We start from the raw sequence: 141,866 nt of genomic DNA, 5'->3' as shown, positions 1-141,866 counted from the left end.
TTTTTTTTTTCCGTGTGTGTGTGTGTGTGTGGATTGTTGCCAAATAGAAATATCAAGAAAAGGTGAAGATTTCCGCCAAGCTCTGGCTGAGGACTCCTCAGGGTGCTGACATCCAAGCAGGCATTGTCGTTCTCTCCACCAGTTGGCAGGAAGTCAAAGCTTTGTGGGGTACAGATTGAGCCCCAGGCAGGAGAAGTAAAGATGCACACCCAGAGAAGACTGCAGTGTTGCAGCCACACAAAAACAAGGACAACGTGCATAGAAAGCACAGAGGCAGACAGCCTGAGAAGCAGGCAGCCAGACACAAAACAAATTCAGTCTTTGCTCATCTGACAATGATTTTGCCACTGCTGGGAGAGGACTAGCTTTGCTTCAGGACAGTTTGACATCTTTCAAAGGCTTCTGCTTTTCCTCCTTAAAGGGAAGCCTGGAGGAGCTCTATCCAAAAATACCCATTTCCACCGATGGCACTGACTCTCCGCCAAAGGTCTTGTGAAGAACTCGGTTGGGGAGGGTGGGAGTCCAAAGCACAGAGCACATCAACTTCAGCCTGAGAAACAGTTGAGAAAGGGGAGAGAATGGAGTTTCTTTTCTTCCCAGAATAGTTCTCTCATTTCTGCCAACACTTCAAGATAAAATGAGGTTTAACAAAAGTAGAAGGGTTTCCATAAGTAGCTTCAAAGAGATGAGCTACTCAGAGGTTCAGGCAGACTAGGGAAACTCCACTCCCTGCCAGACAAAAAGTACTTCAAGCATGGGGGTCTGGATGGGCACTGAAAGTTTGCAGAGTGCTTTGGAGTATTTCAATTTCATAAGCACACCTTCTGTTTCAGATAGTATAGAACTTACGCTTCACAGTTTGCTCCCTGTTTCTCCACCTCATCTGTCTCCATTACTCAATTGTTCCAAGTAAAACTCAAAAGGATTTGCTCTGCAAAATGAAGAATTGGTTTGCAAGATCCCAGAAGAGAAGAAATGTGCACTGATAGCATTTTTTAAATGGTATTATCATTCTACTTTAACAAAGTTTAAGGCAATTAACTCCCTAAGAACCTCAGGTGGCTGATTTCCTGATTACTCAGCCAGAGGGAATGTCATCACAACTGCAGCAATTAATTAATTAACTCACGCCAATTGATTGGAAGAGTCACTCCATTATAAAGCCCTTGCTTCAGTCTCTTGTCATTTTTCTGACACTGCTGGGAGTTTTTTCTAAGGATTTCCTGAGGTTTTTTTCAGCCTAAAGGCAGACTTCTTTTAACACTCACAGCCAAAGCAATACATCAATTTTTGCCTTGGACTACAGTGAAAAATACCTGGGCGCTCATATCTAGTGAGCACCAGCTATGTTCAGATAACGTAGCTACATACTTTGGAAACAGTCAACTACAGGGCTACGTGCCCCACCAGGATTGATTGTGCTGGTCTTGTGATTGCTACCCATTGGATAGCAGCTCGGGGAGTGAAGAAATAGCATAGCTGTCAGACTCGGTTCTGCTCCCAGAGGCACTGCTTCTTGCAGCAACTGGTTTCATCTGAGGTAGCAGGGTGGAAAGATAAAGCTCTTTCCATGCACTGTTGGTGATGTTAGGAGAGTGTGAGGAGGCAAGCAGGTCAGGCATGTAAGTCTGGGCATTGAAAGCATAGTTTTTCCCTGAGGGTCATCAGAAGGATTGGGGCCTTTGTCTCCAAGCCCCTCAGTGCTCTCCGCTGAGCTCCAATAGCACTTACTTTCTCTGGAAGTTATCTGAATTGTGCAGATGCTTCTCTTCTGCCAAGAAGTAGCTGTGTCAGGACTGCGTGCCATTATTTCTCTTTTTGTTCCCTTCCCATGCTGATGGTGGATTTCAACTTTTTGGGCTCTTCTCCAGCTGCTGTCAGAGTTCTCTGTTTATTAAACAATTTCTTTGCCTTTTCCCCCATGGAAAGAACAGCGTGGGGAGCACTCATAGCAGGGGTCTCCAGCCCCGATTCAAGCGAGATAGCAGGGATCTCACCACATCTCATTTGGTTTCCTTGTGGTTCTCAGGTTTATCACACTCCTTCAGCTGCTGACTGAGAAACAAAGGGTGTGCAGCATCACCTCTGCATGCAAAGCTCTGTGTGCGGTGCTCCTGGCGTTCGGTGCTCTGCACGCTCTGCTGACCATTTGGTGCCAAACCAAGAAGTGGAGGCTGCCAAGCTGGGCAAGGACTAACAGTGACAAAAATACAGCAGACCTCCACTGGGCTTTCAGCTTGTCTTGTTTTTCTTTTGTTTGTTTGTTTCTGAAAGAATGCAACCAAAAATGTTTCTCTCTATGTTTTCTGTGGATAGCTGTACTTTGCACAAGGGTGGTGTGACTGGAGAGTATGTGGAGATCCTCAGCACCCACTTCTCCTCTCCTGGTATGGGTCCCAGCAGCTGTGCAGGCAGCCTCTGCAATCACTGTTCACCATCTTCACTTCTCTCTTTCAGCCTCATGCTTCACTGCCACCTCACACCCTCCTGGTAATGGAAAAGACATGTGGTAATGGATCACCCAGCAGGAAACACGGTCTTGGGTGATGGGAAGATCCTGTCACCTGCTCCAACTTTGAGACTAGGAACAAGGCAGAGCAGGATAAGTCTATAGTGTTAAGAGCACCCGTGAGGTAGTGCTACCTGCTCCCCTTCACAGACCATGCATCCTATGGCAAGCAGCTGTAATGGGGCTGGCTATCCCCCTCTGAGACTGCTCTCTGCTTTTCTTTCTCTAGATGTGAAACATCGATGGTACACAGCATATTGCTGTGAGGCTGTCTGATGGGGTCTGGCTTTCTTTCAAGTAAATACATAGCATTGTCTTACAGGTCTCACTGTATCACAGTCCTGAGTTGATCACATTTAGATACGGTTTGTCCAGCACTCCATGATGTCCTGTCTGATTAGTGTTTCTCCCAACAAACCCATCTCCAATGTTTTCCTTTTGGTGGCTTTGGCAGGAAAGGCAGGTGCCTAAAACTCCTAGAAACTGTGATGCTACTACTTCAAGAAAACGACAAAAACTATCCTCTCTAAGGCAAGGAGAGGTGACAAGCAACAGGGATTTGTTAATCCTTTTACATGTAATGTCATTGAGTACTGAGCATCTCACTCATGACTATTTGGCCCTGAGACGTGTGGAAGTCACAGCATTGAGCATTACCCACTATTGCCATGTTGGTCCCCTTTCCACAAACCACTTCAGACTTCTCTCATTTCCTTCCTTCTCATTGGCCTGCACGTTCAGTGAGTTTCCAAAATAGCCACTCTGTGCCCCTTCCTAAGAAAAATACCTAGTTTAGGTGAATGACAGTAACCTGCAGTATGAGAGCATGAATAAGACTTAATGGAGATAGCAGCATGAGTGACTCGAAATAATATCAGCTTGGGAATCTCCATCTCTGGCAGTGACCTGCTGCATATCCTTGGACGTGCATGTCTCTACTTCCTCTGACACAGGCTGCTACTTTTAACCTCAAGTTCCTGCTCTGTCTCTTTTAACCTCAAGCTCTTTAGGGTGAGGACCATTTCCAGCTTCAGTGTTGCAAAGCTCCTAACGCAACTTGCTCTTGTTCAAAGACTACAACCATTCTAATCTAAGTAATAATTATTATCTGTTCATGGAATTGTATAAACATTAATCATTTTTCTCTGTCCTTTGCAAAAGAATGGTTGCCAGAGGAGGGTTACACCACCCACTTTCAGATAGGGTTATATTTCAGGAGAATATCACTATACTTAATTGATCATTTCTTTATCACTGAAAAAAGAAATGTTCCATCTCTTTTAATCTAACCCACTTTGTTTGCTACATTGTCAAAAGTTATATTTAATTTTTATCTTTCTATATCATAATAGCACCTAGGGACTTCCATTAAAGAGCAAGACTATGCTGTTTCATGAGCAAGGAAGAAAAAGCAGTCTTTGCCCCAGAGAGAGATATAAATGGTTATAAAAGCAGTGATAATTCATTCTCCTAACACTTTTGTAAAGTAAGCAAATACGATTATCATCCTCATTTTACAGATGGGGAAGTATGTCATGGAAAGGTTAAGTGATTTATCTGTCACTACGCAGTACATAATGACAAGAAAAGACTAAAACTGTGCCTGATCTCAGAACTAGGCACAGTTCTCTCTTCTATGACATGAGTCATTAGCAGCAAAAAACAGAAATGGGAACCAAAGTTTCTGACACAACCGGTTAAAAAATTCCCATCTATTTGTTGAGAGATAAAACTGTAAAACAAGAATTTCCCATAATTATTTCATCTTTTGCCAGTAATTCAAATCCTTAAACTGAGAAATCCTGAATTTCCAAAACCTGTTTTCAAACAAATAAACTGATGTCCACCACACTGTGCTGCTTCTCTCTCATTCCTTCCTCTTCACTTCAAAACATCATATCTAAAAATATTAACATAAAGTGGCAAAGGTTGACATATCATATATGTTTCCCTTCCTATTTTTTCCTGATGAGACCCAAGCAGCCACCTTTGCTAAGAACTATCTTTCTGGGTCATGTCCCCATATAGGTCTGGTTTCCAAGGTAAGTCAGCTCTGTGCATGGCTCCCATGGACCCCCATGCCTGATGGGCTACATATTGGAAGAGACCCCTTCCTACCATTGCTGCAGGTAGCCTGGGAGATGGACAAGCTGATGTTTTGCATCACTTGCCAGATGTCCCCATGGTGGGACATCTTGAAGGTCATATCTGCGATTTAGGACCTGTGCGTGATCAATTTCAGACTGACATGTCCACATTCCTACAGGAAGCCTTGTCCTCCACAGCAAGGTGCTGAGCTGCACTACAGTCCAAACTCCCTGTGCCTCCGTTCTCTTTACAGTTGGCTGTCACCATAGTTCAACTGACATTACAGTAGCAGATGCTCTCCTGCGGCTTCAGGTCACAAAGAAACGTTTGTCTGTTTTCTGAAACATGCTTAATATTTAACTGATGCAAAGTAAAATTCCTCTCCAGATGGTAGATGTGAAACCTCAGGTGTAGCAACAGCAAAACACTCCTTCCAGGCTGCTGGGAGGACCAGGATAGGCGCTAGCCCCGAAGTGTGTCCTTCCTACATGCATGCAGCTCCCATTCCCTCTGGAAAAGTTTCTCACTTAGGGAAATGGAGTCCAGAAATGTCTCCTCTGTCACGTTCCCCAAAGGGCATCATTGTTTATTTCCTCTTTACCTTTTCACCTCTGCTTGCCCTGTTTGTAATGTGGAGTTTATGATGTAATTATATCTCACACAGCTGAAATTGTCCCCTTATCACCAGACTGATTACACTTAACAAGGCATAAACTCCCTCTCTCATTCTCTGCCAGGAGTCCAATTTTAAGCTCTAATTGTTTTATAGGCCTTTTGCACTCAGGAGAGAGAAAAAAAAAAAGAAAAACTGGTTGCCATTTACATATGTTGTGTAAGGCACATTTCTCACCCTCCCATCTACACGAATGCCTCTTGGGGACTGCCCAAATGACCAACAATCGTACAGCTTATATGCCTCAGTGCTTTCCTAATGATTGCTAGAAGCCTCAGGTTTTCTCCTTCACGAGAATAAACTATTTCTTAGAGGTGAACAGCGAGAGCCCCTTTCCAGGGAGAGAGCTGTAGTTTCTGGTCAGAGTCAAGAGCAGACAGCAGGGAGCACCTAGCTCTGTTCTGACCACCATATGCAAGGGCTCAGCAAGGACACTCGGTCCTGTGCTAAGTGATGGCAAGAAGGGAGTTACATGGGCCAGCTGGGACCCTCCGGGAGATCTGAATCTCTAGGATAGTAGCTGTGGGATTTCACAAACAGCACCTGAATTATTCATAGAGAATCATTAAGTTTGGAAAAGAACATTAAGATCATGTCCAATAGTTGACCCATCCCCACCATGCCCACTAACCATGTCCCTCAGTGCCACATCCACACGGTTCCTGAACATCTCCAGGGACTGTGACAGTGATCCTCCTATTTTTTGACAGTAATAATCTGTTGCCTGTCTGCATCCACCTGTTGCAGGCTATATTCAGATTTCAAGGGTAAACTTTAGGTCTTTTAGTACATGTGCAGTACCTTGCACAGTAAGAGTCTGCTATCTGAGCATATGTACTGCTGTAGTACAAGCAAGTGAGTGGTGACACAATGCTAAGAAAAAGAGCTCATGTAAGGGAGGGCTGGGTGGCCTATCAGAATAAGGAGCAGAGACCAGCACAAGGAGCAAACTGGTGTCATGCTTAGAGTAGAGATGTCCCTGCTAACAGTTTTTTCTGTCTTACCTGGCCCTCCTCCAGTTCCTTTGGCTGCTAGAGCTGGCTTATTCTGTAATTGTTTATTCTATTTTCTCCTTTCTTCCCCAAGCTCACTTGGCCCTAGGGATGTTCAGTGCCATATTTGCAGTCCAAGCAAATAGCCTTTCATAAAATCAAAGCCAGATGCCCAGCTGGTGAACAAATCACATAGCTCAATTGACTTCTGTGGTGCTATGACAATTTATAGCAGCTGAGGCTCTGGTTCTGTAAACTGCAGTGAGCTTGGAGGGGAAACTGAAAGGGCTGTGTACGCCATAGGTTGAGGATGTATATCAGTGTGTGAGAAGTTGTGAAGGGCTTTGGAGAGAAATGCTGTGAAGCAAAGCTGAGGAGTACAACTAAAGAAAACAAGCTGCCAAGAGAAGAATACAGAGGAGCACTGTGGGTTAGGTGTGATGGGAAATAATTAAACCCACCAGGGCATGCAGGCTTGCTTTCCTAACACACTTGCCAACATGGTGATGATGGAGAATGAAAATGCACTAGATGTCATTCTGTCAGTCCTGTACGGATGGCATTTTGTATAGCATCTTGTGGATTCTTACAGTGGCAAACAAATCTAAGAGGGCATAGATGTGGACATGATAGAGTGTGAAAACTAACTACAGGCCATGGGCACTGGTATGTGCCCAGTAAGGAAAACATCGGGAGAGGAGTTGCAGGGAAGCTGCTATTGTTCCATTGTTTACTCTGGTTTCATTAATATCTTCACTGAAGATTTGGAACAGTTTGGAGGAATGAGCAGAGAGGATGTGAGGACCTGCTTTCAAAGGCAGCCAAGGAGGAGAAATTACAAACTGAGAACAGGAGAAATTGAAACAATGGGAAGAAATTACCCAAATGAAACATTCAGCTTGGCAAAAAATGTAATTGATGAGATCAAGGGAGAGACGGAGGGAGGAAAACCACAGGTGCTTAATGGGAAAGAGAGAGAGCTGTAACACTGGAAGATGACTACGGGTCATAATAGAGGGCAAATTGTATATGACTTTGGCAAGGCAATAAAACACTCTTCTTCATGCACAGGAGCACTGTATGCATTATACAGCAGCAAGCCCTGCTTTTCTTTCTCTACAGATGCCACACCTAAACTATTATTTTCAGCTCTGAGCACTTCAATAACCAAAAGCTATTGACATAGCAATATACATTGATTACTGGAATGGAGACATCTAATTACAAGGAAAGGTGGAAAGAGCAAAGTATGCATCAGTTCACTAAGCAATGACTAAAAATAAATGGGATAATTGCTGACACGTAGTCAGATATAAAGGAGGGACAGCTGTATTACAAGAAGGAAGAGAAGTATAACTAGGGATAAAAGAAAAAATTAATTTATAAAGTCTCAGGAAACTCTTCCAGGTAGTGATAATGTGTTCCTTTTTCTAACAGATTTCCCCTATGGAAGGTAGTGGATCTTTGCGATGTGAGATACTGAAAGGTGCCATAAATCAACGAAGACATTTTGTAGGCAGCATAAGTGTACCTGTTTGAAAAGAATAGTTTGTAAGACTTCCTAGCATCTTGGGAACAGAGACCAACACTATAAAATACGAGAATAACCAGCCTTGCTGCAAGTCAGGATCAAGGCATTACTAGCAAATTGTCCAAAGGCCAGCTCTGATGATGGGATTAGGTGAGTTTGCGGCACCTATATAAAGCCACAGTTTGCTTAGTAGCTGCTTGTGTTTGACTGGCAGTGGCCAGCACTACTCTGTGCCAAAGCAACACGCACTGCTCATATCCATATCAGGGAATGCCATCCAACCACACCTCTTGTTAAGCCACCACGGCAATGCCACTCCAAGGCTGGAGGAAACACCCATTCTCCATGTGGATTGCATATGGATGGAGCTGGAGGACTTATTTCTACCTTGTACCGAGTGTATTGTGTTAGCACAATGCAAAAAGCACACACAGTCCCTCAGTTGCTTGGTGCCTCTCAAGATGCTGCACTTGCAGCCCAGAAGGCCAACAATATCCTGAACTGGATCAAAAAATGGGTGGCCAGCAGTGAGAGGGAGGGGACTGTCCTTTACTCTGCCCTCATGGTGTCCCATCTGGAGTAGTGCATCCAGGACTCGGGCACAATAACACTATTTGACAAAGCAAATTCTCAGCTACAAAACACTTTCTCCACATAGTCACCACCATGAGCTATGCGCTTTTGCCAGTGATGAACAAGAGCCTTCATACCACACTTACAAAAATTTGTACCAGCAGAGTAACCCACTGTTGCTATTGCCAATACTGACAAAAACCACCCACTGCCTTACTGTTTTCACATGCACATTTTGGTTTCCACAAACATTCAGCAAGCATCAGTGAATGTCAGTGGGTGGCATTTTTCTGCATGGAGGAATTCAATGACACACCTTTGCTACATACACATTTCCATGTCAGACACCATTTTGTCAAACTGCCCTTCTGCTGCTATCTGTCACACAGCAACAATATGTAATGGAATACTGGTGGGAAGGTTCAGCCTTTACTGCCATACCACCAACATCTGCCTCTTATGCCATCAGCCAACGTAATATAGGAGGCATAACTTTCCAAGCAACCTTCATTAAAAATATTATATAGTTAATTTATATAGGGGCCGGGCCACTCAGCAGAGAAGAACCACTGCCATGATGGCTTTGTGGCCTGTGGCGGGCTGCACTGTGAGTTGTGCTGGGCCTCATGCAGCCCATAGGCCATGGGTTGAACATGCCTGGGTATGATGCTAGGAGGAAATTCACTACTCAGAGGGCAGTGAAGCACTGGCACAGGCTGCCCAGAGAAGCTGTGGAGCCCCATCCCTGCAGGTTCATGGCCAGGTTAAATGGGGCCCTGGACAGCCTAAGCTTTATTCTTCTCTTCATACTTCTCTCCTCTTCATTTTGCTATTATGAAAGGCCAGAAGGACAGAAAAGCCTATATATTTCCTCCACTTCAGTTGATATGATCTGCCCCCAAGGGACTCCTCCCTTTTGTATTTTCTCAATTCCCAGGCCATTCTTCTTTCAGACTCTCCTTTTCCATTACACCCCAATTATTGTGTCTGATAAAAAAATCAGTTATTCCACTCAATCTTCCCCAGACAGCTCCAATTCTGAGTGGATAGAACATGTCTAACCTGCTACCAACCTGCTAAAAAGAAAGCTCTTAAATCAGCCCAGGAAACTGGAGCCAGTTGAGGTCCATCTGAAGCACACACAAACCTCCTCATTTAATGCAGAATTGTTCATTCTTATAGCAGGTGGAGTTATTTTTCAGAGTGCAGTGATCTAAACTGAAATAGGAATTACATATCTTTCTCTCTCAGCCTTTTCTTTTATCTTTCTCCCCTCCTTTTTTTTTTTTTTTTTTTTTTTTTTTTTAATTTTTTCATCATTGCCTGGACAATCAGTGGCAACAAGGTGTTTTATATCACAGGGAGAAATCAGTATTAACTTAGCATTAGATCTGACACTCCTAAGGCAGTTCTGATTTCCTGGAAAGAGAAACAAATTCAGCCCTACTTTACATATAGGATTGTGTGTGCAGCACGTGATCCGATATGCAAAGGCATTACCAGAGAAACAAGAGAGTCTGAAGGGCCATTTTAAGGATGTGCCAACACTTATTTGGCTGAGGTATCTCTTTGTTGTTGTTTTGGAAGAAACCCTGGGAAAATAGCCAACATATCTTCAGCCAGCATTGCAAATAAGTAGCAAATTATTAGCGTATATCTGCAAAACACAAAATGTACATCCATCTTGACTCATTATGAAAAACTAATCATAGAATCATAGAATGGTTTGGGTTGGAAGGGACCTTAAAGATCACCATGCTCCAACCCCCTGCCATGGGCACCAGCTCAGGCTGCCCAAGGCCCTATTCAGCCTGGCCTTGTATGCCTCCAGGGATGGGGCATCCACAGCTCTCTGAACAGCCTGTGCCAGTGCCTCACAGCCCTGTGTGACATGCATTATCAAGCATGGACTTTGCAGCTCAGCTCCGTCTTTCCACAAAACCTGCCCCACACTCTGCCACCCACCACGGCAAGCAACTTGCATGACATCAATCCTTGAGGTTACAGAAGAGGTCACTGGAGTATTTGGATGGTGTGCAGCAATATAGCAAGGACCAACAGGGAGAAATTAGAAAATAGGAAGTTCCATGTTAACACAAGGAAGATCATCTTCACTATCAGAGTGACAGAGCACTCATTGTGGAGTCTCTGGAGATATTCAGAATCCATCTAGGCACCTACCTGTGTGACCCGCTGTAGGATTGAACTCAATGATCTTTATAGGCCCCTCCCAAACCCCACAATTCTGTAATTCTGTGATTATGTGTGATTTCAGACACCTCTTTGCTGTGTCATGGAAGCAGAGACCTCTAGTTTCCATGAGCAAGCTCACTGGTCAGCCTGCCTCACATGTGAACATACATGGCTCAAAATTTTACTAGTGTGTAATTCTGTGTATATGTGCATGACTGTGCATTTATAAAGCCAGTGAGGGCCTGCTAAGGAATTCAAAGTCCTGCAAGAGAATTCCAGTCAGAAGATAAACCATTTCAGCTTATCTCAACAGGATTCTTGTCCATGCAGCTCTATCTTGTATACGACACATGACAGCTGCTGTAACAGCTGAAGAGCAGCCCTTCCTGTTTTCACACTCTTTTCAGGCTCTGTACATGTTTTGTTTCACCACTCTGTTAACCATTGCATTGGTTCAGAGACATCCCTGTCACAGGGTCAGCCAGATTGTCCCCTCTCCAGGGCACCACCTTAAGGATGGTGTCAGCTTTCAGGTGGTACAACTTGCTGGTGCAGGAGGCACATTGCTTGTTGGGTTGGCTGGGATACCTTGTCCCAGGAGCCACTAGGATGTTTGTGACTGTGAGCAGGATGCAGCTGGAGTGCCAGATTTGGCGCCTAGCAGCAGGCTCAGGAACAAACATTCGGACTGCAAAATGAATCCTTGCAAATTGGCAGACAGAAAGATTTGAAAGTGCCTCATCTACCTGCTGCTTTTTATCAGAGGTGTATTTCACAAATCAGCAATCATTTGCAGCCATTACCTGGGGGGGGATATTTGCTGGAGATACAGCCTTCCATAAAGCTTTCGGATTAAGAGACATGGATATTTGCAAATGCCATCTTATTTCAAAAGCTGTCATAACATTAGCAGCAGACACATTAGTCAGGAAACTAAGTTTTCTAGCAACAGTGCAGTATCTCCTGACACAAGAAAGATGCAGAGCAGTTAGACTGGATTCAGAGCAAGATCACGAAGATAATAAGAGGGCTGGAGCAGCTCTCCTAAGAAGACAGGCTGAGGGAGCTGCGTTTGTTCAGCCTGGAGAAGAGAATGCTCCAGGGATTCCTCATTTCAGCCTTCCAGTACTTACAAACAAGAGAGAAAACAACTTTCTACACGGGCAGATAGTGATAGGTCAAGGCGGAGTGGTTTTGAACTAAAAGAGGGGAGATTTTGATTAGATGTTTGGAGGAAATTCTTTACTCAGAGGGTGGCGAGGCACTGGCATAGCTGCACAGAGAAGCTGTGGGTGCCTCATCCCTGGAGACTTAAGGGTAGGTTGGATGGGGCCCTGAGCTGCCTGATTTGGTGAAGGGTATCCCTGCCCATGGAGATGGGTGGGAACTGTCTGGGTTTTGATGTCCCTTCAAGGCAAGCCATTCTATGACTCTACGATCTACGAATTTTTGCATCTGGATTTTTTAATGTGCAGCCTGACCTTGTAAGCTTTATATATCTGCACACAATGGCCTTTAACTAGGAACATTTATTTTATGGAAAATAAATAAATAAACCATTTCACAGAGCTTAAGCAGACAAGCTACGGCTGACCAGCCCCACAGAAAGAGACATCATTACAATTACAGCCGCAGCAGACCGTGATGGTATCTCGGGAGTCAAGGCTGTGCACTGTGCTAGTGCTGCTCAGACTACAGCAAGGCAAACCTTTTAGCTTCATTACTTTGGCTGTGCCCTGCTGACATCCTGAGGATTTTCCCTTTCCCTTATTTATGTTTCTGCCTTTTTGGTCATGAAGTCACAGCTGCCACAAGTAGTCAAAGGAGTGAGAAGGAAGAATATCAGACCTGGGGAGATTGTAATCTGGAGTGGGAAAAAAATGCATTCCATCTCAGATGAAAAATGCAAGGGAAATGTGGAGGGAGAGGGGAAAAAAAAAGAAAAAAAGAAAAAAAAAAAAGTGATCTGTAGCAGGGATGAAAAATCAGAAAAGTGTAGAAGGGAAGGAGCCTTGGCAGTGACAGATAGTAAATTCATGCAGGCCATGAAATACGACATGACAAAAAAGCTTTGCCTCCATCTGCTTTGTCAATGGCAGCTTTTCTCAGCTGTTGAAAGGAGACTTCTTAGGATGGGAGCATGGGGTAGCCTGGGAGAAAGAAGTTACATGACTGGTTTGCATCAGCAGTAGCAGCAGCTTACAGCTCCTAGAGCAGAAAGTCACATTCCTTCTGTCCCTGAGGTTGCTTTCCAGGAGGACAACACTCGGAGCTGAGAGGAAAACTGGGGGGGAAAAAAAAGAACAGCTGTTTAGCTTGTCTCAGCAGTGACTGTGAGGATATTAGCAGATAACCCAAAGAGTTCTGAAAGTTGTAGCCAGTAAAGGGGAATATGAAGGTTGGAGAGGAAAGTTTGTAGGGATGGGAAGGGGGATCACTGTTTGACATAGTAGCAGGCTGAGAATGACTGAAGATTTACACCAGAGATGTCTACAAAGCCAGAGATATCTTTGGGCAGCCACTGGTTCTGACTGATACCCAGATGTGTTGCTGTGATACCCACCAGATGTGGGCAGGGAAACACTGCAGCTTATCCACACCATCTCTGAACAAGGAGTCTGTGACCTCACAGTGTGGAATAAGGTCATTCCTCCTCTCAGTTGATGCTATGGGCAATTCCAGTAAAGCAAATTCACCAAAACTGAGATTCAGTTCTGTGTGGTTAAGGCAGCTACATAATGTAGCAGCAGTAAAATACATCCTTTTTCTGACTGTGCCAGTATTAGCAACCTTCCAGTTATCATCCCACTGCACAAATGACCTGCTTGGATTCCAAGACTCTGGGGAAAATTGCCCAGAATGTGTTTCAGGAGGAGCATGTGTCATCCTCTGATAACTACCTGCAGTGCAAAGTGCTACAGCTGATGCAGTGAGTCAATGAACCTACCCTTAACATATGATCAAACAGATTTCCCAGGTTTAAGAGCAATAATGCAAAAGCTGTTCCATGCATTTAGTTATTTTTCTGCATATTCAACCATCATGCGTGCCAGCAGACGTGGAGATGTGTTGCATTTTTTTACAACCCATTCTTTGTTGCTGGGCCTGCTTACTGGCAATGAACAGTGATTCAGGCTGCATACACATAATTTCAGCTTGCTGCCCATTGGCAAGAGCAAGCAGGCAAATGCATGCTGAAAACCACTTCTCACAGGTGGTCCTTCATGAGCTGAGGCCCAGTGGGGTGTGGAAGTAATATCTCTGCCCTTTGATGACCATGTTCCTAGATTTCAGTCCAGCTGAACAGCAAATAAAAATATAACAGCAGGAGAGGGTTGTAATACTTGCTTTGTACATGGTTTTCTGTCACATCACAGCTCCCGTGGAATAACAGTGAGATGTGTGATTTTGCCTGTCTAGAGATATATCTTCTCCTTTCTCCCTCCTGTTGAAAAAGCTCGTGGTCATTTGAGAACACTGAGATGGAAATGAGGTCTTATGAATTGCTGTGGCCAGCATATAATGGATGGAGCCCAAGTTGGCCACAGCAGCCACCCATCAGTCACAGGTGAGCATATCCTGCTCTTTATGTGGGATGACCTTTTGGCAGTGTCCACGAAGACATCTCCATGCTGCTGAAGTTGGCAGTGTCCTTTTTCCTAGCTCAAGAAACCGTGTCTGAAGGAAATGAAGAAGTTACCCAGAGCAACGTCTGTGAACAGACAAGGCTTGGGAGGCTGTTCAGAAGACCGTAACAGACAAGAGTTCATTTTTAAGCAAAATTATTGGATCTATTTATTGATCCAAGCACCATAAGAAGAAAGAACAACATCATAGGGAATACATCATACATACAGTACACAATGTGTAACAGATTCTGAGGAATAAGAGCAGGTAGACCTGTACTCAGGAGAAGTGTTAGTAATTCTTCACTGAATGGGGGGCACAGAAGGAGAAAGGATGGCATCAAAAGATCAAATAAGGGTTTTTCCACATGATGTATCCCCTAAACATTGTGCATAAAATCACTTGGCAAAATATCTCTTCTGCAATATATGGCTCCTTCATTCCTCTATAGCACAACACAGAATCCAGAGAATATAAACTTCCATGAAGGACTGAAGCATCTCTTTGCAAAACCCATGGCACCCATCCATCTCAAGCATAGTCCACATCACTTAATATCCCTCCACAAGACCAGCTTTAGAACTGATCAAAGTTCATCAGCAAACTGAGACTTAGAGTTCCTCAGGCTTTGGAAAACAACTTTTTGTGTATCTTTGTCATTCCTGGAACAAATCTAGAATGTCTGGTCCATCTCCAGACATGTCCCTTGTTTTAGTGTACCATGGAGAGCACAACCTTCCCATGCTGTGTGATAAGTCTTGCAGTACCCAAAGCACAGCCTTCACCCTTCAGTATTAAAATTGAGTTGCTCATCTCTAGGTACCAGAAAATTCAGCACAATCCCATGGAAAACAAGGGGTGAGCAAACCTTGGGCGAGCTCATATCCTCCACCCATTTGGCTTTTCCCCAGAGAAGAGCTGAGCCACATGGCTGGAGAGCTTGTGTTTCCCTTCCCACTCTACTCACTGGCAACAACAACAAAAAAAGATCAGAACAGAGAAAGGGGGGATCCCACAGCACCAGCCAGACAGGATGGGGTGAATTGTTTCCTAAGGGCAGGCTGAAGTGATGGAATTTGCTCTTTCCTTTTTAGCAGAGGAGGAGCAGCTTCATTTCCACCTGTTCTTCTCAGCCATAACTTCTGGATTTCAGTTTCCAAGGCGTTCAGTCTGATGTCAGTTCAAAATGCATACCCATCGCAACTGCACAGCATACTGTTCATCTGCACTGGTTTAAAGGAGCTACTTCAGCTACATTCATTTATACCTGGAGAGAAAGCTTCTAAAATATTTCTTTGGAAGTAAGACTTTTGATAATATGGGAAAATAAACCGATGCAAACTCCCACAGACGGCTGCAGCAAGAGGGGTCAGGTTAGTTTTCATAACCAATGAATCTAACATATCATATTCTTTTTTTCATTCTTTTTTTTTTTTTCCATAATTATTCCTGTATTTGCCAATTACCAGTACCACAGCATCATGTATTCAAAAAAAACTCAAGTCTTCCCGGCCTCTCCTTGCCGGGAAGCTGCATCTTATTAGATCCAGCAGTGAAATCATCATGCTAAATTTGTGCCTTCCTGTTTATTTCTACCTTGCCAGATTGCAAGGAGCTGCAAACTGTGTGTTCTTTATAAATAATGATAGCGCTTTGCATTTATATAACTTTCCATCTGTGGATCAAAGAACTACACAAAACAAGGTTTGATGTTCACAGTTTATTATCATTTTCACTTCAAGCATAGGGAGAGAGGAAGCACGAAGTTAAAGGTTTCCATTTACAAGCTAGCTTTGTTGGCTAGGGAAAGACTTCTTTTGATTCTCTGATTTGATAAGCCCAAGCTGATTTTAAAGTCCTGAGGCCACGCCTGAAATGAAGAGAGTAGCTACCATAGAACTGTAGGATGACTTAGTTTAGAAGGGACCTTAAAACCCAGCGAGTTCCAAACCCGTGCCATGGGCAGGGCTGCCACCCACCAGATCAAGCAGCCCAGGGCCCCATTCAACCTGGCCTTGAGTGCCTCCAGGGATGGGGTACCCACAGCTTCACTGGGCAGCCTGTGCCAGTGCCTCACCACCCTCTAAATAATGAATTGTCTCCAAACATCTAATCAAAATCTTCCCTCGTTTAGTTTAAAGCCATTCCTCCTTGACCTATCACTATCTGCCCATGTAAAATTTGATTTCCCTCCTGCTTATGATCTCCCTTTAAATACTGGAAGGCTGCAGTGAGGTCTCCCTGCAGCCTTTTCTTCTCCAGACTGAACTAGCCCAGCTCCCCCAGCCTGTCTTCGTAGAAGAGGTGCTCTAGCCCTCTGATCATCTTTGTGGCCCTCTTCTGGACTCACATCTTTCTTGTAGTTGGAGTCCCAGGCCTGGATGCAACACTGAACATGGTGCCTTATGAGGGCAGAGTAGAAAAGGACAGTCACCTCCCTCTTCCTGCTGCCACCCCTCTGTTGATGCAGCCCACAATACTCTTGGTCTTCTGAGCTGCAAGCACTTATTGCTGGCTTGTATTAAGTTTTTCATCTATCAGAATCCCTAAGTCCTTCTCAGCAAGGCTGCACTCAATGACTTCTTCTTCCAGTTTGTATACATATCTGGGATTGTTCCAACCCAAGTGCAACAGCTTGCACTTGTCCTTGTTGAACCTCACTAGGTTCTCGTGGGCCCACATTTCAAGCCTGTCCAGGTCCCTTTGGATGGCATCACTTCTTTTTGTTGTATCAACTGTACCACTCAGCTTGACAGTACACTTAATTCCATCATCTGTGTCACTGATAAAGATTTTGAAGAGTAACTGTCTCAACACAGACACCTGGGGTACACCACACATCACTGGTCTCCAACTGGACATAGAGCCATTGACCAGAACCCTCTGGCTGCAGTCATCCAACCAAGGAGGGTACTCAGGACCCTCTCGACACCAGCCTTACCAAAAGCCCAGGGCATTAGAGCATGTGCAGGTTTTGCTATAGGGAGAAGATGGGGGAGAGCCTGCCTTGTCTCTGGAGGAAGACACCGGGTCACCTCAAGCAAAGCAGTGTGTGGTAGCTATGTTATCCAGACTGCTGGCCCAAACACACACACCGCTGCTCAGAGGGGTTTGGTGAAGTGGATGACTGCTCTAGGATTAGATGCTGAAAGCCAAATAGCAACAACAGGGAGAGATGTACATAGCAAAATTACTGTTCTAAACAACAAGCCTGCAGTGACCGCTCACTGAAGCTCATGTAGCCTTTCTGGCTGCCACCTCCAAGACTGCATGAGCAAAATCATTTCTGAGTCAGCAGTCACCTCCTATTCCAATACTTTTCATCAATGCCTTGCTGTTTTCTCCCTCTAGTACACACAGCTTAAAGTCAGTATGCCAGGAAGTAGCACCTCAAATCAATGGCCCGGAAATTGCTCAAGGTGCTATTTGTTTTGTGACAGTTTAATGCTTACATGTCCTAATGCACAAGGGAGAGCCAAGGTGAGAGTGAAGGGGAGCAGAGATGCCCCGCAAAATATCAGTGATAACTTTTAAGGCTCTAAATGGAATTTTAAGGAGATAGAAGCAAACTAGTTGGCAGAAGAAACCACTTTCAGTCAAAGTACTTTCTTTCAAGCTGGCTTCTTTAAGTCTCCTTTAAAGAAATCTTTCCATGCTCCCTCCTTCCAATTTTAGACATTTATTTTCCCTTTAAAAGACTACATGTGATTTTGAGCAGCTCTTCCTTTATCTACTGACTGGAGATATATGCCAAATAAATACTCTGTATCCCCTGATGTGCTCTTATCCATCAAAGAACAAGAATGGCTTTAGGCAGCATTAAATCAATTCCGCATTTTGTACTGCTTTCTCCTTCCCCACTTCTTACCAACTGGCCATAGAACAGCCCCACTCACACGCACGAGGCACAGAATTTGTTTTTCATGGCAGGTAGTCACCTCAGAAGAGTCAGAGTTTAAATATGGCTGCAGGAAATACAAAGATAAAGAGCTTGAAGGCAGCTAATCTGTACAAGAAAGCTCAATGCAATATCCTTAAATAAGGAAAACGGCACTTCTGGGCAATGACTGTACTAAGTCAAGAATACACTTTAAATTAACTTTGCTGGAATATGTAAAACCATTGGATATGTAGTATGTGTGACAGCATACCAATCCATATTTTCTCCATATGACCCAGTATCCTACACCTCAGAAATTGGATGCCAAATCCCACATGCTCCTGACGCAGCCAGCCCTCGTCAGGGGTTTCTTAAGGTATTTATGCCCAGTTTCTCACTTTCCCCAGAATAAGAGGCTTCAAATCCAGGCTACCTTGAAACCAGTCCCAAGCCACTACACAAATCAAGTATTTTATTTGTATAATTTTCTACTACTCACAGCAAGTGCCCAGCAGGAGAACTGCTGGTTTACCTATCATTCATTCTTGGTGGCATATTCTTGTTGCTGCCTCCCTCCCCTCAGACGCTCAGAAGTATCAACTCCCAGTGTCTCAGAGATGATCCCACTATAACTTTGCAGCTCTTCTCCTAGTACAGATGGATGGCCCAGTCCTTGGAGGGGTTATGCTGAAGCAGGAGATCTCCCTGTGACATAGGAAAGAAGGCAAATTTGAAGCAACAAGCAGCACTTACACTGGGCCTATTTTGATACAGAAGAATTTCCCTTGTTACACACATGTGTAACAGACCCAGATTATAGGGCCTTGCCAGACACACTGCCAAGGAGGAGACAAGACAATTACAAAGAACAACAAAGAAAAAGCACTTGCACTGAGAAAGGGAGGGGGCAGAGCTGGCAAGTCACTCTCTGAGGACAATGCAATTCTGTAAGTCTCAACAACACCAATCAAGAACTGCAGATTTTAATCTTCGTTGTAATTAACTTTATCCAAACGAGCAGCAGGCTGACTGGCTTTGTATGGAAGTCTTCTAGCAATTTAATGTGTCTTTAAAATGACTTGGCACTTCTAGAGGAAGAGGAGAGGGAGAAGAAGATTGATGCAGTGCCAAGCATTTACTCCCACTAATGAAAAGGAACTGCTAGGGCTCTTTGATCATATATTGTACCCTATTCACTAGGTGCTATTCAATGGAAAAGCTGTTGTTAACATTTTCTAAACTGACAGCAAAATAAAGTACTTCCCAACACATATGTACCATGTAGTGCTTAGTGAATGGTGCAGATATTTAAAATTACATCTGCAGTGTGTTAAAATGCAATGTGGCGTGAAATCTGTTGCACTCAGACTAAGGCAGTAGAAATGACAGTCCCTGCATTTCTGGGCTGCCCTTGGCTCCCAAATTTGCATGATGCCATGGCTTGATATGTTGTGCATGTAGCCATGCAGAAGTCAGTGCCAGGAAGGGTTCTCAGTTCATTCAAGCTTTTTGCCTGAGAACGGAATGTATTGCTAAATCATAAAATCATAGAATAGCCTGGGTTGAAAAGGACCACAAAGATCATCTAGTTTCAACCCCCCTGCCATGAGCAGGGTCACCAACCATTAGAATGAATTGCTGTGACTGGCTTGGCCATCTCAGAGGCAACCTGTGGAGTCATCATCCCTGGAGGATTTCAAGAAAAGGGTAGGTGTGCTGAGTGACATGGTTTGGTAATATGATGGTGGTGGATTGATGGTTGGACTAGATGATCTTAGTGGTCATTACAGCCTTAATGATTCTATGATTCTATGATCTCAGAGCTTGGGGTGGAACTGAGATCTCTGAGACAGCACGTGTGTTGCTGAACAGGTAGAAATACTTTATGGCAATGCTTGACCACAGTCAGATGACTTCAATAGTACATACTTCCCTGTATCTAATGCTTCCTGTTGGTTGGCTATGACTATAGTTTCACTCCACACCTTATTTATGCACACAGAAAAAATTCTTAGAGGTACCACTTTCTCCCCAGTGAGCAATGAGTAGCACAGAAATTGTGATGAAATGCCTGTGCACAGCCATGCCTCTGTGCTGGGAGCTCTGCATAATGTCAGCAGGCCAGGGTAGCTGCATAGGAGTTACTTGTATGATGTCATGAGGTTAGTTGCATATCTCAAGAGTGACACAGGTAGAGTAGGACCACCAGTTCAGGAAGGATAAGCATAGGGTGGCCAAGGTGAAATAAGCAGCAATGTGCAACAACCTTTCAGTGCAGCTTAGATTTGTTTCTTATCACTCTTCTCTGCTTGCTGCATCACCTAATGTTCATGGATCATACAGTCCATTGCTGTCTGACACATTCCTTCCCTGGAGACACAACCATGCTACTGTTCTTTTAAAGAGAGTTACATAAGGGAGAGTGCTTCTTTTTGGATGGGATTTAGTGCCTAGAAGGTCAAGGTCTTCATGAAGATTCTGCAGTGCCTCCTTTTAGTATCCACACTCCATCCCTTGCATACTGGCCACACTCCAGTTGCTTGAGTCTGCTCTTCTTGACATTTGTGCTGAATCAGGTATGAAATGCCCAAGTCAAACCAGTGTGTCAGCCCAGGCAAACCCAGCGTCAGAGCAGCAAGGGAAGCATTAGCTGGAGCAGGCCAGAAGTGTGCCTGAGAAGCCTCTAACTCTTTAACAGGATAGCCAACCATATTGTCATATCCCACAGTGTTCCTGGGTACTGCTTAGTTTACTGCTGTAAATGCAGTCACCTCGTCCCACTCTGCTAAAACCATATTCCCTCACAAGTACCTTTCCTGCTACTTTCATCTTCTCTCAGAACTTTGGTAATAAACAAACCAATTCCCACCTGTTAGGAAGACTGCCAGACCTGCAAAGATTAACATTAAAAAAGAGCAAAACCAACGATGCATGTCTGAGATTAAATAATTCATGATCAGAAACATAAGAAAAGCCAGAAGTGAGGAGGAAAGACAAGCACTTCAAACCCACAGTGTGTTAGGCACTGCTGCCATCAGTCATGATACGTTCAAGAGGGGAGTGCCATATTCACATGCCAGTGAGCTCAAGCGATGCTGAGCACCAGGGTGGAGGAGAAATCTCCCTCCTCTTGAAGTCACAGAAGAACCTCTGTATGTCTCTGTATGCCCCGTCCAGCCAGACACCTAAAACACGACTCACAGCACCTGCACCAAGCTTCTTCATCTAACTGAAGAGAGTTTCTAGGGTGGTCAGATAGCTTAATCCTGGGCTGTGGTCTGCAGGTACAACTTCGAAGCCAGTGAGAACCTGAAGGTATGCTTCTGGGCAGACCAAAGTATCATTTAGTTTCCCTTTAAAGTATTCCATGCATTTCAATATAAGAGGCCAAAGAAGTGAGTGCTCTTCTGCACTGAGAGCTTCACTGTGGGAAGTCAAGCCTCTTTATTACTCAATAGCATCTTATTTAGCAGCAAGCTCTGCTGAGTTCAGGGGCTTTATCCCAGGGTAAGTCACTAATTAAAATCAACATGCTCCACTCTGTTTTACAGTTTATTAACTTAGCTTTGTTTTGTAGACAAATCTAAGGATTAACTCTTACTGTTTGTCTGCTTTGAGGCTTTTTGTTGTTGTTGTTGTTTAAAAGTAGGGCATTTATTGAGAAATCATTGACTGAACACAGCCTTGTGCTCCCTGTGAGGATCTGATAACGAGATGAATGCCTGAACTGCTTTGAAATGGACAGATCGATGCTGCAATATGAAAGTGAGAGAATGATTTAGGGTTAGAGGTGGCAAGCCTTGTTCTGATCTCACAAGGGACATAAATCAGATATTATACCACTGCAGTCAGTGCCAGTGCCCTGGGGTAGATCTGTTAACACAATCCTGAATCACACCCAATGATTTTCAGAGTTTTGGACAGTGAGGAGGGATTGTTAAATGGGACCAAAAAAAAAATGCAAATGAGATAATGTATGGGTCTGTTACAGAACGCTGAAGGAAAGAGTCCTGCTTTTCACTTTTGCTTAAAATTGAGATGCTGTGTATTTCTTCTGGGGAGAGGGGAGAGTAGCAGAGAACATATTTTTGCATTTATTTCTGAAATGAGCTGAAGTGCATCATCCCTGTATGTGTATGTAATACAGCCAAAGCTCCATGGAGCAAAAATCTAAGTTCTGTTTCAGGAGAAATCCTCTGAGTCACTCCACTGGTGGAAGGAGGGGTTTCAAAGCTGAGCCAGCCCAAAGAAGTACTCTTTGATGCAGCCTTCCTTTGGCCTGAGGAGCTAACTCATATCTGCCAGATTGCCCTGGGCAGCAGCTTTTGTTGTCTCTAAATATCTCTCTCCATAACAGCCTTAATTTTTCTTTTCTGAAGGAAAAAGGTTGGTGACCCCTCAGCTTCACCCAGGCCTGCAATTGCTACTGCCCAGGAACATGCTCCCTGATTACCAAAGCACCGTCCAGTCTGTCCCACTTACAGTGTGACTTTTTTTTTTAGCTACTTTGCAGCAGACTTTTTCCTAGCATCACTGCCCTGCCTTGCTTTATTACCTCTACCATGCAACACACACTTCAGAATCTGGACGACTGTCTGTAAAGACAATCCCCTTCCGTCCTTAGACAAGCAACAGCCACACCAGGATTAAAGCGTTCATTTAAGAGCAATCAAGTTTACACGTGTTGTGTTTTCTTTTATTTTACCAAAGGAAACACATGAGTGAGTGATTAAACCAGACACTTGGGTCGGCGCAATTCATTGAGATTGCTGTTGTTTGCTTTGATGAGATTCCAGTCCGCGGCAAATTTCCTCCCCGTGATTAGCCTGGTGTGGAATACACAATGCTCGCTCTGCCGGAATAAGACCTGGGGAGAGCACAGACTGCATGTTTATGCACTGATGTGCTTGATTATTTATTGCAGTGTCATCTCGGCGGGATAGCTCAGGTTAGTGCAGGGGTTGCAGATAATCCGCGCTAGAGCTGCTATTGAGCCCTTCATCAGGCATTACGGGAGGATCCTGGCTGGAGAAACAGAGCCGGTTCTCACTGAACTGATCACCTCTGCACCCCACAAATGGCCCGTGGCAATTTCCAGCCCTATTTGATAGTCACAGATTCTCACCAGAGAAAAGAGGGGATTACCTGCAACAATATGTGGCTGCCCAGTATGTTTCTCTCTCTGTCAGGGATTTCTGCCTGCTGTTGCGGTTTCATAATTATGCAGAGTTTTGTGAAGGGAAGGGTTAGCCAATAAGAAAGCCCACAGCCCAGACCTCCTCTCCATGTCCTTGTGCCCATAGATTTAGGTAGTGGCATCTCTTCCCCAAACAAGCATTATTCCCTGTTATCTCAAGGCAACACAGAAAACTCGCCTCCCGACAAGAGATTAGCATGAAAGACTGTGCTTCTGCTGCAGCTTTAAAGATGGACTCAAATCAACTTAAACACGACAAGTTCATGACTCGCATGCTGCCTGCCTTGAGCTCCTCTTCCAGCTGTGCTCCAGCTGTGCCTACAGTGCATCTGGAGGACCACCTCCAGGTCACCACCACATGCAGACTAACTTCCTGTAAGTACAGCTGGAGGGTGGGAAGCTACACACAGCATCCCCTCAGATTGTTTGTCACCCAGTGGGACAACTGATCCCAATTGGAATGAGGGTGACAACGTCCAACATGCCCAATTGGGCAGGGACACAGCCAAAGACCCAAAGAGCTGATCTAGCAAATTATCAGCCCTCTGGAGAAGAGCATCTGTTTGCTCTCCATCTCCTTCCCCCACTACAGCCCACCAGGAGGTGGTCAGGTGAATCTGGGCATGACTCAGCCTTTTAACCCCTCCTGTGCAACCAGCCAGCTTTTGTTCAGGCTTGCCATGCTTCCCAGGGGTGTCAATGCTTTGCCTGGCTGAGCAGCTCACTGGACACTAGACCAGAGCAAGATATGTTATTATTTATACATATAATCTGTATTTATTCATAGAATCATAGAATCATTTGACTTGGAAGGGACCTTTAAAGGCCATCTGATCCAACTGCAGTGAACAGGGACACCTACAACCAGTCAGCAGATGTTCTCTCAGTTGTTCCCTGTTGTAGAGTGGTACATTTGTGAGGGACATCCACAGCAACGGGAGCAACTCCACCATTGCAGATGGTATGACAGGTTTGCATTTAGCTAACAGGTCACAAAAAAGTCAACTTATCTATAACTCAAATATTCATAGTTAAATCGTTTGTTTGCAAGGAACTTCCAGCTTTGCCATGCTGATGAAATAAGCCTACAGCCCACCCTTGTGCCCTAAACCCAGCCCATCACTGAGCAAATATCATGACCATGCAGCAGCAATTTGGCCCCTCCTCTTCTGTGCCTACAGAGAGATCCTTGTGTCCTAAAGGGAGCTTCAGAAGAGCTTTATCTGTGGCAAACAAGGCAAGGGAGATAAGGAGGAAGGCATTCCCTTTGAAAAGCAGGTTCACATAAATATACTGCCCCTCAGAGTCAGATACTGCTGCTTTATGACAGCACACAGAATAGAGGAGGCTGTAAGAGGGGAAGCCAGCATTAAAATAACAGCATCCTTTCCTGCATGCATTTAGCTTAGGCTTCTTCAGAGAGCAATGGGGGAACCTGGCTGAACTGGACTCAGGTTGGCATTCATGTCTCAGGCACATGGAAAAACACTGGCATTGAAAAGGCCCTCCCCACGTGAGCAACCATCATAGGGTTTTGGTTCTACTCATTTTCTGAGCTAATCTGCCCAAAAAGTCCTGGCCTTCGGAAAGGATTAAGGGAAGTGAAGGAAAAAAAAAGACCTGAATATAAAATGTCAGTCATTCTCACTCTTAGACCAATTGTTTAATTTGTTTGGCAATTCTATTTTTTCCTATCGCTTTGTAATTACAATATTATACAAAGTGTAAGATAACATTCAATCACAGTAAAATAAGATTTAATTATGTCATGATTAGATTCATTAGTTAATATTTGTATAGCACACTGAACATGTAAAATGATTGGCCAGTGCTAAGTTTTAATATGGCTGTTTCAGAAAACAGAAGGGAATTCACTGTTAGGAGTGTAAAAGTATGCTAAACATAAGCATTTGGAGTGGGTCTTCAGCTGGAGTACAGCAGCACTAGCTCTTTCTTTGGGCTACTTTTGCCCCTCAGGTGATGGGATGCTTTGATCTCCTTACCTTCTACTCTTCAGGATTTCTCCCTAAGAAAGTAGGGGACAGACTCTTTAGCAGGATCTGTTGTGATAGGACAAGGGGAAATGGTTTCAAACTTGAAGAGGAGAGATTTAAGGAAAAAGAGATATAAGAAAAAAGGTTTCCACAGTAAGGGCAGTGAAACGCTGAAACAGGTTGCCCAGAGAGGTGGTGTTTGCCCCTTTACTGAAGACAGCCGAGGTCAGGCTGGTGGGGCTCTGAGTACACTGATCTACCTGTGGGTGTCCCTGTTCATTGCAGGGAAGTTGGGCCGGGTGACCTGTTAAAGGTCCCTGACAACTCAAATGCTTCTATGAGCCTTTGATTCCATTTCCACACCTCCGAAGATACCATGTGAACATATGGTGAGAGGCAATTTCAGCTCCTAACCCAATGCTTGCAATAATTGTAATGACATTTTCTCTGCAAAGGGCTGATACTCCACAAAGCTAATTTGGTAGCAGGCTCAGGGATACAGGCTCCCAGCTTACAAATCTTTCAGTAGCTCTGCTCACATTATGATATTTACAAGGCATAGCACTTGTCCACAGAGAAAAGGAAATAGAGGTGATTTAAGAGATGATGGTCTTTCTCTATGCTTTGACGTTATTTCTCACCTATGGCAGTTACTTCTCTGTAAGTGCAGCTATCACTATTTCTTTAGCACAAAGTAAAATAAAACCAACATTAGGGATGTATTGTAGGACACCAGTTCTGACATTCCCACAACTTTCTTTCTAACCACCGTGAGATGTGGAATGGAAAAAAAGAGGTACTTAACTCTGCTGTTATGAAGTAGACCATTGTGACACCAGGAGCAACATCTTACAATATGTAAGCAAAGCAGGAGGTCCAGACCCTGAGACTTTTGTTTCAACAGGCAGTCTATGGAGAAGCATGGAAGATGATATGGTCCCTCCAGCGATGTCACTTTGACTGTGATGCATGGCCCCTAGTATGCAATGAATGTATAATAAGATCCACCAAGATCTGAAGGATAAAATGAAAATGTAAAAGCTGTAGGGAAAATGCACTTTTGAGAAGGAACCTATTAATATTTAATAATTAGTGACTCCTAATGTGTGCAATGAAAGGGCTAACCTAGTGCCCAAACTTGACTTACAGGAGCATGTAGAAAAAAAATGCTATATGGCCATGTCATTATTAGCTGGCTATCTGCGTCTCAACCTGTCATCTGTCTTTTGTGAGAAACAGCACAGTTCACCCACTCTCCAAAGTGCCTTGAGGCTGCGGTCTCCTAAAACTGCCTGCCCTGACCTCCTGGCTTAGCTTTAGCACCCAGGACGCTGAGAGGCTACAGTGACAGGGCTGGCCAGTGCTCTAGACAGTTTTCTTGACCGAGCTACCCTAAAGAGAGCATCGCTTCAGACAAAAAACACAATGGAGTTGTCCCTGTTTGCCATAGGTTAACTTGCTGAGTTCCTGCTTGCTTCAGTCTTCCCGAGGTTTGTAAGGAAGAGCTTGAACTGTTTGTCCCCTGAGATAAGAGTTCTTCCTTACAGATCCAGGAATAAGTCATAGAATCACAGAATCACAATCAAGATGGAAAAGACCTCTAAGGTCACCTAGTTCAACCACCAAGCCATCCCCACCATTCCCACTGACCATGTCCTTCAGTGCCACATCCACACAGTTCTTGAACACCTCCAGGGACAGTGACTCCACCACCTCTCTGGGCAAAGAGTTCTTTTAAAGGCATTCACTCATTTCCAACCTCCCCATCCTCTCTCAAGCATGCAGTGTTCCTACCAGCAAGATGGTGTTGAGCTCTCAGTGCCCAGGCTTCGCCATAAGCTGGGTGGCACAGGGACATCCCACTGCAGTATCCCTGTCTGTGTACATCAAAAATTTCTATATTGTCCAGGTTCACCACCTAGCCTCTCCAAACTTGTTTATGCCACCTTTAGGTACAGGATCACAGTGTTCAGGCAGACTGCATGCAATGCAGCAGTCCTGTGAATCCTGTGATGTAAGACAACTAATGAGTGAGACTGCACACTGAAATATTTATCATTGTTGGAGTGCTTTAATTAAGTGGGGACTGTTTGGAGAGTAAATACAGGTAAAGCAGCAGCTTCCCATGCAGAAACACCTCCCTCCACCAGCTGGCTGTTCTGGCTGCAAAGGAACCCCCCCACACTCCAAGAGAGGTGAGGAGGCAATGGGGCTGGCATGGCTAAGACTGGGTCACTGGGAGGCAAAGAACCCAAATTGATCACAGAATAGCTCCTTTTCTCCATAATGTTCATCTTATCATATAATCACAGAATGGTTTGAGTTGGAAGAGAACTTTAAAGTCCATTTAATCTATTTCCCAAGGGACACCTACAGCTAGATAGGGTTGCTCAGAGCCCATCCAGCCTGACCTTGGATGTTTCCAGGTTCAAGACATTCACCACCTCTCTGGACAAGTTGTTCAATCTTGGTTCTGCCAATGAAACTGAGGGGACTGCAGGGAGAGCCCTGAAAGGGCTTGTGAGTCCTTGAGGTACCAGGAGAGCATGGCAGGCTGGGATTAGCACATGCTGGTCCCTACTGCAGAGGAGGTGGTGGGCTGTTGTTCTGTTTGTTAAGGCACTTGAAAAAGCAGCCGTATTTTCCAAACTGCTGAGCACAGCAGGAACTCTGAAGTTGCCAGCATTTCTTGGAGCTGGCTTCTTTACGGGGCTCCACCAATGAGTTGCTTACTCACCTCCATTTCAGTTGCATTTTCTTTCGTTATTTTAATCAACAACAAGTCCTAAAGCAATGCACCGGTAAAAAGGAGCGCCTCCTCCAACAGTGCCTTGCACAAATACTCCTAAAGACAGAGCAAGCAAGGAGCCCAGGCTTCGCTTCTCTCCCGGCTCACCATCTCCCAGCTCGCTCAGCCAACACTTCCACCTAGCGGCCTGCCCCACGCACGCTGCAACCTCCGTGGCTGTGAGATGCCATCGGGACTTTCTGCAGAGGAAAAACGACCGTTTTATGAAATAATAATATTGCTTGTCTGCTGAAGAGGGGATCTGGGTGATGGCGGGCCACTCAGCATTGCCCTTTGAAGCGCAGGGCTGATTGCAATGTAATACCATGCAGCTGCATGCAACTAGCATGCATATTATAAAAGTAATCAGTAGTAAATTACTTCTGAGACAATATTCGGTGGCATGTAAATGATTACTTTGGGTAGTCATTTGGAATAGATGAGTTTTGCAAAGCAAGTTTAAATAACCCTAGTGGGGGGCTCTGCTCTCCCGGAGGAGATGAGCTGCACTGCTCACAGCTGGCACAGAGATGTGCATTCATGCAGGTCGATCTGGGCTCTTCTCTCTCCCTGCTCCTGGCCTATGTGCTTTCTGCAGTCATATCTACCCCACGTTACAGGAAAGATATGGATGTCCTGGAGCATGTCCAGAGAAGGGCAATGGAGCTGCAAGGGGTCTGGAGCACAAGTCTGATGGAGAGTGGCTGAGGAAACTGGGGTTGTTCAGTCTGGAGAAGAGAAGCTCAGGGGAGACCTCACTGCTCACTACAGTGACCTGAAAGGAGGTTGTGATGAGGTGGGGGTTGGCCTCTTCTCCCAGGTAACAGTGACAGACAAGAGCTAATGGACTCGAGTTGCACTAGATTAGGTTTGTTTGGATATGAGGAAAAATTTATTCTCAGAAAGAGTGGTCTGCAGTATCACAGGCTGCCCAGGGAGGTGGTGCAATCATCGTCCCTGAAAGTGTTCCAGAATCGTGTGAATGTGGCACTGAGGACATGGTCAGTGGGCATGGACTGGCAGATTTATGTACTTAGTGGTCTTATCCAATCTTAATGACTCCATGATTCTCTGATTCTATTCCTTCAAACATCTTACTGTGGGATAGGGCCTCCAGGCAGTTACAAGATAAAGCTTTACTATTATTCTTTCTTTCAGGGTAGAACAGCTCTGCTTAATACATTTTTAAAGACTATATTCATCTAGGAAGACTATCAATAATTAAGAGAAGAAAACAATATTATTATGGAAATTAAAGTACTTCTGGGTCTGTGAGAACTCAGTGTTTCCTGGTGGCATACTGGCATCCTTTCTGGCATCAGGACAAGCAGCACAGAGAGCAGGAGACACTGGTACCTCAAATGGGGACCTGCTCAGTACAGGCTGGTGCACAGGGCTGATGCTCTGCAATGCAAGATATGCTGGCCAAGGATTTTTCACAATTTTTTAGGGTTTTGTTTTGCTATTTATGTTAAGCAACAAGAAATCCTCCCTCCTTGGTACAATGAGATTTGCCAGCTTCTACACACCTTCATGCACATTGCTGACAGTGATGGTAGTAGTGAACATCAAGTTCAACACTTCATGATAACATGAGAGTTTCCCAGTACTCAGCACTGACCTCTCTTTCATTGAGGGCTGGGGCAGACTCCGGGCATGTCAAGATTTGCTAGTAATAGGAAAATCTGTTACTGCTTTGATGCCCTAATGGAGCTTAATCATAGGGAATAGAGAAGTGCCATAGGAGGAAACAGCTTACTTCTCTGAATTTCTTAACATCAAATTGTTTCCTTTGGACTGAGCTAGGTCTGGCAGTATTCATCTAATCTATGAAAGAAAAAGCTGCACAGTGAAAAACCACCAATGCCCCACCACCACACCACCAGCAAAGAACTAGAGGCACGATCAAGACTATTCTTCTGTAGTTTTTCTTCTTCTTTCCTTCATACCCAATTCCCATTCCTTTAAAGCAGTGCTGGGATGAGTGCTATATCTGAAGCACATCGGTTGACAGAAATTGAATTGCCACTCATCAGTAGATCTGACACAAATGATTGAGCACAGGTATTCCTGGCTCAGTTCAACAATAAAATGTCTCCACTCAGATGAGATCCAGAAAGCCACTGAGCTACCTTAATGCATCTGCCTGTGCCCTTAAATGCTGCATGAATAAAAGATTCCAGCCTTTTCATACAAGTTTTGCATTTATGGAAAATTTTCATGGTGTCTCCATTGTATCAACAGCTCTATACAAACTCCAAAAGGCTTTGCTTGAGCTCTAAATGTGGCTCCCTCCTCTCTAAGTGATGCATAAAAGGACAGATCTGTCAGATCTTAGTACCCTGTGGCCTTCCAGTGTCTCCAGTGGATACCAGTACGCTCACCTCAGGATGTTAGTCACTGAGAATGGGATCCAGTTCCAGCTCAGGCTTGTTTACCTGCAGGGAAGGAAGAGTTAATGCTATCATAATGCTTCCCCAGGGTGCACTAGGTTGTTATCCTAAGGCAGGTGCTTTACGGTCGATGAATATCTTCTGTGCTACTCAGTGCTGCTTTATTTATTTACTATCAGAAACACAGAGAAACAAATTGTGTGTCACTGTCTACCTATTCTTTAGGGTTCATCCCAATGAGAGGAATGCAATGACTCAGCCTTTTCTTGAAGCGTCTACACCAAAACTGAGAGAGTGAAGTCTGGCATTTTGTGTGTGTGCACATGTGTGCTTCAGAATTGCCATTCATCTCCAGCCTCCAAATCAACAATTATATGGAGTCCCCCAGGAGGGAAATGTGTTCCTGTCATAAGCATGGAGTAATGACTTGAAAGCAGTGGTGTGTAACAGGATCCACAGTGCTAGGCTTTGCTGAACCACACACACTAATAAAATAACCTGGAGTTGGTTCCAGCCCTTAACATTGCCTTATTATTATTCTATGGGGTTTGCATTGGGAAAAGAAACACCAATTGCGTGCAAAGTAATATCCAGATGCAAGCCGTGCCTGGCATCTTCACAGGCCCTCATAAATTTGAGCAAGTGCTCAGTGTCCCTTCCATCTCATTGACCTGACAGAGTGATCACTCCCAGCTATTGCACTGCCCGCATCCCCCATTGACAGCCTGTGAGGACAAATGCTACACTGACATATTTTCTTCCTAATTTCTTAATGTGTAACATTTTTTCAGTTTCTCATAGCCTAACTCAATTGCCTCTGAAAGCAAAGTGCAGTAGCCCTTGAAGATTTTTCTCTAAGCACCAGACTTCTTCTTCCTCCAGAGGTCTAAAGGAAAAATCGAAGGAGGTCAGCACAGGAGATCCATGGAGGACCTTGAAATAGAAAATTCTTGGCTTTGGGATGAAATGGTGCAGTGCACCCAGAGGCATGGATCAAAAGCAAATGTTGAAATACACATCTAAAATAAAATAAAATAAAATAAATCCGCAACAAACCAACTATTAAACTAAGGGCTGCATCTAACCTGGCTTGACATAGGATTCCCTTTTAGTACCTCTGTGCTCCACCTATTTACTGACTCTTATCTCTTACAGAGAGTAGAAGCTTGTATATTTGCTCTATGATGCTATTGATATTATTGATTATGAACACTTTCCTGTACGTCTGCTTGCCTCCTGACAGAACTTATAGTTTTAAATGCCAATTTTTAGTTGTATATTAAAGGGTGTCTGTCTCTTACCCAGGGGACCTTGACATCATGTTGAAAACTGATCAGTTTTCAACATCAGTTGAAAATGCAGCCTAGACATATGAGAAGAGCTCCAGAGCATGAAAACCACAGCTCTCATCTTGTGGTCTTGCATGCTATGGAGCCCTGTGCCTACCTGTGTGCACATTTGTTTCAGTCAGACTCTGTCTGGAGATTCTAACAGCACAGCAAAAGCCCAGACAAAGACAAGAAATATGAAGCTGACAGAAACAGAGAAGAGACTGCGGGAAAAGGGGCAGGGGGAGAAGGAAACAAACAAATAAAAAAAAAAGACATTTACTTCCCCTCATTTAAAGACCATGGAAGCCAGGCAAATGAGAGACCGTGGCTTAAGCCCTACTTTCCTGAGTATGTGTGACAGCGTCAGGGAGACTGGGGGACATTGTATAGACTCGCTGTGCTATGAAGGTTTATTCTCCATAACTCATGGAACAGCAGGAAATTTCCACAGGAAAGCTTGTCTTGAGCTAATATTTTAAAAAGGTAAAGGAGACGACCCAGCCTGACATCGATCCCAGGTAAAATAATGGAGCAGCTAATAGAGGGAATATAATTCATGCCCATCAGCAGGGGTTTATGGAAAACAAACCCTGTCAAATGAACTTAATATCTTTCTTTGCCTCAATTACAAGTTTGGTAGATGAAGTCAACAGGGTTGATGAAAAAATACTTAGATTTCTCCAAAGCATTCAGCTTGGTATCACGCACCACTTGGGTTTAAATGCTAAAACAATGCAAAGTCAATGGGGTATGTAGTAAATGGAACAAACTGACAGATGACTCCGAAAATATGACAGAACAGAGTAAGTTTTCATCCTGATGATGTGGTGTGTGTTTGGACCCACAAGGTCTGGTGGATGTCATGGTGGTATTTTACATTCATACCTTTAATCTACTAAAATCTGTTACTGAAAACTGTGATATCAATAAGAATGGAAGGATGGAAATTTGCAAGGAGAGGTCACTGGTATGGACACATTTTTAATTTCAGCATCAAGTAAGGTAGAATTAGATAAAAGTTTCAGTTGAGTCATATGTGAAGACACCTAGGAACAGAAAATGTAGGCAGTGTTTACAGGACAGGGAACAGGGGAAAATGTTTGCAAAAATAAGTTATGGACCCCAGTTTGTCAAGCAGAAAGAGTCCAGTGCGACACTGTGACCAAAACTCCTGGTAAAATATTTTATTAGGGCCATTTCTGAGGGCAGTAGAGAGGCAATTCCATCTTCTCTTTGAAACTGGTGTAACCATACCAGGAACTCAGACTGCTCAGCTCAAGAAACAGTGATACGTTAGAGATGCTCTAGAGGAGACTGAAGAGCATTCCTGGGGTGAGCAAACCTCCTTTCAATGCATGACTCCAATAGCCAGTGTTTGCTTTGCCAGAGTGATGGCTGCAAGGGTGATCCTCCCACTGCCCATCAGCATCCAGTAGAGAAGAACATTTCTGAGAGTCAATAGCCATATTACTTTTTTATTTCTGTGGATTCTGGAGCAGCTCCTTGCTGAGTGATGCCTGCTTCTGAAGCTGGTCTTTGATGCATGATTCTGCTCCTGGTACTTATCTCCTATGTCAATTGGAAACTAACATTTACTTGTCCGCTGCATCAGGACACTGTGAGAACAACTAAGATAACAGTTGAAAAGTGCTGCCTTGGTGCCAACTCAATATATAGTTATGTGTTTTATTACTGTGTTTGCTCAGCACCAAGCAAACTGCTGTTCTCCCTTTGCCCCAGATGGCTTTTTTCACTTGAGAGGCACCAGGAAAGACTCACGATAACTGGAGAAACTCTCACAAAACCTTGCTGCCAGGAATACTAATGTCCACTAAGCACTGCCCAGTGGCATACCCTGTATTGTGGTTTAAGTTGTCATACCAAGGTGAACTAGCACAGATGGTCGTATGTTATTAATTAATTAGTAATAGTAATAAGTGGCTCTGCACTGTGGACTTAAGAGCTTATAAATAAAATCCTCAGCATCTACATTGACTGCAGGCAGCATGTGGAAATGTTCTAGAGAAAGGTGAGCTCCTAGTCCCTGTGGAATGCAAGCTGCCACTCTGCATCTTAACTGAGTGATATTTATTTCTTATTTCAGTTAGAAAAGAGTTCACCACATCCTTTGGGAAAAAAAAAATAATAATAAAATAAAAAAATAAAAAATAGGAATGACCTCTAAGCCCACTCTGGGGGCTGGATTTTCCTATTTGCTTAACATTTCCCATGTCCAGAAATAGAAAGGGTGGGTGACTAATAGACTTAAGTACCGCTAGGTGAGATGATGCTAGTGACTGAGGAATATGCATTAGCTGGCACCAGCACAGCCAGAAAAAGGAGAAATCCACTTAGAGCTGCCTCTCCAGTAAGATAAGTCCCAGGTTCACAGAGTGAGATGCCTCCTCCCTGCTGCAGCACTGAATTAAGTTTGTCATTTGTTATTGTGTCTTGCCAGAGCACAAAATAGCAGCTCTGGGCTGTAATCTCCACTCATCTGAGTCTGCACAGTAATTGCTGGCAGCCATGGAAACCAAACTTCCCACAGTCATTTATAAACTTGACCCTCCTTGCTTCCTTATTGCTGTATTCAGCCAAGCCCTTGACGGGGGTAAGTGAAGAGAGAGGAAATCATAAACTGCATTTGCAAACTAAAGTTGGCGGAGCACAGAGAACTGGCCAGCAGCCCATTGTGTGAGTAGGAGCCCTTCTAGCAGCACCACTCAGCTCAGCAGTGGGCTGCTGGTGAAGAAGATAGAGCAGTGCCATCCGCTGCATTAAGCTCCAGTTAATGACTAACCAGCCTTTGTCTGCATTGCATGGGATGCAAGTATGGCTTCCTTGCCTCCAGATCCTGTCACAGGCTTTCATGAGCCCTAGCCATGCCACCCAACTCACCCTCTCCCTGAGTTCCTCCAGCTGGAGATGGCAACAGCCCGTTTCACAGCACTATGATGAAGGTGAAACAATGAAGGCCCCCAAACAGCTCTATGATTTGAGCCTTAGAAAGCCAAAGTACTCAGGTTGTTATTTTCCTCATGAGATGCTCAAGGGTACAATAAAACATCTGAAAATACCTCTGGCTGGAGGACCATTTCTTCTTAATATGCTGCACCAGGTTATTATACCTTGTCATGACACCTTAATCCAGGCTGAGTTAAGTTAAAAATTGACACATCTGTTGCAAATCAGGCATTCAAAGGTGACCCTTTCAGGCAAAGTGAACTAAGGAGTATACCCTCTCATTCAATTTTTTTCCTTTGGGCAGGTGGAAGATAATTAAGATACATTAAGCTTGGTCATTTATTCTCAAAGACAGATCTCAGTGGCCATTTGACCCTTACTTGAAAGAAAAATACTACATTATGGTATCGTTATTTATCCGAGAGCTGTGTGCCAAACATAAAGTTTGGTTCTAGAGGTTAAATTCCCTCAAGTTGGATTTATTCTGAGCCAGGGCTTTCTGCTTGAGCCTGATGCAATGTGCTACAGAGCTGAGAAGGATTTTGTCTCTTTCTTCCTTTTTTTAGGCTCTACTTGATGCAATGCACTACTCCAGGTCATAGGAAAGAACAGCACTGCTTAACTCTCTTTTCTTTCCCCCAGTCCATGTAGCCCCTAGGTCACTCCACAACCTCCTCATTTAAGTTTTCCACCTCTCTCTACTGCTAAAACGTCTCTGTGGGGCTTGTAAGAGCTTTTGCACATCTGTGCTGTCACATCAGAGACTGGAAATGTTGCAGGAGGGGAGTTCAAGCAGCAGCATTTGCTGTGCCCAGTTGCATCCACTCAAATCTGGCTTGTTAAAAATAGTTGAATATCAACATTTCCCATCTGTGTTTTCCTCTGTAGAACTTGCTAGTGGCTGGTTACTAAACTTAGTTAGGAGAAACGATGCAGGGGGAATTTGGAAAAATTAGCATGTGGTCATGTAGTTAATGAGAGTGCCATAATGAACTGGCATGAAGAATCAGGATAAAGCTTGGAGGGATATCTTTAACTCTTGTGTTTTCAGTCTTTAGGGTGTTTGGCTTAATAAGCTGAGTGTATCTTTGACATGCTTTGTTTTACAGAGGGACAGAGCTCTTTCCTCTTAGACAAGCCCACTTGCCCTGGAGCCCATAGAATAGGCTAGTTCATGCATGAGCTGACCTGCTTTAGAGCTGCACAAATGCAAGTCAAACTTAAGCACCAGAAGAACATTCATAGCCAGGAGTCTTAGGGGACAGTACAAGGACAACATACGAACAAGGACACAGGGTCAACAAACATGCCAATAGAACCTTTTTCACAGATTCTAGTCCCATCTGAATACACCCTGTGACTTAGAACACGTACCAGTGGGGTCCTGTCTGCTCCTGGAGTCAGCTCCATTTTTGGTAGTTACTAATGCAGCACTACTCACCACCTGGATGGACAAAGCAGCCTCTGATTTGCCCTAACAAATTTACATTCTTCAGGTACAGCACTGAATGAAATCAAATAAACCTACAACTTTCTCAGCACCCCCTTAATTCAGTTGCTGTGATTTCTGTGTATTGACTTGATCTAAATTATTCAGCAGGGTAAGTTTATTAGCAGAAGCAGCACATAAGCTTGCCTTGTTCTTATTCTTCCCCAGGCATCTGCTTGGCCCTGTTTGGCTGGGGTGAGGAAAAGCTGCTGCTTCTTGCTTGTTTTTTGGTAGAATGTTTTGTTGTGAGTTCTGTTTGCTTGTTTCCAGGATGACATATTTATTAATGAGAACAAAAGATTTTTTATGGATGAAGTGGAAAAAGACATACTGAAATGTTCAGTGGGCTGCAGGAACATCCAGCAAGGAATGGGGTTTGGGCAGGCAGGACTGGCCTCATTCTTCCCTCTTCCCACTCAGGCCCATGAAGGTGCTGTCTTGCTGCCAGACATACCAGGCCATGGCAGCCATGTCCCAGCAGCTGGAGGACAGCAATATGTCCCTAGACAGGAGGGAAACTAGACACCAACACCACTGTTGTATAGTCTCAACCCTGAAAGTCTGGAGGACAGAGTAGGAGCAGCCCACAACATCAAGCCCGGACTCTCGCAACCACAGGCAGAAAGTAGGAGATAATGAAACTCTGAAATACATCCCCAGAACTTCTTCTGGTGGGCCTTCTGCTCATCCTAAATGATCATTCCCTCCCACCAAAGTGTTAGCCATGGTAATGTCCACTTACTGTAGCATTTGTTAGCTTCACTGCAGCTAATGTTTTACAGCTGTCTCCAAAATCAGGCTGTGCATAGGAAAATGAGTGAGCAGAGCATGGATTTCTGTGTCAAGTTGGACTTATGAGGACTAACACTAATAGCCCAGCACTAGCCCAACAAAGAACTTTAGCAAACAAGGCAAGAAGGGTTCAAATAATATCTTGTCCATCCATTTCCACAAGACACTTCCATTGTTAAGTGTGCTCTTCAAAGCTTCCCCATGGTGGAGATGTCACTGCCTTCCTGGGCAGTCTACTCCACCACTTCATCTGCCACTACTGTCTGATAATTTTGTCCTAATGCCAAGCCTAAATCTCTCTTCCTACAGCTTAAGGCCACCACAGGTGGGAAAACAGTGTCTATGTGTTTAGAAATCACTATGATATATATCTTCACTCATCTCTTATCAAAATTAAGCCCAGTTATTTCACTCTTTCTGCAGCCATCATATTTTCCCACTCCCTGCTCTCTGACTGCCAGCACTTGGCTCAGTCCTCTCTCAAAGTGAGGTGATACCATGTCCAGGAAAGGACCCAGCAGTCTTACAAACAGAATTCTGATGGATAATGGCACAGAGATGGATTTTGACTTTTTTCAACAATTTGACACTGTTGACCCCCACGTGATATTTGAATATTAGGAAAATCTTATTCTCCAAAGGAGTGGTGATGCAATGGAACAGACTGCACAGGGAGGTGATGGAGCTGCTGTCTTTGGAGGTATTCAAGAATCTTGTAGATACAGTACTTAGGGACACGGTTGGTAGTAGGTGGGTGGTTGATGATCTTTCCAACCTTAATGATTCTATGATTTTATGATTCTATGATTTGAGACCATCAGCAGGACTTATGACAGATTTGTATTTGTGGAATTCATCGCTCACGCCTGTCCTTTGTTCATGCTGTTAATTACTCCTGCCTACTTGCAGAGCCTGGTGGCTGTCTTTCTTGAATCACACATGGTTTTATAGGGCCATGTTTCCAGTTAGCCATTTCAAATTCTAACACTGCCTTCGAGGCACATGTAGATCTCCTTCCAACTCACTGACATCTGCAGATATAATTCCCCAGTGCATCCAGCAAGCTGATAATGAAAACACGGGATTATAGGAGACCCAGAGTACCCACTCAATAAATCTTTACAATCTGACAGTAAATCATTGAAAACTTATCTTTAGATCTGTTTATCCCTTTTTAGCTAGACTATTTTCTAGTTTGCATAGCTTGATGGCTTTAGCAGACTGAAATTCTCCTGCTGCCACAGTTTGTGCAGTCACAGTACAGGCAGTGAGCAGTGTGAGAGCAACCTTTCCAAAGGGTTTACTATAGGTACATCCTCCCAGGAGAAAGATTTTTCCTTCAGAGGAGCTCTCAGCACAGGAACACAGCTATGGTTGTTTGAGCTCCACTTCTCCTAACTGCAGTAAATGAAAGATCAAACTCCACAGTGTATTTAAGAAGGGAAAGCTTTCTGGATCCATTAAGTTACTAACGTCTATGTACGCAGACCTGAAAGAAAGGTGCTGAGTTGATGGATGTACTTGTCATATTTATGGTTTGTAGCAGAGTGATGAATGTGCTTTGTGGTTTATAATGCGATGCTCATTTAACTCTGCTTTTTAAGATCAGGCTGATTTATAGAATTCAACATCACTACTGCATTTCAGTGGGGTGACATGGATAATATTATATCGGAGAGTTTTGTCAATTAGTCTCACGTGACCAAGTCAGGCTGCAAAAGAGAGGACTCAGAGAAGATTTACCCTGGCAGAACTGAATTCCTCTTAAGTACATCTCTGTTGCTGGGCTTACCCACTGATTTATACCCTTGCCCACCAGTTTAGCAGGCATCAATGACCTTGATTTGAATTCTGTTCAGCCATTGAATCTCTTCTGACATATCTTAGCAAATCTTCTGCATCAGCCACATCTTTCCCCTCTTTTTAAAGCGAGTGGAAGTATATTCCTCATGCAAATAATTAATGATTGGGCAAGCACCCTAAGGCCAACAGGCACATATGTGTCTTAAGCTTTGTCACTGTAGTGGTGAAACCAGTGGAAAAATAAGCTAAAATCTAACATGAAATAATAAGATACTGGTTTTGGTTGGATCTTTCATATTCATTTAGCTCAAAATGAAGCATACTAGAAACACGATTAGTTATCAGTCTAAATTCAGCAAAACATCAGAAGCAAAGGCAAGAAATTTGGCAAAGTTAAAATGTGTGCTGACAGAGAAGCCAAGATGGCCATTCACATAGTCAACAAGCTTAGTTATTCTTCACTCACTTTCTTGGATTCTTTGACCTGGAGTTCAGTTTGCAGAAGTACAAAGTAGGGACAGAGAGGAGCAAGAGACACAGCCAAAAATGCCATCAGGGAAAGCATGCAGGAATGGTGATGGAGAGGTGCCCACCAGTGGAGGGTTCCTGGGAACAGTGCTGCAGGGCTGGTGGGATAAAGATGCACTTGGGTTTGGGGAGCAACCTCATCCATTGACTCATACAGAACTCAGACCATCATGATCTGCAATGATTTGAAGGTTGGTGAGAGTATCCCAGCTCTAGCACCTCCCAAAATAAGCCCAGAAAAATGCCTGCCTATCAGTGGAAAATGCTAACAATAAGCCATCTGCTAGCAGTGATGTAGCAGTTGGGCTCTGTCAGAAGAAAGGCCACAAGCAGCCCATATATTGCTCTGATGTGGGTCTCCTGCTGGCTAGTTTGCACAGCTATTTTTAGGTCTAGACACTTTATGCCTTTAACTTTCCCCCTTTTCTTCTTTTCCCTCACCATGAAATGGCCGTGAACTCACTCACAGTCGGAAGGAATTTGTATCCTTTGGCAGTAATACATCCATCAAGAATAGGCTGAGGTAACTGAATGCAGAAATGCGTATTTGAGATGCTGTTCATTTTAATAAACTACACTGCATGAATGGAATAGATATTGAATTTAACACATACTGGCATGAAATAATTCTTACTAAGTGGTGTCTGGAGTCAGTTTTCAATCTAATTTCCCCTTTGTAGATTTTGTTATAGATAGATTTTAGAAAAGATCAGCAAATTAGATTTTTTTTAGCATGTAGCACGTTTTACCTATGATGAGGAGCACAAGTCCGATTAAGCATCCACCTGTACACTTAAGGAACTGAAACAGTTGTCTCTGATAAACTGAAACTCATCTGAATGCACCTCATCAGGGAAAAAATTGAATTTTACAGAGGTTCAGCAGGCTTCTGGAAATTGAAGGCTTGTGTCAAGGTTAATTGGGAGATAATATTGGAATGGCACCAAGGTAGCTCTGGCCTGACAATGAAGACAGAAATATCGGGCTGGCACTCACTCAGGCCTAATAAAGCCAGGTGCAGCAGTGGAGATGAAGAGGCTCCTTCACTTGCCCTGGGGTGATCTGGTGGGAGGAATGGTTTTGCTAAGGGTCAAGGCAGCTCTCTGCAGTGACCCCTCTCAGTACTTCTGCTCTTTCTCCACATTGTACCCCCCAAAATGGGGCTCTAGAAGGAGTGTTTGAGCTCCATGTAGACATGATTTCCTTCACTAGACCTTTTTTCTTCTTGTATCCCATAAAACCTGCAGATTCAAAGCTATGGGGAACATCCAGATTATCCAGCCTGGGCAGTAGGAACGGGAGTGGCATTTGTTCCCATTGCCATCCACCAGAAAGAACAGTAGAGATGCTACTCTCAGACACACAGGCTGTATGCAAAGTAGATAAACACATTCGGTGGATATTTACCATTAAAAAAAAAATAGGAGGAGGACAACATAATGTGTTGCATTTGTTAAAAAAAAAGAAAGATGCTGATTTCCCTGAACACCTTACTCCAGGCCATCAGCCCGAAGTACCATCACTTCATGCCACATGGCCTTCATCCAGCACAATATTTCACCCCCTCACTAGAAGAGGGAGACCTGGATACCTTTCTGAGCACATCCACTGCCTGTCTTTCTGGCTGCTGGTTTGACAGTGAAATCTGAGCCAACCTTTTCCTCTACAACATGCTGAATCCAGCCCAGCTTCTTAGCAACTAGAGCTGCTGCCATCTGACGAGTGGTTGGGCTCAGTCCAGTTCCTTGCTGGGAAAAAAAAAACAAGCATACCTCACCAGAGGACTTCTCAGCTTTTGCCAGAGCCCCCAACATGAGACATCACCCCACCACCCTCAGAATGTACCTCCAGGTTCAGAACACTGAGCATATTGGCCTTAATCCACAGGTTCTGGGACTTGGAGCACACATAACCTTACCACAATCTTGACAAGTCAGAGCAGACTTGAGTGGAAAAAGGACTGTCCTCTGCTCCAAACTCTTGCAGCTCCAACCCAACAACAAAGCTGTGACAAGTAGCAGAGACAAAGCTGCAGGCACATCAACAAATAACTGCTGTACAGACTGTTTATTGTCCACTTGATGCCAGTCCTTGTCAGCATCAATATCCCAATTTCTCTTGCTACAGACAAAGGTTAAGTGAGTCCAATTACTCCAGTAAGGTAATATCAATAATGCTTCTGATTACAGCAATTGCATTATGGATCATTACTTAGTGATTATGACTTCGTCAAGTGCTTGGCAAGTTTTATGCAAGCATCACTCATGAAGTGTCATGGAAAAGAAATACCTTCTCAGTATTTCTAGTTTCCAATATGTATAAATGATCTTAAATTTTTGAATAAAGATTGCCCGAAGTTTCTTAAGGAAAGAGATAGCTGCCTAATACTTGTAGTTCTGCAATACAAAACAGCAAAAGGATGATGATAAGAGAGTGGAAGACTCCCACGATAAGCAATTATGTGTCCTTATTTTGAGTCCTGAAGAACTCAAGAAGTCAGTATCCCCAACAAAATGGCCTGGGTTTATGAGATGTTGACACATTTTTTCTAATAAGAAGCATCACTGTCCTTACAGCCACCCTGGAGAATACTGGTATGCCTTATTTTATTTGAATAAATAATTAATTTAGTTTAATTAAGATCATCCAACAGCCTGGAGACAGGCTTTACTAATTCAAGATTCATGTGGGGGTCTAAGTATGTGGATGGTGACCACAGAGACCACTTCTTTTTTTTTTTAAATTAAATTGGGAGTGATTAAATATTCCTTCTGTCCCATGAATTTTCCTTTGTCTGTAGCTCTGCTGCCAAAGCTGTGGTGATCAAAGACTCCATTTTCCAGAAGACCATCAGTGGGAACCCTCTCTGTGACCCCTTCCTTATTCACAAACAAGTGAGCTCCAGCTGTGTCTGGACTACACTGAGGACTTTTTTGCTGATTTGAACAGCTTTTCCAGAGCTTTTCAAAAGACCATCTCCACCTAATCTTAACCTGTATTTTCAACCCCCTGCTTAGGTGAGTAACAAAGTCATTCAAATTCAACTTTTATGAAAGATAAAAGGAAAATTTAATTCGAAAGCAGAGAAAAGACCATTAAGATCCATTAGTTTCACTCCTGCACACAACAGACAGTACATTTCACCCTTCACTTCTTGCACCAAGTAACATGCAGTAGGATTAAAATGCCTCACCTAGAAAAGGGTCTTGTCTGGAAGGTGATGAGCTTCCTCATCTCATTATCCCAGTAACAACTTCAGGAGCTCTTTAGCATTTTGGAAGATCTTATGAAGGTCTTGAAACCTTATGAGTCTAGGACAAAGAGCTAGAAGCTAGGTGCATTCTCAGACAAACCCCAGCGTGCTAGAATATCCCTGAAGGATGTACTCACCTTGCCTGCAGAGGTCCTGACCTCTATATTGTGCTCCTAACTGGCCTTCTGCACTTGCTGTAGGAGTCAAACTGGTGAAATCTCAATACACAGGAGAGTTATAGCCTACCACTCTTTTTTGAAAAAATATTTTCAAAAAAGGGAGAAAAGATGTGTGGCTGAACAAGTAGATCAAAAGTAAGTAAAAGCAAGTACCGTGTCCAAGCCTAGGGCCCCTGCACAAGAAAGACATGGAGCAGTTGAAGTGGGGCCAAAGAAGGCCATGATGATGATCAAAGGGCTGGAGCACCTCTCCTATGAAGAAAGCTTGAGGGAGCTGGGCTTCTTCAGCCTGGAGAAGAGGCAGCTCTGGAGAGAACTCATTGCAGCTTTCCAGTGCTTGAGGGGAGCTTATAAGCAGGAGAGTCACTGACTTCACATGGTCCAATAGTGACAGACCAAGGGATTGCAAAGCTTGTGAGATAGTGAACTTGAGCTGAACATGACTGTTGAAAAGCAGTGCCCATCAAACACAACCTCTTAGTCCAATTTCTGTCACTTTCTGTCAAGACAAATCTCAATAGACACCTGCACTCTGTTGGCCAGAAAGATCTAATACAAGCAATATCATATTTGTACCACTTCTGTCAGGGTTACAGCAAACCAAAGCAGTAGGTGGGAAATCTAGCTCCTCACCGTACTAAATATACTGCAATAAAACTGAAAATACAGGGGCATGATCTCATTTACTGACACAAAACACCTCAGACTTTGAAAGGTGGCTCATGCAGAGCTGATAGCCATGTTTGGTCCATAATCCTGTGAGATAGTTAATAAAGTGAGCGCTCGGCAAGATTCTAAACTATTTGCTGGAGAAAACCTTACATAAGAGACAATAAACACAAGTACATTAAACAGGAAAGCATCATCTTTTTTCCTATTCCCATTTAAACGTACAAGCAAGCAACTAAAGAAAAAGAAATTTTTAAACTGTTGTAATAACACTGCTCCTCTCCACATCAAACAAACACCAGCTGGAAAAATGACAGATAATTCACCTCCATTTTCATTTGACAATTCAAATTAATTGTGATGGTGAGCAGCTTTGGGTCACAAGTGTAAAACTACACTGTTTGTTCTCTGTAGTCAGCACTGGCTTACTCTCACTTGAACTAAGAGGTTATTTCAGCTTCCTGCAACTCAGAAGCAATAAATGGATTCTCTTGTGCATTTGAGACATTTTTACAAAGCACATCCATGGGGAGACAACTGTTGGTTATACTCCAAGGCACCTGAAATAATAATTATGATAACAAAATGTCACAAGAAAAACATCCCTTCTAATGGCATTCTAGCATTACTGCTACTGATTTCTCTTTTATCTCCCTGATGCATTCATAAATATCCACATTCCTTCTCTTCCTTCCCATGGCTCCAGGCAGAGATGTGGCAGAGGGGAGAAAAGGAGGTGAAATTGAGGCAGTGAGGCTGTCTGACTTCCTCAGTTACTGGGGTAACAGAGCCTTTACAGAATCACAGAATCAGAGGGGTTGGAAGGGACCTCAAAAGATCATTGAATCCAGCCCCTCTGCTAAAACAGGTAGTCTACAATATGTTGCACAGGTAAGCATCCAGACAGGTCTTGAATATGTCCATAGAAGGAGACTCTACTACCTCTCTGGGCAACCTGTTCCAGTGCTCCATCACCCTTACAGTAAAGAAGGTCTTTCATTAGTATGTGTTGAGCAGCAATATTGAGCAGCAGCTTCATGGGAAGTCACAAGAAGGTTACTTGGCCTGTCCCACAGACCCTGTGTCCAGCACTTTGCTTGGTTGCGCTTGAAATAAGCTAAAACACCTAGACGTGAAGTCACAATTTGTCCCCAAGTTTCCATGCCTTCAAAGTTGCAGCAGGGACCATGCCTAGTCATACTCCTCAGTGTGTTTGTAGTCCATGACAGGTGGATGAAAACCATTGCTATCCTGACAGCTAAAAGATATGTCTCACGCATAAAATCATAGAATCATAGAACTATTAAGGTTGAAAAGATCACTAATATCATATAGTCCAACCTCCAGCCCATCCCCACCGTGCCCACAGACCACGTCCTCAGTGCCACATCCACACGGTTCTGAAACACCTCCAGGGATGGTGACTCCACCACCTCTCTGGGCAGCCTGTGCCACTGCAGCACCACTCTTTGGGAGAAAAGGTTTTTCCTACTACCCAACCTGAAATGTAACTGAAATAGAGATGTAAAACATTGCACAGCTGCCACTTTGTCCCCAGCTGGGATCATGAGCTGCAACAGAATGGACTAAAAGAAGGAGGTGCAGCTGTCTGATTCCTTCTTCCTCACTAAATCTATCTGGAGCGAAGCATCCCTAACTCATAGTGTGCTAGGACTAGCTCCCTGGCTGAATAAAACACTCCAGACTGCAGAGCTGTCACTTTGGCACTACTCATGAGTACTAAATTCAATTTCAAAAAGGAAAACAAAAGGTAAGAACATATCTGTTGGTTTTTGGCATTAGTCAGTGAAAATGACTTCACTGGTGGCACCAAATGAACATAAAGATAATTGAAGTGCTGCAATGGCCAGCAGGCTGACTATCTCTAACTCAATAGAAGTATTGTCTTTGTGCCAATTTAAGAATTACTTGAATTTTCTCAAGGGGGAGTCATATATAAAATTACATTTGCATATATGTCCCCTGTAATACTCCAAGCCAGCAGCCCACAGTCCTCTGCTTTTAAACAAGAGATTTAATCCAGGGAGCAGATGCATGAAACAACCCTCGCAGATAGTCTCAGCCTGTCCATCAGATATGCAGCTATTCTAGATTAGGTGAGGTATTTGCTGATGTCTTGGAACAGGCTGCCCAGGGAGGTGGTGGAGTCACCCTGAAGGAGTTCCAGAACCGTGTGGATGTGGCACTGACAGACATGGTTAGTGGGCATGGTGGGAATGGGCTGATTCTTGGACTCGATGATCTTAGTGGTCTTTCCCAGACTTAATGACTCTATGATTCTGTTCTAGATTATTGTATAGTTACTGATCTGCACTGGTACAAGTGTTAGAGAAGATTGAGCAAAGGTGTTTATCATCACGTCTGTGTTTTACTACATCTGACTTTAATTGGGCTCATGGTTCTTGAGCCAAGATTCCTGAGCAATCAAGTGAAACTCAAGTTTAGGAGCAATCCAACAGCAGAAACACAACTAGGGCAGGGGCCGTGAAGGAAAATGAATCAAATCATCCCAGCCCTCTCCTCGCATCTGAATTAGATCAATCCCCTCTCACCGTGGAGGAATAGGACTCCTGGCCAGCCTTTGTAAATCCCTGCCTGAAAACCATTCCTAGTATTTCCCTCTGATTTGACTATAGAAAGTGCATGATATCTGCTGATTCTTGAGTGCAGAAAGATGTTGATGTGATTTCGTAGGGTCAGGAAAATTGCACCCATCAATACCACAGGCAGAATTACATGGTCAGAAGAGTTTCTAACAAAGATGGTCCCTTTGAGGCAAGGGAACTGCCTAGTCACCAGGCCTGCTTAGCTGTTGATAGCGCTTGAAAAAAGCTCATACAGGGGGTTCTAGTGTTTCTTAGAGCCACGTGCATTTGTCCGCAGAGACTGTTGCTAACCTGGCTTTTATAGGATTTCCAGAGAGTTTCCACACATCTTGTTGAATGCTGAGGACTGCTTATGTCTTGGAGTCTCTGAGGAAGACAGGCAACTTTACAGCCCTTCAGCAGAAGAACCTTTTCCATACAGAACACGTCCCTGCAGCTCCCTCCTCAAATGAAAGCCAAAGCTCCAGCTGTATCCTATCCCTCTCCCCTATCAGCTGATGGAAGGTGGGACTGTTTCATCTCCTAGACATGGTATGGCCCAGCACTAGATCCATAACTTTCCAACAGAGGCCCTGTGCAAAACAGCCATGCTGGTTCAGGAAACCATACCACCTCTCTGTGACTAAAGAGGCCCCAAACCACTGTCAACTCCAGTCTTCTCTGAGTCTGAGCCAGGAGAATTTTTTTTATTTTTCTTTCTTAATTCCCCAAACACAGCTTGTCTTGCAGAGGATGCACTTTTGAGATTTCCTGCATGGCAGAACAAGAAAAGTGGCTTGTTAAAAAGTAGAGTCAGGAAGGTTTAGCTGCACTGAGCACCTCCTGTATCTGTAATTTAGGCAGAGAATGGAGGGTACCACACACAGCATGGAGAGCAGGATTATTGTTTTTTCAGGAACAATTCAAGCTGGCAAATTCTAAGCTCTTTCTTCTGATCATGAAATGACTGCAAACACATCAAGATTTTAGCACCTGCACTCATTATTCCGAATTATTTGATGAGCGTTTTGTGCAAACATGTTTAGCTGCATGTGGATCATCCACAAATCATTTGGTGTGACCTTCATTCAAGAGCTCAGTGTTTGCAGACTGCCAAAGGACCTGTCAGCCACGCTACTCTTTTCAGCCCCCATTTCTTCAGGCTGAAAAGGGGAGCTGTGCTCAGGAAGAAGGAGCTGGTGGCAAAGACAAGCCTAAAAGATCATGGAATGTTTTGTTTTTCCATGAGAAAAAGTATTCCTTCAGACCATGAAAGCAGGATTCAAATTCAGAAATATTGCTATCCCTTCCTGACTGAAAGATAGAAATAATGCGGCTATAAGAAGCATAAGAAAAAGTGCAGCCAGCAGAAGAAGAGAGGTGAACATCCCTCTGCACTTGGCAGTGGTGAGGCTGCACCTTGACTGCTGTGTTCAGTTCTGGGCCCCTCACTGCAAGAAAGACATGGAGGCCCTGGAGTGTGTTCAGAGAAGGGCAGCAGAGCTGTGAGGGTCTGGAGCACAAGTCTGATGGGGAGCGGCTGAGGGAACTGGGGTTGTTCAGTCTGGAGAAGACTTCAGGGGAGACCTCATTGCTCTCTACAATTACCTGAAGGGAGGCTGTGGTCCTGAAGGGAAGAGGGTCAGACTCTTCTCCCAGGTAACAGGACAAGAAGTAACTGCCACAAGTTGCACCAGAGGAGGTTCAGATTGGATATGAGGAAAAATTTCTTCTCAGAAAGAGCGGTGCTGCAGTGGCACAGGCTGCCCAGGGAGGTGGTGCAGTCACCGTCCCTGGAAGTGCTCAAGAACCGTGTGGATGTGGCACTGAGGGATGTGGTCAGTGGGCATGGTGGGGTTGGGTTGGTGGTCAGACTGTATGATCTTAGTGATCTTTCCAACCTTTATGATTCTATGATTCTGTAAGTCTAATGGAGGAACTGTTTGGAAAACCTTTACCTCCCATTTCCTCCTCGGGGTCTGAAAAAGTAATCACCCTTGCATACACACTCTTTGCAGTCAAATATCTCTGTGGCTAGAGCTATTGCAGTGCTGTGCTGTGTGGTGCAGACACCTCCATAACATGGCTGCTACAGGTGCATCCAGTCTCCTCCTCCTTCCCTGTTTGTTTTAATTTTGCTCTCTTTCTCCTGGAGCCAGAAAAAGAGGAAAGTGAAAAGCAACACCCACGACAGATGCCAATGGAATTGCTTGACAAAAGATGCTCCTACACTGCAATGATGGGTGAGAGGTACCTGGAGAAAATGAAATTTGACTGACAGCATCAGTGCTGGATCTCTCCCCTTGAGGTATTGGCATTACAGCGCTGAAGGTCCCATCTCTAACACAATAATATTTCATATACCTGCCAAGCACACTGATTTGAATGTATTCATCTCCAGCTTTCTGTCACCACCTATCATGGTTCATCACAGTCACTGATGCATTATTAATAACACTTCCTCTGTGTAGATGTGCATGTTTGTAACCCAGATGGAAAAGGGCTCCACTTGATCAACAACAATCTCAGTGGAGGACACCTTCTGAGGATGTGGAAAAAATTCACAAGTCTGCTTTACCATATCAATTGGTCCAATTCTACTTACAGTTACCTCTCCAGCTGGTCATGCACAATACAGGTGAAGGATGGGGTGATGGGGAAGGAGAAAAGGGTTTACACATTGAAATACCCCTTCGAGCAAGAAATGGGAAGCAATTCCGTTAAGATTACTATATGAAGTGTGTGCAGTTGAGTGGTGATTTTACCTCCAAAACACTGCAGGAAAACAGAAAGTTGACAGCTTTGCCCAGCCAAAGTTGTCACTGGGAGGACACTGTGCGATGTCCTGCAGCATTTTAGTGAACTGACAGCGTTGTCAGTGGGATGACATAATCCCATGATTTCTGACGGGTGAGATGGGAAAACTTATGTTTGGTGGCAGAGCAGAGCAATAAAGAACCTCAGCTGTTAGTGATGGCTGCTGTCAAAAAAAAAGAAAAAAAAAGAAAAAAAAAGAAAAAAAGATTAGATTAACCAGAAGACCATTGGTATGAAAATACATGTTGTGGGCACTGACACTTAATCGCTACTCTAGAAAATACCAAGGGAAGAGAACTATTTTAAAAGTCCTCTGTTTCTCCTAACACTGGAGATGGCAGATGACTCTCCAGGACATAAGAATGTGATCATTGATGGTTTTTCAGTGTAGACTCTGGTGCTAATAAACTTTCTTAATCTATGATTTGCTGGAGCACAAGCTCTCCTTCCAATCACCATCTTCCTTTCATGAAGATGAAACTGCAAGTGACACTCAATCCCAGTCCCCAGTATTGAAAGTCCAGCCCACATTTTCCTTCTGTGATTTATCTGTGGCACATGGCTGTAATTTTATCCCTAGGGCCCAGTTCTCTAAATGGCTAGATCTTTATCCATGGCTGGCTCTCACGGGGATTCATGTCACAGTAGATTTGCAGCCTTACCTGTCCTTTGTTCACTATACTCCTAAGCAGATGGAGTTTCATGGCCAATGAATAATGAAAGTGTCTCTTTCCTAGGAACAAAACGTGATGGTTGCTACCTTGCTTAAGAAAGGACAAGGCCAAGACAAATCTGAGAGCTGAACCCATTCTTCAGCTCTAAGTCCTGTTTCTCTGGAGAGCACTCAAGAGCCACGTGCTGGGCTTGGCATGTATTTATTTCTTTGACACAGAGCTCATCTTGTCAGCATGACAATAGCGATTGATTCTCATGAGAGCTTTGCAAACCAGCACATGCATCATTAATGCCTCTCAGTCCATTCCAATTTAAGGCAACTGTGAAAATGAGTTTTCATTAAGACACCATCCCAGGAATGGGAGAAGCTGTGCTGAGCTTCATGATCCCTTCAGTTACCTCCACAGTGAAGCAGAAGCCCCGCAGAGAGGAGTGGTGCACAGGGATGAGCATGGTTAAATCCATTCCAGCCATTCAGTGTACTCTGATGAGGTTTCCATCCTGGCTCAGGAGCACTGAGGTTTTGCCCCAGACCATATGATTCAATTCCCATCATTTTTTTTGCCTTTTCCCAGGTATCCACAAATGTTGTAAAGGGTTGTGAAATTAGTCTGGCCTCTTTAAAATCCATCCACAGCCTTTGCCCCTATGACCTCAGGGAAAGGGACAATAAATTCCATGGGTAAACTACATGCAGCATTTTCAAAAGTAAAAGGTTTCTTTTATCGGCTCTAAAGCTGCTGCCCTTCAATTTCAGCCAGTGACCCCTTGTTCCCATGTTGCAGGACAGGGTTGGGAAAAAAAAAGAAATAAAAGAAAGGAAGGAGCAATCAATTTCTCTTTCCATCTTTAATCATTGTGAATGTCTCAGACAAGTTTCCCTCTAACTAGTCATCATTTCTGGCTAAAGAGACCCTACGATCTCTCATCATCCATAAATTCAATGGCACTTCTATCTTAATTGACCTCCTCTGGACCTTTCAATATCTCCACCATTTTCCTCACCTGATAAACAACCATTTCTGACCCACAGCACATCAGCAGCTCAGTCCTTCCCATCCTCCTCTGAAACAGAGCTTGCTGCAGAGTTCAGCCAGTCACTGCCCATTGCCTCCTTCCTGCTTCTTGAAAAATCATTTTCAAAGGAAACCCTTCATTTTAGACAGATATTCAGTGCAAGAAGAAGCAGATAAAATCTCTCTGCATAAGCCTTAAAGGAAAGCTTTCAAAGTTAGTTATCACTTTATTTCTACTTCTAATGTACATCCAGAGCTGGAACCTAGTACTGCTGCTGACAAGCCTGGAGGGAACAATGGAGTTTTCATCACTATGGCATCAACTTTGGAAGCTGAGTGTTGCTTACATCTTTTGAGGTTACTTGCCCTTAAAGGAAGTTGTTGTTTTGGGGTCAGGCACATTATGGGTCATAAAAAACATGGTATCTCTTGCTAGCAGAGACTGACTGCATTGCTCTGTGTATTCTCGTGCTTCATTGTCCCTCTCTATAAAATAATCAATGATGCTGTTGACCTGCTTTGAACAGCATTGATGGCTGCTAATGAGGAGCACTACATGAGAGCTGGCTGTTATCTCAGCAGCTTTCCCTTAGCTCTGGACTGATGGGCACACAGAAGACACACACCTCCAGAACATTAGGCCTCTCCATCCCCACGGGACATGGAAGCAAGGATATATTCTCCCCTAGCTCCCTCCACTGCTGTCTTAGAGGATGTATCCTAAGGCAGTACATAAGAATCATAGAATGATAGAACTGTTAGAGTTTGTAACGGACCTTTAAAAGTCATCTGGTCCAACTCCCCCGCAGTGAACAAGAAAGCCACCGGTCATCCACCCACTCTGTAAGACCACCATTCTCCCTTTTCTCCTGAGGTTTCATTCTACAACACCTTTCATAGAATCATAGAATCATGTAATGATAGAATGCCCTGGTTTGAAAAGGCCCATAATTCAACCCCCCTGCCACGGGCAGGGCCAACCACTAGACCAGTCTAGCCTTTCATGTTGAAGACACTGAGAGCATCATCATGTGCTGTGGAGATGGCACCTACAGGAACAAATTGACGTCATTCACATCCCAAAGCTGTTTGCAAGCTGCCTGCAAACTTGCTCAGTGCTGCAACACTAGACTTACTCTTTCTTTTGAAATTTGCCGCAGAGCCCTGGCAGCAAAGAACTTATTTTTTCCCAAGAAACCTGAAGTGCTGAAAAGCAGCTAGAGGGTTCTGCCAACCCTTCCCTTTCATCTCCTTGCTAAGGCTCCCTGCTTCCCACAATACAACAGTAACAACGCTCAAATTCACCCAGCTTAACTAGTTTTTCTGCCAACCTATAGGACAGCTGATAGCACTGAAACAAGAAGAGAAACTTGCTCAGCTATGCCTGGCAGTTGGAGAAGTGGGTGAAAATGGTGAAAATGGAAATCTAGTGCCATATCCCTTTCATTCTGTGGACCACTGACCTTGAGCAGAAAATGATCTGCTGCTGAGCAACGTGCAACATGCAAGGTGGGCACCTCTGCTGATGTTTGCTATCTTTGTTTTACTATTTATATCTGTAATCATCCTCGAGTGAGAAATTAATTACAGCCTGTCTCCCTATCCAGAGATCCTGTTCATATTACAAACCCCTGAAAGAGCAACTCAAGCAGTTTCTGATTATCAGTGAAAGCCTCAGACTGAAATACAAGCTTCTTAATTAATCTCTCCTTCTATCCCGCTTTCTGAGAGATGAATTTATGATGTTTATGAAAAAAAGAGAGAGGGAGAGAAAGGATGAAGAAGAAAGCAGCAGTGAAAGATTGAGAGCAGAAAACAATTTTCTTTCATTTAAAAAGTTATTGTAGAGAAGCAGCTTGAGGCAGATGTTGGCAGAAGATTTCAGGCATTTCAGGTGTGGCATTTTTCCTCCTGAGCAAGAAAAAATGAGCTCCCTGGTTGGGTGGTCCTTTATTTCCTCAGGGCTGTCAGGATGCTTCAATCCATGTTCCACTTGCTGAAAAATTAGAGATTTTGGTCCAGAATTTCTAAGAAAATGGTATTCATACAGCTGTTCTTTGTGAATATGAGTGTCCATTCTGCCTTCCTTCTCGTCATTCCCCTGAGCTCACTGTACAATTTCAGCTGAATTTCACTGGAATGACAGGCTTAAATGAAAGCTTAAATTAAAAAAAGAAAAAAAGAAAGAAAGGAAGAAAAAAAAGAAGAAAAAGAAGAGGTCTGAGTAGAGAACAGAGTCCAGGTGACCCCAGTGATGGAATATCTACATGCTGAACTCTCAGTTCATTAGATACAAGAGACCCCACACAGATGAAAGGTTTTATAAATGTCTCAAGCACTGGAAAAGTTTCAGCTGGATTGACTATTGACCATAAGACAAAAATGTATTGAAATCTCATTAGTTCCACTCTTAGCAGACTATTTATTTCTTCCTTCTAGTGTCACCAGTAGTGTCCATTCCAGGCAACAGCTCCTCTCCATCTCTTCTCTCATAGTGGGGTATGGGGACAGGGAAAGGGAGAATTGCCCCTTCTGCTCCCTCCACATCTAGTTGCCCCTGTGGATGCACTGGCAGAGCAGAAATTCTGTTTTCCCTGTTCCTTGTATAACTATACAAAGGGAAGAGACTACCCTCTGTTTCCATCCTCCTCTAACCAACCATTAAGAGTGAGGATGCCTACCTGCTTTGTATTGCTAGCCCATGGGTGATTAAAGTTGTGCCAGGGGAGGTTTAAGTTGGACATTAGGAAAAATTTGTTCTCTGAAAGAGCGGTGCTGCAATGGCACAGGCTGCCCAGGGAGGTGGTGCAGTCACCATCCCTGGAGGTGTTCCAGAACTGCGTGGACGTGGCACTGAGGGACGTGGTCAGTGGGTATGGTAGGAATGGGCTAACGTTGGACCAGGTGATCTTAGAGGTCTTTTCCAATCTTAATGATTGTATCATTCTATGATTTTACTCATACCAGACCCATCCCTGAACCTGGTTCAGTGTGGACATTTCCATTCCATTTGTGTGAACTGACTGAGGAAAGCAGCCCCAAAATCTGGGCAACAGTGTTAGGTCCCTCAGGCATCTCTTCTGTCACTGTTGAGCTGCAGTGAATGCTAGGTCAGTGAATTGGCCACCCTGCACTAACCAATTCACTCTGTGGAGCCTGGAAGAAGAAGGCTGGCAGAAAACCTCAAAATAGATTGCAAGCAGAGATTACCTGCATTATGTTTTCATGTCTGGAAAATGAACTTTAATGGAAGGGTTATGCAAAAGGAGATGAAACACCTTTGCTAGGCAGCAAGAATTAACCCCAATGTTTCCAGAGTAGTATGTTTAATAGATAGAAAGTTCTTCAGGCATATGGGTTTCTCCACGCCTCATAAATGACACAGTCATGGCACATTAGGGCCAGCCTCACACCACAGACTTCAGTTGACACAGCAGGAAGCAAAGTAGGATAAGTCCAAGAGAGGAGAAAAAATGTTCCCCTGCTGAAGTTTCACTACTTGGCTGCTTGGTTTGGAGGAAAAGCGCGTAATGGAGTGCCTCCTAAGGGGTTCCTGTACAAGGCCTCTGCCCAGCACTCAGATAAGCAGCTTTCATCTGAAGGCTGTGTTTATTTTTGACTTAATTCCTCTCCCTTGGAGGGTAGGGAGGGATTTGATCAATTCAGTCCCAGGAGGAAGTAGGGAGGATTCTCTCATTGTGGTTTATACATGGGATGCCCCAAAGGAGACCTGGTGCTTCCTACCATACTCCTGGTTGAAATCAAGCCAGCAAGAGCTGTGCTGCTATAGCTGAGGGAGATTCATCCTCCAGTTTTGGAAGGAAGGGATGAACTCACTGTTAATTAAAACAAGTGTAATTATTTCTGTTAAGATAGTGAAGATATGACCTCACATGAGATCATGGTCTCATTGTAAGGCAGATTAGGAAAAAACAAACAAGCATGTTGGGAAGACCACACGGGAAAAGCACAGATTGTTTACTATCACCATTTACTGTTTCCTAGAATAGTCTTCAGAGTAGATTGGAAGACCTGCAGGCACATTAGAAGGAACCAGAAGTCATCTCCCTAGTTGGTGGAAAACTCGTTGGACCATTACTTGTTATTTTGATATCCCATAAACAAATAAACAAAGGCAATAGAACGATAATTTTTCCCTGCCCTCTTGTGAGTATTTTCTGAACCTCCTGATTGATACCAGCCAGGCTGGACAGAGAAGTGAATGTGTGATGTCCCAGCAAGCCAATAAAAAAAGCTGAGTGATGGGAAACAGATGTAAGGAAGAGACGTGAAAATACTCCAACCATGAGAAGATCCTGAGGTGGAACTTAGCACTTCACAAAGCACAGATCCCAGGAGAACTGCATTGCATTGGGAAAGAAGGGGAGGGATAGGAAACAGCTACTCAGGGAAACTATATGAGATCCAGAAGGTCCAGTTGGTGGCTACCAAAAGGGAAAAAAATGTCGTATCGCACTGCAATGAAATATTATGTATGCTTTTCTCACAGATGTTTCTGATAGATGTGTTCAACGCTCCGTCTCACTTCTTTTGGCTGTCCTCTCATCTGATAGCAAGAGATTTTGATTCATGCAAGCATGAGCAAATGAGAGCCTTTGGTGTCTGGAGGTGTTTTCCCCCAGCCCTTGGAATTCTGAGTCTGGACAGAGCTTTGATAAGGGAAAAGAAAAGGAGGCCACACCATAGCTTCTTAGCTCACTGACCAATCTGTGGGCTGCCTTACCTTGAAATGCAGAGTGCTGCAGCCATTCATCCTAGGACTAACTGCATTCATCTAAAATGACACCAAGCAGGGAAGCCGAAGTTGGCTTCTATAAAAAGCAAACACTGTGGTGAATGCTCCAGCAGCAGTGTTACTAGTTGACACAAGGAGGATTGTCCCAGCATACTGGAAAACATTACGGGATTAAATCATTTGTCCATCACTTATCTGCTCTGATTTGACATGAAACAGCAATTCATCTTTCCTCTCTGATCTCACCTTGAGCTGACAAACAGCAGGAAGAAAGCATCTTCCTTTAAGCTGTATGATGTGGTAAGGACTGGAGCAAGGCAATAAACATGGAACCACACCATGAGCTTTTTAGAGCCTGCTTTTCAGAGCAGAACAGCAATTTAAGGCAAACCTCATGGAGTTCTACAAACCTGATAATGCAGCTATCTGAATGCAACTTGGCTGATCTTTGCAGTATGTGTCATGTTGAATGCATTAAATTGCACTGCTAATTGATTCTACATTCCTAGCTCTCTGATGGGTGGTCAAATAAAGTAAAATCCAGCTTTATATGTTATAAGCATCAAAAATATTGTCATGAGTTATTCTCCTGTACATTCAAGCTGTGAATAAATGGACACAAATAAACCCTATGATCAAAGCTTTCAACATTCAAATCTTTATTTAGCCAGGTTTCCAAGCCAAGCTCTTGCCTTCATGTCCATATCAAATGTTATGCTGGGGCCCTGAAGGAGCAGCAATTAGGTTTGAAATCACAACCAGTATTTTTTTTTTTCTTCTTGGTATACATTGTACACTGAGAAGGCTTCAGCTTGCCATGCTTTTTCTTCTTTCACATCTCAGCACTCTTCCCAGTGTCACTCCCCTAGACTCCTGTCCAGTCTTGCTTTTTATTTCCCACAGCCAATCTAGCATCCTGCTTCATAAGACACTGTGGCTTAGACTTTCCATCTTTTACCTCACACCAAGAGATTTCCCCTCCTTCCTGCAATGCTGGTGTATGTGCCAATGTTGTCTGCTTGTCTCTTTGAAATTGGAAAGGCTGTCAAGGGAGCTGAGGTATGTAGACCCTCAGAAGACCCATCTGTGTTCTGTCAACCCACTAGGAGGGGATTTCACTGACCCAGGCAAAGCTGGGGATGTATCCCAGAAATAACAGCTTCCTGGCTTACCCTCAGGGCTGGCCTTTCCACTATCCATGTTATAAGCCACCGGACAAGACTCAGATACCATGTTTGTTCCAGGTGAGTTACCACATGGTAGGGTGAACATGCTGTGGCTGTGGGGCCAGAGCACTGCCAGTCCTCCCCCTGACTGTTTCCAGAGTGGACCTCAACACTTTCCACAAGCACGGGAGGTGAGTGTTTTTCTTTCTCTTCCCATACAAAAACAGACTGTGTTGCAACAGGAACATATTCCACCACAGTCTGAAGATCAGCTTCTTGTCATAAAGGGAATATCTGCAGTCACAAGGCATTCCCAAGGCCCCGGTTCAGCAGCCTGTTTCTGATCAGCAAAGCATTTAAGCACATGTTCACCTGTGGGCTGATGATTATATCCCTTAGACTTTTCACAGCCGTGCTTTCCTGCCTCTGGTTTATGAACCCCTAAAGGCTCATGAACTACTTCTAAGGGGGCATGAAAGGCACTTAAGAAGAGTAAGCTTCTCACCATGAGGCTTGTTTGCTGCTGAAAAAGTCCAGACTCCTGCTGAGCAAATGAAGAGGCTAAGGACCTTTGCCCATGAGAAGAGACAGCCTATAGGCTTTAACCAGCTTGGACATAGCCTCACAGAAAAGGGCTGAGATCCCAACACAGAATAATAAAATCATAGAATCGTTTGAGTTGGAAGGGACCTTTAAAGGTCATCTAGTCCAACTTCCCTGTGATGAACAGGGATAGCTCCAGGTACAACTTCATGGTGCCTTGCAATCTGATCTGAGCTTGTTTGGAAACCAATCCAGCAGAATGCAGTCAGATGCAGACCAAACACAGACCAGTGGTGATAAGTGGCTAAGTCCAATACACTGTGCTGAGGGAGGGCATTAGCACAGCAGCAGGCTTCTGGTTTGGAGCTTGTGTTGACTGGTTCAGAACAAAAGCAGAACACATTTATGTCTGACTGCACAATAGAATCCAGACTGCTCCTCAGGCTGAATGCCATGGTGCTTCTCATATTCTCTGCCACCCGGACAGAAATGTCATGAGTTGCTCATTTTACTTGAATCAAGCTGCATCAGATCCTTTTCTCACAATGCCAATCATGGAAAGGTGCCTGATTTCAGCCTGAGGGCATTGCTCCCACTTCCTCCTCCCATGCAGCCCCAGCCAAATTAAGAAGTCTGCCAGTCCACTAACCTCAGCCCATCTAATCACATTAAGTAAGTGTGCCATGTTCCCCCTTTATTGATCCATCCACAAATATGTGTATGAGAGTGGATAATTCATGCTGAGATTTACTAAAAATACATTTAACTCACCTTGTGTTTTAACTGGCCATTCAAATTACTTTTAGAAATCTATTATGTGCATTATCATGTTTATTTTCAGCACAAAAGGCTTTTTTTTTCCCCCAACCAGTCAAGTTACTGTCTACTTTTATAGAATAAATTGTTATAAATTAAGTTAGCAGCAGTATAAACAGAGGTAATAGATCCCTGTCTCTGTAGTGGCAGCTGACAGCATTATGGAAATGTAGAATGTCTATTTCTGAGTTTATTCTGATGCTGATGAGTTTGCACTGATGTTCATCTCTTTCATTTCTCATTTTATCGCCTCTAATGCAGTGATTTTTTTCCCCTTGCAAGCTTCTTCCTGAGGTTTGATTTACTCATGTAAATCCTAAAGGCTATTTTAAAAGTGAGCTACAGGAAAATGTTGGCATAGCGAATAACATTTAGCCTTTTGTCTGAATAACAAAACTTTGTTTGGAAAAAAATAAAAGTTGCTGCAACCGAATACATTCAGTCCAATAAAAGTATAATCAACTTTTCCCTTGAAACATGCTCATAATAAGCCAGAGCACGTACTTTTGTTTTAAGTCCATTTCAGATTTCCAATCTCAGCCTAAGGACAGGATGGCTGAAGTTAAGTAGGAGCAAGAAAGAGGAAGTGAATGTTTGCAATCCTTAATGTGTGAGTAACTGAGTGTGCAAATGCAATAAAGTGTTCTATTCTTCTTTTCCTCTTACTATTTTTCTACATCTCTCTCAGCATAAAGAGGGCTCCAAAAATGAGTGGAATAGCACCAATTTGAGGGATTCCTTCCACTGACAAATTGTAATGAGGACACTTATGGGAATAAGAATTAAGCTCTTGGAAAAGGTGTGGAAGGAGCTATTGGACTCAGAAAGACCAGACTCTGGCTAGCAGAGGAAACTTTCTCCTGGACCCAGCACTAACATATGGATTGTACCAGGAAACTGCTCACATTCAAAGAGGTTTCATGGGAAAGGAAGCAAAATGACACGGGCATTGCCAGCCAGCTGCTTTCCTGTCCTATCCCTCTCCCTACCTGTCCACCCATCAGACTGCTATGTAGCTTCAGTGTCTACCTGCTGTAGATGGGAAAGCGTCTGAGAATTTTTCCTTTTTATGGGATATTTCAGATTTGGGAAACCTGAGGATTGCTATATGTATATATATATTCTGTCTTCTTTAATTCTTTGGGGTATTTCTCTCAGCATTATATTTTTAGCATTTTACTGAGCAAAAACCACCACAATGGTGGAGCACTAGTAAACAAAGCCATTAACAAGTTTCCTATTAGCCAGTTTCATCCCTGACCCACTCATTTAACTTGTCCTGGTTCTGGAGACAGTCTCTACCTTTAGCTGAAGCTAAGTTAGTTGTCCCACATTACACTTGCAGCTTATAGCATACCATAAGAACAAAGCCATTAGAATGTATATATGCTGGTGTTGACAAGCTATAAATAGCAGCAACTCTGAAGAAAAATAGAGAATTTGGAGAAAAATAGGAAAGCATCCTTTAAAACCCAGCCTTCGTGGAGGCATCAAGTGGAGATCATAAACCTCCTTCTGAGAAAGAGGAAGGTATTTTCTCAGCAGGGAGAGATGTCTTTGTATACTCTGCACAACTTGGAACTGTGGCTGTACAGAGCACCCAGAACACACAGCCGTGACCGGGACAGAGCAGACCAGAAATGACTCTGCTGCCATCTGGTGACTTTTGTAGCTATTAAGGTTAAGGAAAGATGCTGTAAATCTTGGCAGGTAGCACTGGCAAGCAGCACAAGATAACATATCAGTAAAATGTGAACTTAGTTGCAGTAAAGAGTAGAATGTGGTGAAAAACTCAGTGCTAGATGACTTCACAATGTTGTGTAGATTCGTGTACAGGAGGGCAGAAGATATTGCTGAGACACTGTTGATGGCAATGCCTGGAGCAACTGCTTCACAGGAAGATTTAGGAAATGCTGTAGTTGACATTTATGTGATCGTTTTTCTCCAGGGAAGCATTTCTTGACAAGTTCTCAACATCCAAATTTGAATTCTTTTCTGGAACATGGTAGGTTCCTCCTTTCTAGAATGGCTGTATTCAAATAAAAATGCACTTAAAACTGCAGTCACTACACTAGAGTTAACTTAGAATCATAGAATCATAGAATGGCCTGTGTTGAAAAGGACCACAATGATCATCTAGTTTCAACCCCCTGCTATGTACAGGGTCGCCAACCACCAGACCAGGCTGCCCAGAGCCACATCCAGCCTGGCCTTGAATGCCTCCAGGGATGGGGCATCCACAACCTTGGGCAACCTGTTCCAGTGTGTCTCCGCTGTGTGTGTGAAAAACTTCCCCCTAATATCTAACCTAAACCTCCCCTGTCTCAGTTTAAAACCCTTCCCCCTTGTCCAATCACTATCCACCCTGATAAACAGGTACATAAAAACTTCCAAAATTGTTCAGAGCTTTGTTCAGCTCCTGGCCTTCAAGAAACAGAGATGCACACACACACACACACAAAAAAATTAGTAGTCACCTCTTCTCCTGCACAGCATTTTATGCAGTCTGCCTCTTTCACCCTCCTCATCTTCTACACTTTCCTAATGATTCAATCTTTCTTTAGTTTTTCCACATGTAGGCTTATTGTGGTGACTCAACCTCCCTCTCCTCTTCCTTCTGAGGTGATCTAAATCAAACTGAAAGCCTCTGCTGAAGGCACAGCATCGATTTGTGTAATGGCACTGCAATACTCCACATCCCATGCTTCATGCATTTTACTTCTCTTTAACCACTAATATTGTCCATCTGCAGAAAATATTCATTTGCTGAATGTGCTGAAGATATGCAAACACCCTTAATAGAAAAGGAAGAATGCCTTTTGCTTTTCTCCTTGTTTGATCTTAGACACTGTCCTCATCCTCCTGCCTATAAGAGCTTACAATTTACCAGTCCTATTTCCAGGATAAATGTATCTAAAGCGTCTTAAATTTCCTCCCAGTAATAGGATTTCTAAATCCAAATATAGAATGATCCAAATAAATATGTAAAGATTTTAGCCCAGCCTTATTCATTTTACTAGAACACTGCTGTGGGGGTGTTTTGAGCTGTGCTAATTTGCAAATTTCTTGGTAATAATCATCTTTTCTTCAGGTTCTTTCAACTGGAAACTAATGCATTTCAAGGAGGAAAATGTGAAGAAAAACAGCAACAACTGAAATAGACTCAGTGGGGGAGATTTTCAGATTTGTTTTTTATTTGGTCATTTATTTCTTCAGAAAAAGCAAGCAGCTCAACTAAGTAAAAAAAGAAAAATCCCTGCTTATGAAATCCAGCAGACAATAGAATGGCCTCTCAAGTGATGTGGTAAAAGCTTCCATTACCTGAGACATTTAACCGTGAATTGAATTTAACACCATAAAACATCCCTTTCTTTCTGAGCTCCAAGCACTGCACCAATACTCAACAGTCTTACCAGGTTGGTAGTGTTAAAAAGAGAATGAGTTATGACAGGGATACACACTGATACGGTCTTTCTCTTTCTCTCTCTATGTACACTGACTGTTACATCCTTCACAGAAATGAACAATGTTTTTTTTTTGTTTTGGTTTGTTTTTTTTTCCCTATTTTGGACTCCCCCAACCTGAAGCTGAAGTTATGAAACACCAAATCCTTCTGCAGGCTTCTCAACAAAACAACTGTGAGCTAGATGGGCCAGTGTGGCTTACAGGGGACCAGCGCCTCTTGGGAGGGCTTTAATCTTTCTGTATAGAGTACAGCTTGTGAGGATTTGGGGATCCCTGGGAGGCTGGTCAAAATTGCTTCCTAGACTGTCACAGCTCCACCATCCCCAGGTAATATTAAAAACTCCCATCTTCCATCCAGACAACAGTCAATGGAAGAAAAGAGGAAACTTCAACATATTGTTCCATGGTTGTAATGGGCTCTGAGCTGAGGGAGCTTCCATTGGCATTGAGGGATATGGTTAGTGGGCATGGTGGGGATGGGATGATGGTTGGACTTGGCGATCCCAGGGGTCTATTCCAACTTTAATGATTCTTTGTTTCTATTCATCTTGGCATATACCAAATTCTGGTTTCCGATGTGACAAATGTTCTCATTGCATAGATTGTTTAATCCATACTTTTACTTACACTTCAGCCCAGTCCTGTCTTCTACAAAAAATTTAAGCTCATATTTATAGTTGATTTGTCTGCTTGATGGAAATTACAGTTAAAACTAATTTTATACAGGCCTTGCACTCCTCATCTTTCCAAGCATTAGCTCAGTGATCGCCCAGACTGCAAGCATCCCAAACAGTTCTCTTCTGCCACCTTGCAATGCCACAGGTACATACCATCAGGTTCTTCCATAAGTCACCAGAGGTTACTTTTTTTTCAGCTTGTGTTATAGTAAGATGTAAGTTTATTAACAAACACTAGTGCAACCTCACCAAAATTTAAAAAAAAGTCATTGTGTGTCTGTTCAACTACACTTACACTCAGGCCAATGACTTTTCTCTTTCTTCTCCATGATGATTCCAGAAAGTCTCAGCAAATCAAGATCCTCCTACCACCATGTGTACCCTTGTACACATACACCAAATGACTAAGATAAGCATCCCCCCTGTGATAAACGGCATAACCACCTCCCATTTTCTTAGAGATGTAATTCTATCTTGTGTTCTATTCATGAATGTAACAAGTCTTGTGATCTGCCTGTCTGGTGCAGTATAGTAAACACTTTATATTTATTTAAGATAATTTGAACAGGTATCCACCTAGAGAGAAATCCAGTAACGTTACAGACAGACGTGGTTGAAACAGATAGCTGTCCATTTCATGCAGAGAAGTAAAAAGTCATAAATGCATATTTAGCACTCACCTATACCTTGGGTGTCCAGCCTTTTGACTTGCCTGGACCACACTGACTTCAGAGGAATCATCTTAAGCTGCATATGTATAGGTCACTTCAAAAGGAGTTCTTCCTATTTCTTTACAAAAAGCACAATAATGCTATTTGATAGAGCAAATTCTCAGCTACAAAACACTATTTTTCAACATAGCCAACACCATGAGCCATGCATCTTCACCAGTGATGCACAAGAGCCTGCGAGTTCATAAAAATTTGCACCAGTGGAGGTGAACCTCTGTCACTATTAGCACATCTGAAACGCACCATCCATCGCCTCACTGAGTACACATCCAGTGTTTGGCCTCATAAATGTTCACAAGTGTCAATGAATGTCAGTGGGTGCCATTTTTGCTTCATGGAGGATTTCAAGGACACACCTTTGCTTCATATGCACTTCCATATCAGACAGCAATTTGTCAGACTGCTTCTCTGCTGCCATTTGTTGCACAGCAACATGTAATGGAATACTGGTGGAAAGGTTCAGCCTTTACTGCCATCCCACCAACATCTGCCTCTGCATCATGGACCAGCATCAATAAGAGGCAATACTTTCAGAACAGCCCTCGTAAAATATATAATATAGTTAATGTATGTATGTAACAAAGCTTACTTTAATATTTTTTATTAAAACATTTTAAAAGTGCAACAAAAGAGTAAAACTAGTGGGATATGTGACCTTGTTTTTGTGAAATTAATGCATCAGTCTGGTTTGATGGCAGCGGTTGCAATTCTTGCTCTGATACAGAGGTGATTCAGAGGGCACACACTGCCACACAGAGTCTGCAGATCATCAGACTTCATTAGGCATTTCTGAGCAAGGAGGTTTTTGAGGTGTTTAAGAAGAGATGGAGAGAGGGCAGGAAAGACAGTGGTAAAGACCAGGCAGTGGTGAAAGACTGGACTCGAAATATGAAACATAATCTATGCCGTTGCAAGGCTTCCCTTGCATCCACAAGTCTTTCTTCATCTCACACACACAAAGAAACATCAAGCTGGACTCCAAACAAGAATATGAGTGAAAGGTATGATTGATTTTTTTTCTGTTTTTTTTTTTTTTAATCAAAATTACTGGAGTAATTTCTTTCCACTAAAAGGGGTCTGGTAGGCAGTACTGCAATTATTCAAAGAAAATGAATCAGGAGAGAAAAAGGAAAAGGTGTGATTTTTTACAAGTGAATGCAGATGCATGTCTGTCTGGCACCTTGACTTTTTCTCTCTTTTCCTCAGCAGAAACAGCATTACAGGGAGAAAAAGTGAGAAAGAAGGAAGAAAGGACATACAGCCCTGCAGCAACTAGGGCATGTTGGAGAAATGAAGCATGAGGAAGTTCAGCTCCACATCTCCCCATGAGCAGCACCCCAGTGCTATGGGTATGATGGTAGTGGCTCACCCCACAATGTGATACCCATACAGTACCACCTACCTGAAATAACAATCCCTTCTCCACTATAACTGTGCTGTAGTCATAGGGTAAACCTTGAGCTGAGCTGACTCTAGCCAAGTCCCTGAAAGACCAGGAATAAATTATGTATGTTCCTTGCTGCTGTATTTCCCTTTTACTACAGTGGAAAGTATAAAGAAATTGACTCTTGCTGATCTTTTAACAACATATTATGCTTTACAGGCAACCAGACACCCATCCTTTTCATTGTGGTCCTCTTTATGCATATTTTACCTCTTAATATGTTAATACTATTGTAAAATTCATTATCTTTTAAAATTCATTAACTTGTAAAATTCATTAACCTGTGAGGATAGGGTTTGGAGATACAGAAAGGATCAGAAAGTTGTACCCAAGAGTTTTCAGAAAGTACACCAATCTTCTACTGTCATAAAAAGGGGGAAGCATTTCCCCTAGAGAAAGGGAAGCATTCAAAGCACTGCATGAGACCTTAATGAGACTTCTCAGCAAATCAAGCTTCAGAGGAGGATTCAACATGGAGCAAGCCCAGCACAAAGCTGCCAGCTTGGAGAGAGGAGTGAGGAGCCTACCAGCTACAAGGAAACTAGGGGAGTATGCCTTGTTTAGCCTAGCAAAATGAGAACAGAGGGGAGGTATGATGACTCTATAAACGCACCAGAGTAAAAACAGCAGCAGGGGATAGTGATTGTATTAGCTAAAAGAAAATATTGGCACAGGAACTAATGGATGCAAGCCAACCATGAGTTCACTTTGGTTGGTATTCAGAAGACATTTTCTGACTATCAGAAAAGTGACATTCTGGAGCATCCTTTCAGTGGAGGTTGTAGGAGGAAGAGACATGATTGCTTTTAAGATAAAGATCGATCAGTTTACAATGGAGATTGAATGACAGCATGCCCACAAGGCAGAGAACAGCCTTGGATGACCTAGAGCATTTTATTTCGTTCGGTGACCCTGAAAGCATTGCAAATTACCTGCTATGTAAACAGCTGCAAGATATGAAATGCCTTGCAACAACATTTCTTCTTCACACATGTACCATTCTGCAATGCACAGGGATGGACAGAACATGTTGTTATTCACCTGGCCCCTGGATCAATGTGTCCTCTTATTGCCTTTCCCATGCCAAGATACGTTTGGAGTCCAGAGCCCTTTCCACACTTTGCCCCTTACTCACATCTTGGCAGTAGCACTGCAGATGATGGCACACCACAGCCATGAGATTTGCATTGGTTCAGCTGTCAACTCAAGAGTTGTGTGGGCAGTACCGTCCTGTCGACTGCCTCTCTCTGCACATTCCATTGCCACTTTTGTAGAAGCATAGAATCATTAAGGTTGGAAAAGACCACTAAGATTATCTAGTCCAACCACCCAACCATGCTCATTAAACCTTGTCCCTCAGTGCTCCATTCACACTCTTCTTGAAAACTTTCAAGGACTTTGTAGCTTTTCAGGGTGCAGTGAAGACTTTTGCTCTTCCCAAAAATTCTCATCTGCAGATGCAACATCTCTAGCTGGAAGCAGAATCAGTAGGCAGCCTACTTTCATAGAAATAGTCATGACCCATCAACATTATTTGAAGAGAATAGGGTTGCCTTTCCCTCCAACAGGCATCAAATGCAGGTCTCCTCAGCATGTTGCCTGTGGCCATTAGGAGGTATTTCTGCACTGCTGTCACTGAGGTTTGCACAAATGCATGGCTGGTAAGACATCTGAGTATGACTGATGTGATTTGGAACCCAAAGCACACTCTTCCTGTCTGGAATCCACTACTCCTGCTGTAATGCATAGTTTGTTTCCCCACCAGATGGAGGAGGATGTTGCCTTTCCATCTCCCTCAGCATGTGAAAAGGAGCAGCAGGAGAAGGTGAGTGTCCATTGTGACAGATGCTGTGGCTCTAAGGGATATTCAGGCTGTGGTACTGATGTTACAAATGACTGCACACACCCTTGTTGTTTTGTTAATGACTATATTCCCAGCTGAAGAAGTAAGGAAATGAATGCTTCCTGCAGAAACTGGAGATAAATGGGAAGTAATTTAAGTCAATCCCCAATACTGAAACAACGCAGATGACAAATCTTCTGAATTTTCTCTAGAGAAGCAAGTCTATGCTCAAACAGTGCTCGATTGCCTTCTTTATATATCAGACTAAGGAAATTATACAGCTGAGGTAATTGCCACCCAGTGTTTATTTTACCTGAAGTCCACTGTAACATTCTAGTCACTTTATCCATAAGAATTTCCATAACCTTCTAAAATGCATTTATTTCTCAGAGGGCAGTTTGATAGCTGGTGACATACAGGTGTTGTAATGTGCAGAGAGTAGAATGCCTGTGCAAAGCAAAATGGACTTTTCATGGAAAGGCAGATATCAGGGTTTTGATCCAGGTCTCATTCCAGACAATGTCAAATCATCTTGGAATCTAGGAAACAATTACAGAAAAATGGGACAGGACTGAAAAAAAGGTTTTGGAGTTTCAAACTATGATGAAGAACTGATAATTGTTCATACAGCTCTGAAAGCTGCATTTAATTTTGTACATAATGTGGCTGTGGGTTTGTGCTCATTTTATTGTTCACTCCTTTTATATTCATTGCACTTGAGAGTCACTGGGCTAAGTACTAAAAAAACACCAAAAAAAAAGAGGGCTATTGAATCTGGAAACTTGCACCTCAGTATAGGCAGCAGACAGACAGGAACAGATGGTGGATATAATGTGGGAAAAGCATGACCACTCAGTAGTGTGGCTTAATGGGCAGTAACTCCTAACACAGAACTAATCTCACATCAAGTATAAGGAAGTACATGCACATCCCAAAATGCTCTGTATTGGCAAGAGTTCTTCATACAATATGCATCTCATTGCCAAGGGGACACCTGAGGGAACACACTGTGTACTCTTTTAGCAGTTTGTCTCCCTGGAATGTAGGCAAAAGAACGCAAGATGCTCTGAGTAAAATCAATAAGGAATATTCTCAAAATACTCTGAGATTGGCTAATGCTGCACATCAGATCTTAAAAGCTATGGAGACTCTCTGCTTTTCTGATTCCCTCACTACAACCTTTTCAATTCAAGGAGAAAGAAAGAAAGAAAGAAAGAAAGAAAGAAAGAAAGAAAGAAAGAAAGAAAGAAAGAAAGAAAGAAAGAAAGAAAGAAAGAAAGAAAGAAAGAAAGAAAGAAAGAAAGAAAGAAAGAAAGAAAGAAAGAAAGAAAGAAAGAAAGAAAGAAAGAAAGAAAGAAGGAAAGAAGGAAAGAAAGAAGGAAAGAAGGAAAGAAAGAAAGAAAGAAAGAAAGAAAGAAGGAAGGAAGGAAGGAAGGAAGGAAGGAAGGAAGGAAGGAAGGAAGGAAGGAAGGAAGGAAGGAAGGAAGGAAGGAAGGAAGGAAGGAAAGAAGGAAGGAAAGAAAGAAAGAAAGGAGGAAGGAAAGAAAGGAGGAAAGAAAGAAAGAAATTCTTTTGAGTGTGAAGGATTTGAAGCAGTTGCCACTCTTGAATTTGCTGTCGGCATCCTACATTTCCCCACCTGACCTGTATAGTCCAGGTGTACACTCTGAAAGGATCTCTAGATTTTCTAGTACAGGGAAAGACTGAATTGTTTAAAAGCAGTGAGTAAGTGCTAGTGGTTTGTGTTGGTTGGTTCTTCGTGTTAGCTCAGAAAAATGGGAATGATTGAAATGAGCTTTTCTGTACATTTCTGCTCTGATGAGAAGTGCAGTAGGAAGGACTACATGTTGTTATTGTTGTTATTACTATTACTATTACAATTACTACTACTCCTACTATTATTATTTTTTGTGGAAGGAAAGGCACATAAGTCTCACCAAGGGAAATCTGAATGATTGGTGCTTCAGTAGCTTTATGTGCAAGTATCCTGCTATATGCTTATTTTTGCAAATTCATCTGCAAATTCATTCTCTCTCCTCCACAAGCAATCACCGTCACATTCTAATACCTCTGAACCATCCAGTGCTGAAAACATTAAGCTGTAGGGGAGCTTGAATCCTTTCTCATTTTATGGTGCAGGATATTAAACATACCTTCCCTGCACATTTACTAGCTATCATTATCAAATACTTGTCATCATCAAATACCAGGGTAATTTAGGTGTTTGATTTTCAAAGCAATCTCTGTTCCTTTAGGCTGCACCTAGCCTCTCCCAGCCATGCTAATGTCTTATTCTGACTTGCTGCTGTTTCCTCTAGGCTGACGTGTCCAAGTGCTTCCAGGCATTGCCTGCTGCTTCTATGAAGTCTGTAGCACCAGCAAGGTGGCAAAGAGCATGGCATGGTGAGTTCAGCTCTGGTGAGGTTCTGGCCATAAATCTGCAAAGGCACTTTTCTACTGGGTTGGAGAGTGAGGAGCACTTTTAGAGAGTTTTGTCTACAGCAGACATGCACGGCAACCTCTGCACAGCTCTTGTGCTTATCCTAAGAGCTGGTGGATCTGTGCATTGTGGTTGAGCAACTTTATTAACATCTGTAATACGGACCACACTATATGTTCATGCAGTGTAACAGACATAGGTCCTTTTCCCTTTTTAATTCCTCTAAGCCCTACTGTAATGCATAAATTGTGTTCTGTATTTCTTAGGCAACAAAACCATCAGCAAGACCAGAAAGCAGATGTGTAAGTACCGGGGAAGCAGCATATCTGTGATGGGACAGGTTTACCTTCAGGTATAGCAGGGAACTGTGGTCTGCAGGCAGCATGTGGCTGACAGTGGTCTTCCACAGTCATGTGAGTATCTGCGGGCATCTAAACAAAAGGAAGAGCTCCGCATCAGTAGAGATGATAGGATTTAAGCTAAGAGTCAGCTGAGGTTTGTTGAACAGGGACCTTCTGAGCAATCAGAGCAGTCAGTGCCTGACTAATCGCACACAAGTGCTGCCTCTGTAACTGCTTAGTAACAGGATTTCACCCTTTCCTATAGATCCACTGCAGTAAGCATAACCAGCCCCAAAACCAACCTACCCTGCGCACAGAGCCACCTCTAGGCCTTGTCTCTTAAAAAGCCATGGTGAGCGGGGAAGTTGTGTCATGATGCTGCAGGACAGGTTCGGGGTGGATATTAGGAGAAACTTCTCGGGAAGAGCAGTGCTGCAGTGGCACAGGCTGCCCAGGGAGGTGGTGGAATCACCGTCCCTGGAGGTGTTCCAGAACCGCGTGGATGTGGCACTGAGGGCATGGTCAGTGGGCATGGTGGGGTGGAGTGGTAGTTGAACCTCAGATCTTAGATTTCTTTTGTAACCCGTATGACTCCGTGTTCCGCCTTAGGCTTAGGAGCACCACTCTCCCCGCCAACCCGCCCATCGATGCGCTCGGCACTCCGCTCACCGCCTCCTACCCCGCCCCCACTCCCCGTTGGAGGCGCTCGGCGCTCGGCTGGCCGCCCCTGGCGCCGGGCGGCAGTCCCTTGTCTCCTTCTCCAAGATGGCGGTGGCGGGCGGCAGCGCGGCGCGAAGCGGCGGCGCGGAGTGAGGCGGCCGCGCGCCTCCTACCTTCCCCTCCCTCCGTTCGGCACCGCAGGCCGACAGCGCTCGCCGCCACGGGGGCACGCCCAGGCCTGCTGCAGGGGCGGAGCCGCGGGCTGGAGTGAGGCCGAGGCCCGCTCGGGTGAGAGAACGAGCGAGCGGGCGGGCGGGAGCGAGCGAGCGGGGCGGCTGAGCCCGCTTTAAACGGCGGCGGCGGGGCCGGGGCTCGTGCCTGAGCCCGGGGTGTGGAGCGTCGGCGGGTCTGGGCTCGCGTCAGGCTCTGGGAGCAGTGGCGGGAAGTGAGGCGAGGGAGCCGGTCTTCCCCGTGGGGGACAGAAACGCTTCAGCCCCCCGGGGGAGCAAGCAGGGCCTCGGTCCCTCAGCCGTGGGTGTGAGGGAACTGGGGCGTGGGGAGAGGGCTGCTCCCAGTGCTTCCTCAGTGCTGGAGCAGTGGAACCGAATGGGAGTTGTAGTGCAAGACAAGTTCAGGCTATGTTCTGTATGTGCAGGGTCTGGGTCGTGAGTTCCTTTGGGTGTTATCTACCAGCAAATATATCTGACAGGCTGCTTGCCTAAGTTTCAAAAAGAGAGTGGAAGCTGTGTCCACAGCTATCATAGTGTTACAGAGAGATCCATAAGGACCATCGAGTCCATCCCCTGGCTCCACACTGGACCACGCAAAACTCAAACTCTGTGTCTGAGAGTGTTGCCCACATATTCTCCAAGTCATCTCTTCATGAATGACTGTCATCAGCTTTGTTTTGCTGAGCAGTATTTATCACTGAACATCCCAAGCTGGAAAGGACCCACAGGGATCATTGAGTCCAACTTCTGGCTCCATACTGGACCACCCAAAATCAGACCCTCTGTCTAGAGCACTGTGTGAACACTCCTTGAACTCAGGCAGCTTGAGTCCATGACCATTGCCCTGAGGAGCCTGTTCCAGGACCTGAACACCCTCAATATTTAGAGTAGGCCCTGAGCACAGTGCTTCAGTATTGTGTGTGCTCCTGCTGAAGTCCAGCAGATTACAAAGAGCTGAGCTTCAAGAGGTGTTTTCAAGATCTCCTTCATGTCAGCTCTCATAGTGGCAAGATGCTTGTGAAGCTGCTGGGTGCATGCATAAATTCTGCCTACAAATTGCAGTGTTTACTAGCAACAATGTCTGGTGGTCAGAATGCTGACTGGAAACATCTTGAGTTGGGTGGTTTCCCAGAACTTGTGCTCTCTTGAATTCTCACAAACTTCAACGGAAACATTTGTGTATCCCTTAGCTTGAATTAGTTGCAACTTTGTTCTTTTGCATAAGTAACCACAATCAGATGAATACTTTGTACATTATCAGCCATTTGTTTATTAAGTTAATGTATACACAGAGATGTAGTGCAAGTTCCCTGATCTCAAAGTAACTTAAATGTGGCTCCATGCCTGTGACAGCTACAAAGGGCAAACTGCATCATCTTTGTGGCTGAGCATTCACACACAAACAGCAATAAAAAATCATTTAAGTGCAATTGGTTTAATCTCTTATGAGGAGAGGTCATCTTTTCATGTTAAGCCATTTGCTTACCTTACTTTTGAAAAACAAAATCAGTTTCCTTAGAGAACCAAGTGCAGCTATTGCATAGTGGTGCTGTCCTTCTGTATGCTAGCAGCTGTAGAATGGAATAACTCAGAAGAGACCTGAAATTTGGAAGCTGCCATGGGGAAGGGTGCTGCAGAAGTCCTAGTAAAAAGGAGCACTTTCCTCTGTTTCCTTTCCCAGGCTGACATTCAGAATGGCTGCAGTGGTAGTGTCAGGAAACTCATCAGCAAGATGTACACCTTCACTACAAAATGTGCAACCCTTAAGCTCAAAAGATTTGAAAAAATCCTTATAAAGCACAGTGCCTGTTTTTGTCTTTTCCTTTGCTTCATCTGAAATTCAAGAATTCATTATTTCTCTTTAACTATCTCACTCTTTGCTACAGTGGTTTCTGACAAAACATGTCTTTAATACAAGTTCAGGTACAATTTCATTTGTGACAAAAATCAAACAGCTACATTCTCCCCTCTTTCCATTCCTGTGGATAAATTATATAAGTGACATGGAGATTTTACAAGGAAGAAGTGGTCTTGTTACATTTTTAAAATAACAAACAACAAAAAATCTCCAGCTTAATTTAAAAAAATTCCGTCACACTTGAAGGATGATTTCCTTTCCCACTGTCTTCCAGAGAATCTTCATTTTGTTCAGGCGTTGTTTCCCATTTTACATCATGATTCTTCCTTATTGGAGGGTTATTTTCATTCTCTGTTTCTCAGAACTTTTCCTGTAGATGGGAACAGGGGAAGGAGCCCAGACGTGGCAACATATTCTCAGGCTCCTGCAGGACCACCATGGCTTATGATGACTCCAAGAAGAAAGAAGGTATGACTGCTTCATAATCTCAGAGGGAGTAGCCAAGAAAAAGGGTACCCTCTGCAGCCCTTGCCAGGTCACGGAGTCAGAGAGTGGGAAAGGAAGTTAGTCTCCTATGGAGCGTTGAAGGGTATTAACCTTTCAGTTTCATCTGGACTAGTTTCTGCAGGATCCCAAGCCCTTGACTTCCGGATGGAAAGTAATGGGATTAGAGAAACAGGTGGTATTTCATAGAGCAAATACCACAGTTGGGAACTCTGCCACTGCAGCCTTTCTCCTCCCAGCCAGGTCAATGAAACGGGAGGCCAGGGGTATGGTTAGTCATGGCAACATTTTTAAGTTCAGTTATCTTCAGAAAGAAATCTAAAAGGATTAGAAATGAAATCTTGAGAACCTGTGTTATAGTATTAGAGCACTGAACCCTGTCCCGTGTCAGAAAGTACAGAATATTATCTCTTAGTCTCTAGTGCTTGCTGGGTTTTGTGCATCGTTCTGTGCCAGTGTTCAGTGCTGTCTTATTTTGTATGTAGTCCATGTGTCTGTTATCTCTTGACATGGCATCTCATTTTTCTTTCTTTTCTTGTTTCACATTCATCTTAGAATTCCTAGAGAGTGACCGAAGTGCTGATGACATCAGAGCACATCGAGAGAAAAAGCGATATTACAAGGATCTCGTGCAAGAGGAGGAGAGGATAGCAGCTCAGGTCAGAAAGCCTGCCGAGAAAACTTTGAAGGTGTAAGAAAGTGTAAAAAGCTTGAGACAAGATGGCTTGCTTAAAAAGTCCTTTTGTATAGAAAAATTCCTGTAGAAGAAAGAGCTGTTAATTGTGTCCTGAATTGTTCCGTAGCTTTGCTGGGTAAATGGAGGGGGTCAGTCCCAGTTAAAACTGATTCTGATTTCTTTGCCTCGGAAAATAGGGCAGTAGTATCTTTTCCTAGACTTGATGTACAGCCCTGCAAATACTGAAATAGTCTGAATGACTTTTTACACAAAAAGTAATATTTTTAGAATCTATAGTTGCATAAGAAGGCAGCAAAGTATGAATAAAATGTGAACTCATGTGCTGTTGTGGGCAGCCTGAAATGATAGCTCTTGAGAGGTATAAATTAGCCCTAACTGTTTCCCTGAGGCCTTAGCTCCGAAATCATGCAGCAGCAGCTTAAGTTTCTTTAAAACTTTCCTCTTTGAGCTGAAGATTCCGCTGTTAATTCAAAGGTGACTACTTGCAATTGTTTTTAAAATTTTCAATTCTGGAAAAGAAGTTCCAGTTAAAAAATGAAATTCTTCTGCCACATATTTGAAATTCTATAGAGGAGCTTCATTTTCAGACCGGAAATTGGTCAAGAGATTATAATTGGCTTACATGAGCTACTAAGTCCATTTTCTGGCCCATCATTTTGATTGTCACCTCTGTGTGCCTTCTTTCACTTCTTTTATCTTCTTCACTATATTAAATATGCGCTGCTCACTTTCATTTTTAAGGCTTGACAACCTGTGCACACTTAGTTATTTCTCAGCTTGATTAAGAAGTGGATCTCTTTTACCAACTCATCAGCTGATGTCCAAGTGCTGTCTTTCATTGTCTGTTTCTTCTCAAATGTACTTTTTCACGTATTCCTGTGTATTGATTCTTTCATTGGAGGAGGGATCCCTCTAGAGATTTGTATTTCAGTTTCCTTATGGTCCTATTGTACTGCAGTTTCCAAAGAAAGCTTGATTTCTCTTAGTTATCTGGTATGCTGAAGCCTATTCTAAAACTGCATTTTTTTGTTCCCTCATATATCTGTACCATGCTTTTTGCCTTCTACCTTAAACCTACACTATGGGTTCTTGGTGACATGCTATATTTTCTTTGCTGATTTAGCACCTAGAATAAGAATACTGATTCATACATAGGCTTACTTGGCATTATAGTAGTATTAGTATCTCTTGATACCTTCCACAAATTATTATCTGTCAGCAGTCCACGTGAATCTCATATTATTTCCATCTTGTTTGTCAGCTTTTTTTTTTTTATTATTATTATTCTAGGACAGTGAGCTCTTTTCGGGGACAGAACATCACAAAAAGAAGAGGAAACATTCCTCCGATGAGTTCTGCTCCAGGGGTAAGGCAGCAATCAGACAGGGGAAGCGGATAATGAACTTGGAGGAAAGGATGCTGTTAAACTAATGGCATCAAACTTTGTGGTTAGCACTTTATCAGGGGGAAAAGTACACCAACTGGTCTTACGCCAAGTAGTCAGACACCTGACTGATTGGGTTTCTGCTGCACCAAACTGCAAAAGATCAGTAAATGATGTTTTCAGAGTTTACTTAACAAGTTGCTGTTGTTGAAGCAGAGATCTTCTACTCATGTTTTCACCGACAAGTTGTAGTTTCCTAATTCATGCCTTCCTTTTTGGCATTTGCATTCTTTTTTTCCGTATTGCATTACAAGCTGTAGTCTTACTTGCAGATAGTACTAATTAATTTATCTGAATTTATAAAAATAGGATGTGTCAGAATACAGTATGATTGCTTTTGGTTTCAGATTGTATACAGAAGCATTATTCTCACAATGAAAAAGCTGCCCAGAAAAATGACAATCCTGTTCATAAAAGCTTAACAGGCTTAAGATTTATTTTTGTTCCAATGTGAAAAGAAAGCCAAGTCTTTGGAATATTTTTGCAAGCTGAAATTAGTAAAAAATCTGTTTTCAGAATGAAAAAGCTTATGCTTTCAGTTCATTGGTCCCTCCAGGGCTAAAAGTGACGTTATAAGCTTGTAATATTTCAGGCTTAGTAAGATACATTTTTATCAAAATATGCTGGTTTGTGTTAGAATACAAACTTTGATGAAATGCAAGAACTTTCCTGTTCTGTCTTTCTTCATTAAGTAGATTGACAGCTCTGATGTTACAGCTCCTGAATTGTTTTCTGTAAGGACACACTGAGTTGACTGCAAGTTTCAGAGACCTCCTTCAGCCAAGATGAAAATCACTTAGCTTTAATAATAAGTACTGCAGGATTCCCATTTCACTTTTGGTTTGTGTAATGCTATCTTTCAGAGAATTGTCTTGATGAGCAGCTCTCTTGACCTTTTTCAGGTCTTTCATCTTTGGATCTACCATCAAAGAAGAAGAAAAAAGCAGTTTCTAGCCCATCCTCCACTGACAAAAACATGGATCTACTCAAGGCTATTGCCACACCTTTGTCCACAAGCTCTAAGTCTTCAAAGAAGACCTCTGAAAAATCGTCTTATTCTTCCTCTGGACATTCTGAAAGCAGAAAGGAGCACCACAAGAAGAAGATGAGTGGGAGCAGTGCAGAGCACTCAGTGGACGACGGCAGCTTCCACAAAACTAAAAAAATGAAACCTCTTTACGTGAACACAGAGACACTTACTCTTCGTGAGCCTGATGGCTTGAAGATGAAACTTATCCTTTCACCAAAAGAGAAAAGCAGTGTGGCAGATGATGATTCTTTCTCAAAAAAATCCTCAAAGAAATCGTCTCGAGATGAGCAAGGGTCATTTCATCTGGGTCATGAACTGCATAGCTTCCTGAAGTCATCTCGGAAGAAGCACAAACCTCCAGACTCACATCCCCCTTCTGAGACTTTTGGTACTGACACATCTGTTTTTTCAGAAGGCCATGGGAGTGAGTATGAGATTTCAGGTATGGAGGCACAGCCAGAATCGGGATCCTCTTCTGGTGGGGAATTGGAGGCTGGTGAGCTAGTGATAGATGACTCCTACCGGGAAATCAAGAAGAAAAAGAAGTCAAAAAAAAGTAAGAAAAAGAAAGACAAGGAGAGGCACAGAGAGAAGAGGCACTCTAAGTCTAAAAAGAGTTCAGGGCACTCTTCTGTGGCAGTAACAGAAATAACATTATCACCACCTCCTCCTCCCAGCGCTCCCTATGTTCTTCCTCCACCTCATCCTACTGTTTTTCACTCAGATGGACAAAATGAGAAGAGAAGGAAAAAGGAAGAAAAGGAGAAGGAAAGAAGTGAGAAGTGGGAAAAAGAAAAGGAAAGAGAAAAGGAGAAGGAAAGAGAAAAGGAGAAGGATAGAGAAAAGGAAAGAGAAAGAGAAAAAGAAAAGGAAAGAGAAAAAGAAAAAGAAAAGGAAAAAGAAAAAGAAAAGGAAAGAGAAAGAGAAAAAGAAAAAGAAAAAGAAAAGGAAAGAGAAAAAGAAAAGGAAAAAGAAAGAGAAAAAGAAAAAGAAAAGGAAAGAGAAAGAGAAAAAGAAAAGGAAAGAGAAAAAGAAAGGGACAGAGAAAGAGAAAAAGTAAGGAAAAATTAGGGGAACTAGAAATTGGGTGTTGGGTACCATTGAATTACACAATGTTACAAAGACATGTTAAATTGAAGATTAAGTAATGTCAGTATTGATATCGCAGCATGTTTGGTGGAAATGTTTCCACTACTGTGTTCCAGGTTTTTAGCAGAAGGAATATTAATTGTTGTTTCTTTGTTTTGTGATATAGGCAGTCTTTAGCCAATATAGCTCCTTTGAAAATGTTATATTTTATATACTTGGTACAGATTATGCCACCACTGCATCATTTGCTAAGGTAGCTGGTTATAGCTATTACCAGTAGAACTCTGGGCTGTTCTGACTGTCATGTAGTCCATCATGACAGTTCGTGTAGGAAGGAACTGAGTTGTAAGCTCGAATACTGATGTTATTTATCCATTTATTGGAGTATGTCTAAGATTTCCAGTCAGAATAATTTTCAATGTATATATAGAGATAGATAGGGAAAAGAAATTTTTGTACATTCACATAGACAAGTGTTGCTTTGTGTCAGCAAATGGGCAGACATAGCCCAATTTACTCAGCTATTCTGCTTTATGTGTAAAGTTTTCTTTGATCAGAGCTTGACAACTGCTTATGCATGTGTTATCAGTGTACTTGTACAGACAATTTTCCTGAAAATATGAAGTAATTTGGAAGAATCATTTAGAAAGAACAAAACATGAACATTGAAATAGAACAAAAACCAAACTGCTTTGATAGATCCATGTTGGTACTGTGACAGTTGTGGGGTTTTTTCAGTTTTAAATTTTAAAACTGAGATGTGTTTGCAGAGTTACTTTTGCTCCTGGATTTAGAATACCAAAAGTTTTGACTTAGGATGTAATGCATCAATAGTTGTTGCAGAACAAGTCTTCTATTAACACTGGTTCTGGCCAGTTCCTATTGCTTTCAAAACTGCTAAATTTGGCCACAACATGTAAAACATGGGTATTTTATCTTCCTTAGCTAATCACCATGTCTTTCTTTAAGTCTTTGATAAATGTCAAATTATTAATAAAGTTGAGTATGTCTCTTTATAATTAAAAATCTTTATTTCCTTTTTTCTTCTGTCTAGCCAAAGAAGAAAAACATGTCCGCCTATCAAGTGTTCTGTAAGGAATATCGTACAAATATTGTGTCTGAGCACCCTGGGATAGGTGAGAGAAAAATGTAGCTTCTCTTCTCTTCTCTTGATCATACATCGGTCTAATTAATTAGCAGGACATACCTTCTCTTTCATACTAACCTCTGATTTTTTGAGGCAGTAAAAAGGACAGAAATTGATTTTATGATTTGCTCCATTGTATTTTAACCAAGCTGTGAATATGGATGAAGAAATTACCTACTCTTCCTTTCATTTACTTAAAAAGTTGTTTTCTTTATGTTACTTTTTTGCATATGCATGTGTGATCTTGTATTCCCTGTGTCATTCACAGTAAGGAAATGCACAATGGAAATCATTTTTAGACAGTGTGGAATGTTCCACATGTAAAAGGCATTGCTTTCTAAATGTGTATACACTGGCCAGTTTTTCACACTGTTGAAATTCATATAAATTCCCTGTATCCTTACCGTGATTTTATCCTTTAATCTATTTTGAGCATTTCTATTTTTCCTCCTAACAGATTTTGGAGACCTTAGTAAAAAGCTGGCAGAGGTGTGGAAGCAGCTACCTGACAAGGATAAACTGGTAAGTTCATGTGAGATGTTTCTGTGAAATGGTTTTTGTAAATTAGGTGCTTAGGTCAGAATACAGTGGTATTATTGTCCAATATCTCAAAGAAATGTTATCTCTGTCCCCAAACTGTGGGAAAATTGATGATTTTGCCTGTGTGCTCATAAAAGCATCCATTTACTTCTCATGGCGTTGCTTCACCACTTGGCTATGTAATGTTATTCTACCCTGAGGTCTTGGCATCAGGTAAACTAATTATCTAACATTTTGAATCTGTTTTTATACCATGGTAACTGCAGATCTGGAAACAAAAAGCTCAGTATCTGCAACACAAGCAAAATAAAGCAGAGGCCACCACTGTGAAGAGAAAGGCATCATCTTCAGATGGAGCTCCAAAAATAAAAGGTAATTGCCACACTTTATTTGCTTTACTTGGGTTTATTTTGGAGTGGGGAAAGTAGTGTCTTTACATTTAACTCATCATATCACTCAACAACAGTGTTTCTTCAAGAGCAAGAACGATATCAGCACTTTTCAAAAAGTCTCGTTAGTAGAATGGTATTGGTTTTAGCAATTCAGGATTTGAAACATGAAGCAAGACTCAGGGAAGTTCTAGTGGGAATATCTTGCTGCAGTATGAAAAAGGGTTGTTCTTGGTTTGGCATCTCCGTCTACCAAATCTCCCAAACCTATCAAATCACACTCAGCTGAGGTACTTGCTTTGCACGTCAGTGAAGGCAGGCTCTGTTCTCCAAAGGTCCACCATGACTATTAAGCATCTAATACCTTTGATATTTGATCTTCAGAAAGTAAATAGGCTTCTAGGTAAAAGAGTCAAAGTAGATAATACAGAATTTTAATTCCTGTGTTTCCAGCTTCTCCACCAGGAGCCATTTCCCCTCATAAGAAATCTCCCACCAGCACTGTGGTGTTGCCTTCTTCACCAGCCAAAGCCCCTGAGACAGAGCCTATAGATGTAGCTGCACACTTGCAGTTGCTGGGTGAATCTCTGAGCCTTATTGGACATAGACTGCAGGAAACAGAGGTGAGTTTGTCCCCAACAGTGATGTCATGCCATCATACATAGGACTAGAGGGATTATTCTTTTTGTCTCAAGCCTTTAGGAAAAAAAAAAAAAAACAAACCATCAGAGAAGGCCATTAGCAAGATGTTTTAGCATGCCTGTTGTTGTCTTGTAGTATTATGCTCCCAGTGCTTTGGTTAGCCACTACTATGATTTCAGCTTACATGCTAATGTAGATGTCATATTTTCCAGTGGTTTCCTAATGTTAGATGATAGTAATTATCCGCATACTTGCACACACACACACACACACACACACACAGAGGTTTAGAACTCAGCCCAGCTTGTAAGCAGAGCGCATATTTGGTTAAAATAACAAATATCAGTGAATTTTATGGCTAACAAGGTCATCTCACTATGCTTTTTTGTTTTAACAGCAATAAATTAGATGTTACTGCATTTTGTTTGTGGTACGACCTTATTGAGGTTATTCTTCAGAAGAACAAATGGAGTAAAAATCAATTCCTTCACAGAATTGCATTCAAACACATTCCCTTTTTGAAAGTATATTGATAACTAAAGCATTTTTACAGACTTACCATTTCTTTAGGCTTCAATAATAAAACATTATTGCCTCTAGCTAATATAGTAGAAGGTACAAAATGGAAAGGAAATTACATGGCATAAACTGTGGAATTAAATTGTACGCAAAACTGACAACTTTCTAACATTTTCTGTTGTTCCTACATCAGAATGTTGCCTATTGCATTCTTGATTTTTTTTTTTCTTTTTCTGAACTAACAGACTCTCTGTGAAGTGCTTGGCATAGTTTTGTTGCCATGTAAATAATGGAAGTGGACTAGGGGAACTCAGTAGTGAAGATTATGTGAATGAGAATCAATATAGTTGTGAAGGATCCATAATTTCCGCTATTTGTCCCTATCCAATTTTTCTTTCCTTAATTCCAGGGAATGGTGGCTGTTTCAGGAAGTTTGTCAGTACTTCTGGATTCTATCCTCTGTGCTTTGGGGCCGTTAGCATGTCTGACTACACAACTACCTGAGTTGAACGGCTGCCCTAAGCATGTTTTGGTAAGTTTCTTGTGGTTATTTCCATTCTAGCCCTGTTAATTTCTGTAGAGACCAGCTAAAGTTTTCTAATGAATCAGTCCTGAAATGCAATTAAAATTCCAGTGCAATAAGAAAATTTTATTGGTCAAGCATTTTTAGTGAGGGATATCTCTTGAAATTCTTTGAGGTGTCAGTGTTGCAGGGTATTGTACAACATTGCATTGTTCTTTTTTTTTTTTTTTGTCACTGAACTGACCTAATATTTGTTCCATTGTTTGCAGTGCATATAGGTCCTGTTTTAATGACTGAATCAATCTATCTAAATCAAATAAAAGCACCTGTACACATAACAATTGTTTTTGAAAGTTCTAATTTTCCTTAAAAATATAAAAAGCATCCTCCAGCTGCTTTGTATTATTCATACATCCTGTTTTGAGTTGGCAACGTAGAAAATAACGTGATCTCCTTTAAGATTCCTAGTGTGACTGAGTAGGGCCTTTCACATGTAGTTGTTTCCTTATCCAAGGAAAGGAAAATAGTTTCTGTTTGAAAGAACTGGGTAGTTACAGGTTCTTTTCCATATTAAATTACAGTTGCAACTGAGCCCTGATTTAGCAACAGCTTGTGACCTCACTGTAGCAAAATGTGGACATAGATGAAGATGGCAGCACTATAAACTGAATTAGAAGTTGTACCTCCAGCAGGAGGCATGAATAAGTGATAAAGTAAAGCAAAAATGAAAAATAAGTTTGTAGTCTACAAAAACCGAGAGACTGAAATAATATCTGGGATCTGGACAAGAGAATAACAAAATGGGACGTGAATTAGTGTGTTCTGACAGGACAGCCCAATCAGTGATTCATTTTGTGAAACTGTTAACAAGAACAAATCTGAGAGCTTAGGCTGTGAGCTCCTACAAACTGGCTGTCTATACAGAAGCTGAGTCAATGGGGTGTTCCCATCATAAGCCATGGAAAAACATCCAATTCTTTTCTCCTTGCTAGCCAAGTTAATTTAGAACGTTACACCCCTTTTCCATGTGACTAATGGCTCATATCTTGGAAACCTGATCAGTTTATTGTTACAAAGGGCAATGATGCTGCACGTAGATTAAGGCACTGACCTGTTGCTTCTGAAAGCTGGTATTCGAACTTGATAAGAAAGAAATTATTCTGATTTTTACAGTCAGGTGTGTAAAGAGTGTGCTATCTTAAGAGGAATAAAATTGTCTATGGTCGTATTGCACATAGTATGCAGTTTATCTTTTCGGTCAGTAGGTGGCATTGTTGAATTTTAGAATCACCCTTGGTGCAGATCCAGTTCTCTGTCTTCAGCAATTAAAAGGCAATTGTTCTTAAGGCCTTCAGCCACCAAACCATAGATCTGAGGTTACTGAAATACTACATTTGAAGAACATACAGATAATATAGTGATTGGTGTTGTTTTAAAAAAAGGACTCAATCTCAGAATTCTATTAAATTTGCAGAGAAGACTGGAGGGACACTTTTTTTTCCCTTCTGACACCCTGCTAGTAGGTGGTTTTTCTCTTATACACTGCAGAATGTCTTAAAGGACTTGTGAGTATAATGGCAGGGATTTTTAGTGGGGTTTTTTTGCTTGTTTTTTCTTGTGTTTTTTTCACATTATACAACTTTGAAGTTTAAGTACTTCAGAACATCTCCCATGTGGTTGATGTGATGTAGCCAGTGTGGTTTGTTTCAACTTGAAAGGCAGAGCGTAAGGTTCTTTAGGAAGAAGTCACTTGAGGAAAGCCTCAAGCATTTTGTTTCTAAGTGCTTCCAAGTACTAAGGCTACCTTTGTGCTTAGTTCTAAGTTTCCAAATATGTGACAGTAAGCCAGTAATAAGGTAGTCGTAGACTAGTGATGACTTATCACTTTGATTGTCTCTTGATATGGTGACTTGTAAGACAAATAAATGTGCTTAGTACCCTCATCTGTGTCATTTTGGGGGATTTTGAGTCACTGCCGGACATTAAAGTGTTGTGTTTTTTTTTTTTTTCCCAGTCAAACACACTAGACAACATTGCTTACATCATGCCTGGACTTTGATGGGAAAGGATCCTGGGATTTACTCAACTTCTGTGTAACTGACCTGTGTACATTTGTGTTACACTGGCACTCCCTCGGGGCTCCATGTGTAGTATTTTTAAAGTTTTATATATGTATATTATATGCATAGGATAGTATATTATGAAAAGTTGTGAAGCTGAGAGAACCATATTCTCTTGGTGGATAAAATGTGATCTGATATGGAAGTATTTGTAAAAAGAATTCAGAAAGATTTTGAGATACTAGCCTTAAATACAGATCCTTTAATGGGGGAAGCAGCCAGAGAATGTACTTTTGGATGTAAGGAAAAACATGTAACCGTGAGAGCAGTCATTGAAACAGGTAGACCAGGGAGGTTGTTGAATCTTCATCCTTGAAGATGGAGCTTTCTCTAGCTGAACTTACTTCAGAAGCAGGGGGTTGGATGGTTTGGTTAGACCCTTTAAGAGTATTCTGTGAGCCGGCAGAGATGGTAGAATATTTTGGATCAAGGAATAGAACTGAGCTCATCACCAGCCCCATTTCTGTTTTTGAGTTTAAAATCTGCTTGAGGGGAAAGCTGGATAGCTGAGCAAGTATACAGAGAGCTTTGCCTCTTGATCACTTCTGAGCCCCCTCTTCGGTCAGTAAATAGCTGAAAGTTGTCAGTGTCAGCTCACCGGTCTGGTAGCTGCCATTTGAAATGAAGTTGAAGATAACAATTTAATCTTTTCTTGTGGACTTGCACCAAAGTCATCCCTAGTGTTGATGTATCAACAGACTTTCTTGGCTTCAGAGAATGAACTTCCTGCTGATTTTTCCAGGGTGTGGTCAGCCTGCTTTGATGGAGAGCGATAGCAAATGGAAAAACAATTGGATCGCTTCTGCCCATCTTACACTCAGTATATGAACAGACAATCTTGATTTCTGAGATTTCTGAGACTGCTGACCCCCATCTCTTTCACCAGCAGCGTTGAAAGAGCCACGGTGCTGCTGTGGGACAGTGGCTGATTGCCAGTTAGAAGCAGTTACAGCTGACCAAGGCACGTGTGTGTTGACAGGACTGGTCCCTCTTCTTTCCTGCCACATGCTCAGTGTTTGACTTTCCGCCCCTCTAGAAGAGCTGTAGGAAAGCACCTGATTTTCATATAGGCTTTTGTGTGTCTATATGTGTGTTTACGTGGTGTTCATATCATATGTATTTAACTTTTACCGATATCTCTAACAGATTTTAATTTATCCTGTACATTACTGTGTACATATATATATGTATATATACATAATTTAAAAGCAGAAATCCCTCCCTCCACAAGCAGTGGGATCAGGTTCTCCTCACCGCACTTCCTGCAGGAATCAGCTGTGTGTGCAGCACTACGCATTGGCAGCACGTGGGGAAAACGGTGAGCATTTACAGAAATGGACTGGGTTGTGAAGCTGAGTTTTCCTCCGGCACCTCCAGCCTCATTGCCAGGTGCTCTGACTCTCACATCTGTGTTCTTGACCTGAGCCTCAGACCCAGGCAGACGCATTTTAATGCAAAGGGACAGAGGGATCCTCTTCAGCTTTGTCTTCTCTACAATGGAAACCTCCTGGAGAGCGATAAACTGCACCCAACCCCGCTGTATTGTATTTGTATTTAAAATTTGTACACTTTGTATAATCTGTATCTTGTGGTATTTGGTACTAGAGGGAAAACTTTGGCAAGACTTAGCAGTTTTTATATTTTTGTTATTTCCTTGCCGTTTGATCCAGACGCCCTTATAACACCAACCTTTTTGTACTGTCCTTACAATATAATTTCTTTTTTAACGCTTGGAGTGCTGTCATTCATTTGCGGCGCACGTTACTACCGGCCCCGTCCTTCAGCCCCGCGGTGGCGCCGGGCGGAGGCCGCTGTCGTCACGGCGAGGCCCGCCCCGGCCCGGCCCGGCGCGCGGTCACGTGAGCGGCGGCGGCACAGTCAGCTGATCGCGGCGCGATGGACTTTCTGCTGGGGAATCCCTTCAGCTCCCCCGTGGGGCAGCGTATCGGTGAGTCCCCCGCCCTCGCGCCGTCCCCGCGCGCGCCCCCGTCCCCTTTCCCCCGCGCGCCCCCCGTGGGCGCCTGCCTCCGTGCCCGGCCGCCCGCCCTCCCGCAGGACCCCTTTCCTCCGAGAAGCGGCGGGGCCCGCCCACGCGGTGGGATGTGGTGGGATGCGGCCTATGAGAGGGGAGCTCCGCTGTGACTGACGGCTGTTTTCGACCAATAGAGAACGCGCAGCCCGCGGCGGCGCCGTCGGCGGCCCCGCCAGCCAATCCGGCCGTGGAGGGGTCTTGATGTGGCGAGGCGAAGTTTCCTCACTTAAAGGAGCCGAGGAGCGGTGGTCCGAACCACGCCCCCTGGCGGCGCTGAGGTCCGTGATTGGCTCGGGGCCATTCCCGCCTGCACCTCTTGAGGGGCTTCGCGGGGAACCCACCCTGCGGGGGCTGCTGATTGGCTGAGCTCCAGCCGCAGCGGTCTATCAGCGCTCTGGGCGGGAAGGGACCTTTTACTACCTGAAGAGGCAGAGCCATGGGGGGCAGCTGGCACAGAGCTGGGGCTGCCCAGGGGTGGGAACTTCGGACTGGCCGAGACATGCCGTCCGGTGACTTGTCTAGTGGGATCCTCACCCAGCAGCACCCCGCAGGTGGCTGTCTGCCCTGGACTTCCCTGCACAGATTGGGGGCCTGTTGGCTCTGCCCTGCACCACAGGCCTGATCACAGGGTAGAGCCCCAGCTCTAGCAGTGGTATCAGTGTGACATCTATTTGGTGACCTTTCAGGCTTGCAGCCATTAAGCGTTTTAGTCCCTGTGCTCAAGACAGATTGCTGAGCACAGAAGAAAACAGCCCAAGAAAGTGGAGCAAAGAGAAAGAATAAGGCCATGAGCAGCTACACTGGTCTCAAAGCAGAGATGCAGTTCTTAAAGTACTTGGAATAAAGATTCTTTTGTTCTCATGTTGTACCATCTAAATGCCTTCAGGTTGCACTTGAAGAAATGTGGTTGATGTTTCCTGCTTGATGTTTCTGTCTTGTGCAATTTGGCCATTTCTTGTTTATGCAGTTGCTCAGTCTTGCTTTCAGTAGCTTGTGCAAATCTTTGTGCTGTTCTGAAGGTTCAGTGTGCTTGCGGGGGTGAACAGCATGCTGTGAGTGAGGTGGGAAAGGAGCAAGCTGCTGCACTTCTTTAAATGCACACATCAGTGTCCAAAGGAACGGTGGGCACTGATGTGAAACTCGAGTATTGGGTGGGATTGGTGAGATGCAGCTATATCAAGCTGAGGGAAGGTTGACTTTAACCTTCCCAAACAAGGGAAGGTTTTCAATAAAGAACAGCTCTACGTGATATTTGATGCCTTCCCAGATGGCAATCACGTGTTTCATCGTGCTTCTCAGGAGATGCAGTCTCCTGCCCTTTTTGATTATTCTAGGAGAGTATCAGATACATTGTTGTGTCTGGGTCCAGGTAAATTGAAGTCATCTTTAGGTGTTACAGAGTATTTTGTGCCCTCTGGGTCTTCTGAGCAGTTTATCTGAGCAGTCAGATGTAGGTGGTTTCTTTGCTGGACTTTACTTCTCTTAAAGAAGGGAGTTTCAAGCAACAAACCAACAACAAAGAGAGGAGGAAAGTGTTTCAAGAGTGTTGTCAAACAGGAGCTTAGAGTCCATAGTACTAGATATGTGACAGCAGAAAAATCTTAATGATTGGCATTGGCTGAGGTTATTGGAATCCAAAGGGGTAGAGGATTTGCAGTATATGAGAAAGGAACTGAAGTGTGGAGGACTCAAAAAGGGCTGTCAGCTGTAGATACGAGCGTTTTCTCCTTTTGAACATTGCCTGACAACGTCCCGGGGACATAGATAAATGCTATCTTTCCTTTTTAATTTGAGACACGAACAAGACTTACCTGAAGTTGTTTGGTAGGTCCGTGGCAGCTGCACACTGAGCCCATGAACCTGATCACCAAACCTGCATGGTGCTGCTGCTTCGGGCTGTCTGCAGAAAGCTGATATTGCATTTTTGTAAATTACTTGGGTAGAGTGATGTATGCCTGATACATCTTATAAAGTATAAAACAGCTTTAGATGAAGGCTATGGAATGAAAAGGAAGTACTCTGATGCAGATTGATGTTCTCAAATTCCTTCATTAATGTTAATCTAGCAAGTCCCACTTGTTTTGCTGAGAAGGAAACACACTCGGATAATCTCAGTGATTTCTTACAAAAAGTATCAGTTGCAGAGGAGTAGGTTTACACCTTTTTATTCCCAATCCTGAGATTTCATCACAGAATTTCCCTTTGTCCTGGCTTTGGACTGTGATCTCTTTTCCTAAGTAAGATGAATGCAGCCTTTAAAAAAACGAAGTACTTCTAACCAATGGAGAAATTTCTGAAGAGTGCTAAGGCATTGTAGTTTGGGTTCTACCAATGAAAGGGCAATTCACTTGGCTTCTACCTAGGAGCTAAAAGAAACATCAGAGTGGAAAACCTGCTTTCAAGGATGCTCTGATAGTAACGAGGCAGAGTGAGAGAATAGAGAGGAAATGAACAGTGCTCTATCCTGAACCCTGAAGTCTGGAATAGCTCGTAATTATAGCAGTACTGAAAAGGAAAGAGTTTTTTTCTGTGAATGAGGGCAGAAGGCAAGGGAGAGAAGTAAAAATGTAATACGGAGATGGAGGAGAGTTTTTTATCTTTGGGATATGGGTTAAGAGTGATAACCAGGAAAATTGAGGCTGGCAAGAGAGAGCAAGTGAGAGGGCAGATTGCCTCTGCTCATGGTTGAGGGAGAACAGCAGATAAAACAGAATGTGCCTCACAGCTATTTAAATCCCAAACCCTCTGCGAGTTGGTCTTTAGAAGCTGGTGGGAAGCAGATACCATCTGCTGTTAATAGCATTCTCTTTCCTGTTGGGCTTCTGCAACGTAGTGCTTCTCAGCAAGGCCCAGTCTTGTCTTCTGTGCTGTGAAATTGTTGAAGAGCTCTCTGATCCCCGAGAGTTTGAGCTGATTCACAGGAAAGAGCAGAAGGATAAGTTCAGAGATGCAAATACCCAAAGCACTGTGGCAGATCAAGTACATGTCCATCACCATTCTTGAATTAGGACTAGAGATAGATCTCAGCTTTCTCTGGAAAGCAAGCTGTCCCCTGTATCTTTGGAAGAAAGGTAGGGCAAGGCTGAAGAGGGGAGTCCTGCCTGAGCTGGTACTGAAGTTTCCTTGCGAGAAGTGAAAGCATGAGGCTTCTTGAGGTGACTTTCCACAGGATGCTGATTTGGGCCAGGGGGTATTACGAATTGAAGGGAGGTTGGGAGAAAGTTTGGATTGCTTTCTGCTGAACCTATGCTGTCTTGTGTAACAAAATGCTGGTGCTCTCAAACACTTGTTGGAATTGGTGAGAATGCTTTGCAAGGAATTTAAAGCCAGCTGGACTGAGTGCCAAAGGCAGTCTGGCAAAGGGCCTGACTTGCAGCAGGGCGCTGGTCTCTGACAAGCTAAAGGAGAGCATTTCACAGGTGAAGGGTTTCTGAATGCCACCTGGCTTGTTATGGATACTTCAGGCCTTTGAAGGGGAGGAAAAGGAGCAGGAGTCTGTTTGGTATTACCTGTCCCTGGCTCCCATACATTGCTGCGCTGCTGACTGTACCACTGGGAATGGCTACTTGGCCAGCCCAATGGTGGGCCCTCTCATGCCACACAGGAAGAAGCAAGATCTAGGAAGGAAACAAAGCCATGAAATTCACACCTGGCACAATGCAAGATGCTATTTCAGTGTATCAGTTATGCTGAGTTCAAAATTATCTCTTATCTTACAGTAATTTCTTACAGATGCATTAGTAGCTTACAGTCATCAGAAGTACATCAGATGCCAGAAAGGAAGATTCAGTGCATTGTTTTGAGTCATGCCACAGCTCTCTGTGATTTTGAGTTGAGGTGGGCAATTTGCAAGGCAGCACACCAGCATCAGGCAAACCCAGTGCTGTCACACCCAGGAAGCTGGTCTGGCCACTGAGACAACATGGCTTTGGAGTGGCCCCGCAGAGGGCCTCTTGCGTACTGTATGGTCTTGGTATCAGGCTTTGAAGAAAGCAGCATTTATACACCAGCTGATAACCTCCCCATGAGGCATGCCCTGAGTCAGGCCAGGGTTAGCTCCCAGCACACAGAATCAAAAGCTACCTGATAAGCCCTGCCAAGCAGTGCTGAGCAGGCAGCCAGGCCCTGCCTCCTGTCCTCACTGTTTTTAGGGACTTGTCGGCATCTCAGGCTCAGATTTTATAAGGGGCAGACAGCTCATGTGCTAATTACAGCTCATGAAACAGGGCCAGCCGCTCTGATCTCTCACGTGGCTAATGAATACACTTAGTTTCCTTTCTTTCTGCAGGCTTTAGTAAAAGGGTAAAGTTCAGGATTTTCAGAGAAAACTCCAACACATCTTATTAGACTTGAGCAGTCCCTCGGTACTTGGGAGCAAGAATTTAGAGGGCATTAGCTCCAGCCCTCCCGAGGCCAGAGAGACTGGGCCTTAACCTCATAGGCAGATTCAAAGTGATCGCCTTCCTTTTTTTCCATATGCCCTAATTCTGCTATTCCAGCTGCACATTTTCTAACTTCACATTGCATTTACGGCAGGTTTGCTGCTTTCCTGCAGCTTTTCACCCACCAGCCTCCTAAGGGAGGTCACAATGACAGGATCACTGCCCCGCTGTGGGTTGACAGCACTGTAGGCAGTGTACGTCACCTCTGAGGAATCCCCACTTTCTGTACCGGCCAGCCAGGTGAAGGAGTGCGCATGGTTTGTTTGCATTCCTTTCTGGAAAATAAACCTGCTCCCCAACTTTGGCAGGGTGAGCGCATGTGGAAGAAAAGGGGACAAGAAAGCAGGTTGCAGTGGTGCCAAGCACAGGGAAGCAAGAGAGGGATGCTGGCAGACTCAGTTCATATTTGTAAGGCAGAAGTGAAGATGAGGAGGTATGGGGAGATTTTTGAACAGCAGAGACTTGATATTTAAGTTCTGTTTTTGTTTAAACCCTGGCTTCTTCTGTAGCTTAGAGCTTCCCAGCAGGCTCAACTCTATTCCCGAGTTGTTTTTTTTTCTTTTCATGTGCAGTGTTTTTTTTCAGGGCTGAGTAGGGTGGATGTGGACTTCCTTTTGGTAGGAACAAAACCCAAGAGATTGATTTGTGGGTTTCATTGCCAGAGACAACAAGCAGTACAGAGGAACTTCTGGGTAGGCTGGAACATAAACCAAGGTATGTCCTGAGCAGGCTGTGACCCTCATCATGCAGGAAAGCAGCAGTGAAGTGTGGCTTCATGACCAAGTGCACCAAATCTATCATATCAACCTGAACTGCAGTCTATCTGCAAGCAGGGCCAGTTCTGTAGTGTCCCAGAACTCGAGAGAATCATTGGAAAGGTGGAAAAGCGTTAAGAACATTCTGCCGCTCTCCTTCCCTGCTTTGCCCTCTTCCATCAGGTTGCGGCCACAATGTAATCAACCTAATCACAGTGCCATCAGTAGGTTTTGCAGCCAAGAAAAAAGGTGGCAGCTGGATTTCAATGATATTTGGACAGGCAGCTTCATGCTGCGGTGTGTAACCTGTGGGAGGGACGTGTACAAGAGAGGGTGTATTGCAGAGTGCTGTGAGTAGCTCGCTGACTGATCCTTAAAACAGGGCATCCCAAAACATGAAGGATCTACTTACTCAGGCACGAGTTAGAAACATTTTTCCAATGTTATGGCCCCTATCATTATCACTTGCATGAGCAGGCATTTCATTTTAGTCCCACAGAGGGATCATTAGCTATTTGGGTTGCAGAGGAGGCTCCCTCTGAAGGGCAGAGGACCCACAACAGCAAGGGCCAGCTCCAGATTATGCAGTGACAGCAGTTCTGAAAAAGCAGGCACTCCTCTAAGTAAGTGTCTAAGTAAGCTGGTCCCTATAAGGAAGCTGGGTCCCAGTTCTCCTGAAGAGCACCTGATAGGTGCTGAACTGGTCTGGCTAGTTTTATTTGCTTTGCTCCACTACTAAATCAGGCATCTTATAGGATGGGAAAGCTTGGAAAGAAGGATCTCTTGCACTATTTGCCATCTGCTGTATCTCTGCATTTCCCCGTGGTCTGGAGAGTGCCTGGTTCTGCCTACCCACCAGCAGTTGTTTCCCCCACCCACTGGTGGTGACCCTAAAGGCATCACTCAGCCAGTGTGGTTGGGGTGAGACGCAGCTGATTACAGGGTGGAGGCACTGGTGATCTCACTAATAGTTGTGTGTTGCCCAAATCTCTGCCTTGAATAACATCAAGGCTGACTGAGGAATTCGTAATTAAAGGGGACACAATCAAAGCTGGAACATCACTTCAGCCCGCAGTCCTTGTCTGTCAATACTCCCCAGAGGCCAGAAATTCAGGCAAGAGATGCAAATGTTAAACAAGACCTGTTTTTTTAGGTTTTGCTTGCTTATTTGTTTTTATTGGACCTGTAAAAACTGGGGGGCTAATTCATTTGTTTTCTTAATTTGATGCAAATAAAAGCAACGCTGATGGCATTAGATACATATCAGTATGAGCAGGCCAAACTCATGGTTTCCTTTGCTGGCCCTGCAGCAACAAAGCAAATAATCCCCCTTTTCTTCAGTTGTGCAGCTGAAGTCATTTGTTTTCTACTGAGGCCCTCTCCCTTTGTGTGTAGGACACCAGAGATCATGCAGTGTGTGTTTGTGAGTTTGCAGCACGCGTGATGGGGGCAAAGCTGTGCAACTGCCCATCCCAACACCAGCCAGAAATGTGCTTTGTGGTGGTGACACCTAGTGGGAAGCACTTGGTGGCTCAGGCTTTGCAGCTTGATTCATGTTGTTAAATGTTATGGTGGAATCCAGGGTCACAGCTGAAGAGCAGCCCATGTGAGTGCCAGGGCATCTCTTAGCTTTATTCTGTCTTGGTTTCTGTTTTCCAGAGAGAGCTACTGATGGATCCTTGCGGGGCGAGGACTGGTCTCTCAACATGGAGATCTGTGACATCATTAATGAGACTGAAGAAGGGTAAGGGAGCTGGCAAAGGTTCTCATTCAGCAGCAGGTCCCAGCACGCTTCCTGTAACAATATCCCTATGCTGCAATGGCAGCATGCAGTGGTGGAGGTAATAAGCTGGTCTGCCCAACGGTCCCCTAGATGAGACTCTGCTGGGACATCTAGAGACAGAGCAGAGCTGTCAGAGCATCTGTTAGATGCTTCCCTGTGATCTTCATGAGCACAAAGAGCCATTCAAACAGGCCTACAGGGTCCCCAGAGAAATCTTGATTCAAGCCAGGCTGCCTCCCATCTCCCAAAGACACATTTGCAATTCTTTCACTTTGATTTATTCCTCTTCCTTATCCCTCTCTCTCCACTGGGAATGTAAAAGTCTTCAGGCCAATGACTGAGGAGAGAGAAAAATCTCAGGCAAGTCCTGCTGGGGTTATGTTCTCAGATATTTTCATATACAGTTACTCTGACATGCACAAATGTGGGCATTCCCCCCTGAGGAGGGATGTTAGAAACCTGCCAAACATGTTAACTCTGGAGCTGGGGATTTGCCAATGAATCCTAGGGGGTCTGCTCCATCTCACAGTGGAGATGTCAAGAACAGCATGTAAAAAAGAAGGTGATACATGGAATGAAAAACGTAGGTTTCACTCCTGCTGTCCCACCTCACAGGGAGGCTGATAGATAGCAAGCTCAGTTTGAAACTTCACAGTTGTATGGAAACAAAGTCAAACGTCTTTTCTTACAGATCTGTCACACCTTCCCTGCTCTCCCCGTGGTACAAATCTGCCTGTCTTTGCCAACAGTTCTCAGTCCCAAGCTGTTACCACTTTGTGTTTCATTTCTGGGCTGCTGCTAGCATAGCTGTCTCTCCTACTCTCCTGCTAATGCCCATCTATTGCATTACTGCCCCATGGGCCCCCAGGTGCTTCCTCTTGGTGCCTCCATCTTGGTGCCTCCATCTCATTCTTATCTTCCAGTGCTGCTGCTCTACCAGCCCAGCCTTTCTTTCCCTGCTCTACTGGAGCACGTTAGTGCTTTTGTGCCCTCTCACAAGACCACAGTTGTCCTGCTATGCTACCATATATGCAAGATTTTGCCACTGCATCTCCCAAACTTCTGTTAGCCTCCTTTTCTCCAGGGAAAAGTTTAACAGTTTCTTTCTAAACATTCAAGGATTGCTTCTCTTCTGTCCTATGCCAAGCTTTTTGTGATCTGCATTGCCACTGTCATGGGATTTTGCTTTACCCCAAACAGTACATTTTTGGTGTTGCTTTTACTCTCTATTTTGTCTGTACACCTTGGATTGTTGCAAACATCAGCACAGAAGCCTCCAGTTTCAGCACCAACGCTCAGCAGCAGGACCTAGCTCCTCTTACAGAACTAAGGGCAAAAACTGCTTTATCAGTCACTGCTTCAAGATGCACTGAAAATGTGATGGGAAAGACCACCTATTGAGTTCAAGACTCTGGATGTCAGTGGCTGTTTTGCTTTGCTTCTGCCTAGGTGGGTCTCACCTTTCTGATGATCTTTCTCCATTTGCTTTTTCCTGCAGGCCCAAAGATGCCTTCCGAGCCATAAAGAAGAGAATTGTAGGGAATAAGAATTTCCATGAAGTTATGCTGGCTTTGACGGTGAGTGGTCACTATTCTTTCTTAGTTCAGTGATTCTTGCTGTAAAGCTGAGTCCCCGAGTACAAAAACATGGGCACCCAAAGATAACAAGGCTAATACATGCAGGCAGAGAAGACTGTAGCTAATGCTTCTTTGCCTTCAAAGGTCTTGGAGACATGCGTCAAAAACTGTGGCCATCGCTTCCATGTCCTTGTAGCCAGCCAGGACTTTGTAGAAAGCGTCCTGGTGAGAACAATCCTGCCGAAGAATAACCCACCTGCCATAGTACACGACAAGGTGCTGACCCTCATCCAGGTGAGCCAAAAAGAATGAGCATCTGCACCATTGAAGGGACCGACTGTCTTTAGGTATTTGTATATTAGTGTACTGTAAATTATGTAAATGATGATTATTTCCTTCTCCCTAGTCTTGGGCGGATGCTTTCCGCAGCTCACCGGACTTAACTGGTGTTGTTGCTGTCTATGAAGACCTTAGAAGGAAAGGCTTGGAGTTTCCCATGACTGATCTGGACATGCTGTCACCCATCCACACACCACGGAGGGTATGGAAGCGTTTCTGAGGAGAAGGGAGGTTTACTGCTGCTTTTCTGGAGCTGTGAGGGTGCTACCGTAGCTCTGGATTGCAGTTAGAGGAAGTGGGGAATGAGAAGCTGCAGGAGGGTCTCTGCAAGACCATGGTGGGCAAAGTGACTTACAGCTATAGGGTAACAGCTTTGAAGGAGGTGAGGCAGAGAAGTTGGAAGACTTACTGAAAGCAGATGGGGACTTGACATTAACGTTTCTTTCATAACTGTATTATCCTGTCAGCTGTGAGCGGCTAACATCTGTGCTGCTGTTCCCACCTCTGTCCATAGTCTGTGTATAGCTCCAACTCCCAGTCTGGACAGAACCCACCTGCGGTCAACTCCCCTCAGCAGATGGAGTCCATCCTCCACCCTGTCACCCTGCCCTCTGGGAAAGACACTTCCAGCAGTGCGCCCATCACACCCACACAAGAGCAGGTGAGTTGGACACATACCCTCTGCTGCTGCTGGCTGTCCCTTTACTTGGGATCTGTTTCACAGACACTGTTCTGGGATTGCTGTCCTTCTCCTTCCCCAGCCTAGGTCCTTAAGGAGCTGTTCGAAAGCATCATTCTTCAGGGATTTTCTCCATCATGGTCATAGTGATAAACTGGGATACCACAAACACAAAGCGGTTACGCTTCCCTAAGACCGCTGCTTGCAGCTACTGGGAGGATCTCCAGGCTATAAGGAAGTGAGGAACTGAGACCTACAGGCTTTGAGCAAGGTCTTTGTAGTGCAGTGGAGCAGAATTTTGCTCTGTAGATGCCTCTGTACCATCTTTATCTTGCCTCACAAATGACTCCATACGAATCAATCCTAACTGGCTATGCAGCTTGCAGAGACCAGGGCTTTCTCAGTTGTTTCTTCATCCTCTTTTCTCCTTCCTCACCCTGACTTAAGACACCAAGTTCAGCATCAGTTCTCCAGCTGCTAGTAGGTTGCATCCCCTTGCAGAACAGAGGCTAGAAACTGCTCTTAAGGAGCTTGTTAATAGCCTCTGAAACCAGAAAGAAAAAGCTTCAACTGCACTCTTACCCCAGACTCACCTTCTGAATGGGAATCCATTTTTTCCAATCTTCTGCTGCCTCTGAAATGAAATCATGTGAGTGGCTGCCACAGAGGAGCTGCTAGCTGGGGTGAGATTGAATCATAACAGCAGCCTTTGCTGGTTATTAAAAATCAAGGTTAGGTATAGTGGCAAAGGTCCCCAGTGAGAGCCTGGCATCTTTTACCAGCGAGTGAATTTGATGGTAAGTAATAAGGCTTCCTTTTGCTGAGAGCTCCCGGGAACCAAACTGAGCAGTGACAAATGAGTTCTCCAGTGACTTTTCCCTTCAGCTTTGTGAATGCATCTACACTGTGCGCTGCCCTTCACAGCTACCTCAGCTATCCCCTGGCCTTCACAGGATAAGCACTCACTTTCACTCCCTTCTGCAGATCAAGAAGCTACGCAGTGAGCTGGAAGTGGTGAATGGGAATGTGAAGGTCATGTCAGAGATGCTGACAGAGCTGGTGCCATCCCAAGCTGAGATTTCTGACTTGGAGCTGCTGCAAGTAAGGAACACAAGGCAGTTACTGGTGGGACAGAGGGCTGGCACATGAAGCTCAATTTAGCAATGAGTTGATGAACTGAGACATTATACATGCCAGGCATGGGGAACAATTGCACTGGAACAGTTCAATGTGGGGCTTCTCAGGGAGCGATGGGATAAGTGAGACGTGGGGGTTGTGGAGTTTCAGTGGCCAAGGGAATTTGCCCTGTTGAGGCTGGAATCATCTCACACGAAGACCTGTAATCTCTGAGGGCCTTTATTCCTGAATAATATGTTAAGCAAGTGGCATGCAATTATTGCAAGGACAGAGAAAACTAGTAACTATAAATCCCAGATTTGGTTTACGTCTTATACCAACTTCCTTCTTTTCCTCCTCTATACTTGCTGATAGACTCCAGTCGGCTCTGGAGTCTGTTGCATTCAGACTTCCAAATCTGCAAGTGCTCAGCCTGAGCCTGACCTTTGTGGTAACTTTTCTTGCTATGAGCAGGAGCTGAATCGGACATGCAGAGCCATGCAGCAGCGTGTGCTAGAGCTGATTCCCCGTGTCCAGCATGAGCAGCTCACTGAGGAGCTACTCCTCATCAATGACAACCTCAACAACGTGTTTCTACGCCATGAAAGGTATCTCTCTCCTCCCTGCTCTGCTCTTCCACAAGAGTTGACTGCCCTTTGGTAGTCTATCCCAGCTTTTGATCTGCCCATGAATGTAATGCTCAAGGTGTGTCAGCCTGTATTACCCATCTTAGAAAGAAGAGCCAGTCCTCAGATCTTGCTGACTTATCCATACTCCTCCAATCACTGCATTTGTTGCTGATAGAATATAAACATAACCCAGAAGAAGAAAGGGATTGCATGAAAAGAGCTGGCTTTCTAGCTCTGAGGCAGACAGACATAGAAAGGACTTGCCTAGGTAGAATCATCACCTATTTTTGTCCTCCATTTCACCAAACTCTTCTCTTCTACTAGGGTGAAGAGAATTTGGTCTCCTCTGTCTAGGAGAGCTAGGTTTGAACCATTTTGATTAGAAGTAGCTTTGAAGTGTCACAAGAAGCTTTCTTATGTCACATCTTTGGAGACATATCTTTGGAGACATCAACTCTGAGGGCCCTTTTCTGGTGTCTTCTGTGTAGGGGAGAAATTGGGCCCTGAACATGGTCTCCCTTTCCTAGTATGTAGGAAGGGGCAGGCTGTGCCAAGCCTTACTGAGAAATCTCTTGGGCTGAGGGTGAATTAGTACACACTACTGAAATGCATCCTGTTACATCCTGTCATCTTCCTTGCAGGTTCGAGCGTGTTCGGACAGGACAGCCTGTTAAGGTAATTCAAAGCTAGTGCCTTTTGTATGGCTTAGTTTGCATCCTGCGCAACCTGTGATGTCTTGCTGAGCCAAAAAGAGATTCAGACTGCCCCATTTGCAAGCTATAGGCTTTTCTCTCCCAGCCCAGACACAACAGACCTCATCAGTGTGTAGGATGCTCCATTTCCCATTGCTAGTCTTTCCTAGCAGTAGGCCCCTTCCCCTCACCCAAAGAATAAGGACAGACTAATAGATGTGGTTCTAGGTTTTGAGCATGAACATTTCTCAAAAGAGCCTCCTTGTATCATTACTGGCCTGTTGTCTGAGCCAGCACCTAACCTACTGACATCCCTGCAGAGCTGGGGCCTAGGTACCACGATGTATTCTGCCCTATTCCCAGCCAGTTCTCTCATCATTGTCCCACTTCTCCCAAGGACAGGCTCCCCAGTTGATATCTTTCAATGGGTACTGTAGGGCTTCCCTTTTCAGTGTTAATAAGCTGGAACTGGGGAGTCAAAGTGTCCAAACCTCACAAACTCTTCAGCATCTTCCGTTTTTCTTCTCCAAAGGCACCAAGTGAGGCAGAGAATAACTTGATTGATCTGAGACCCAGTACTCCGTCTGCAGTGAGACAACCTGAAGTCACCAACAACCTCTCCTCTCAGCTGGCTGGAATGAGTAAGCTGCCATGCAGTATTCTCCTCAGTCTTTCTCCTGTCCTGTTGTAAGAAACCTGTAATGCACTTCAGTTACCAATTTAGCCATATTCATAAAGTAACCTAGACAAATTGAGTATATTGTCAACTAATAAACTAATGAAGAAACCTGTGCATGCCTAGAGATGCAAACACGTCTCAATATTAACACCTCAGATTGTGCAAGAGGTGGACCTTCTTATGGAAGGACCTCAGTGCTAGGTTGTGGCTAAGAACTGGGCTTTCCAGCAGGGAAGAGGAGAAAGTTGCACTCCCTCCTATCCCTAGCAACAGAGCAGTTGTTTCTCTTGCCATGTGGTGTCAGGCTGACGATCAAAGGTCTGGGAAAAGAAAAGCCACTGAGCTGTACTGCAAAGGCAGCTATGAGCATTTTGGGCTAAGGACCCAGATCTTGACAGGCTGTCAAGCTTGAGAGATCCTGAGGGGTGTTCAGGACATACCAAGAGTCTACAAAGTCATGCCTGAAGCTCTCACTGACTGTGAGCATGCTCAGTACAACTTGGATGCAGTTGAAGAAAACTAAAAATATTGTATTTACAAAAAAGCCAGTGAAAATATTTTTCAGGTCAGAGTTTTTCAGGTGATACTTAATTCCTGAAAATTCCACTCCAGTGGATAACACAGGTTATCTTCTTCCATGGGTTATGGAGCAATTCCCTATGTTAAATGATTGGGAACATCTGCCCTTCAGAATCAGTGCAGTAAATTGCTGCTGCTGCTGCTGCCAGAGACTAAGCTAAAAATATCTGCTGAGTAGGAGAAGAAACCGATTCTGTCACATCACCCATGACACTGATACACTGTGCTGCTTCTGAGGGGCAGAATCGATTAGTGGGCCTGGAGCAGTTTCACCTGTTTGAATGTTAGCCTTCCACTTAGCACCTCCAAGCCCATGGCCTTCCATTCATGTCTCCATACTGCTTGCTCACTCTCTTTTCTCTCCCATAGCCCTGGGCTCAAGGAGCGTGAGTGCAGGGCTGCACTCCCTCGACACCTCTGGCAAGCTGGAGGAAGAGTTTGACATGTTTGCTGTGACACGTGGCAGCTCGCTGGCTGAGCAACGCAGAGAGTGAGTGTAGCTGCCCCTCTGTGCTTGCCTTCTTCCAAGTGGGGAGGTTGCAAGGGAATTGGAGTTGTGATCCCAACTGGTGGGAGGCAGTAGGGTGAAACAGAAATGCACTCTTCCCACACACAGTGTTTGTAGGATGTCTTCTACAGTCCCAGGCATTCTCCCTTGCTGTCATCGTCCCCCCTTCTCAGTGTTCTCCTGGTCAAATGGAAAAGAAAGTGGTCTCTGCATACACATCCCTCACCAATGGACATTGCAGTGCTTTACGTGGTGGCAAGGCTCAGCGTCAGAGATAAAGGTGCAGAATGGGACTGGCTCAGTTTTCTTGTCTATCTCTGAAATCTCTCTGAAATGAGTTCCTCTGTGCACTGACTGGGCTGATACTGAACTTGGTTATCACTGAATATCAATGGAGTCTGATGGACAGAATATTCAGCTGCAGTGCAGGAAGTGCACAATCCATTGTGGTTTGCAAGGCAGGGCACTGATCTAGGCCTCAGCTTCCCTCTTGTTAAGTGGGACTGGTTTTTCCTCCTCTGTAATGTGGTTGAGACCTCCTGATGTAAAGCAGTAAGAGTTGGATCTCATAGTACTATCTACACACTGTCTACACTGAAGAGGTCTCTTCTCTTCTTCAAAGAGTAAATTTTCTGAATCCTTCAACTGGGAAGAGTCAACAACAGCTGTGCTGACAGGATTCTTTTGACTTGACAGACTTGACAATCATACTCTGTTTCACTTATCAGAATCACACAGTGTTCTTCATAGGTTACCAAACAATAGAGTCCATAGGCTTATGGCTGCCTCCAGCCCTCAGAGACCTGTGCTCCTGATCTCCATCCACTGGAGTGCCTTCCTCTGCAGCTGGACAGTGGCAAGTTAACATCTCATAAAGATGTCTCCTTTCACTCTCTTGCCTCAGTCTGCATCTAGTAACCCATGGAAAGCACACAATTTATTCCTGGTCACTGATTGCCCTGGCAGGCCTTGCTAGGAAGGGATTCTTCTCCTGCCTCAATTAACTGTCCTCTGTACTGTCTCCAGTCCACACCACCCTTCATGAAGGGCACCACTAATGGGCTACATTAGTGAGAACATTAGGCTGTTGGGAAGCAGTGATTGAACACACATGGCTGTTTTAGGCTCAGCCTGAACATGGCTGCCAACATTTGCAGCTCTGAACCACTTTAGTCAGGGCTGAGAACCCATGTGCAGAGTCCCTCAGGCTGCATGGAGGGTACTCCCAACACACCACAGGGTGTGATGCCTCAGGATGGGACAGAAACACTGGTGCCAACAGCCTCTCTGAAACCCAAGCTGCTGGTATGTGCTCAGTGCTAGAGGCTGAGGAACAGTTGGGCAGGGGTGGAATCATATCCTCTCCAATGTGGCGCAATCCTTAACGGACTGAGGGCTTATGATCTTTGCGGTAATGAGGCGTCTTCTATTTATTCCTCATTGCCCTCCATCTGCTTTCACTTGCTGCTCTGCCAGGTAGTCTCTATTCTCACTGGCTCAGGTTTCCCATTTCACTCAGCACCCTCTGCTCTCAGTATCTCCCTCTCCCTGAACAGACCCACTTCTCCGCTGCTCCCAGGCAGGATGTGCTGGCAGGAGACACAAGCAAGGCAGCTAAGGTCTGTTCCTGATTCCTGATGCTTCATGGGTGTCTCAGCGAAGCAGTGCTTGAAACACCTCAAGCCTTTCCTGCCGTTCTTCCTCATCAGTGGCATGATAGTGGTGCTGTACTTCATCCTTGATGCCATTATCCACAGCGGCCCCTTCACTGATGAGCACTTTTTTGAGAAGTTTGATCAACGGTGGCCCAAGCCCTCAGCCCCCAACAAAAACAGCTCCACATGATGATCTGCTACAGCTGCAAGAAGGGGCCTGGCTGGAGGGGAAACCTGAGGAGAGCTTCTGGGAGAGGCTTCGTTCTCCTAGCATGGATGGATTGTTTTCCCCAGTCTGCGTGGATCAGATGGTGAAGCATGGCATTAGCATGTGTGGTAGCAGCCTGGAGGGGACACAGAAATGGGATAAAGGAGATGCCGGGTGGGACTTTTCTGTGTGTAGAAAGAGCTTGCTGTAATGGGACGTTTGGAGACTCTGAAGCAACACCAGGCTTTTCTGATCATCCAGCTTAACATCCTACATGGTATAAGCCTGTGAGTCTCTGCCACCATCAGTGGCAGTGGTGCTGGTTAGAGATAGGATTTTGAGATGTGTTTCTGCTGTGAAGATACATGAGTAATACAGGAGCTTTGTTGCTCAAATCCATTCTATAGCAACTGTGATCTACTGTACAGTCTGTTAGTTATCTCTCTTCTGTAGTCAAGCCCAGGAAAGATCAGTGTTATGTTAGATGCACCTAGCGCTGTAAGACTGAGTTTTAGTCTGCTGGACAGTTGTTTTTAGGTGATGCCTTGTCATCCCCTTGTTGAGTGCCAGAGCTGTCCTCTGGTATCCATAGTGATATTGCAGTGAGTAGATTAGTCTGTTTTATGGTGGGTTGCATTCTTCTTTAGTAGGAGTTTTGTACACCTTTCTAGAAACTCTTGGGAGGAGAATGGTGAGAGATGAAAAGTTGTGCAGTCAGCAGCCCTAAGTATATATTTAGAACTTCCCAATCTTCACTCACAGACATTATATCAATCTGTGTGTTATCTAACTTCATGCTTTCAGGGTAAAGTACGAAGATCCCCAAGCCACCAAAGGACTTGCTGGTGCCCTGGACGCCCGGCAGCAGAACACAGGAGCGGTAAGTGCCTACAGAGCCTTTAATGTGTGACCACGAGTGGGAGTATCCTCCTTGCTCACCAACACAGTAAACTTGCTGCCTTTTTGGAAAAAAAAAAATCAAGCATTTAACATGACTGATAATAACTCCTAGGCTCTACCAACCTGCATTTACTATCTGGACTCTATACCTCATTATTTACAACCCAGAAGTGGAGAAATGTGACAAGTCTGAATTTGACTCAGACAGACACTGGACGGCCTTCTTACATCTGCAGGAAATAACCACTTGGAAATATGGTTTATTACACTTCAGTAGCTTTCCAAGTCCATTTGCCTTCTCTCTGCAGTCAGAGAAGTGGGCCACCAGTAACCAGTGTGCACTTTCCACTAACCTAAACCCACCGCCTCCCTTTTCCCTGACCTTCTGCAACAATAGCTTTCAGTGCAGACTCTCTCTCGACCAGGAGGAGTCTAATGCCTCCAGTGATGGAGCCCAGCTGACTAACTGGATGATACGGCAAGGAATGGTGAGATGGTGGAGCATCAGTAGGGAGAAAGGAGGCTGGGGCTGCTGGGTTGCAGGTGGCAATGGCACAGCACGTGTGGATGCACTGCAGGCATCAGGAGAGACTGCAAACTGAAATGGAGCAACCCTGGTCTGGGCCAGTTATGGAGACCAGGGTAGAGAAGGAAGTAGGCAGTGTCAGTCCTTTCTCAAACATGTGAGTAGGGAAAAATCCCAGAAGTTCTGAGGCCAAAAGAGCATGTGAAGTACAAAGACTGGCCTGTAAGAGGGTGGATATCTGGGTCAAAGGCATGAAACAGTGGTATAGGGAAGGCTGCAGCTGTTCATTCCCTTTGCATCTTCTCCTGCCTAGCATGAGCTGCCACATTTGGAAAAGAACATATTCTGGCTTTTATCACATTGGAGGCCTTCTCCTGCAGATAAAGTGTTCAAGCTTTCAAATTAGGTATTTTGGCAGCAGGAATTCCTGCATTTGCATCCCCTTAGGCATGCTGAGGTTTTGACAGTGTCTAGTTTGCTAGCCTTTCTTCCTAAAATGGGCACTGCCTAGACTAATGTCTGCTATAGGAAGTTTCCCCACAAGCTCTCCTGTCAGCTTGAATGCACTACCCAGAGTTCCTCTCTGGGTAGAGACAAAGCCACTTCACTTTGAAACTTCCCTAATTTTACACATCCTCTTCCATCCCCACTCATATATCTGCCCACTGGGATAACTGTCTGAACTTGCTACCTGGTTTGGGGAAGTCTGCCTATCCTTGGTGAGAAAGGGTTGCTTTTTCTCTTGATCTTGCCATTTTCTGAGGGTGAGAGTGTTATTCATATGAGGAGACTAAGAAATAAGTTCCTACACGTACCCTCTGGTGCTTCTGCTTGTGAAGCTTCTAGCTGCTTAGCTTTGTTCAGAAGCTCATGACTGGAGAAAAGGATCTGGGGGTTTGAATTGGTCTTGGTTTCTGTCAGGGATATGTCTGTCCATTAAAAAGGTGTCTCTGCTTCTTAAATTGGCCAGAGATGTAAAGTCTTCTGTGCTAAGTCTTCTTCTTACTTTAATTTTAACTACGATTTAATTGTAGAGGACTTCATCTTTGATTGATTTGTGTCTGTAGTTTGGTGTGACGTCAAATACTGTCTTGCTCCATGATCCTACCAGGGAATCAATTCTTGGCCCTTCTCCCTCTGTATGGCATCAAACATTTGTTATCTTAAGCAACACAGACTTTGACATCAGACTGTCACTGCTTTGTGGAAGGGAGGTGGTGTGGATAAAGCACATCTCCTGTTCACTGGCTTTCTCACACAAGCAGCCAACTTCCACCTTGTGGGTCCTTACCAAAGCCTCATCTTGTGCTAATATCCCAACGTCAATTGCCAAACCCCAGATGCTTTTAATGTCATGTATCCCAGAAATTATGCATGCCTGGGTGTGGATGGGGCAGAGGAAGGAGGTGAACCATTGGCAGCTGGGAGAGCTTTGCAATGGCAAAGGTGGGATTTTGAAGGGCTTGAACTGACCGAGTGATGGGGCAAGAGGGTTAGATTTTGGGTTGGGCTTTCCTTTTGCAGAGTGGGTTTCAAGAACATTCTCTCAGCCTTTCTTTCCTCTGTCCCAGGTGCCAGTTCCCCAGGCAAATTTCATGGAAGACATAGAAAAGTGGCTGTCTACTGACGTGGTAAGTGAAGGGCTGCTTAGCTGTAAGCAGTAGTGCTGTCAGAGTTGCCTGTGAGGTTGGATCTTGGGCAGTGTACAACAGCACTGGCACTGCTGCGTGTGCAGCACAGGCTGCTTAGAAGGACCAGGTCAGGAAAAGCTGAGGACACAGGATCTGGGCTACTGTATCAGTATAAAAAGCTTCTAATTATGCCTTTCTCCTTCTCCAGGGAGAGTCAGAGGATGGAAAAGGTGTAACCAGTGAAGGTAAGAGTCAACAGCAAACAGCTTTTCCAGCTGGCAGCACTTTGGTTTGTCCACAAACCCCCTTCCTTGTTAATGCTCCACTCTGCTTTTGCCCCAGAGTTTGACAAGTTTCTGGAAGAACGAGCAAAAGTTGCAGACAGACTGCCCACTTTGTCCAGCTCTTCAGCAGGGATGTCCGTCTCCCCTGCTGCTGCCAGCCGTCATCAGAAGCAAGCAAAAGAAGATGATGCTATGTTTGCCTTGTGAACACGACCAACTGGTGTGCTGTGGAGCAAGAGGCTGTGTGTGCTGTTTTGCTAGCCTCCAACCAGGGGCCAGCAGAGGAAGGACTCTATCCCCTTCCTCCACTCTCTTCCTGTTTTCTTTTTGAGTTGTTTTTATTTTAAAGCTGCTTTCAGATTTCAGATTATCATTGTTGTGTTCAGGGACATTCTGTGTCACACAATGGGCTTGTGAAGAGGGTTTTCAAAGCTGCTAGAGAACATGGGAGTTCAGTGGGCAGTTTTTTTTGGTATGGTGTGGGTAAAGCAGAAACTCCCCATCCTCCTCTCCAGTGAGTCATTCAGAGATCTTGCCCAAGAAAGAGGAGAGCCTGCAGCCTGCTGCTGAAATCATGCCTGCCTGCCTCTTTCCTAGCTCCCTCTCTAGAGTGGGCTTCCAGCCCTCTGCCTGCTGCTGTTAGCCTGGAGAGCAAAGGTGGTACGAGACGTTACAGATGGCAGAGGAAAAACACTAATGGCAGTGGAGCCCTATTGCTCTAGTTTTTCTTGCACAAGTGCTTGTGGTATGCAGCACCTCACTCACAACCCCTTCTCTTCCTTTCCTACCCATCAGTTTATCTGGAATCCTACCCACAGCCCTTGTTTTCTTTGCATGCCAGCCAAGTTACCAAAGCCCCTGGCAGCACGCAAGCCTTGAGCTGCAAGTGGTACACAGCCTGCAGGCTGAAGGGGCTGTCTGCTGTGGGTTAGGATGTGCCTTCAGCAAACTCTTCGCAGTTAATTTAATTCCCCTATTACTATCCTTTCCTTCCTTCTTTCCCCAATAAAACCCTGCCTCCATCTTGCTTTCACTGATGCCTTCCACCACATCCCGCTGTGAACCAGGGAGGATCTCTTAGCCTCAGATCCAGCTAACAGCTGTTGACTCCCTGTGTGCTGTGGCAGAGAGCTGTGTTCCCTAAAGCAGGAGGCCCTCATAGGCACTTTTACACTGGTGGGAGCATGCTGTTGCTGGGAGAGCTTGTTCAAGCTGTTAAGAGCAAGAGGGGAAGCGAGACATCAGTCATCTCGCAACGGCAAAGCTGCCCTACAGCAGCCAGGAGCGACTTGCACTTGGGGGAGAAACCCCTTCTGAGCAAACCACACACAGTGCCTGATCCTGTATGGCAGCTGGGGAGATGGGTGCCGAGCCTGGGGCTCCTGCTCATGGGATTTCCTGTTGAACGTGGGACAGTTGCCTTTTTTATTGCACATTAAAGGCGCAAACTCTTGAACCTCCGCTGAAGGAACACGTGTGTTCTCTGTGCCGGCGTGGGGAAGGGAGAAGAGGAATGCAGCCATGTGGCCACATTTGCTCTCCAACTGCGGGCATAGTGGTGCTGAGAGGAGGCATGGCATGGGGCTGAGGGTGCTGTGAGTCAAGGCAGGTGCTGGTTCCTGGGGAGGTGGCTCCAGCCCATCCCAAAATAGCAAGAGAGTGAGCTACCTCCTCCCCATCCCCCTTCTGCCTTGTGACCAGACCCAAATGCGCATCTCAAACCATAAATCACTCAAAGACATGCAAGAAACAGTTGCTCTGAAAGGGCTCTGTGGTATCCACAGCTGTCCCTGTGCCATCTCCTGGTGTCAAACTGGGTGGGAGCTTGGAAAACCCTCCTAAGTGGTGGAGTTGCATCCCTAGGGTTGTTCCAGAACTGTGTGCATGTGGCACTGAAGGACATGGTTAGTGGGCATGGTGGGGATGGGCTGATGGTTGGACTGGGTGATCTTAGCGGTCTTCTCCACCCTTAATGATTCTATAGTCCAATGATTCCATGGGAAACAAAAAACAAAAAATAAAACTCACAAGGCTGCTTGCTAATTTCTCCCAGCAGATGGCTGTAGTGCCTCACACGCTGGCTGCCTGAGTTCTGCAAGCTGCAAAGGAAGCCCTCTCACTTTGCAGTGACCCGCTTAGAGCAGGCTGCGCTACACAGGACACCAAACCAAACAAAGTTGTGCCTTATTCTAAGAATTACGCCGCAACCTTTATCCTGGCACAGCCTCACACGGTGACCGCTCCGGAGTGTGCACGTGGGTGCTGTGTGCACACATAGGCTGAAGCACCCATTAAAAACCACCCTGGGAACAAGAGCATGACCCACATAGACCTTTTACATTTCCGGAATGCTTGTTTTTATGTACACTGAAAAAAGCCAGAACTTCGCTGCGTTGGGTCAGATTTGCTCCTTATCTCTAAAAATTAAGGACATGTTAAAAGCTCATGAGAATTTCCATGATGTTTGCGTTGTGCAGTTCTTGGCATATCAGCATTCCTCAAGGCAAAAAAAAAAAAACAACAAAAAACAAAAACCAATTCAAATAGTACATGAAATTTATTTTTAAAAAACAGTAAACAAATTGGTCTTCTGATTTCTGGGAAGGCTGTTCTCCACCTCACACAGTTTTCATGTTGCTCTACTGTGCCAAAATTTCCTCAAAGCTTATCTGGGACAACAGGATTCCCTCTTCCTTCCCAAAAGAGAATAAAGCCTCTTCCATTTCTGTTCAGGAGGGAAGGGAAGGGAAGGGAAGGGAAGGGAAGGGAAGGGAAGGGAAGGGAAGGGAAGGGAAGGGAAGGGAAGGGAAGGGAAGGGAAGGGAAGGGAAGGGAAGGGAAGGGAAGGGAAGGGAAGGGAAGGGAAGGGAAGGGAAGGGAAGGGAAGGGAAGGGAAGGGAAGGGAAGGGAAGGGAAGGGAAGGGAAGGGAAGGGAAGGGAAGGGAAGGGAAGGGAAGGGAAGGGAAGGGAAGGGAAGGGAAGGGAGACAAATGTGCAAAAATGCAGGGAGAAAAGTAGGTGCCTCAGTGCTCAGTAGCAAGGAAATGGAGGTGACAAATTGACCAAGAGGAGGTGCATGGCAGCAACAGCAAAACCTGAACAAGGAAGCAGGGATTTAGGAATGTGGACTTTCAGGAAGAAAACTTCCCATTTGCTTTGTGCCATCTCCTTGCAAAACCTTGTGAGCAGGAGTGCCTGGAGCTGCAGCTGACTTGGCCTGCGTGGGCTGAGATCACTTCCCTCTGTTAGTGGGGTTGGAAGAGACCATGGAGCTGGAAGCAGGTGAGAGGGGCAGGATTTGCCCTTGGCCCCAGCACCCAGGGGGGCCAACCATGTCCTGAGGTGCATCAAGCACCCGGTCTGATTTTTAGGCAGTCCTGCATGGAGCCAGGAATTGGACTTGATGATCCTTATGGGTCCTTTCCAACTAGGGATATTCTTTGATTCTATGATTATTTAGCTTAAGAGCTGTGGCCACAGCCCCAAGGGCTTGCCATTCCAAACACTGTTTGGGCATGAAGGCAAAGATGCTCTGCCACACAGAGGGACTAGCTTCCTGATGGGAAAAGCCATGGGAGATGCCGGTTTCTTCCAAAAAAGGGGATGTTCCTGCTCTGTCACACTGGTCACAGCACATGGAGCTCTCTGAAACCAAACCCTGCCCCAAAATGCAGGGCATTGGAGGAAGCTGGGACTCAAATGTCCCTGCTCCATAGTTATGTACCAGCTGCCTTCTCACCTGGCAAACCAGATCACAGATCAGAGCCTATTTCTCCTCATTAGTTTTCTGCTTTCAAATGAAAGCCCCTGCAAACAGCATCAAGGTTAGGAAACAGTCTCATCTACCTGCCCTGAAGTGATTTTTTTTTTTTTTTTTTTTTTTTTTGCAATAAGTGAAGAAAAAGGGAGAGAAAAGGGCAAAACAGGCTAAGTCTTGGAGCAGCCCCTTAAGTTCAGCATACTCTGTGTGCCAACTCTGAAATAAAAAGCTCCTTCTCGCTTACTGTGTCTCTGTGTGTTCTGACAGTGAAGCAGGCATTCATCCCACACCCCATCTGTGCCCCAGTTTCCCCCATAAGGAGCAGGATCTGTCCCAGTCCTGGGGCCGGGGCCCAGCATCACCTGTGTCCTGGGTTAGACCCTCAAGCCTCACAGTATGACTCACAGCCCACAGATGTCCATAGATGCTGACCCACCCTTTCCCAGAGAGATCATTCTGCTGAGTCAGGGTCATGCCAGGCCACTGGGTTTTGCTGAGCAATGTTTCTGGGCTGTGGCAGAGGGGCTCTTAATTGCTGAGTCATGGGAGAGAGAGGCCACGTGAGGCTGTTTATCAGGAGGGCAGCTTCCACACGCTGTGCTGAGGTTGCAGCTGTTGTTCCTGGCCCTGCTCCCATTCCTCAGGATGACCTGAGAAATCTCCAGAAATAAACCCCAGCCCTGCAGCACTGCATGAGAAGTGCATCTCCTGTACTCCAGTTGGGAGCCACGCAGTGGGGTGTTGGAAGCAAAGGGGTACAGTGGGGTTTCGCTATCTGCAGAACTTGGTTTCCAGTCTGTCTCCTCCCCTCCACTGAGCTGCGGTACAAAGTCCAGCTCAGTGCCTACGTGCGAGTTCTCAAATGCAGCCACTCGCAGCGGGCCCATGTCTCAATCAGGGTGCACTTTGCTTCACGCAGTGCTATACAGGGTTTGTATCTGCCTTGTTCCCTTCCATACCTCCCTGTGGCTCGCAGACCCCAGCCCCAGCAGGTCGAAGGGTCTGTCCCCACCAGCACCAAGCCCCAGGGGAAGCCCCTACCCATGCATCTGGAACAATGCGTATTGTAATCGCTGCTTCCTGTTTCCATCACCCTGAGAATACAGCACACACGTCCATCCCCCACCACATCCGTCTCTGGGGCCACTGCATGGGGTCTGTGCAGAGCAGCAGCATCTGTCCCACAGAGGTGCCATTACCACAGCCCCACAGGGAGGACCCCGTGGATCTTGGTGCTCCCATCCTCTGTGCTCCACCTGTATCTTTGATCTGGGTTCGGGTTGTTCTGCACTGAGGGCAGCGAGCACAATCTGTTCTGCCAGGGCAGCCTCCTTTTGGTAAACACGAATTAGCACACAGCACGTCCTGTGGAATCCAGCAGTGACTCTTTCCTTCCACAAGTAGCTGTACGTGGGTATTGCAGCTGTGTGGGGTTTTTCCCTCTCCATTACACAGCAAGATCTGGTTGCTGAGTCAGCCCCCCTCCCAGCCGGACTGAATTCTGCTGTGTCATGGTTTTGGTCATCCATCAGTTCCCTCTTTGCTGGCCAAGACTGGCTGTGACCAGGCGGTTCCTCCTCACACCAGCCAAGCTGCTGAGAAACAATGCACCAGAGCCAAATGAGGAGCAGTGCTTCCAGAAAGCAGGAGAGCTTTGTACTCTGGGGCAGACTGTGTAACCAGAGGGTTCTGACTGTAAAACCTACGGTCAGGACAAGCTGTTAGGTCCATAAAGAGGAAAATCTTAGAATCATAGAATCATTTAAGTTGGAAGGGAACTTTAAAAGATCATCTAGTCCAACTCTCCTGCAATGAACAAGGATACTCTACAGCTGCCTCAGAGTGCTCACAGCCCCTCCAGACTGACCTTGGGTGTCTCCAGGGATGGAGCATCCACCCCCTCTCTGGATGACCTGCTTCACTACCTATATTAGAAAAAACTTTTTAATTACATTTTACCTAAATCTCCCCTCTTTTAGTTTGAAATCATTTCCCCTTATCCTATTCTAACAGATCCCGCTAAAGAGTCTGTCCCTTTCAATCTCCCACATTGCCCTTCCCCTGATGGCAACACTGACTCCTCAGTGACTTCTGTTGCTGTTAGCCATTCCTCTAACCCATCCCATGACTTAAACATTTTCTCAAAGACTCAGACAGGCAGATAGAGGTATTTAAGCCCATCACTATCACAAATATCAGCCTCAGGCTGCTTGATTTATCTTCCTACAAATCCCCCAGGCAAACTCAGCAGTAGTCCCACACAACACCATCCCCTCAGGCACTGTGCAGCCACTGATCAGTGAAAGCACAGCAAAAGCAGAGAGGAAGCAACGCAAGTCCTCACTGCAGAGCACTGTATGAAGCCAGAAAACCTCCAGCCCTGCGACTGCAAAGTTGATGACAGCCTGCTTTCAGTTCTCCCTTCATTTCGCTGCAAGGCCTCCGAGCTTTTCTGGAGTGAGGAACCTGGCCTCACAGCCTCTCCACCTCCAGTAACCCCAACCAAATCAGGCACAAACCAGGCCTGGAGCATGGCATTCTTCCCTGCTCCTATGGAATTGCTCAGAGAGGAGTGAGCTGTGCCTTGAATCTTGTGACCTTGCCTCCTGTGACCATCTCAGAAGAAGGCAAAGGCCCAGATGCAGAAGATGGTACACTGGAGGACACCTCAGAGCAGAAATAGGTGATAGGATGAGAGGTAATAGCCTCAAGTTGCAGCAAAGGAAGTTCAGGTTGGATATTAGGAAAAATGTCTTCTCTGAAAGAGCGGTGCTGCAGTGGCACAGGCTGCCCAGGGAGGTGGTGCAGTCACCGTCCCTGGAGGTGTTCCAGAACTGACTGGATGTGGCACTGAGGGACGTGGTCAGTGGGCATGGTGGGGATGGGCTGGCAGTGAACCAGGTGATCTTAGAGGTCTTTTCCAACCTTAATGACTCTGTGATTCTGTGACTCTATGAAAAAGTTGGAGTTGTTCCTGGGAAGAAGTGCCCTACCTACATTGACAATGACACAATGGGATACCCACTCCCTTCTCCTGAGTCTCACCTCCCCATCTACCTCTGCCCTGCAGGAAAAGAAAGGAGGAGGACATTTTGGACACACCTTTAAGTGCATCCAAGCATGCAGCTTTTGAGGTGCAGGCAGATGGTGCAAAAGCATTGGCCTAAACGCAGCTCGAAAGTCCTTAGGAAGAAATGAAGCTGCAGAACATGGATGAAAGGAGGAATATGGTTTAGGGAGGGTAGTTTTTCATATTATTTCACACTCATATAGCGAATAATATCATTCAGTTTCATATCTTTCCTTCTTCCCCCCAGCAGAACTATAGGCTCAGTGTGTTCCAGCTTCCCATGTCTAAATAGGGCTCACTGAAAGAAGTGAAAACTGTGCTGCAAGCACGTGATGCCAGTGCAAAATGCTCATTTCAGAGCTAGTCCAGTGGCAAAAATGGCATTGATGTCTTCAGGCAGGACTGGCCTCTTTCTAAGGGCCAAGGGATGTTAAGGGCTTTCTCACGCTTGCTTCAAAGACTCAAATACAATAAATATATTTTACCCAATATCAAAATAAGCAGTAAGTAGCCTGGGGGTAAGAGCTAGCTTTTGCTAGAATGCTCTGTAGCTTTAAAGAGCAGAGCAAGACAGGAAAAGCATGGCTGAGTCAGGCTGGGAGCGCTGAGTAATCCTTCCTGAGTGTGCACAGTCGCCAGATGTCAGCCCAGCACAGAGCTGTGTGCGTGCACGATCCCTCCAGGCCACTCCAACCCACAGCACTGAGCCCAGCTGTGCAGAGGATGCATGAGACCCACCCAAAGCCAGGGAACAGATAGATAGAAGTCCCCCCTCCCTGCTCTTCCCTTCTAGCCCACGGCAGCGGAACAATGGTGGCTTTAAGCGCCCCACTCTTTTGGCTCCAAGGCAGAATTTGTGCTTTCCCAAAAATGCACCTCCCGTCCTGGTTAGCTGAGCTTCCAGCATAGCTCCAGATGGAAGAGGGGCCCCACTACATCTGCGGGCTGCCTCCTTGGCTGATGCAGCAGACAAAACAGCAGTGCAGCCAGGAGCACCTTGTCCAACTCTCCTGTCCTAAATCAGAGAAACTATTTGCCACTGCAAATATCTGCAGCCTGCCTCAATTTCCCCAAAGCCCTGCATCACACCTTGGCAGTTTCTCCTGCACACAGCAGATGTGACAACCCCTAGGGTATTGAGGGGATGGACTGTTGTTCTCTATCACACACAGTGCTGCTCACAGCAGGCCCATCTGCCATGCCAATTCAGTATTTCTGTTGTGTAAGGGAGAAAGGAAAGCATATCTGTGCATCGGTGCAGGCACACCTGTGCAGCGTGTGGAAAGAATCACAGACTCATGGAATCATAGAATCATTTGAGTTGGAAGGGACCTTTAAAGGCCATCTGGTCCAAATCCCCTGCAGTGAACAGGAATACCTACAGTTTGATCAGATATTGAAAGGACTTTTAGATACTGAAGTGTCCCAGAAGCCTTCTCTTCTCCAGGCTGAACAGCCCCAGCTCGCTCAGCCTGTCCTCTCAGGGAGGTGTTCCATCCCTTGGACCATTTTTGTGGCCCTCCTCTGGACGCACTCCAGCAGATCCATGTCTCTCCTGTACAGAGGGCTCCACATCTGGACGCAGTACTCCAGGTGAGGTCTAACCAGCACAGAGCAGAAGGGCAGGATCACCTCCCTCTTCCTGCTGGCCACACTCTTTTGGATGTAACCCAGGACACAGTTGGCTTTCTGGGCTGTGAGGGCACACTGCTGGCTCATGCAGCTGCCATCCACCAGTACCCTAGAGTCCTTTTGGGCAGAGCTGAGCTTTATAGGTCCCTGTTGTGCTCCCTTCCACGAAGCAGGGATATTCCCACCCCACAGTTCAGAGTTTCTCATCCCAGGGGCAGCAAAGCTCCCCGTGCCTTTAGAGGCTCTGAAGATGCTCACAGCCAAAGGTGATAAAACACTGACACCGGTCTCTTTTTAGGACAGATGCTGCAGAAGCTGCATCCCCTTGTTGGTTCTGAGGTGAATTCACAGGGGTGAATTCCTCCTGTCCTCCCAATCCCCGGGGCCTGGGGGGCACAGCAGTGGGAAGGGAAGTGCAGCGTGTTGCAAGAAGCGTGTGCTCACATGAGGTCAGCGGCTGTGCTGCTCACGTGGCCCGCCTGTATAAAGCTGGGAGCAGAAAGCGGGCTACAAAGCGCAGCGCTTCTCGTCCCGAGAGAGGGAGGAGAGCTCAAGCGAGGAAACAACAGGGAAACAGAGGCTTGAGACAAGGAGGAGAAGCATGGAAACTTCGCAGCCACACAGCGCTGAAAGGTGAGAGCGGGACGGGGAAGAGACGGAAGCGCTCAGCCAGCAGTTCGTATTCTCCCCTGCTTTCGGGCGCGCTCCTCCTCTCACCTCTGGATGCGTCCTGGCGGTGCTCCCCGCTCAGGACGGCGGGCGGAATGCTGGCACTGCTAGCCGCGGCTCTGCTCCTTCTCCTGCTGCCCCCGGCTCCCCCTTTTCCTGAGGTCCCTTTGGCTGGAGCAGAGCAGCAGCACTGATATCTGTCTTGCTGCTCTCCCTCGCCCAGCATGTCCCAGGACCTGTCGGAGCTCCTAAAGGAAGCCACCAAGGAGGTGCACGAGCAGGCGGAGAACACACCCTTCATGAAGAACTTCCAGAAGGGACAAGTGTCCCTCCACGAGTTCAAGGTAGGCTGTAACAGCACGGCAGAGCTGCTTGGGGACTGTGCTTTAATTACTGTCACATGTAGTTAATAGAGGTAGAACAGTGGGCAGATATTGGTTCAGATTGGATATGGGGAAACATTTCTCCTCCAAAAGAGCGGTGCTGCAGTGGCACAGGCTGCACAGGGAGGTGATGGAGTCTCCATCCCTGGAGGTGTTCCAGAACCGTGTGGATGTGGCACTGAGGGCATGGTCAGTGGGCATGGTGGGGATGGGCTGGTGGCTGGACTATGTGATCTTAGAGGTTTTATCCAACCTTAACGATTCTGTGATTCTATGAATGGAGCACACTGAATTTAGAATGCTCTAAGCTAGAAATAATGATGGAATAGCAATGAAGTGAGGCTGTGAGATCATCTCTGGCACCACACTTGACAGTGTTGGAGCTGTCACTGGGGTTATAGCAGAGCTGGGATCAGGAGCAATTGCTCAAAGGCAGAATGAGTTGGAGCAAGCTGTGTCTGCTGCCAGCAGGTAGGAGCCTGTTGCTTTTCTTGAAATGTAAGAGCTATATGCCGGTACTAGTCTGCATCTATTCTGGCTGGGGACAGGATGGATCTGAGCCACGTAACAAAGCCGTGAGCAAAAACAAAGCAAATACCTGGGTAAGAAATTCCCGGGAGGCCAGAGGACCTGACGCACAACTTTGCAAATAACAGCCAGCAATCCGACCCCTGGTTTAATTGCTTTGTTGTCGAATGGCTCCTTGATAAATAAATCCACGAGAACAGAAATTAGTCCATCAATTTCTGACAGGTTGTATTCACAGCACTTAGTCAAGCATAAATTCAGTGGCAGGCGCTGACTTCCTGCTGTTAGGAGTGGGGCACTCGTTGGGCAGTGGACTTTGAGACAAGTTGGTGATGAAGAAAGGCCGCCCTGAGATTCAGGAGCACGGCTCGGTTTCCCAGGAAATATTTACCCAGTGATGGGAAGTGGGACGTGACACCGGGCTTTGAAAAGCAGTTTTCAAAAGCCGCCTTTCCCACAGAACCACTTAAAACAACTGGCCAAGTTAATTTTTCTTCATTGATTGGGCAGTGTTTCTGTTTTGTTTCCAGTAAGCTGGATAACGAGTTATTATTTAAAAACACCTTTTTTTTTTTTTTCTTATTTACTTTCTTGGCAAACCCATTTACCTGCCCTGACATGTGACTCCTAAGATCTGAATATCAGTTTCCACAACAAAGTCACTGCCTGTGTGTGTATCAAAGTCCTGTTTGCAATGGCGAAAAGCTGAAATCATTCCTGCAGCACTGATTGCTCTACTGGGAGAGTAAACTGCTTTCTCTCTAATTCCCCCAAACCTGATTCACCTGTACCTCCATGTTCTACACTTTGCTGCCGATAAGGGATTTCAGTGTAAGCAAGAAGTGCTGTAGGTATAGATATGCACACAGCCTCTACAAACAGAATGCCTGTGGAATGGAAGAACACAGCCAGATTGTCTTATGCCACGTGGAAAAGCTGGCAGATAGAGGAAAATAGCATGTAAGCTGGGAAAAACAATAACAGTGGTTTCAAAACAGAGGGATGAGCGCATAGCTGCACAGTGATTCTTCACAAAGGCATCTTTCAGATGCTTCCCATCCCTTACATCTTGTCTCCTTGGGCAATCAAAGAGGCATCCCCTCTTCCAAGGCTGGATGAGGTGAAGGGGTGCCTCCATTCCCAGGATGGTGGGCTGCCAGCAGCACAAGTTGGTTGCAACGTTAGCGGGGTGGGTTGTCATCTCACCGGGTCCCACAGAAGGAAATGACATCCATCTGTAAGCATTCGGATTGGAACAGTGCACCAAGAAATGTGCCTTTGGGAATGCTCTCTGTGTTGACTGGGGGGATGAAGAGAACAGGTGAGGTGTGGTTTAAGCTTCCATTATGTCAAAATGGGAGAGCTTTAAGTTGAAAGTGAAGGCAGCAGCTTTTAAGGGTAGGTAAGGCCAGCATCTGCTGGAAATGGGCTAGATGCCCTCACTGTCCCTTGCATCTCCTTTTGCCACACAGGAAACCTGCAACATAACAGATATACTGCATAGCATAATATTGGGTGTGTGCACCAATAACTTTTTTATTAGTGGGATTTGTCCCAGAAGCAGACAGATGCACCTGTAGCTCATCCTCTTCCGTTTCAGCTGGTCACGGCGTCCCTGTACTTCATCTATTCTGCTCTGGAGGAAGAGATTGAACGTAACAAGGACAACCCTGTCTATGCTCCTGTTTATTTTCCGGCGGAGCTGCACCGGAAAGCTGCCCTGGAGAAAGACTTGGAGTACTTCTATGGCAGCAACTGGAGGGCAGAGATCCCATGTCCTGAGGCTACCCAGAAATACGTTGAGAGGCTCCACTGTGTTGGCAGGAAGCATCCGGAGCTGTTGGTGGCCCATGCCTACACTCGCTATTTGGGAGACCTGTCTGGGGGGCAGGTGCTGAAGAAAATTGCCCAAAAGGCTCTCCAGCTGCCAAGCACTGGAGAAGGGTTGGCTTTCTTCACCTTCGATGGAGTCTCCAATGCTACCAAATTCAAACAGCTCTATCGGTCCCGCATGAATGCCCTCGAGATGGATCATGCTACTAAGAAAAGTGTCTTGGAAGAAGCCAAGAAAGCATTCCTGCTAAATATACAGGTGAGTAACAGCCAGCCAGCCCTGTCTGCCCACACACTCTCCCAAATAAGATAACAGCTACAGGGAATGGCAAAGCCGGTATTTCTGCTGTCGAGCTTACGGGAAGTTGTGGGTTACAGCAGCCTCGAGTTGGGTGGCTGCACTTGTCCAGACTGGAAACATAGCAAGCAGCAGGTCTCTGACAGGCTCTTCTCCCTCCTCTGGGCATTGAACAGAACGTCCAATAGCTTTCTGCTTAGCTGGGAGCTTACTTGTAAAGTGAACAGGCAGACCCCACTGGCCTGTTCCGTGCAAAAAGCCCAGAGAGTCTGGGATGCAGGGGAACTGGGCTAGATGATCTTTAATGGTCCGTCCCAAAACAAACGATTTATGATTCTTTCGCTTGGGTTGAAAGCTTCTATCTTCCTTTAGTTCCCAAAGTGTCTAGAGAAGGGGCAAGGAGAGCAGCGAAAGCAAAGGAGAAGCAGCCACATCATGAGATAACGTTCTTACTTCTCAGGTGTTTGAGGCGCTGCAGAAGTTGGTGTCCAAGAGCCAGGAGAATGGCCATGCTGTGCAGCCGAAGGCAGAGCTTCGCACGAGGAACGTTAACAAATGGCATGAAAATGGTAAGGCATTCCCAAAGGCAGGTGTTTAATATTGCCACTTGCGCTTTGGCTCTCCTCCCTTCCTCTGCTGTTGTTTGTAAAATCAACTGAGAACTGAGAGCGAGGTGCTTGCAGCAGCCTTCACCAGCAGCCAGTACGTAGTGCGAGGGGTAATGGTATGGGCAAAGCTTCTAGACATGACAGAGCAAGGATGGCACACATGGACTTCCCAGAAATAGTGTCAATGAGGGAGCAGTACAAGAAGACACTCCTTTCTCCTCCTTATAGGTTGTAGCAACGGTAAGGCTCATTAGCCAGAGAAACCTGGCCTTCTGTAAGAAGCACAGACTGTAATTTTAGGCCCAGCATTTGAGCTGCTGACAAAAGGTTCTTGAGCCTTGCTCAAGTCTGTCTTTTTGGCCTAAATCTTCTACTGGTCATTTTACTTGCCTTTCAAAGGCATTTATTCAAAATAGCTCCGGAAAAGAGTGCAGAGTTTAGCACTGGTGTGGTTTTCTGGGTGGTAAAAATAGGCTGCTCAAGAGCGGGGAATTTACAGGCTGATTGTACAGGCTCAGTTTTGCAAAGATCTCCACCTACTGGCAAGTGCTGATCCTGAACTGGGCATAGTCAAAGCAAGAAAGGCAATTGCTTTTTATGGAGTCTGGTTTGTTGAGTGCGTTATGAGCAAGCTCACATGTTGACAGAAGAGAGCAGTTTCCCTGATAACATGTGCTTCTAGTAGGAAAGCCCTTATCATCTACCCATTCTGAAGCTGAAAGGGAGATTTTCCAGTTTTCCAGTTTTTTGGATTGAAGCAGTTTTCTCATGGAAAAAATGAAAAGCGTGCTGGTCTTGCACTTCATTAAGGAAGTTTAAAGCAAGTTCTTTGGAAAGGGCAATAAAATTTCTCTATGAATCTTTGCTGCCCCTTTTCCAGTTAAGCCTACAGAGATAGGAATTTAAAAAAAAAAAAAAAAAAAAAAAAAAAAAAAAAAAAAAAGGTGATGGCTGAGGAATTCCATTCTGGAGTTGTACAGGGTGATTATTTGTTTGGTGTACTAAGAAAGAGAGGTGATGCATTGGAAAAGGGAGGTGGTGCAGTCACCGTCCCTGGAGGTGTTCCAGAACCATGAGGATGTGGCACTAAGGACATGGTTAGTGGGTATGGTGGGGATGAGCTGCTGATGGACTAGGTGATCTTAGTGGTCTTTCCAACCTTAATGATTCTGTGATTCTATTTCTATGAACTCTATGGATTCTATGATTCCTAGAATCCTAAACCAGTTGTATCAATGAGACACAGTAGACAAAATGCCCTTTACAAATTTATCTTGAGTATTTACTTGGCTGTCTCCTGCACCCATCAGAGGTCTGAATGAGTCCCGTGAGAAGTGGGGCAGTGCATTTCTAAGCCAGTGAGGAGACAAGAGAAGAGTCCTGCTCCGAAGTGCAGGCAGAAGGCTTGTGCACCTTTGTAACACTTGTGTCAAGCTGGCTGCTGCCTTTCTTCACCTGCCCTGAGAAAGCAGAACCTGCTGCCACTGACTTCTCACCACGCTCTGGGTTCTCTTCCTCCTCAAGACAGCTCCACCAGGTCTGCTCCGGCACTGGGGAGAGCAGCTTACTTCTCACTGTCCTCATCTGCTCATTTTTTCTTATTTGTACCAGGTCCAGCAGCTGGGAAGGAAAGCGAGAGGACAAGCAGGATGCAGGCAGACATGGTGACCACCTCTCCCCTGGTGCGGTGGATCCTGGCGCTCGGCTTCATCGCCACCACAGTCGCCGTGGGTTTGTTTGCCATGTGAGAGAGCAGGATCTTCGCCTTCTCTTCGTGCCTTCCCTCACCCTGAACTAATCCGCCTTCCCCAGTCCTTCCAAGGGAAATTCCCTTCGACGAGGCACTGTGATCTCAGCTCTGCCACTAATATTTGGAGATCTTTCTCCCCAGAAAGCAGAGTGCTGCGAGAGGCTCCAGGCCCTTTCCCTGCTTGCTGCAAGCTCTCCTCACACACTAACAACATCACCACCAGGACCAAGGGATGGAAAAACCTAAAACCAACAGCCAAGAGCTGCAATTATTCTACAGAGTATCTGCAAAAATCCCACAGGATGAGAAATGCAGCTTTGACACCTGTCTTGCCTCAGAACTATGCAGCTCCCAGAGCTCTGTTTGCTCAATGTTTAATACTGCTAGATAACACTGTGATCACTGTTCCTGTCGAGCCACACGGCTCCCGTGGGCTATAGAACTGTTTTATATGACACTAGCAGGTCTGTGTTAAATCTTCTTCCAATCATTTTCCTTCTTCTTTTTTTTTTTTTTTTAAGAGATGATGGTTGTTGAAGATACAGTGTCATTCTTTTATCTGATTATATAATTTATATACATAATAAAATTCAATGTAAAGTCTTCAAGCCTGGTGTTTCCCATTGTTAAAGGGGCGGAGGGAGGGGCCTTTCCTCCCTCCCAGCTTTGTGTGCAGCAGTTACAACAGAGGGAGGTGGGAGCTCTCAGAACCAGCCCTGTTCCCACTCTTCTCCAACACCTTCAGCTCCTACACGCTTCCAGAAATAAAACAATGTCCCGTGGTTGTACAGAGTACCTCTAACTTTTGACTGCCCAGATACCAAGCGTACGTCAGGCCTTGATCCCACCTCACAGCTCCACCAGATGGGGAACAGCCATGCAATAGCAGACTTTGGTGCCAGCTACACAGCCCCAGTCGCTGCCAGGACAAGGCGCACACACAGCCAAGTCCAGCAAGGTGGAAAAAAAATCATGGGTTATGTTGGAAGGGACCATAAAGCCCACCCAGCCCCAAACCTGTGCCATGTGCAGGGCTGCCACCCAGCAGCTCAGGCTGCCCAGGGCCCCATCCAGCCTGGCCTTGAACCTCCAGGGATGGGGCATCACAGCTTCTCTGGGCAGCTGTGCCAGTGCCTTGTAGCCCTCTGAGTAATTAATTTCTCCCTAATATATAGCTGGATTTCCTCTCTTTTAGTTGAAATCCCTTTCCTCTTGTCCTACTGGTGTCTCAGTACCAATTACTTGCCATTTTTGCCTAATTAAGGCACTTGCTAAAAGTTACAGTTCTGTTTATAACTTCCAGAAGCACTGCTTATCTATGATAAATATCCTTCCAGGCCACAAGACTTCTGCAGTAAGAGCAACATCCTCCAAGTAGGGGCACTAGCCCAAAACAGTAACCAGTCAGTAGAGACCAGGTGTCCTTAGAAAACCTGTGCCCAAACAAGGACAAAGTGAGGCTGGAAAGCCTTTCAAAAACAACCATCCATTTAAATTCATAGTTCCACAAACAGCCCACTACCATCGGGGCAGAAGGCACGTCTCGCAGCACCATCTTACCCACTGGCCCATCCACTCTCTCAGCACGCCCCACCCGGGCGGGTTCTCCGTTGAAACCCACACTCCCCCCGCCAGCAATGGTTTCCTCTGCCCACCGCCCCCCCCGCCCAACGCCGGAATAATGGTACCGCCCGACCGCCATTTCGCTTCCCTCCCGCCCTTCTCCCCCAGATTTCGCGCCAAAGTGCTCCCGGCGGGCGGGGACGGAACGCCCCGACCAATCGGCGACAGAGGCGAGGCCGCGCGCTTCCAGCCGAGGCGGGGCGGAAGGGCCGGCGAAGCCAATCAGCTGCAGGGCGCCGCGGGCGAGCCAATCGGAAGCGGGCTACGCTGCTGACCGCTGTCCGCCGGGCACTGGTTTTGCCGCGAAAAAGTTGGTGGTGGTGCGTGGGTCGGCTGTGGGCCTCGGCGTGGCGTAACAGGGCGGGGGTGTCCGGTTCTGAGTGTGTGTTCGCCCCGCAGGTGAGGTACAGGCAGCATGTCGGGCTTCGACGAGCCCGGTGTTTATTACAGCGACAGCTTTGGCGTGGACACATCGGCGGATGAGGGACAAGTGCGGAAATCTCAACTGCAGCGGCGCTTTAAGGAGTTCCTGCGGCAGTATCGCGTGGGGACGGACCGGACTGGCTTCACCTTCAAATACAGGTGCTGTGGGGCGTGTGGCGACGCGGGTCTGCTCTTCCCGTAGAGCACAGAGAGCTCCCTGCAGGGGTGGGCAGGGATCTCCCAGGCATTTATACAGACTGGAGGGAGCGGTCCTTGAGAGCAGCCCCACAGAGATGGACCTGGGGGTATTGATGGATAAAAAGCTTAACATGAGCCATCAGTGTGCTCTTGCAGCTTGGAAAGCAAATGCTATCCTGGGCTCCATCAGAAGAGGGGTGGCCAGCAGGGACAGGGAGGTGATTGTCCCCCTCTACTCTGCTCTTGTGAGGCCCCATCTGGAATACTGCGTCCAGGTCTGGAGCCCCCAGTACAGGAAAGACAGAGAGCTGTTGGAGAGGGTCCAGAGGAGAGCCACAAAGATCATCAGGGGACTGGAGCACCTCCCCTATGAAGACAGACTGAGGAAGCTGGGTTTGTTCAGCCTGGAGAAAAGGCTGTGGGGTGACCTCAATTTCAGTACCTAAAGGGAGCCTACAGACAGGAGGGGAATCATCTCTTTGAAAGGGGAGATAACAGTAGGACAAGGGGAAATGGTTTGAAATTGAGGGAGGGAAGATTTGGGTTGGATGTCAGGGGAAAGTTCTTTACAGAGAGAGTGGTGAGGTGCTGGAACAGGCTGCCCAGAGAGGTTGTGGATGCTCCGTCCCTGGAGGTGTTCAAGGCCAGGTTGGATGGGGCCCTGGGCAGCCTGGTCTAGTATTAAATGTGGAGGTTAGTGGCCCTGCTTATGGTGGGGTAGTTGGAGCTTCATGATCCTTGAGGTCCCCTTCCCTGGCCATTCTGTGATTCTGTTGGCAGCACCATAATGGAACTACTGTCCCAGGGCTGATGGCACATCTCACTGTGTTTGGGGTGGAAGGTTTGCCCGTGTCCCCAGTTCCCCCTTTGTGCCATTTTTCTCATGTGTTTTACCCTGAGGCCTCCTCATGGAGCCCTGTGGGTAGCCCTGACCCTAATCCTGTGCCTGCTGCCTTGCAGGGATGAGCTCAAGCGGCACTACAACCTGGGCCAGTACTGGGTGGAGGTGGAGATGGAGGACTTGGCCAGCTTTGACGAGGATCTTGCCGACTATCTGTACAAACAGCCTGCTGAGCACCTGCAGCTGGTAAGGGATGAAATGGGATGTGTGATGTGCTGACGTTGTGGTGTGAGGGTGGTCTGACTGCTCTTCTCTTTATAGCTGGAAGAAGCAGCGAAGGAGGTGGCAGATGAGGTCACTCGTCCTCGTCCTGCTGGGGAAGAAGCTCTCCAGGACATACAGGTCATGCTGAGGTCCGATGCCAACGCGGCCAACATCCGCAGCCTGAAGGTGAGCCTGAGAGACCGTAGCCTCACAAATGGAAGTGTCATCACATTTCCTTAGCGCCGTGAGTTTCCTATCCATCCTCTGATGTTGTTTCCCTCACCTTCCTTTCTTTTCTCTTCCAGTCTGACCAGATGTCCCACCTCGTGAAGATCCCTGGCATTGTCATTGCTGCAACCCCTGTGAGAGCCAAAGCCACCAAAATTGCCATCCAGTGCCGCAGCTGTCGCAACACCATCAACAACATCGCAGTGCGCCCGGGTCTGGAGGGCTACGCTCTGCCCAGGAAATGTAACACGTGAGAGCTGACCTGGGGCTGTGTGGGGCAGGCAGTGGGGCAAAACAGGCACACAGAATCGTATGAGTTGGAAGGGATCTCTGGGGATTATCTAGTGCAACCCCCTACTGAGGCAAGTTCCCTACAATAGATTGGAGAGGGAAGGGTCCAGGTGGGTTGTGAGTATCTCTGGAGAAGACTCCATAACCTCTCTGGGCAGCCTGTTCCAGTGCTCTGTCACCCTCACAGTAAAGAAATTTTTTCTCACATTTGTATGGAACTTTTTGTGTTCCAGTTTGTGCCCACTGACCTTTGTCCTGTTGCTGGACACCACTGGTAAGAGTCTGGCCCTATCCACTTGACACCCCCACACCATTAGATATGTATAAGCATTGATAAGATCTCCTCTCAGGTGTCCCTTCCCCAGGCTGAACAGTCCCAGGGCTCTCAGCCTTTCCTCATGAGAAAGATGCTCCATGCCCCTCACTATCCAATGGCTCTCTGCTGGGCTCTCTCTACAAGCTCCCTGTCTTTTTTTGAACTGGGGTTCCCCAGTTGCCCCATAAATCTGCTTTCAGCTTCTCTTCCAGCTTCCTTACCGAGTTCTTGTCTTGTTCAGGCAAGCTTCTTGCTTCCACATCTCCCTCCCTGATGGGCTGTTTTCCATTAAATTCTATAAGGGTACTTTGCTCCTAATTTCCAAATCCTGCTTTACAGCTTTTGCTGCCTGCACTGCATTGCAAGCATTAGGCTGCTGCTGTGCTGCGGCATTCATATGGGCTGATCCTGATGGACTGTGTCTTTGAACTCAAGCCTGCCAGTATTTATTTTCTCTGCCTTATCTCTAAGGCAGACTGAGAGGCCTGTGGGATTGGCATAGTTCTTGCCTGGGCCTTGGCTGCACAAGTAGGTCAGCACAGCTGCCGTGCAGCCTCTCTCCCTCTTTCCAGTGGATCTTTTCCTCCCTTGTGTTTTGTCTTCCCAAAAAACCCCATGGCTGCCTGCATGAAGTCAGGCACTGATGGTGCTCTACAGAGGAGCCAGCAGGATGCAGAGCTGCTCCCCCTCTCTCAGAGCTTATAGTAGAGCAGTGCAGATAGGCAGAGCTGAAGTCTCAAGAGACTCTGAGGTTGATGGCAGCCTTGTCACACTGCTAATTGCTTTCTCACCAGAAACCACTTAGTGTTTGCCTCATGCATGAGGTTATAAAGAAATATGTCCTGTCAAGGCATGGAGTCTATGCTGTTACCTTCTGTGTCATTAATGAGTTACCTTCGTGCTTGCTTTTAGCTAGCAGGGGAGAGGGAGGTGCTTCTGAGAGTGTTCAGGGGGAGCATCACTGTGCTTTGGGTTTGTGCTGATGCTCTGACATGTTGGAGGCAAGAGGGAGTTTGGAGAACCTTTGGGCTGTTGACAGTGCCTTTCTGACCTGAGAGGGGTGGGCTCTGGGTGCTGTGACCACTGTCCACACCCCTGGCTGACTTCTCCTCATTGATCTCTGCACAGAGAACAGGCTGGCCGCCCCAGGTGCCCACTGGATCCCTATTTCATCATGCCGGACAAATGCAAGTGTGTCGACTTCCAGATCCTGAAGCTGCAGGAGTCCCCTGACGCTGTGCCGCATGGGGAGATGCCCCGGCACCTACAGCTGTACTGTGACAGGTGACAGCTGGGTCTATGGGTGGGCTGTGGCCTTGCTGCCACATCTTGGGGTGATCCTGCAGCATTGCTTCCTCCCCTGACTGTTATTACTGTAATATCAATTAAGGTTGGAAAACACCACTAAGATCATCTTGTCCAACCATGTTGGTGATGCCATTGTTTTCCCCACCACCATCCTTTGCTTTCCCCTTTTAATCTTCTTAGGTACTTGTGTGACAGAGTTGTCCCAGGGAACAGAGTCACCATCATGGGCATCTACTCCATCAAGAAGTCTGCCCAGAGCAAGAACAAAAGCCGGGACAATGTGGGTGTGGGCATCCGAAGTGCTTACATCCGTGTGGTGGGCATCCAGGTGGATGTGGAGGGCTCAGGTGAGGGCTGATTTTGGTGCCTGTTTGGTCTGTGTGTGTAGCTGGTGTTGGGAGAATCCTCTTTCTGAATAGGGCAGTCCCACCAGCGAGATCTGTACGAAATCCCAGTCTGTGTCCTTTTCTTCTGCTTTCTTAGTAAAAGGTTCAATTCTGGTCCAGGAGGTCTGTCTTCCTGGGTGCTGTAAACCCAAATGTCCTGTATGGTTTTATCTCAGTGGTGTTAAATGATGAGGCTTCAGCCTGAATCCTCCAGGGTATTTCAGTACTTGTATTTTATTGATCTTTGTGGGAATTCACTAAACCATCCCCGAGGATCTGGGCTGAAGTCAATGGTTAAAATCGAGCTATGTATTTGAAGTGTGGTTCTGACTGTAATTTCTTTCCAGTTTCTCCCAGCTGCTTTGCCCAAGATCCTTGCTTTGCTTTCTTCCAGTCCCTTTCCCTCACACAGGCTGTAACTGTCTGCTATGCTGGGTTAATAAATGCTTGCCCTCTCCACCTTCAGACCTGGTGGCACTTGGCATGAGATGCAAGAAGGGCTTTTAATGGTAGCGGGTGTGAGAGAGACAGTGTATTTTTCTTTGAAACACCCATTTGTTCATTGTTGCTTCATTCTTCCCTACGCAGGACACAGTTTTGCTGGTGCAGTGACCCCTCAGGAAGAGGAGGAACTTCGCCGCCTCACTGCCATGCCCAACATCTACGAGATGGTTGCCAAGAGCATCGCGCCTTCCATCTATGGCAGCACCGACATCAAGAAGGCCATTGCTTGCCTCTTGTTTGGAGGCTCTCGCAAGAGGTGGGGAAAAGCCAACTCGGTGGTTTATCCAGTCTGCCTGCCTTTGTCAGTAATGCTCTGTTACCAAGATAAAGGCTCACCATCTCTCCCCCATCTCCCCACCCTGCTGCTCCAGGCTCCCAGATGGGCTGACCCGCAGAGGAGACATCAACTTACTGATGCTGGGTGACCCTGGGACAGCCAAATCCCAGCTGCTGAAGTTTGTAGAGAAGTGTTCGCCCATCGGGGTAGGTGCTAAGAGGTGTCTTCTCATTTCTTCCTTCTTCTCCCTGTGTGCTACTGAAGACCACAGTCTTGGCAGATTCCCACTCGTGCATCCCCAGTGAGAGCAGCTGGTGGAAGTGTGAACTGGAACTGCTGGTGCCAGCCTGGGGGAGATGGGGCAGGGGACAGAGCATGAGGGAGGGAAGGGGAAGCAGGTAATTAATGCCTTTAATGGTGCTATGAATCAGGCTGTTAGCAGATGTCCAAAGATGTGGACAGTGCTGCTGTTTATTATTTAGACTAGATCAGCAGAGGTGCTGCCTGGTCAGGACAAATGAAGCTGACTGCACCTCAGACACAGAGCTCCAAACTGAGCCCAGGCATGAAATTATATTTTCAGCTCTGTTTTCTCATAACCTCCATTAAAGTCAGCCTCTGACTGTGTTGTTTCCTCAGGGGGAAAACAAAGCTAATGCAGCAACGCACCAAAAAATGAATCACTCTGTGTTCTGTACTTAATACCTGTATTTGTATGTCTGCAAGCTGTCCAGTGTGTCACAGCTATTTGTTTTGAGGCGTGGGACCATGCAGCAGTCTGTGTCTGTTTCATGCAGCTTTTGGCACATGAGGGGTTTTCCCCTTGGGCTTTGCCTTTCCTCCCTCTGCTCTGGCCATGGCATGGCGGTGCAATGGGATGTTGGGTCCTGCAGTGGCTGATGTACTGTCCCTCCTTGTCCTGTGGACCACTAGGTATACACCTCAGGGAAAGGCAGCAGTGCTGCTGGCTTGACAGCCTCAGTCATCCGTGACCCTTCCTCAAGGAGCTTCTTCATGGAGGGAGGAGCCATGGTGCTAGCGGATGGGGGAGTGGTGTGCATTGATGAGTTCGACAAGGTATGTGGGGTGTGCAGAGCTTGGAGCCCAGATGAATTCTTCCAAAGGTGACTGATTGTGGCTTTTTTTTTTTTTTTTTCCTTCTCTCCTTGTTTCTTCCACTTCGGGTGAGAAGATGCGGGAGGATGACCGTGTGGCCATCCACGAGGCCATGGAGCAGCAGACCATCTCCATTGCGAAGGTGAGAAGCCAGCTGTGCTGAAGTCTCAGCAGAAGCCAGTTTTCCTCCAGAAGGATGCATGGACCCAACTCCTTGCTCCTCCCAACTCCCATGCTCCTCATGATGGATGATCCCTCTCCAATGTGGGACCGTTACAATACAATTGAGTGCTACTTATATGGGCTTTACTTAATTATAAGTGCTTGAGGATGAGTTCATGCATAATGCTTAGGAGTTAGTAGTCTTCTAGCCCTGCTGTTGTATGGACACTATCTTGACTCCATCTATTCCTTTTTCCCCACAGGCAGGAATCACAACCACGCTGAACTCCCGCTGCTCAGTGCTTGCAGCTGCCAACTCTGTCTTTGGACGCTGGGATGAGACCAAGGGCGAGGACAATATTGATTTTATGCCCACCATTCTGTCTCGATTTGACATGATCTTCATTGTCAAGGATGAGCACAATGAAGAACGAGACGTGGTGGGTTGGAGCTGTGGGCTCAGCTGGGGCTTGAGGCATGGCAGCTTAGACAGCCATAGCATGGGGCTGAGAGTCTGGGGAAGAAGCAAAACAAGGCTCTAGGCAGACCTGATAGCAGCCTTAAATTCTCTGAAGGGGGACTATAAGAAGGAAGGGGAAAGACTCTTTAGAAGGGTCTGTTGTGACGGGACAGGGGGAAATGGTTTCAAACTAAAGGAGGGAAATTTAAGGAATATAAGGAAGAAGGTATTTTTTTACAGTCAGGGTGGTGAGGCAGTGGAACAGATTGCCTAGAAAGGTGGTGTATGCCCTATCCCTGGAGACATCCAAGGTCAGGCTGGAGGGGCTCTGAGCACCCTGCTCTAGCTGCAGGTGTCTCTGTTCATTGCAGCGGAATTGGACTAGGTGGCCTTTAAGGGTTCCTTCCAGCTCAAGCAATTCTATGATTCTAAGATGTCTTCCTTGCTACATTGAAGCAAGGCAAGCTTCTTGTGGTCTCATAGTTCTGCTTGTCAGCACAGAGCCAGGCACGGCCACTGGGGGTAGGGCTGGGGAATGCCTTCTACAGTATCAACAGAGCTGTGCTTCCTGAACTGCTGAGCTGCTGCCCTGTTTTTGGGGAGGATTGGAAGACAGGGAGGTTTGTGGTCTGACTACACCCTGCTCTCCTAGACACTGGCCAAGCACGTGATGTCCTTGCATGTGAGCGCCCTGACGCAGACACAGGCCGTGGAAGGTGAAATTGAGCTGAACAAGCTGAAGAAGCTCATCTCCTTCTGCCGGACGTGAGTGAGAGGGGTGATTTTAGGCTGTGCACACATCACATGGCACTGCTGGGATTGCATTGTGCAATGAGGCAGATGCGTGACATAGGTCTGGGCCTGGTGCTTCTGCACCCGGAACCAGGAGCATGGAGCGGGTTGTGAGGCAGCACAGGCACCTTTGAGTGAAAGGTGTCTCTGAGGACCGAATTCTTGGCTTGATAGGGGTTAGGTTTGGAAGGGCTTTCCCCTAGAAGGGATGCGAGTGAGAACAGCTTGGGGCACGCAAGGGACATCCTACCCAGGGTGCCATCTCTCCTGTCCCCTCTCACAGGAAGTGTGGTCCTCGGCTGTCTGTAGCAGCAGCAGAGAAGTTGAAGAACCGCTACATCCTGATGCGGAGTGGCAGTCGGCAGCACGAGCAGGAGAGTGACCGCCGCTCCAGCATCCCCATCACTGTCAGGTGAGCACCATGGGGCCTGCTCCCCTCTGGGGAGGGAGAGCATCGCTGTCCTCCTGTAGCCACCAAACTCTCAGGCTTGAGATTAAGTCATAGTGTCATCTATGATAACCTGGAGGATTGGGGTGCTGGGGTTTGGGAGAGCCCACTGTGAATGGGGTAGCACTGGAGATGCTGTGAGTGGGGGGAGTGTTGGGGAAAGGAGAAAACCCCTTAGGACTACAGTAGAAAGTGGGGAACGGGAGCATCTTCGTTATCCACAGGCAACTGGAGGCCATTGTGCGCATTGCTGAGTCCCTCAGCAAGATGAAGCTGCAGCCCTTTGCCACTGAGGCTGATGTTGAAGAGGCCTTGAGGCTCTTCCAGGTGTCCACGCTCGATGCAGCCATGTCGGGCACCCTGTCAGGTGAGGATGGACGATGCTGTATTGGCTTACAGTCTCTCTCTGAGACGTGTGTGTGTGTGTGTGGTGGGAGGCATGGGAGATGGCTTTTTGGCTTTGAGAGTGACATCTGGTTGCTCATGCAACCTCTCCCCCTCAGGGGCAGAAGGCTTCACGACGCAGGAGGACCAAGAGATGCTGTCCCGTATTGAGAAGCAACTCAAGCGCCGCTTTGCTATTGGCTCACAGGTGTCAGAGCACAGCATCGTGCAGGACTTCATGCGGCAGGTGGGCAAGGGCTGGGCTCTGCAACCAGGCAGCCCATGGTGCTGCTGTGGGGAATCCATTTCCTGGGATGCAGCAGAAGAGCCCGTTGGTCATATCTGCTTTTGAAGTTGTTCATAGGGAGCAGGGTCTGTTGTGTTTGTGGAGTTGGAGGGGAGTGAGGAGAGGTTTTTTCCTCTTTTAAAGTGCTGGGGTTCAGATTTGGGGCTATTCAGGTACCCTGCAATACCTGGTAATAGGCTGAAGTTCAGCATTGAATCCAGAATGTTTTGACTCACAAAACTGGCTGCACTCAGATCTGAAATGGTTAAATGGGAAAGTAGCAATGGCTCCTGCTGTCTTGCAGAGAGGCACAGCCTTTGGCGGTGGCTGCGGTTCTTGCTGGGCTGCATTGAGCTTCCCCCTGCCCATTCATCTCACCCTGCTCTCTCCCTTTCCAGAAATACCCTGAACACGCCATCTACAAGGTGCTGCAGCTGATGATGCGCCGTGGGGAGATCCAGCACCGTATGCAACGCAAAGTCCTCTACCGCATCAAGTAACCCTGTGTTCCTTGCCTGGGAGGGGCAGCTGCTAATCTGCTTGATGAGAGCTTCGTGGGGCTACTGCCAACACCTGAAAGCTTTTCCTTGGAGAGCTAACCAACCTGGGCCTCTGGAACACAAAGATCTGAGGCAGCCAGGCTTCCCCTTGGGTGTTCTGTTGCAGTTTTTTTTCTTGAAACTCCAAAAGCTTTTAGTTTGTTTTAAAATAAAAGCTTGTGTTGGTACATTAGGGTCCTTGTCCGTCTGGAGGGGAAAGAGGGGTTGTATCTCCATCTCTCTTTTGGAGGTGGTGTGGGATTGGGATTGGAGGCTCTACAATCTACTGCTACCTGCTTCAGAGCTGGAGTTGGTTCATCCTTCCTTTGCATCTCAAAGGACTCTGGGAAGCAAAAACACATCGCCCTGCAATGGAAAAGGCTGTGCAAAAGCCTTGATGAAGCATGGTGGAGCCCTGAGGCCTGCTGGCACCAAGTGAGAAAGCATTGGTGTACAGGAAAAGAACAGTGGTAAAAAGTTGCCACCTCATGTGTTTGTTAGCTGGAGGGACATCCCACTTAGCAGAAGCTTCATTGGGGCTCTGCTCATTTTCTGGTGGGGGCAGTGGGATGCATCTGTGCTGTGTGTGGCAGCTGTCTTGCATTGCTGGATTCCTATGCACTGTTGATCTGATTTTTTTTATTATTTTGTGTTTCCCAGCTATCACAGCTCTGGGCATGCAAAGCTGCTGTGCAAGTGGGAGAGGCTGCTGCATGTCTCAGAGCAACCTTCAAGTTGCAAAAAAACCAAACCAAAACAAAACACCCAGGAGTACACTGTATAGGCTTTGTTAGTGGAATAGATGCTCAGGGCCAGCAGAGGGAACTCGAGTCTTGAGGATGCTGGGCTGCACCCTAGCAGGGCTCTACAACATCCTTGTGTGCTTCTGTGTGGGTGCTTGGAGAGGCACCTGGTGCACTTGGGACAAGGCCAGAGCTGGTTGAAGAGTCGGGTGTACCTTCCCAGGTGGTGGTGGCCTTCATGAGGCTGGTTTTGCATTGGACAAACAGTTTTCTGCCCTCCAGCCTCTGTTTTGTTGGTTTTTTTTTTAGGATGGGTCTGGTGTTTGCTGAGGATGGAAAGGGAAAGGAAGTTCTGTGTGGAAAACTCATCCCAGCTGTCTCCATGCCTCACTGCAGGAGGCACACCAAATTTCCCAGCTGTGTTTTACCACACTGCATCCAGGCACAGCTCGAAGCAGGGCCACCACCACCCTGAATCAACATAATATCATGGCTGCTATCCAGCCACATGCTATAGCCCAGGTCTGAAAGGTGTGCCATGCATCTCGTAGCCCCTGCCACGCCTTCCCAGTGCCAACATCCCTGCTCTGAAGGCTCTGGCAGTACCAGTCTACCTAATGCTTACTTGACTGTTGACTTCTGGTATTCCTGAAGCCTACAGTGATGCTTGCAGGGTTCAAAGGAAGCATCATCTCAAGGTGTGTCAATCTATGCTGGGAGTTTTTTTTTACTGTTGTTTTTATGACATGATATGGAACAGAAGAATGTTTCAGTGACAGAGATCAGAATGATTGATCTCGTCGTGCTATGAAATGTGTTGATTATATGGTATGAGATTATGTAAGCGTACATACAGCTTGAAACAACGTCAGCTCAGTCACAAGAAGCAGAGCTGGGATACACGCAACTCTGGCATTATCTTGGAACTTGAGATTACTGACTACAACTAGCAGTGCAGAGGAGAATCTGGGGGGGGGGGGTGGAATAGCAGTTCTCAGTCAGTTAAAGGTGTAATTACTGGAATATCTATATTGATATGGGATTAGTGGTATCTGGAGAAGAGCGCCAGATCTTTCCTCAGCTGCTTGAGAAAGGGTTAGCTATACTTCTTGGTCATCTCTGATGATCTGGTGTGCTGAAGCGTGGGGCAAAGTCACTGGGTGTCCTTAGCTGACCAGACATACTGTCCCCTACTGCTAGGCCAGCAGAGAGCAAAACCAGTCTGACACTTGGCACCTTCCAGTAGTGCAGCACTCCCTCAGCCTACAGAGGTGACTTTGCACCTCCTTTAACCCCTGCTGTCACAGGCCTGGGACCAGGTCTGGGACCAGGTCTGGGAGTGCCAGGCTGAGATTCATCTGATCCTGTGCTGAGAGCTGAGTAGAGCTCAGTCTGTGTCATTGCCAGGGCTGAGAGCAGGTTTTATCCAAAGTAAACGTTTAAAAGAGGCCAGAAGATCCACTCTGTTGACTGTGGAAGGAATCCAGGGCAACCAAATGGGGTGGGTACTCCTGTAAGCATAGGCATCAAACAGGAGGCAGAATCTCTCCATGCGTATCAGAGAAGGGCTTCGGCGAAGGCTTGTTTTGGGCTCCTGGCTCTGGAAGCTGAGTCATCACATCTGTGCTGCTTCTCTCTGTTCCATCTCCGTGTGGGATGAGAGCTGTTGCAATGCAGCAGTGTGAACTCTGAGCATGTTGTGAGTGTCACTTCCTCCATAAAATAAAACAAAACCAAACCGTGGAGTCCTAAGGACCATGGCTCAAGGATGTGAGATGAACACACTGTTCCCATTGCTGTTTATCCCAGAGAAGAGGAGGCTGAGGGGAGGCCTCATGGCGACCTACAGCTTCCTCCTAAGGAGAGCAGAGGAGTCTGCCAGTTCACAGGCAAACAGGACACTGGTCTAAATGTGCTGGATCAGCTCTCAGGGCTTCCTGGTAGAAATGGGTCACTAAGGAATGCTCATCAGAGAATCTCCTCTGGATCATCTGCTGCTTCTTGGCCCGGCAATGCTGGTTTAGCTGCCTTGTGCACCAGACAACTTGGGGCCCTTGGAATGAAAGCAAAGTAGCCTTACCTGCCCACCTCGATCAAAGCACCTTTGGAATACTTGCTGAGGGGAAAGCAGGTCTATCCACAGTTGACCACATGCTGTGTGCTCATCAGCATCCAGTACCTCTGCGGTATAAATAGGTATCTATAAATAGATAGGCATCTTTCCTGCCTGGAAACTTTCACCTGATGGGATCTGTCAGGTTTCAAACTGCACCTGGTACTTTGCAGGTTCTGTCACAACCGATCGCGAGGATGAAATTCCCTATGTCACTAGGAGTGAGGAGTTAAATGAACACTGCTCAAGGTATTTTGAAGTTTCTAGAGCAATAGTTGAAGTTGAATACCTAGCGCAGAGGTAATATTGCTGTCCTAGACCATAATGTCAGAATAAGGTGCACATTCAGTGTTCATTTATCTTCTTTGTGAAAGGCAGGTCCTGCTTGACCAACCTAATTTCGTTCTGTGACAAGGTGACCACTTGGTGGGTAATGGTAAGACTGTGGATTTAGCCTACCTAGACTTCAGTGATGCCCTTGACTCTCCCATAGTACTGTCCTGGAGAAGATGGCAGCCCGTGGCTTGGACAGATGTATTCTTTGCTGACCAAAAAACTGGCTGGAGAGCCTTGCCCAGACTGGTGGTGAATGAGTTAAATCCAGCTGGTGACTGGTCACAAGTGGTGTTTCCCAGGGGTCAGTATTGGGGGCTGGCCTTATTTAATATCTTTATTGATGATCTGGACAAGGGGATTGAGGGCACCCTCAGTAAGTTAGCAGATGACACCAAGCTGGAAGGAAATGTTGATCTGCCTGAGGGTAGGAAGGCCCTACAGAGGGATCTGGGCAGGCTGGATTGATTGTCTGAGGCCATTGGGATGAAAAAATATTCTTCTCAGAAAGAGCAGTGCTGCAGTGAAAAGGAACAGGTTTCCCAGGGAGTTGGTGGAGTCACTGTCATCGGTGGTGTTTAAGGAAAGGGTAGTTGCAGTACTTAGGGACATGGTTTGGTGGGCAATATTGGTAGTAGGTGGATAGTTGGACAAGATGACATTAGAGGTCTTCTCCAACCTTAATGATTCTTTGATTCTATGATGCATATGTTTTGTGTTGAGGAGGCATTTGATGATCTGATCAGGATGCCATGTCCAAATGGAGTGTCAGTGTGGGAGGTTTGCCAGCTGTATGGGTCCAGCAGGCAAAGGATGATGGCTTGGGTTGAGGAGGACCAAAGGGCATGAAGGTGGAACTGGCTTCCCCAGTGACACATAGCTCTCATAAGTGGCAGAGCTCTGCATAGCAGTCCAGATCTTTTTGGCAGCAGAGTGGTTGTTACGGTGAAAACACAATGCCTGATTTACCTGGCTTCTCCTGAATCAGGCAATTAAAATATCATGGTTTCCACAGCAACATTTCTATCGCTGTGCTGCACCAGCATCATTTTACTGTACCATGTTCAGCTGCAGATGCAACCCACAGTAATGAATGCATCCAAGGGAAAGACGGTGAAGATACCGTAGTTTTGAGCCAGACTGAAAGTCGAAGTGTTGAGGCTCATGAACCTGGCTCACCTGACCTCCTGCAAGCCACAGGCCCTCCAGTTCTGGCCAAGGAATCCAGCAGTTTTGGAGCAAATTCTCACTGGCTGCCCTTGCCTGAAGTACAGTCTTCTTTGTTTGCCTTCCTAGAGAGTGAAAAGACTCTAAAATGGCTAATAAAAGTTGATGACAGAAGAGCTTGGAGTTGATGAACATCACCAGCTGGCAGGAATGCAAAGTGCAGAAGTATGTGCATTCGTGGCCAGGTCCACACAACGCAGCCACACGTCGTGATGCAGAGTTAGATGAGACAGATTTGCACCTGTGTTTCCTGGGACCTGGCAGGCATGTTGCTGCAGTGCATCTCCATGCCATGCTCTCTGACTGCTTTCCTTCAAAACCTCAGCAGTGAGGCTAGGATTTTACTTTTTTTGTCTTTTGCACAGAAGAAGAGGATAACATTAGGTCAGAGAATCAGCTCAGAGGGGGAAGGCCAACTTTTGTATCCCTGCTGTATGAGAAAAAGCAGAAAATCTATCTGTTTGTGGCTCTTGCTGCATGCTCCAAACCCAGAGACACACAATTTGCAGTTGTGATCCCTTCACCTTTCCTGCTCCTCAGAGGATAAAATGGTTTCCTGTTTATTCCAATGGGCAGCTGTTTTATCCACAGGGGAGAGCTGTGCTCATGGTTAATGTGGCTGTTGTCCAGATATGTTTTGCAGAAGTTGCTAGGCCATCCTGCAGCTGAAAATCATGCTTTTGAGAGGAGAATAATCCCAGGCAACTCTCAGATGCCTGAGCATGAGAGAAGACTGCCTTTCCACCCACTGATATGGGCAAGCAGGGGAGAGATCCTGAGCCTTTCCTCAGATCCTCTTCTAAATGTCATGTGCTGAAGTATGTCAAGAGCTTTGGGGCTCCTCTTCCCTCCTGCCCCTGGTGCAGCTGTGCTCCAGGAATGGTCTGCATCACCCATGGGACAGTACCATGCTGTGTCCCGGGGTCTCATCCCCTTGGCCAAAACCTCCTAGTGATGAACTGGAGTGCCCAAAGAAATGAGACATTCAGTACTGGTGAGGGAAACTCCCTGTGGTCAAGTTCTCTTGTGCCTGGACAAGAGAAAACTCGGGACATGTGCAATCCCTGGAAATCATCTGAGAAATATCATCACCCCTCCTCAGGCTGCTTTTGCAGTCACTTGTACAGAAGAAAACGTCCCAAGATGCAGAGGATGCAGCCCCTGGGGAGTGCTTTGCCAGACATATGAGGGCCAGAGGCCAATTTTGGTCTCCTCCATCAACATGGAAGAGGCAGTTAAAATTCAATGCCCTTGGGCAGGAAGTGTCATAGATAAATAAATGCAAGAAAAAGTCAGAGCCTGCTGCTTCCTCTGTCTGTATGTTTCTCTTCTGACATCAAGAGTGCTTCCCATGTTTGCTTACTGTGTTTGCTTCTGCCTGGCAGGGCTGTGTTGGCTGTTTGTGTTTTTAAATGCCAAAATGACCCAGATTCAGAACAGGCAGGTGGTGATCCAGACAGTGGGCTTGTATCCGATTCCACTTATTCAGTTAGCTATGAATTGCTGAAATGGAAAGAAATCAGTGACCCATATACAAGCATCAGAGTCATCATTGGTCTGGAAGTGGGGCACTGAGGCATGGCCTGCAAAGTGGAGAGATGGCAAGTGAACCCAATGAATCAGTGATGCCTTCTGGACATGCAGGAGTTGGTACCAACCCCAGCCCTTCACGTACTCATCAGGTTTATTTTTCAGCAGCATCTGCTGTGTGCATCTCCAGGTTAGGAAAGATGCTGGCTCACAGGCAGGGCAAGAACAAGGGCTTTGGAGAACTCTTATGAAGCAATACACCCTCTATCTGTAACATTTCCATCCCAGCTCCTGTGACATGTCAATAGAGTATGCAGTAGATGAGAGAATTTTTCACACCTCTCTTTTATCCACGCTTGATCCCAGCATGCTTCTTATTGCTTCAGACAAATGCCTACTAGCCAGGTCATTTGATTTTTCTGGCCACTTCTGTGGGCTCTGCCTGTGAGGATTTGCTTCATCCCAGAGATGCCACATCTTCAGTGTTTTTCAATCCCATTTTCCATTCTCAGTCCCTACACCTGCAGCATCTGTCAGCCATCCTCATACCTGTGCTGTCATCCTGTCACCATCCCCTGCTTGTTTTCATCATTTCCTGTATCCCTTATCCTAATTCTGTTCCTCAGGCACGTGCATGGCTTCCTGTTGTGCATTTCCTCATCGTTCAGCCCACCACCCCCCCTCTGGGGCTTCCTGCACTACTTGTGTGTTGATTTCAGGAAGAGTGTGGATCAGGGCTGTCCAGAAAGAGGACAGTGCTTCCCTGCTTCAGTGCATTTCAGGCCAAATACTCTGACAAATAGCAGAGGTGAGGACTGTAATGTGTTAGCTAGAGAAAAAGTGATTGCAGTGCTTCTCCACGGAAGGCAGATGGGTTTCTATTTAAGCGTAAGCTAAATATCAGAGGAATGATGATCTTACAAATGAAACACAACACCTCCGGGGGCTTCTTCCTATATGAGCCACTAATTCACCACGTGACCTTTAGCAGTTCATTCAAGCTCTCCCCGCCTCAGTCACTTCTTGTGCCAAACCAACCCAGTGACAAATTCCTTCCTTCTGGAGGTCTTGTGAGGACTGTGTATCTCCATGAGAACCCAAAGGGATACGTTGCAGGCAGGGCATCGCGACACCGAGACCTCATTTCATATTCCCACTGATGTCATGCGGCACATTATCTCGCCTGTGCTAAGCCTGGAGCCTCCCACTCGAAGCCCATCCCACCTGCCTCCTGCGAAGGCGTGTGTTAGCCCTCCAGAGCCACTTCTCAGCACCGTTCCTTCCTCTCACCCTGCTTTCCTGATATATTTTAGCCTTCCTAACACCTCCTCCCTTTCTGTAGCATGCTGGTCTTCAAAGAACAGCCCTTGTCTTGGCACAGATGGGCACAGCCAATTGCTTCCCTTCAAGGGGAGATGTTGCCTCAGCAACCAAAGTTTTGAAGTTGGGCAAAGTTCTGGGGAAAAAAGAAAAAAGAGCCAATTGTGGTGGAAAATGACACTCGGGAACAAATGCACCATGTTGCCATGGCAGCCTGAATACTTGCATGGAACTTGGTGTTTTGAAAATATAAAAAGGCTGTGCTTCAAGTGAGTCCAAGTAACTTAATGCCTTCATCAGGTAACTGCACAATGCCGAGTGTCTGGTGTTTATATTTTGTACCTGGCGTGTGACTGACTATCACTTCTGAAATGGGAGAAACTTCTGCTCTCAATCCAACAGAGGACTATTTGAGATTGCAGGCTTTGCTGTGCTGCCTCGTCTGGTATTGATCTGTTGAGGTTATTTCTGTCACTGAAGTCCATAGTTCTTGGTTGTCTTGGTTTCCATGTCTGTGTTTTATCTGTTATTTCATTTGGTGCACTTTTATCCCACAGTGTCTGAGCAAAGGCCAGCAGGTGATTTGTTCAAAAGCACGGATCCTCTTCCTAGTCTCACAAAAATCCATGTCATGCCTTGAGCGATGAACCACCTACCATGAGGGTTTCAGGGGCCACAACCTGCTTCACTCATTGCTGGAAGCTGAACCAAGTATGATTTTTCACCATCAGGCAGGTTTCTTCCTCTCAGTGCAATGAGGAAGAGGAATAAGTAGCCTAGACTCTATTCTACTGCCCACAAAATGGACTCTTTTTGTAAACCCAGAGAAGGCACCTGAACTTTTGCAAGTCAGGAAAACCATCCAGATCTTGAGTTCATCACCATTCCTCCCACCATTCCTCCTGAATGTCCTGGCATTTGGCTTCTACTTGGTATGGCTCTCTGGCCTGGGAGGCTGGGGAGAGCAGAAGAAGAGAGGGAAACAGAATTTCAGAGACCTCTTGCTGTTCTTCACTGTCTCAGGGAGACAGTACTTCAGGAAAAGTAGTGTGTAGGAAAAGGTCTACACGATGCAGAATCCAAAAAGGACTGACATGATGTGGACCAGCCACTGGTCCAGTGCTGAGAAGTTTAAGTCTTAATGACTTCAGGGGGGATTCTCCAACCTCAGCCATCCTACGACTACGACTATGATTCTTACCATCTAAACAAGGAACAAGTTGGGACCCTGACACTGCATTTCATTCCTTGTTGGTGGACTCTTACCAGGAGCTAGGTGTGGGGACAGGTCTCCATCAGGGAAAATGTCTTTGGCAGAGTCAATCCTTTGCTGTTGGCAGGAAAACAGCTCAGCTGAGGACTCGCCAGATGCAGAGAGGCCAATTGCATGCCAGCTTGTACTGGGTGCATGCACAGAACACTACACCATCAGGGCTTCCCACCCCAGGCTGGGCCCACAGCTCAGAGGTCATATTGTTGCACTATCATCGGTGAGGTCTTCTTGTTTTCCCTTGCAAACCAGAGAGCATGCTTCTATTGTCCAATCCGCCTTGCCTTGCATCATCTGAACTTCTGCTTTATCTGTGTTAGTCTCCTCATTGCCCTGGGTGGTCCAGCACTGGCTGCTGTGAGTTGCAGACTGTGCAGGAGGCATCTCATTTGAAGAGTCTATGGAAGAAGCATGGGGAGGCACAGAGGGGAGCAAGGATTTCAGTGCTCCTTGGCAGGAGCTCAAGCCACATACCCAATGCAAGCATCTCCTGGGCTCTCTTCCCCAGGACACCACACTGAGATTCCATCTCCCCCAGTCCACATGCTCATCTCAACCCAAACTGCTCCTTTCCAACTACAGCATTAAGGAGACAGTTTATCTGTCAAGCATTTTGGAGAGGACGTCTCTGTTCTTAACTTAATTACTTGGCATTACAAAGGCCCTTTCCCCCATGACAGTTTTATTATGGAAATATTTTTTACCCTGGGCTCTCTCCTTTGTGTTTTTGTATGGCGTTTACAATAGGGGCTCCTCGGTGCTTGTTTTTGTGTAGCTCAAATGAGAGATTGGTTTCAGACAAAACATGCAGCTGGCTCTGAGGAGAGGAGCAGAGGAATGCCGACTGCTGCATAAAGCTGCACTGTGCTCAGCTCCACCGTCCCAGCCACCAGTCCCTACATCTTCCTTTTTTTCCTCCTGACCTTGGCATATGCCAGGTCCTTCTTTGCAGCAGTGCCCTCTGCAATTTGGGACCATGGGGCTATGAGCTTCATCCCTCATGGGCTTGCCCTGTGGGTATGAGAATCGTGCCCGCCATGCTGCAGTGCACTGAGCCTCCTCCAAGCAGTACCTGGCTGTGCTGCCCTGCCTAGTTCCTGCTTCTTATCTACTGTTCGTACAGAGCCATGCAAATGGGCAGAAAGTTATGGTGATCACTGGGCAGATGAAGACTGGGCTCCAAGGAAGGGTAGGAGAAGAAATGGAAAGGATGTGAGGTCACTTTAAATATTTACTTGAAATGGAGCCCTTGATCTGAGCTTGTTTGATGTCTGTGGCAGTTTTCCTGGAGACTAATTCCAAAATTGTGCCATGAAAACTGTATAAAATCCATAACCATAAGCACATTTGTGTTTGTGCCAGTTTACAAGAAAAGCACTTGCTTATGCTCAAGCCAACAGCAGTCCCGTTCAGGAGGTTTATGTTATAGCATAAGGGTGAAATATGTTCCTGAGACCCACACTTTACAGAGTTAGAGGGACAGAAACTTCTTTACAAGAAGCAAAAGGAAAAGCCTACTTCTGATGAGCACCATTTACTGAAATGAAAATATCACCCTGCCTGTGATTCTGCCCACTGCTTTTTGTTATTTTACATGAAATGGGTTTGTATAGGAGCATCACAGGCACCACACAAAGAACAGAGCATAAAAGTAGATGGTGTATGTATTGGTTTGAGCAAATCACCCTGCCCCAGCAGTGAAAGCTTTCAAGGAATATGGCTCTCAGATAAGAAGTGAAAGTTGTTTTCATGGCAGTGTCTTCCCTGGATTAAAGGAGGCAAATAAAGCTGGATAGTTGGGAATGGAGCAGAAGTCCCAGCAGATCCATGTGGGCGTTGCTTGCTAATATTTCATTGCTCAGAATTGACCTGATCAGCAGTGGCAGAGCCTGCCTTGCAGGACCAAGCTCAGTGATATGGATTCTTCCAAAGAGGTGCCGTTGCCTCCAAAAGTTCCTCATGGGACTTCAAAGTAAGTTTTTTTGCAGTTAGGAAATGTTGCGTGACTACATGGTCGTCTACAGTTTTTGGTGCATTGGCTCATTGATTGGGTTTTGATACATTTAATATGTGCGAGGGTGCCTGTATGTGCATGCAAAAGCTCATCTTTAAGTTGTAAATCACCATGCCTCTCAGGCAAAGGAAACTGCAGCTCCTCATTCCAAAAGACCCCTGAGAACTGCCAGCTGAAAGCACTACCAGCATAAATAACCAGGGATATTTTCAATTTCCCACATCCTAAAATAGGCAAATGGCTACAATTTCTCACCATCCTTAATTAATTTATTATTATTTTTAATTATAAAAAGACCCATGGCTGAATGAATCCCTGCTTCCTAGCCCCAGCAGCTGGCACAAAGGTTTATTAGTGCATGTACAGATGTGCAGAACCAGCAGTCAGCCAGACCACAGGCTTCTGCAACCCCTGGACTGCTCCTAAGCTGAAACTATAGAAATTAATTAAGTCAGGGAAGATGCAGAAAGCTGATGGTCACACTGTATTTTGGCAACTATGGGACAGAAGGAAGAGTGGCATCATACCGAGTGTCCAAAAGAAGGAGGAAGGGCAGATGAGCGAGGACACATTAGGTGTTCTGTGCTAGTGGTTGCCACAGACTATGCAGGAGGAAATATAAGAAAGGTCGAGGGGAACCTAAGGAGGAAGATCAGGAAGGGGCATGGCAGAGATGTCAGAGGAAAAGATGGTATGTAAGAGGACAAGAACAAGGTTGTACTGGAGGAAGCAGCCAGTGCAAGTTGTCAATGAGGAGTGAGGCAGGTTGAGCAGATGAAAGCAGGGGTCGTTAACATGTACCATTGGGCTGCTGTAGGGTTGCTTCAGGATGATTGGTGGTTCCAGAAGTGACAGCAGAACACAGTACAAGCAGGAAGATTTGTAGCTCAGGGTCACAGATCCATCGAATCTGCAGAAGGTAGCTGGTAGGGTTTGAGCAGGGAGGGAAAAACAGAAAACACAAGCAGTGATAGAGCAATGTGAGCAGAGTTGGGTTGGGGCCAAACACAGCCTGCAACCATTATAAGAAATATTGCTGCACACTCACAGTAAACAGATGCTAGCTGTTGGCCAGCTTCATGCTTGGCCAAGTTAGGAAAAAGACCAGCACACACCATAATAAACATACCCCTGAACAGCATGCTTTGTCCCTGGCCTCCTCGATGCCACTGGGACATGTAGTCCTTAAAAACATGACACTGGTTACGAGGAGATATGATCTCCTCCTGGGCATTTCCTCTCCATCCATCTCTCCTCCAGCAAGGTAGGCTGTAAATAAGCATGGGGTAATGGGGATAGATGCAGAATAGCTCCTTACAGCCAAGGCAGAGCCTACATGGGCCCCAGGAGAGCTGTGTCTGAACTCCTGCATCACAGACTCAGAGAATTGTTGAGGTTGGAAAAGACCCCTAAGATCATCAAATCCATCCATCTACTCATCCTCACCATGCCCACCATCCATGTCCCTCAATGCCACAGCCACACGGTTCTGGAACACCTCCAGGGATGGTGAGTTCACCACCTCCCTGGGCAGCCTGTGCCACTGCAGCACTGCTCTTTCAGAGAAGTTGTTCCTAACATCCAACTTGAACCTCCTCTGGTACAGCTTAAAGGTATTCCTTCCTTGTCTCACTGGGAGAAGACACTGACCCCCACCTTGCTACAACAAGACCTCTAGTTTGGCACTGCACTGATCTGTGCTTCGTGTGCTACTGTGTACTAATGGCCAGTGTGAGGTGCAGTGGTAACATGGGGATTCCGGTAACTGTTGTTTCAGCAGAGCTGTCATCCCAAAAGAGGGGAAGACCAGCATCTCTTGAGACAGATTTGCATCCAGCCCCGAGCCCAAAAGCACAGTTACTGTGCAGAAGTGGTGGCATCACAGCTCTTGACATTCAGAAGAACTTGCAGAACATAGAAGAAAGAGGCAGAGGTGTGTGATAAAGTTAACATCTAGGAACACCTGACATTACACAAGAGGAGGGAAGCTTTATTGCTAAGTGCCTTGGCCATCAGGGTGGACCTGGAGTACAGCCGAGTAGAACAAGCAATGACAGCTATACTAGAATAAATGACTCAGAAAAAGGTCAGTCTTACTTGATTTGCCAGAGCCAATTTGTAGACTGTGCTACGAAGCAGTGGCCCAGTGGCCACTTTCAGATGATTCGTTTTGAGGGCAACTTTGAATTTATTTCTAGGGAACCATTGCCCTCAGAGGCTTTCAGAAAGTGATGTCTAACTGTGAGAAGGGTGGGTTTCAGTACAAATGAGATGGAGGGGGCACAGGCAGGGGCCTTTGCAATGCTGGTGGGTGACCCCCTTCAGAAATGACAAATATGCCTGAAATTTTAAAAGAACCTTTTTTTTTTTTTTCAAATCTCTATATCTCCATGTTTCCCATTGTTGCTTTATCATAGAGAAAAGAAGAATGCTGGGATTTCCAGATAAAATATATATATATGTATATATATCTTTCTATTTTTTTAGTTTCAGGTTTTCCACCAAGACCAGGAATGAAAATTACTGAAAACAGCTATCCATTTTGGCAGGAAGAAAACAGATTATTATGGAGAATTTTAAAGGAAAATTCAGATGGGTTTTCATAATGGTTTTGCTATTCTGTGTCCCAGATGTTCCTCAGCTTGGGCAGAGGGCCATTCCATGAAGGCCCACCTAGGACACTCTTTGGTAACAGCATCCTCTTAGTAGGGTCTTCCCAGGATAGACCAGATAACAGAACAAAATATTTGTT

At 45.5% G+C, this 141,866-nt stretch overlaps 4 protein-coding genes and 1 long non-coding RNA gene across 9 annotated transcripts; 4 read left to right on the top strand and 1 right to left on the bottom strand.

Annotated features, from left to right (window-relative positions):
- Positions 1 to 66,288: 66,288 nt before the first annotated feature.
- Positions 66,289 to 69,705, bottom strand: LOC116233286 (uncharacterized). Of its 2 annotated transcripts, none has more exons than XR_016467879.1 (3): positions 69,616 to 69,705; positions 68,788 to 68,872; positions 66,289 to 66,540 (listed from the first exon to the last, which is right to left on the bottom strand). It is a non-coding gene; the product is annotated as an uncharacterized LOC116233286 (long non-coding RNA). The 2 variants fall into 2 exon arrangements; XR_004167943.2 differs by lacking the exon at positions 69,616 to 69,705 and adding an exon at positions 69,452 to 69,538.
- Positions 69,530 to 83,912, top strand: HMGXB4 (HMG-box containing 4). 2 transcript variants are annotated; one of them, XM_090143098.1, is made up of 11 exons: positions 69,597 to 69,730; positions 71,893 to 71,998; positions 72,590 to 72,693; positions 74,022 to 74,097; positions 75,078 to 76,261; positions 77,349 to 77,430; positions 77,899 to 77,963; positions 78,248 to 78,353; positions 78,824 to 78,993; positions 79,941 to 80,063; positions 82,069 to 83,912. In XM_090143098.1, the coding sequence occupies exons 2-11, from the start codon at positions 71,968 to 71,970 to the stop codon at positions 82,111 to 82,113; spliced, it is 1,986 nt and encodes a 661-aa protein (XP_089999224.1). In that variant the 5' UTR covers positions 69,597 to 69,730; positions 71,893 to 71,967; the 3' UTR covers positions 82,114 to 83,912. The 2 variants fall into 2 exon arrangements, with proteins under 2 accessions (XP_089999229.1, XP_089999224.1); XM_090143103.1 differs by lacking the exon at positions 71,893 to 71,998 and having other exon boundaries at positions 69,530 to 69,730.
- Positions 83,913 to 83,989: 77 nt separating this feature from the next.
- TOM1 (target of myb1 membrane trafficking protein) lies at positions 83,990 to 104,649 on the top strand. 2 transcript variants are annotated; one of them, XM_090143113.1, is made up of 16 exons: positions 83,990 to 84,122; positions 91,063 to 91,147; positions 92,685 to 92,763; positions 92,908 to 93,057; positions 93,170 to 93,304; positions 93,617 to 93,763; positions 94,766 to 94,882; positions 95,372 to 95,505; positions 96,168 to 96,201; positions 96,751 to 96,859; positions 97,846 to 97,966; positions 100,652 to 100,733; positions 101,176 to 101,235; positions 102,845 to 102,904; positions 103,113 to 103,149; positions 103,247 to 104,649. In XM_090143113.1, the coding sequence occupies exons 1-16, from the start codon at positions 84,071 to 84,073 to the stop codon at positions 103,393 to 103,395; spliced, it is 1,551 nt and encodes a 516-aa protein (XP_089999239.1). In that variant the 5' UTR covers positions 83,990 to 84,070; the 3' UTR covers positions 103,396 to 104,649. The 2 variants fall into 2 exon arrangements, with proteins under 2 accessions (XP_089999239.1, XP_031455933.2); XM_031600073.2 differs by lacking the exon at positions 101,176 to 101,235 and having other exon boundaries at positions 100,652 to 100,727.
- A 7,474-nt stretch (positions 104,650 to 112,123) lies between these two features.
- Positions 112,124 to 118,321, top strand: HMOX1 (heme oxygenase 1). The gene is made up of 5 exons (XM_031600075.2): positions 112,124 to 112,282; positions 112,542 to 112,662; positions 114,830 to 115,321; positions 115,821 to 115,929; positions 117,580 to 118,321. Exons 1-5 carry the CDS (start codon positions 112,251 to 112,253, stop codon positions 117,714 to 117,716), a joined length of 891 nt encoding a protein of 296 aa, XP_031455935.1. The 5' UTR covers positions 112,124 to 112,250; the 3' UTR covers positions 117,717 to 118,321.
- Positions 118,322 to 119,539: 1,218 nt separating this feature from the next.
- Positions 119,540 to 128,728, top strand: MCM5 (minichromosome maintenance complex component 5). Of its 2 annotated transcripts, XM_031600076.2 has the most exons (17): positions 119,540 to 119,661; positions 119,741 to 119,923; positions 120,923 to 121,049; positions 121,125 to 121,253; positions 121,373 to 121,545; positions 123,031 to 123,186; positions 123,391 to 123,557; positions 124,185 to 124,356; positions 124,472 to 124,583; positions 125,311 to 125,454; positions 125,570 to 125,635; positions 125,919 to 126,095; positions 126,768 to 126,880; positions 127,191 to 127,319; positions 127,580 to 127,722; positions 127,859 to 127,986; positions 128,424 to 128,728. In XM_031600076.2, exons 2-17 carry the CDS (start codon positions 119,757 to 119,759, stop codon positions 128,523 to 128,525), a joined length of 2,205 nt encoding a protein of 734 aa, XP_031455936.1. In that variant the 5' UTR covers positions 119,540 to 119,661; positions 119,741 to 119,756; the 3' UTR covers positions 128,526 to 128,728. The 2 variants fall into 2 exon arrangements, with proteins under 2 accessions (XP_031455936.1, XP_089999207.1); XM_090143081.1 differs by having other exon boundaries at positions 119,599 to 119,923; positions 128,424 to 128,727.
- The last annotated feature ends 13,138 nt before the right edge of the window (positions 128,729 to 141,866 follow it).

Source organism: Phasianus colchicus, chromosome 1, assembly GCF_987193195.1.
Source record: "Phasianus colchicus chromosome 1, bPhaCol1.hap1.1, whole genome shotgun sequence".
Lineage (NCBI taxonomy): Eukaryota > Metazoa > Chordata > Aves > Galliformes > Phasianidae > Phasianus > Phasianus colchicus.
This window is presented reverse-complemented; position numbering and strand designations above follow the sequence as displayed.

Bases quoted from the DNA above. Each gene is read 5' to 3' on its own strand.
- HMGXB4 (XM_090143098.1), top strand. From the start codon at position 71,968: ATGGCTTATGATGACTCCAAGAAGAAAGAAG. The intron at 74,098-75,077 runs GTAAGGCAGCAA...GACCTTTTTCAG, and splicing joins CGATGAGTTCTGCTCCAGGG to GTCTTTCATCTTTGGATCTA. The intron at 80,064-82,068 runs GTAAGTTTCTTG...TTTTTTTCCCAG, and splicing joins GCTGCCCTAAGCATGTTTTG to TCAAACACACTAGACAACAT.
- TOM1 (XM_090143113.1), top strand. From the start codon at position 84,071: ATGGACTTTCTGCTGGGGAATCCCTTCAGCTCCCCCGTGGGGCAGCGT. The intron at 93,305-93,616 runs GTATGGAAGCGT...CTCTGTCCATAG, and splicing joins CCATCCACACACCACGGAGG to TCTGTGTATAGCTCCAACTC. The intron at 100,734-101,175 runs GCCTACAGAGCC...CTCGACCAGGAG, and splicing joins AGAACACAGGAGCGGTAAGT to GAGTCTAATGCCTCCAGTGA.
- HMOX1 (XM_031600075.2), top strand. From the start codon at position 112,251: ATGGAAACTTCGCAGCCACACAGCGCTGAAAG. The intron at 112,283-112,541 runs GTGAGAGCGGGA...TCCCTCGCCCAG, and splicing joins CAGCCACACAGCGCTGAAAG to CATGTCCCAGGACCTGTCGG. The intron at 115,322-115,820 runs GTGAGTAACAGC...CTTACTTCTCAG, and splicing joins CATTCCTGCTAAATATACAG to GTGTTTGAGGCGCTGCAGAA.
- MCM5 (XM_031600076.2), top strand. From the start codon at position 119,757: ATGTCGGGCTTCGACGAGCCCGGTGTTTATTACAGCGACAGCTTTGGC. The intron at 121,050-121,124 runs GTAAGGGATGAA...TTCTCTTTATAG, and splicing joins CTGCTGAGCACCTGCAGCTG to CTGGAAGAAGCAGCGAAGGA. The intron at 121,254-121,372 runs GTGAGCCTGAGA...TTTCTCTTCCAG, and splicing joins CCAACATCCGCAGCCTGAAG to TCTGACCAGATGTCCCACCT.